Source organism: Chelonoidis abingdonii, chromosome 2 (genome assembly GCF_003597395.2).
Source record: "Chelonoidis abingdonii isolate Lonesome George chromosome 2, CheloAbing_2.0, whole genome shotgun sequence".
Taxonomy (NCBI): Eukaryota; Metazoa; Chordata; order Testudines; family Testudinidae; genus Chelonoidis; species Chelonoidis abingdonii.
Genome location: NC_133770.1, coordinates 152,681,290 through 152,792,631, shown reverse-complemented (window position 1 = coordinate 152,792,631; position 111,342 = coordinate 152,681,290). Strand labels below are relative to the sequence as shown.

General features: G+C 56.1%; 5 protein-coding genes across 6 annotated transcripts in view; 2 read left to right on the top strand and 3 right to left on the bottom strand.

Moving 5' to 3' along the window:
• Positions 1-29,941: 29,941 nt before the first annotated feature.
• AEBP1 (AE binding protein 1) lies at positions 29,942-55,827 on the top strand. The gene is made up of 22 exons (XM_032763121.2): positions 29,942-30,949; positions 35,590-36,042; positions 41,935-42,000; positions 42,349-42,420; positions 42,780-42,851; positions 43,623-43,712; positions 44,767-44,853; positions 45,454-45,543; positions 45,867-45,953; positions 46,449-46,523; positions 46,910-47,019; positions 47,132-47,271; positions 48,086-48,170; positions 48,772-48,916; positions 49,405-49,493; positions 50,165-50,288; positions 50,664-50,860; positions 51,167-51,346; positions 51,682-52,027; positions 52,598-52,737; positions 54,155-54,254; positions 54,784-55,827. The coding sequence occupies exons 1-22, from the start codon at positions 30,691-30,693 to the stop codon at positions 55,347-55,349; spliced, it is 3,573 nt and encodes a 1,190-aa protein (XP_032619012.1). The 5' UTR covers positions 29,942-30,690; the 3' UTR covers positions 55,350-55,827.
• A 656-nt stretch (positions 55,828-56,483) lies between these two features.
• On the bottom strand, positions 56,484-71,706 carry POLD2 (DNA polymerase delta 2, accessory subunit). 2 transcript variants are annotated; one of them, XM_032763135.2, is made up of 11 exons: positions 71,609-71,706; positions 70,867-71,130; positions 64,314-64,435; positions 61,969-62,092; positions 61,480-61,594; positions 59,896-60,094; positions 58,779-58,859; positions 58,529-58,686; positions 58,118-58,245; positions 57,286-57,387; positions 56,484-56,745 (listed from the first exon to the last, which is right to left on the bottom strand). In XM_032763135.2, the coding sequence occupies exons 2-11, from the start codon at positions 71,084-71,086 to the stop codon at positions 56,588-56,590; spliced, it is 1,407 nt and encodes a 468-aa protein (XP_032619026.1). In that variant the 5' UTR covers positions 71,087-71,130; positions 71,609-71,706; the 3' UTR covers positions 56,484-56,587. The 2 variants fall into 2 exon arrangements, with proteins under 2 accessions (XP_032619026.1, XP_032619036.1); XM_032763145.2 differs by lacking the exon at positions 71,609-71,706 and adding an exon at positions 71,376-71,499.
• An 8,294-nt stretch (positions 71,707-80,000) lies between these two features.
• On the top strand, positions 80,001-85,128 carry LOC116815254 (antimicrobial peptide NK-lysin-like). The gene is made up of 6 exons (XM_032763441.2): positions 80,001-80,158; positions 81,688-81,818; positions 83,310-83,420; positions 83,694-83,865; positions 84,176-84,305; positions 84,904-85,128. Exons 1-5 carry the CDS (start codon positions 80,113-80,115, stop codon positions 84,187-84,189), a joined length of 474 nt encoding a protein of 157 aa, XP_032619332.1. The 5' UTR covers positions 80,001-80,112; the 3' UTR covers positions 84,190-84,305; positions 84,904-85,128.
• A 1,090-nt stretch (positions 85,129-86,218) lies between these two features.
• On the bottom strand, positions 86,219-93,076 carry MYL7 (myosin light chain 7). The gene is made up of 7 exons (XM_032763169.2): positions 92,977-93,076; positions 91,790-91,900; positions 90,388-90,463; positions 88,584-88,688; positions 87,588-87,666; positions 86,680-86,728; positions 86,219-86,390 (listed from the first exon to the last, which is right to left on the bottom strand). Exons 1-7 carry the CDS (start codon positions 92,977-92,979, stop codon positions 86,289-86,291), a joined length of 525 nt encoding a protein of 174 aa, XP_032619060.1. The 5' UTR covers positions 92,980-93,076; the 3' UTR covers positions 86,219-86,288.
• An 8,109-nt stretch (positions 93,077-101,185) lies between these two features.
• Positions 101,186-111,342, bottom strand: part of GCK (glucokinase) — a 36,435-nt gene continuing 26,278 nt past the window's right edge. Inside the window, exons 6-9 of the mRNA XM_032763454.2 lie at positions 108,306-108,489; positions 104,709-104,864; positions 102,605-102,838; positions 101,186-101,543 (exon numbers count right to left, since the gene is read on the bottom strand). Of these exons, the coding sequence (XP_032619345.2) occupies positions 101,399-101,543; positions 102,605-102,838; positions 104,709-104,864; positions 108,306-108,489 (719 nt within the window). The 3' untranslated portion in view covers positions 101,186-101,398. The remainder of the gene's footprint in view (positions 101,544-102,604; positions 102,839-104,708; positions 104,865-108,305; positions 108,490-111,342) is intronic.

The following is a 111,342-nucleotide window of genomic DNA, read 5'->3' as shown; positions in this document are numbered from 1 at the left end:
GAGCTCGGCAGCCTCCCAGCGACGAGGGTCGTCCGGCACGTCTGCTCTCGCTGGCTGCTGAGCTCCAACTGAAGGCCGGCGCCCGGCTTTTATACTTCCGGGTCGCCGCCTGACCCTTTGAGGGGCTTGTCTTCTGCCCGGAAGTTCCGCCCTGGGGGAAGATGGACGGGGCTCAACCCTCCCTGTGGAGGAGGGGAGCCACACCGCCTCGCTACAGGCTCTTCAATCTAGTAGAGGAACGTCAAACACGATCCAATGGCCGGAAATTGAAGCTAGACAAATCCTGAATGGAAATACGGCATACATTTTTAACAGTGAGTGTAATTAACCATTTGAAACAATTTAGCAAGGGTTGTGGTGGATTCTTCATCTCTAACTAATTTAAAATCAAAATTGGGTGCTCTAGGAATTTTGTTCAAGACATTCTCTGGCCTGTGTTGTTCAGGAGGTCAGATAGATGATCACAGTGGTCCCTTCTGGCCAAGGAACATATGAATCTGTGGTACAAGCCATAGACGCAGATTGAAAAGAAAATGTTGTTTAGCACATCTCCATTAAACCCCAGAGAATGACGCAATTATGCACCTGCATAATATGTTTCACTATACGTAGGCATGTAATATTGCGTAATATGACTGTTAACCAAAAGGATATAGTAAAATGACAGATCATGTAGAGGATAGAGGTAGCATTAAACAGTTTTGACCAAAAATACCACAAGAAATGTCTCACTTTGCAAATATATCAGCAAAAGACAGAGCAAAAGATTTTCCTGGAGAAGTATTTGAAGACAGAGGAAAACACTTTTGCAAAATGTGTAACATTGTTCTTGACCATGAGCAGAAATCAGCTGTTGCAAACCATCTGAACAAATCACGGAAGCCTTTAACGAGAAAGTGAGATTTGCAAGGAGAATCTCATAAAACACACCACAATTTTACCCTGTTTCAACACAACAACTATTGCACAACAAGAGTGGTTGAATGTTATCTGTAATTGGATCCGAACGTGGGTCAGTAAAAATATACTACCATCTAAAACAGACAGTCCTCTGTTCTGACAGCTTCTTAACCCACAAGTCAAGAATGGTGGTGCAGTTCCAGGAAGTTACCAGCCACAGATGTCTGCAACAGTGAGCAAAATAAACTTAAGGACAAAATGGAGGAGGTCTTCATTTTGATGAAATGACTGATGATGAAGGCTGCTACACACTTCACAATTGCATTGCACGGTTTGCACCATTGGTGAAAGACAGCCCTGGAAAGGTGTGCTTTTATCTTGCTAACATCCAGAAAACAAATCACAGCTCTGCATCTCAAGCTGTCGTTTAAATGGCGCACAGTTGCAAAATTGCTTACAACAATGTGGTAACGTACAACATACATGAAAAAAAGCTTTCATTTCTGGACTGTCTGGACTGTTTCCCTGTAGCATCCATGTTACATGCCTTGCCCACATAATCAATATGGTGGGAGAAAGTTTTCATAAGGGCTTTGAGAATGTCAATGAATTTTCACACATGTTCTATACTTCAGAGGGCAAGAAAATGAGGTACTTAAATTATCTTAAGAAAAAAGTTCCCAGGACAGCAATGGTACCAGAGCCAGTAGCAGCTAAATGGCACGGCTCTCGTTTTTGCTACTCAGTACGGCACAAAACTACTCTGAATATTATCACAGCGTAGTTGAAGAAGAAATATGTGTTTATGGCATCTCAGCATCCCATGGGCAGGGTCGGCTCCAGGCACCAGCATTCCAAGCTGGTGCTAGGGGCGGCATTCTGCAGGGGGCGGCAGTCCCTGTTGTTTTCCCCCCAAGCAGCATGCCGAATTGCCACCACAGATAGCGGGGACAGTCCATGTGCCCTTAAGGCAGCTCGTGCGTTTCCACGGTGGCGGCAATTCAGTGGCAGCTTCTAAATTTAGCTGTCCGGGGTGGCTTCAGCTAAACATAGAGGCGGCTGCTGAATTGCCGCCGCTGTGGAAACGCTCCTGCCACCCTAAGGGCACACAGACTGCCCCCGCCGTTTGTGGCGGCAATTTGATGCACTGCTTGAGGCGGCAAAAACTGTACAGCCGGCCCTGCCCATAGGTTGCAGGTGCTTAAAAGAATGTTGTCAGATGAGGCCTAGTGTTTAATGTGGAAGGATTGTGGTACATTTTGTCGCTGAGATCTGCAAGCCAATCCTTGAACAAATGGGTATGTTTGCAAGCCAGAGACGATGCATGCTCTTTGCTTTTGAGAAATTGAAGAGCGTTTTCTGTTTCTTGAGACTTATGCTCAGTTTTCACAGGATGCCGGTCAAAAGCTTCTCAAGGCTGAAGATGTCAATAATATAGTAACCACTGATCCTGGCATGAATTTGATGCATCTATGTCGAACTGCTATTGACAATTCATCTGCAAAGCTAATAAAATGCAGCGGTGATACTCAGAGGAGTGGGCAATCTGCTATCAAATCCCTTCAGTGGGTACAACTTGTCAATCCCAGAGGAGTTCTTGTGATGACACACATCAAAGAGGATTATGCTTCAGTTCCTTGCTTCGGTCACATTCCCGATGAGTTTGCTTTGTGTACTGACGAAGTGGCACCCAGCGCGATCCAGGGAAATGGAGTCGTGATTTGGCTGCCAGGGAAAGTGGACATCGATTTATTTTGGTCTTTGACAGCTAATCATCTCGTCATTTGACAAAGCCAGCTTTGAGACACACAAATGCAGGAACCAACGCAGCTTACGTAGAGCATAGCAGCTTGCAGCGTAATCTTGTCCTGTCCCACCGAAGTTGTTCTCTTTCAGACACTAAACGGAAGAAGCTGGCATTCCTTTAGTTTAATCTTGGAATTTAAAAATAAATGATATGAAAAAATAATTTGTCTTCACTTCCTCTTTCTATTTGGTTTCAACTTTCTGAGTTTCAGTTATTTAAAACAAAAGTATTATTTCTGCTGGTGTTTTCATCTCTGGTATGAAAGAAAGACACGCTATAGTTATGCAATTACCTGGCACATATTTGTTCAGCACAAGAACTTACAGTGGTCCTTTGTTTCATTTTCTTTCCAGGGCAGGACAACTTCTGTAGCACTCATGCACCGGTTCCCTCTGCTGCATCACAGAGAACCACAAGCCTGTGGGTTAGACGCAGTGAGTTCTCAGATGAGTTCTCTTCTCTCCAATGCCTGCAAAGTGTGATGCACGACGGATGGCTCTCCAGGTGCAGAGCCCCACTGCCAGAGACGGGAGGGTTTAGGCAAGAGAGTGCAGAGCTTGTTGCATTAGATGCAAGCCCATGACTGGCAATTTGCAGAGGGGTTTATCTGTTGTCTCTAGGTGTTCCTGAGAGAAGGTGGGGGAGGTAATAGCTTTTATTGGACCGACATCTGCTGATGAGAGAGACAAGCTTTTGAGCCACAAAGAGCTCTTCTTCAGGGCTGGAAAAGATACTTCACATGTGCCTGGCATTCCCAGACGCTGAGGATGATTTGTCTCCTCCTCTGCCCTCATTTCTATGCCAAGCGGGCCCAGGTGCACTAGCTCCCTGAGCACGGGGCTGTGGGGAGCCCTGCGTGTGACCTCAGAAGTGTGGCATTCAGGCCCCCAAACTCAGCCCTGATCAGTGCTCAGCTCTGGTACCGCAAAGCTGGTGCCAAAATGTGATGGGAGAAGGACAGACGGGGAGGACGGGTCAGCCTTTGCCATGTTGGCTGTGACATGGGTGGTGAGTGTGTTGTGGGCAGATAGACTGCTGAGGCAAACAACAGTGGTAGTTCGTTGCCCGGAGTGCTTCAGCTCCAATAAACACACCGAGTGGGAGAAATCAGCAAGGTTTATTTGAGATCTTAAAGTGGTGCTGGGAGACTTGACCTGCCTCAAATCCAGCATGAGTTAATACAAGCAGGTTACCTTTTTTATACTTTACCTCTAGCTAAGCCGTCCCTTTTCCCCCTCCCCCTTCTCCCCCTGTAGCAGTTACATCAATCAGCGTCATTAAACTGTTAAACTCAAATTTGGCAACTACAAGTCTAGTTCGTTAGGCCCACTCCTTTGAACCACTATCTTGTCCTGTCCAGAGGTGTTTTATTTCACTCCCTTGTGGCAGAAGTATGCAGGCCTCATTATTTCTGCTCCATACTAGTTTGAGCGGCCTTGCAACTGATAAGGCTGCGGACACCTGGCCTTTTGTTTTATGGGCCTGCTAGGTCAATTAGAGTTTAACATGGATGGACTTTTGCTCATGAGAGGCCTAAGGGAAAACTCCATATTCTTATAGCCTTTACCTTTTAAAATTACTTAGGTTTATGCTTAGTGACACTTAGTGGCCTCAACAGGTGTGGCACATCCCAGCTGGACACCTGGCACAGGACATCGGCACTGACACCCAGGTTCAGTGCATCACCCTCTTCCTAGGCGCCTGGGGTAAAGGATGGGTGTTGGGTAGAATCCCCCAGACTCAGGGATTATCTTTGGGGCTCACGCTGTCCCTCCATTTTATTGCTTGAGAGTGACTGTCACAGGGTGTCTGGCCCCTTCTGGGAGATGGCCCCAGCCCCACCTGCAGCACTGTTAGCTCACCTCCCCAGGTCATGTGACTGGTGGGTCATGTGACCCAGCCCACTCCCTTATCTAGCCCAGAGGCCAGGGGAGAAAGCAGAGGGGTGGTGGCAGATGGCTGCAGATGCAGCAGGGATTAAGCAGGGACCCTGAGCTAGAAGGGGAGGAGAGGACTCCAGTGTGGTGGGGCTGAGACAGGAGGCCAGACCCCGGGAAAAGCCCAAGGGGTTGTTGCTGGAGAAGAGCAGGAAGAGAGAAGATGCTCAAGGTGGTTTCTGGACCCAGCTGCGGACTGGGGTGAGAACTCCTTGGTTTCTGTTGTACCTGGGCTCCCAGCTGGTGGGGAGAGCTGCCTGTAGAGCTCAACAGGGCTGGAAGGGGGCTGAACTCTCAGAATGACTGGGACCAAGGGTTGAGCCATCAGCCATGCAAATCTTCGAGAGAGATGGGAAAACTCCAGTGAGAGGAAACTGAGGCAGGGCTGCTGCAGGGCCTCCCCAGGCTCCTCTGGAGGGGATGACCCTGCTATAGCAACTCTGATGATTGGGAACGTGTCTGTGCAGCTCATGACTCCTGGTGGATGCTGTGAAGTAGTGGCTGTGAAAATTGCTGTAGCAGGAGGTCCCAAAGTCACCATGTATCCGTCATGGGTGGCAGGGCCCTGCGAGACCAGGGAGTTTGGAACTCAGGATAAAGCACCTTGGGGCAAGGGGAGACACTGTTTCCTCCTGCTGTGGAAAGGACTGGGGAGGCAGAGTGAGTGGAAATGCCCCAAGCAGCAGCACAAAGGGTACATCTGCACTATGCTGCCGCCCTGGCTGTGCCAATGTAACCCTGTAGCGTGGAGGCGGCCTGCAGTGACAGAAGGGGGTTTTCACCGCTGTAGGAACACCACTGCCTGGAACTGTGGTAGCTCCGTCCATGAAAGCATTCTTCTGCTGATGCAGCTATTGCTATGCTGAGGGTATAGCTACGGGGCTGTTGTCACTGACCAACGGAGCGGTGTTAAACCAATTTTAAGTGTGGGCCAGGCCAAGGAGACACCATGAGGTGTTGACAGTGGGCTTGAAAACCCCATTGGCTGGGTGGGTCTGGGGGAATGGGAGCGGTGGGCCAACGTTGTGGACGAAGAGCTCGGGGAGAAAGCTCCATTTTCCAGGACCCGAGCCACGGGCTACACAGAAGTCTCCTGGATGGCCCCAGAGGACCCTGACCCCCAGCCCAGTGTGCGCCCTGGAGTGGGAAGGAAACTGAGGCAGGGACATGCAAGTAGGGGTTGTTGTGCTTGTACAGATCTGTGTATTCCTCATGTGAGTAAGTAAAGTGAATGACCAAAGCCGGTGCAAGGTGTCTCTGTGATGCACCATGTGGCCCCTTGACGAGAGAACCCCAAACATTTGCACCTTTGGGTGGCATGCCGGGAGAGGCTGTGCTTATGCCCTGGGGCAGCTTGGGGGGTGGGGTCCAGCGCTGGCCCTGGGGACCTAAAGCAGGTGGGCTGCAGGGTCCCATTGCTGGGCAGGAGTAACAGGCTGGGAGACGGTGTCCAGGAGACGCGCCAGGTAGGCCACACGCGGGGAAGGCGGCGTCCTGCTCCTATCACAGCAATCCGGCTCGGTGACAGCTGGGTCCATGCCTGGGGCAGGGCGAGTGAACTGAACTGATTGCACGAAGCCACGCCTCACCCCACTGCACGGGGTTAGGGAGGACTCACCCCTATGGCTCAGGCCCAGTACGTTTAAGGGATTATTTACTCCCCCAGACCCAGGGAGGGGTGTGGGGTGACTGGCTCCTCCTGGCCCTAGTGTTCTCCAGCCCCCAGAAAGGAGGTACCTCTGCCAGCCAGGCCTTGCCTGCCAAACCCAGACGCAGCCCCAGGCTCTGGGCAGCTGTGGCACATGCCTCGGCTCTTAGTCACAGGAGAAGTTGGGCCTGGTCATTGGCAGCTTTCTGAGCTCCAAGCACTTCCAGCTGCTGCCCCAGAGGGCTGGCTGGAGAAATAGCAGCTGCAGAGCCCACTGCATTGGCCTGGTAGGAGAGCCCCCAGGGAGAGGCCTGTGACTGGGGCTGGAGGGACCGAGCGGCTGGCCAAGGGGCAGAGGTACATGGGACAGCAAAGCAGCTGTGGGGAGGCTAGTCAGGCGCGCAGCATGTGGGGGAATCCAGGTTACGGAGTAGCCCGTGAGGAGAGTGGGGGAGGATCTGGGGCACAGAGCAACCCATGGTGGATCCAGAGAGTGGAGTAGCCTGGGGGAGGGGGTCTGAAGTGCGGAGCAATCCAGGGTGCCATGACCCTTGTGGGGATTTGGGGTGTGGATCAGCCCATGGAGATTTGGGATGCAGAGCAGCCCCTGAGGGATCCACGGTGTGGAAGGGCTTGGTGTGGGGGGATCCAGGATACAAAGTCAGCCATGCAGGGATCCGGGGTGCAGAAGGGCATCCTCTCCTGTGAAAGCCAAGCTGAGACCTGGTCCCATTAGCCACGCCCAGTCACTGGGCTCTGACCTGGGGTAGGGGTGGCTCCCTGCCCCCAGCCAGCCTTATGGGCACTGGTAGGCAGGAGCAAGCTGCAGGTAGGCAGGGGCCACCTCATTGTCTGAGACCCAGAGAAATGCCCATCCCTACCCCTGCCCCCCGAGGATCTGGCATGAGCCCTTGGAACGGTGTCATCCTTGAGCAGATGGAGGGCAAGGAGGGCCTCTGTTCTCAGTGCCTGAGCCCAGCCTCAGGCAGGATGTGAGAGACAAGGGATGCAGGAGAAGCCCAGATCTTCCAGTCTGCCACAGGGGCAGCACATGGCCCCTGGAGTCCCAGCTTTGGGCTGAGGGCAAGTCCTGTGGGGAGACCCACTTCTCCGGCAGGCTGGGAATGCACCAGGCAGGCTGGGAATGCACCAGGCAGGCCTGGCTCATCTGCAACTGCACCCTCAGCTTTCATGTGGTCTGGGCACAACGGCCAGCAGACTTGATCAGAAGCAGCCCTGAGTCCTGAGTGAAGGGTGCAGCGGAGGCAGTGCTCAGCGGCAGGGGCGAAGAGCAGCCAGTGGCATGGGAGCCACCATCCTGTGCTCAGAGCCGTCTGATCCTACCATGGCACATGGCTGGGGAGCTGCCCATCTGGCAGGGATCAGCTTCAGTCTGGCACTGGGTGGGGAAAGGGAACGGCCCCTGTTCCCATGCAGGTTGTGGGGGAGTGGCTGTGTCATAGTATTCTTTCCTAAATCTGAACCTTAGCGTCCAGAAAATGAGATACTAGCATGAATCCTCTAAGCTTAATTACCAGCTTAGATCCTGTAGTCAGGGCCGGTGCAAGGAAATTTCACACCCTAGGCGAAACTTCCACCTTGCACCCTCCACCCAGCTAATCCCGCCCCCCCACGGCAGCTAACTCAGCTCCCCACCTGGGAAGCCCCCCCTGCAGCAGCTACCCTCCCCACCGTGACAGCTAACCCCTTTTCCCCCTGTCTCCCCACAGCAACTAACCCCGCCCAGGGAGACTTCCCCCCAAGCCCCACGGCAGCTAACCTCGCCTGGGGAGACTTCCCCCAACCACCACGGCAGCTAACCCTGCCTGGGGAGACCTTCCCCCGCAGAAGCTAACCCTGCCTGGGTAGCCCGCCCCAGCTCACCTCGGCTTCACCTCCTCCACTGAGCACGCCGGCGCTGCTCTAATTCTCCTCCCCGCGCAGGCTTGCGGTGCTGATTGGAGGAGACTTAAAGCTGGGCTGTGTGCTCAGCAGAGGAGGCAGAGTGGAGGTAAGCTGGGGGAGGGAGCTGTTCCCCTGTGTGCCCCCCTCCCATTACTGTGGGTAGCCCTCCCGGCATGCCCCCCCCCACCCAGATCACCTTCACTCCACCTCCTCGCCTGAGGGGACTTTTAGGCACCTCCAACCAGTAGGCACCCTAGGCGGCCGCCTAGTTTGCCTAAATGATTGCACCGGCCCTGCCTGTAGTGCTGCCACCAACCAGAAATTCCAGTGTCTGATACACTCTGTCCCCCAAAAACCTTCACTGGGGACCCCAAGACTCAGATTCCTTGAGTCTCACAACAAAGGGGAATAAACCATTTCCCTCCCTAGGTTACCCTGGAAGATACTGTAATTCAAACCCCTTGAATCTAACACACACAGGAATTCCCCCTTCTCCCCCACCAATTCCCTGGTGAGTACAGACTCAGTCCCCTTGAGCCTTAACTAGGAAAAAAATCAAACAGGTCTTAAAAAGCAAACTTTTAATAAAAAGAAAGAAAAAACATAAAAATTGTCTCTGTAATCAAGATGAAATATTACAGGGTCTATTAGCTTATAACCAAATGGATAAACAGCCTTATCCAGGAAAAATACAATTTAAAATATTTCCGGCAAACTACACATTTGCACATAAAGAAAACACAAATAAAAAGACTATAACTGCCTTTTTACTTACTCACTATTCTGAATTTATAAGAGACTGAAGCAGAGAGATTGCAGAAACCTGGTTTCACCTCTAGTCCTGTCCAGGACCCAGAGAGAACAAAGCCAAACCCAAAAACCACAAACAAAGGCTTCCCTCCCTTGAGATTTGAAAGTATCTTGTTTCCTGATTGGTCCTCTGGTCAGGTGGTGTTTGTTAACCCTTTCCAGGTGAAAGAGACATTAACCCTTAGCTATCTGTTTATGACAGGCTGGCTCCGGGGGCTCAGGGAAACAGGACACCCCACTGAGTCCCTGGCTGTCTCCCTGCAGGGCCAGACTCCAGCTTCCCTGGGCTCCCCCCTCAGGAGCACCAGGGGCCATTCTGGAGCAAAAGAACCATGATTCCCCAGCGTCTCGGGCCAGATCAGTCTGGGCCTCCCTTGGTATCTGGTGTGAGGGGAGCCCCAGGACTGTTAACCCAGCCCCTCCTTGATGATGCTGGGGTCTCGCTAGGAGCCAGAGGTCTCCAGGGGTCGCAGGCAGCAGCCCAGACCCTCAGCTGCCCAGCACAGTGGAGCATTCAGGTGAGGGTCTCCCTCCTGCCCATTCACTGCCTGTGCCCGATGGTCTCCTTGGCCAAAGGCCAGGAGAGGAACAACTGACTCATCAGCGAGGCCCACAGGACCCTGGGGATGGTCTCAGCTCTGCCAGCAGCTCCCTGGGCTAGCCCAGGGCATGGCACTGGCAGGTAAGGCTCAAACGTGCCTCTGGTTTTGGATGCCCTCCTCTTAAGACCCCTCAGGCCAGATTCTCCAACACCACTGAGCCCCTGCAGCTCCCCCTGCCCTCCACCAGCATCGCAATCCTCCGGCCCCAGGGGTTTCAAGGTGGGCACCCAAAACTGTGCCTCATCTTCCCTAAGAACAGAGGCCCAGGGGTTGTCTGAGGTCCACTGGAGAGTCCAGTGGTGGAGATTGAAGAGCCAAGTGCCTGCTGCCATGCTCCAGGGCCCAATGCTGGGTAGGGTGTCTGTCCCATTGGGGCTATGCGGTGCCTGGCACCCAGCACTCTCTCCTGTTGGGGCCCAAGGGACAAGTCAGCCTGGTTTCCTCCTGCAGCAGCAGCCCAAGGAGCTGGGGAGTGAATTTCGCTGCCTGCCCAGCAGGCTCCACACACTGGATGCAGAGGCAACCCCGTGCACTGTGCCCCCAGCCCCCGCAGGGCCAGTGCTTCCACTCTGCTTTCTGAGCTGTGTTAGCTCTGCCCTGCGGCCCTCCTGGAGCCAGCTGTGTGCTTGGCCTGGAGTCCAGGCTGCTGCCGCCCCTGCAGGGATCTAATTCCACTCCTAACATTTTCCATTCTCTGATGAGAACCATGTTTGCACGTGACCCCAGCTCCCCTCCGGGGCCAGCGGGGTCCCTGAAGCAATGACCTCGCAGAACATGGCCCTGGCACGGCTCCCACAGGGACTGTAAAGCAGGTGTGGAGGGAAGCCAGTTCGCTAATTGCTGCTTGTGCCCTTGGGCCAGCGTCCCCATGGAGCAGCCGGAGAAACTGACACCTGGTTATTAACACTTTCCTTCCCTCCAAAAACCATTCCTCTTTCCCACATCTCTGAGGATGGCCCCTCCCCTGGGGTACATGGCCTCTCCTCTGGGGTACCTGGCTCCTCTCCATTGTCCTTGGTTCGACATACACTCCAGATCAGGTGCCCACCTGTCACCTCTTGAACCTAGCTTGTTTCCCACTTCTCCCCTGCCTTGCGGGACTGTCGTCACGGTCATTCTTGGGCTAGGAACCTGCCAATCCTCAAACCCAGCAGCAGGAGGCACTCAGGTTTAGATTAAAGCTAGCTCAGGTGTGTCTACATAAGCTGCCATCATCCTCTCTGATAACAGTGTAGAGATATCCTTGGTGTCCCTCGGAACCCACCTGATTCTGAAGCCAAGTTCAGGGCCAAGTCCCCATGACAGCTGACCCCTAGGTGAAGGCTGTTGCTTGAACTCTCCACCTTCCTGCTCCCCCTCCAGCTCAAACCAGTCATGACCAAGGAAACGTGGAAGCTGATATTTCAAGTGATTGTGGGGCCAAAAGTTACATTACTGTCTGCTGCAATGTGGTTTTAATCAGAGCCCCTTGTTTACTCAGATCTCCGTTAGGAGCAGCTGTGAGTAAAGCACAGGTTGACTGGGTTTTCTGGCTCTGCCACCAGCCTGCTGGATGATTCTGGCCAGGTCAAGTCCCTGCTCTGTGCCTCAGTTTCCCAACCTGTCAATGGCTATAACACCACCTTGCTCCTCTTGTCAGGAGATCTCAAAGTGCATTACAAAGGAGGGCACTATCGTTATCCCCATTGTACAGATGGGGAAATTGCGGCACAGGGAGGTGAAATGACTTGCCCAAGATCATCCAGCAGTGGAGTCAGGAATAGAACCCAAGCTGGTGCTCTATCCACTAGGCCATGCTGCCTCCCATGTAACTCCTAACAGCCCCCATATAATAATTGGAGATATACCAATCTCCCAGAACTGGAAGGAACCTTGAAAGGTCATTGAGCCCAGCCCATTGCCTTCACTAGCAAGACCAAGTACTGGTTTTTGCCCCAGATCCCTAAGTGATCCTCTCAAGGATTGAGCTCACAACCCTTGGTTTAGTAGGGCAATGCTCAAACCACTGAGCTATCCCTCTCCCTCCAAAACTGTGGGAGCCGAGACGCTAAATTCAGAGAAGGAACTGGATGCAGGTTTCCTGGGCCTTAGACCAGCTTCATGGCCACAGACCCGCTCAGAGGCAGAGGTTGGGGGTTTCCTATCTCCACTTGCGGCTAGCTTTTAAACCTGAATACACCCATGTCAGGTGGCGAGCCGCTGGCCTGTTGTTCCCGTGTCTTTCCAGGATCATTCATGGGCTTGCCCCCCGGTTCAGCTCTGTGTGAAACCATGGAACATTTCAGAGTGGCAGTCCTGTTAGTCCGTATCAGCAAAGACAACAAGGAGTCCTTTTGGCACCTTAGAGACTAACACATTTATTTGGGCACAAGCTTTCGTGGGCTAAAACTGATCTCATAAGATAAATGGAATGGAAAATAGAGTAGGCAGGTATAAATACACAGCACATGAAAAGATGGGAGTTGCCTTACCAAGTGGGGGGGTCAGTGCTAACAAGCCAATTCAATTAAGGTGGAAGTGGCCTATTTTGAACAGTTGACAAGAAGGGGTGAGTACCAAGGGAGGGTGAATACCCCATTGCCAACTCTGTCCACATATCTATTCAACGGACACCATCATAGGACCTAACCACATTAGCCACACCATCAGGGGCTTGTTCACCTGCACATCTACCAATGTGATATATGCTACTATGTGCCAGCAATGCCCCTCTGCCATGTACATGGCCAAACTGGACAGTTTCTACACAAAAGAAGAAATGGACCCAAATCAGATATCAAGAATTATAACATTCAAAAACCAGTTGGAGAACACTTCAATCTCCCTGGACACTCAATAACAGACTTAAAAGTGGCAATTCTTCAACAAAAAAAATTCAAAAACAGACTCCAACTAGAAACTGCAGAACTTGGAATTAATTTGCTAACTGGACACCATCAAATTAGACCTGAATAAAGACTGAGAGTGGATGGGTCACTACAAGAACTAGTTTCCCCTCTGCTGATACTCACACCTTCTTGTCAACTGTTTGAAATGGGCCACTTTGATTGCATTGGCCTCATTAGCACTACAAAAGTGACTTTCCCACCCTTGGTATTCACTATTTCTTGTCAACTGTTGAGAATAGGCCACTTCCTCCTTAATTGGGTTGTCTCGTTAGCAGTGACCCTCCCCACTTGGTAAGGCAACTCTCATCTTTTCATGTCCTGTGTATTTATACCTCCTTACTGTATTTTTCACTCCATGCATCTGATGAAGTGGGTTTTAGCCCACAAAAGCTTATGCCCAAATAAATTTGTTAGTCTCTAAAGTGCCACAAGGATCCTCATTGTTTTTTCACAGAACATTTGTGAATGAAAATCCACGTGACAGTGACGATGAGATGATATATTTATTTACTGGCTGGTTTTGCAAACTTTCTCACTCCCCGGGATTTGGACTTTCCCCGAAATTCCAGGGTGACGGAAAGGTCGACACAGTGAGGGCTACCAACAAAAATTGGAAAAGCATCTTTCTGGGATAGCGCTGACAGGGAGGACGCTTCCAGACCCGCTGCTTGACGGATAAAGCTCAGAGATAGGATTCAAAAGATGCTGAATTCTCTTCCACTGATGGGCCTGATCAGCAATTTACAATCACACTGCTCTGTACAATGAGCCTGAAGCCAGGAAAAATTACTGTCCTTGTTTCACAGTTGAAGTAGCGGACAGGTCTGGCTCTTGCTTCTGAGGCCACGGGTTCAAATCCCCACAGGGTTGGTTAAAAAATGCTGTACCTATTGTCTTCAATAACTCTGCTGGCAGCTCAGTTCCCATGGCAATCCATAGGGTGCTGGCTTGATGGTTACCCAGCCAAGCAAGAGTAGATCCCACTGCTTCTTAGATTGGGGATGGGGAAGCAGCATTCACAAATGGGTGTGGCTGATCTCTCCCAACGTTGACCGATATTTGGAGTGAAATTTCATCCACAATTTTTGACATTCAGAAAAAAAATAAAATAACACTAGCACCATGATCTCAGTTGGGGGCCAAACGTCCTGTGAACGCCCACAGTGGGAGGTCACTGTGACAGAGTGGGGATTTGCTGTAATATCTTGTATGAATGCTGTCTGTGCCTCAGTTTCCCCAAGTGGCAATGTAGCCCATAGGGGGAACTGAGGCAGTTGCCATACAAATCATTACAGAAGATTCCCACTCCGTCACAATTGCATTTCCCTTTCTTCTTACATTTCAAATCAGCCCAACGAAGCGCTGTGAGTGTCAGCCAGGGAGTCTCAGGGCTGGCTGCTGTGAGCACGCTCTTCCAAAGGAAACATGCCAAGTCCTCTTTATGCAGTGAGTTCACCAGCGGGTCTCAGCCATAGGAACAAGACAGACTGAGCTCGCTCCTCTGGAACCGTGCAAATCCTTCCACGCGGCTGTTCAAATGCACACGGGCAGCGAGGGCTGAGCAGCACCAACACGCTCGGCAGTCACAGGGCCTGGGTCGTGGCCCCTTGCGAGATCAGGCCCAGTGCACAGCAGGTGGCCATAACCCCAGACTTACCTGCTTCTTTCGGTTCCAGCTGGGCAGGCGATAAACGTGTGCCGAGGGCCACCTGTTGAAAGTATGTGGCCTCCTTTCCCCTACAGCGTCTGGATGGTCCAGCCCCCCTGTTTCAGCTCAGAACATCCTTTGTGTCAGGAGGAGACAGGCTGGTCCCCAGGGAGCATGGAGTGATTCCAACCAGACCTTGCACCAGGCCCTGGTCCTCTGTGGGCTTCTTCTTAAGGATTCAAACAGACAGAGCCAGGACGTCCTCTCCCCTCCCTCCCCTTCCCCTTTTGCCTCCAGGCAGGCCGGGGAACGGGCTGCCAGCCGCACCCAGAGAGCCTTCTGGACTCTGCCTCGAGCCGCTCATGCTGCACAGAGGAGGCCCTGACTCCTGGCGACGCTGTTGATTGCTTTAGCTGCCGCTTGCACTTGGCGCTGGGGTCCCCCCTGGGGTGGGAAAGGACCGTTTTTTCGATATCCTGCTGATATCAGCCAGGCCCAGCCTGCTCCCTGGCAGGGACCCACAGAGGGATTCTCTGGCCAGCACGTGGAGCCCTGGGAAATGTGTCATTTCTCTTCCCCGCAGAGCCAGTGGCCTGTTCTGCCCAGCCAGGTGCTCGGAGAGCATGGGGCCGACATGCATCAGACAGCACAGCTGCTCCCCAGAGCCACCCCAGCTGGTGTAGACTGCTTGACGCTGTCCCACTCTCCAGGGTGCTGGCCAGCTCCCGTGCAGCTGTGCCCCGCTTGGGGGGTCTCAGCAACACCATTTTTGCACCAAGGTACTCCCAGCAGGGTGGCAGCGCCCCCACGAGCACCTCTGCCTCTCGCAGGCAACCTCCCACGTCAGCCCCTGAGATGTGCTGCAGGAGGAGGGAACTGGGGTCTGCCCCATGACTGGCTCCTAGCAGCATTCGGCCCCATTCCCTCCCCAGTGTGGTCAATTGGAGAGGGATTCCAGATCCCTTTCTATGGAGGAGAGGGGATTCCCCATTGTTCTAGAGGAGGGACAGCACAGTGACTCCTGTGGGGGCACTAGGCACTCTGAACTCTGGCCCCTCTGCTGGGAGTGGCCAGGCACCCTGCCCCCTATAGGGGTGCTGGGCATATTGCAACACCCCCAGAAGTTGAAGCCCTGCCACTAAATCAGTCTGAACGACCAGCCATGGTTCATTCTCTCCACAGCCATGGAGGACCCTGCCTCTGCTCCATGGCCCCTGCCAGGAAATCCAGCAGCTGCCCCCAGCCCACTCCCTGCTCAACACCCGTGCAGGCTGGGGTGGCCGGCAGGGCCTGTTGGAGGCAGCAAATCAAATGGGGAAGGAAAGGAGGCAGAGAGCAGCAATACTGGTTGTTAGATGGGTTTCACCTGGAGAGATCTGGGAGCGCCGGGATGGAGGGGCAGGGCCAGTGGAGGGGGCGTTCCCCAGGCTCCGCAGTGTGTGTGGGTTCTCCCTGGTCTGCTCCTCCAGCATCAGTGGAGAAGTGTCTGATTTGTCCCATCAGGCTGCAGGCCCGGGAGGCCGAACGCTGCGCATTGTTCCCCACAGAGGCAGGTGAGGGAGAGTCTGACAGGCGGCTTAGAGAGATGCATGAACCGGGCTGCGACCCCTCCATCGGCGGCCTAGAGCTGCCAGCCCTCCTCCGGGAGATGCTTCGCAGTGACCCATTCAAGGGCAGTGGCTTCCGACCATGGCTGGAGGGCAGTAGGGAAGGGGGAGAGCGGTACCCTTGGGGTGAAGGATCGAGCAGGGAGCTGGCTGGGGGTGGAGTTCCTGACTATTCCAGCCCCAACCAGCCCCTTCTCCCCTAGAGAGACCCACTATGTCTGGACATCTCTCTGAGTGGCCCCCTGTGTGTGTGCCTAGGAGGCCCTCGCTGTGCGAGGTGAGTGCTGGGTGGGCCAGGGTTGTGGTTCCTTGGCTCTGTGGGGAAGGGCGCTCCCAGGTGACGGCAGGGGGAGACAGGTGTGCTTTGCCCTGCCACCTGCTCTCCTGGAACTGGGCCACTGGGAGGCTGAATGGCTGAGCCGGGGCACTGCCCCCGCTGTGGTGTGTGGCCGGCGTAGGGCAGGGGGTGCTGTGGTAGGGAGCCGGGGGGAGGTGGTTCCCAAAGGCAATTGCGGGCAGGCCCCACCCAGCCGAGGTGTGCTTTCTAATGCCTGCTGGCCAGTTGCTGTTTCCCAGGCTCCCTCCCTGCCCCAGGGGATGTGGGTAATGCCCCATCAGCTGCTCGACAGCCTGGGTCATTGGGGAGAGAACCCCTCCTGAACGTGCAGCTGGGGCTCACAGAGCTGGGCTCCAGGGGGCGCAGATCACACAGATCTCATGGTCACAGCTGGAGCCAGCTGCTGAGCAGAACACATGGCTGCCCTGCTTGGGGAATGCCCCCCTCTGCCCTGCCTCCTTGAGGGGCAAGCAGCCAATCAGAGCCCATGCAGAAAGCAGGCTGAGCCCCCCTAGCCAACATTACTGTCACAGGAGGGGAAGGGGGAGCAGAAAGAGCCCAGCTATTCAGGGTGGTGGCGCCCCTCCTTCCTTCACCCCTCCACATATTAACCTTTATGATGACACTTGAGTGAAACAGTATCATTGTCTATATGTCTCTTTGAAGGTTGTAATGAACTGTTTAATGGATACATTGCACTATGCTAATTGCCAAGATGGTTGGGAGATAGAAGATTAAGCTTATTCTCTCAAGCCAAGAGGCTGCTGGAAAGTGTATAAAAACCCTTGGACACCATCCTGTTTGATCTCAGATCTGCTTTGGGTTTCAAGAGGGGGAAACCTTAAGCGACGAGGATTGAGATCCCCAGTCATTGACTGGAGTCACCCTGAATATGGACATTGGACTATAACCTATTGTTGGTGTCACTAGGCATAAATTTAGGCCTCAGTGAACCAAAGCTCCTCCATGTTGAACTCTACTTGATCTAGAAAGCTAGCAGCTGTGAAATTAAATGTGTAACAGTAAGTTATCAGTTGCAGCACAGCTCAAACCGGTCTAAAGCAGTAGTGATAAGGCCTGTGCACCTTTAGCAGAAGGACAAGATAACTTGCAGAAGGAAAACTTACTAATGAGCTGCCGCAGCCAAGATTACTTAATGCACCTGTGCTTATGTAACTGCTACAGGGGGAAGAAGGAGGAATGGGTGGGGGGGGAGAAGAAAGAAGAAAGAGAAAAAAAACGTATAAAAAGGGAAAAGCCACTTGTGTAGGTGTGCTTGATTTGAGGCATTAGTCTGCTTGCACTGCTTTGAGATCTCAAATAAACTTTGTTTGCTTCTCTACCCTGGTACGTTTATTGGCGCGAAGTACACCGGGCAACGAACCCCGCTGTTGCCCCCCTCGGGCACTTTGTGTCGGCAACACTATGGACTATTTCTAAAGGACTTTTGGCAACTACGAGCTCATCTCTGCTATGCATTTGAACCTCAAGAATTGAATTCAAGTCTGTATGTATATTGATCTTTTAACCAACAATCACTCTCTTTTCTTTTTAAATAAATTTTAGTTTAGTTAATAAGAATTGGCTGTAAGCATGGATTTTGGGTCAGATCTAAGTTATAATTGGACCTGTCTGGGGCCTGATTCTTTGGGGTTGGGAGAACCTGTTCTTTTATACGATGAAATAAGATTTTCAGAATTCATCATCATATGTTTGACAAGTGTGTCTGGATAGAGGCTTGAGGCTGGGTGCTTTAGGGAACTGCGTTGTTTGGACATCTGAGTAACCAGTGAGGTACTACAGAAGCTGTTTTGTGCAGGCTTGGTAAATCTAAATAGTGGAATATCCACCAGCTTTTGGGGTTTGTCTGCCCCCGTTCTGTGTGCAGTTTACCCTAATTAAGTGACCTCAGCTGGCTCCCATGGGCAGTACTGTCACAACCCCTCCTCCCCTATAAAAATTGTTCTAGCACCCCTGCCCCTCCATGAACAATAGGCCAGTCTGCTCCCTGAACCACTCCCTGCTCCCCCTCCTTAATGGGTCAGTCTGCTCCCTGATCCCCCCTCCCCTCCTGTGAGCCATGGGTCCGTCTGCTCCCTCTCTGCAATGGATCAGTCCGCTCCCTGCTCCCTCTCCCTAATGGGTCAGTCTGCTCCTTGTTTCCCCCTCCCCTCCTGTGAGCCATGGGTCAACCACTCCACAATGGATCAGTCCACTCCCTGCTCCCCCTCCCACAGTGAGCCATATAGGTCAGGCCACTCCCATCTCCCCCTTTGCAATAAGTCAGTCTGCTCTGCAATGGGTCAGTCTGCTACCGCTCTTCAATGGATCAGTCTACTCCCTGCTCCCCCGCCCCTAGTGAGCTTTGGGTCAGTCCACTCCCTGCGCCCCCTTTGCAATGGGTCAATCTGCTTCCTGCTCCCCCTCTGCAATGGGTCAGTCTGCTCCCTGCTCCCCCACCCCTCCTGTGAGCCATAGGTGTGATGGGTCAATCAGTCCACTTCCTGCTTCCCCTCCCCCAGTGAGCCATGGGTCAGGCCAGTCCCTGCTCCCCCTCTGCAATGGGTCAGTCTGCTCCCTGCTTCCCATCCCCTCCTGTGAGCCTGCTGCGGGTGGCTTCCCTGTTGTCAGCTCCCATCTGTGCCATGGGGCTGAGAGCCCTGCCCAGGGCTGGCCCTAGAGCAAACAGTGCCCCAGGTGGGGAGAATCTTTGGTGCCCCTGCACTTGTGAAACCTTTGGCTACTTTCTATTTGACGGCGTTGGTAGCCCATTTCAAGACTTCATTGCATGACTGGCATGCATGCTTTAGAAGAGGATAGCTTTGCATGCTGGGATCTGTCATTCTGGGTCATTGGAGGAAAACACTGCTCTCAGGAAGTCGGGGAGGTGCCACGAGATTCTCGAAAGGCCCAGGACCTTCTAGGAGATTAGTGACCAACGAAGCCACCAGGTGTGGAATGCCTGAAACATGTGACTTCAAAGATTCCATTTCCCCTTTCGTCGCTAACCACAAAAACAGCCCCCTCCAGGCCCGGGATGCCAGAGAGCAGGCTGCCTGGATACTGTGGCGATGGGGGCCACATAAGTACCTTAGCCATGTAAGTACCTCTGGATGTGGATGGGCCTGGCACATGCCCGAAAGCAAGGCGTCTCTCCCGTGTGCCGGAAGCGAACGTGGCCCGGCTTTAACCACCTGCTGTGTGCCGCCAGCCTCCAAATCAGAGCCTGTCCCCGCAGGACAGGCAGGGCTGCATGGGAGGAGGCATCGGACCGCTGCAGGGTAACCTGTGCAGGATGAGTTGTGCCTGGCAGATCACCTTTTTGCAGAAGCGAGCCATCTCCCATGTGGGCCCATGTGGAGTAATGAACGTGGAGCAGTTTGCTTCCTGCTGCTGTCTGGCTGCCAGTGGTTGGCACAGGACCCAAGCTGCACCAACAGGCCTGGGCTCACCAGGACATGGATCTGCGGCCAACACGTTGGAAAGTTCCAGCGGATCATAGCGGAATGTGGGGGCTGCAGCAACAGCACCTTTCCGGAGGAGGCCGTGTCTGGCTCCCTCCAGCTGTCTGCAGAGACTGGCATCATGCAGCAGGGTTGTTTTAAAAGCAACTGGAGAAATACAAGGGAATTTCTGCTGCCACCATGTGTCTCCACGAACGTCCCCCAGCTCGGCTGGGTGGTTTCTTGGGGAGGGGTGGGGTGAGGAGGAGGAGGCACTGTCCGCCCGGGCACTGCCTGAAGCAGGCTGGCCCCCTGTGAATGTTTGTCTGCACCCTCCCAGCAGTCCCCAGGACAGTGCATGGAGAGCTGTGACCCTGTGACAGTGCCAGCATCGCCCCTTGTCCTGCGGTGTGGCTGGAGCAGCGGTGCCATGTGTCTGTTCTGCACGGAGTGTCTGTCTCAGGCCTTGAGCTTTGCAGGGTGTTTAGTCCAATGGCTTTTTTGGTTTGTTGAGCCCTCCAGTTGCCTGGTGTTTCTCAAGCTGCTGGTGCCTGCACCCTCCAGCCCCCCAGGCTCTCTGAGACATCCAGCATTGCGCTCCTGGGCCAGGGCGAGATGGGAACAGCCGTGCCAGTCACATGCCACAAAGAGCTGCTGGGCCCTGCCAAAGGCTGCCCCCTTCTGCTTGCAGCCCCTGGTTTTGGAGCTGACACCAACACCCACACCCACACACACACCATGCATGAGTGCAGCGGTGGGACAGGCCTTTGCTCACTCCTCATGTGGTTCATGCTCTGGCTCCTGGGGGAGCATAGGGGGCGGCCTGGTAGCCAAAGCTGCTGCATGGACGGGGGCTGGTGGTTGTGCTGCTCCATCTCTTGGGAAGCCTGTAAGTTGAGCGGTTTCTTGGGATGCCAGGAGAAGCCACAGGGCTCTGGGCGGCTCCCTGGTGCCAGGGTAGGTGCTGCTGGAGTCCATTGCACTTTAGCTTCCAATTTGAGACCAGATGGTGCCAGTAAAGCCCCTGTTGTGTTTCCTGGAGCTCCCCAGCTCTCAGGGAGCATACTCCTGCTGCCCTACCCAGTGCAAGGGGCACCCTTCCTCCACCCGGCCAGCACTGTCCCCGCAGCCTCCAGCAGAACGCAGAGCCTGCGCTGGCAGGGTGTGGATGCTGCCACATGTTTTCCATTGAGCTTTGTGTACCGGTACATGATTCCAAGCTGCGTCCGAGCTGAATGTGCAGCCCCCAGATTCTGGCTTAGCCCCCAGCACAGAGCCCCCAGTCCCCCTCCGGCCAGAGCACAGAGCCTGCCGCAGACCCAGGGTGCGCGTCTGCTGAAGTCGAGAGCTCCAGTTTCAGGCTGTGGGTAGCATTCCCAGCCCTGGTTCCCAGCAGCCCCCCTCTGGTTCTGGCCAACCCAAACTTCCCAAATGCTTATGTAAGGTTTAGTCTGGCAGGAGTTCAGGGTACGGCCCCAGGTCGCTCAGCAGCCAAGAATGCAGAGAGAGCTGCGGAGGCGGAATGCAGCCGGGGTAGGCAGTATCCCGAGCCCTCTCTTCGAAGAGCTGCAGTCTGTGCCCCCTGAGCCGTCTTCCCAAATGGACGAGCTACAGGCCTATGCCACTAACTCTGCTCCCTCAGTTCCCAAACTGTCCTTGCTTCTAGGCCCCCTCTGAAAAACAGCAATGCTGCAGCCCAGACCGGGCGCTGTGCAGCCTGGGGGGGACTGTGCCAATACCTTTAAGCTCCCAGAATCCTGAGCAGATTTGTTCTGATCCAATGCTGCCCCTTCCCACGTGGCATGGTACAGTCCAACCACTGCACGACGACTGAGCCTCTCTGTCCCGCAGCTTTTGGCAAGCCAGAGCCTTCCCTCGCAGAATGGCCTCTGGCTTAGGGAAGGTGCACGGGCTGGGAACCAGGAGCCCAGGAATTTTCAGCTTGCCTCTTGTATGCTAAGAGCTCCCGGCACTGCACAGCCCTGAGTGCTGGGCGAGGCCTTGTATTCTCCTCTTGTGAGAGAGTTAACTAACACTCAACGCCCCCAGCATGCCCCAGAGCTGCTGGGGGGCGGGGAGGAGATAGGCCTGGACCCAGACCCAGAAGGAAAGCCCAAGGCCCACTTTGAAATCCCTCTAGGAAACAATCTAGCCTTTCTCCAGCACTGCAGCAATGTCATGATCCCCCCAAAGCCCTGGGGAGGGCGGAGAGGTTGGGTCCCTTTCCACAAACTAGGCCCATTGAAATACCAGCCCGGGCTGCTGGCGGGCTCAGGGCAGGGAGTGAAAGAGGCAGGAGGCACCTGTGAGTAATGAGCCGGCACATTCCATGCTCCTGGGGAGCGGCCGGCGGCTGGATGCGTTACCCTCGCTGAAGGGCCGGGTGATTCTTAAGAGCCAGTTACCGACCTGACAGCTGCACCCTGGGCAGAGTGGTGATCAGCTTTGTCCCCCAGAGGTGCGGAGTGGGGTTCCAGTCACGGACGTGCCCTGGCATGTGGGAGGGGCTACGCTGGGGAAATGGAGGTACTGTTGTCCGGACATAGCCCAGCTCGCTGGGGTGTGATCGGGGGACTAACACACTGGCCTGCCAAGTGTCCGGCACCCAGGAAGGGGAAGCCTAGACCAGCTTGTGGATCCCTGTACTGTGCAGCCCTGATAGCATCCACATATTGATCCTAACAACGCTAGACCAGGCGTGTACTCAATGCAGACAGATCCTGATTTGCCTCTCCCATGCTTGTGACTCTCAAGACAGGCTCTCTGCTGACACCTGTGGAGACACCCTGATATAAAACCAGCATAAGTAAGACCCAGGGCTCTGATTTCAAAGCCGGGAGAGGGATGGAGTCCGGCCTCTCGCCCACCCGTTCCACGCCATGGCACTTGGTCTTCCCAGCGAAGTTACTCCTGATTTGCGCCCAGCGAGGCAGGCAGTTCACAACACAGTGTCGGCATCTCATAGCCACACCAAGTCCCTCTCTGGTCTCCTGGGCCTGGTCCCAGAGTTGGGAGAGCGTCCAGGTGGCTATATCTACCCAGGTGGCTATATGCAAACTGCTACAGCTGATTCTCCACCAGGCAACAAGTGATGGCTGCGAGCCCAGGCTGTCTGGGAGTCCAGCCCGAGTGGAGGAAGCTCTGTCACTCAAAGGGAACTCGGGGACCATGTGTATGTGTGTTCTAGGGGCTCAGCTGGCAACCTTTCAACTGCCAGCTCTCCCCTCCCCTCATCCCTGCCCAGCTGTCCCCCTAAATGCCTCCTGCCATAGCCCCAACATTGCTAGCTCCTGGCTGACTGCCAGAGCCAGACCATGGTGCGTTGAGGCGCAGAGGTTTGGAGCTCTCCTCACCTTTCCCCACAGTGCTATGGTGGGAAAAGAGGCTAAGGTCGGACTGGGGTTAGTACCATGGCTGCCCACCTCCCCTCCCCTATTGTTGACCTTAATCTGTGAAATGGAGGTGAAAGGTGATAGATAATCTGTGTCTACACTGTGGAAGAGATAGTGGTTAGGTCCAGGTTAGCTAACACATGTTAATTGGGTGTCTGTACAGCATCGAGCACAAGGAGTCCAGGCCCATGGCTGGGGCTCCTGGGTGTTACCGCAATAAACATGACAAATAATAAAAAGAAAACCCCCTTTACCTACCTCAGACACCATAAGACAGCTGTGGGTTGGCTCGGGCATGGCTGCAGTGCGATGGGTCAGCCGGTGCAGTTCATGGATGATGCGTTGGGTTGGCTGCCCCGTGTCATTGACTGAGTCACTCCTGGCATGGTGTTTTCTTGCAGGGTTTTCGTTTTGCACAAAGGCGAAGGGGAAAGAAGGAAAACAAACCCACAAATTCCTCAGATCTCAGCGGATGTGAATGTGCCGCTCCCCGCCGGCCCCTCACAACTGGTGCCACTTTCTCCACTGGCCACCATCCCTGTGGGAACGGAGGGGAGCGGCTTTTTGCATTTTCAAGGCCTAAGATCAACAGCATCTGCTTTGCATCTGGTGTTGACTAATGTCCACTGGCTAGCATACATAGGTATTAAGTACACACATTAAGTATTAATATAGCAGTTATATAGCTATATAGTTATATAAAGCCTGTTCCTTTGTTGTAAAACCTGTTCACTTATCCCATAACACTTTGCATTAGCTGACATAAGCTTTGGCTTAAGTAGGTAGGAAAACTGTCAGGATCAGAACATATAATTGGTTCCTTATAGCCATAGAAAGGTAGTTACCATCCCAAGCCTGTTTATCCCTGGAGGTGTCTTCATGCCCCTTAGTACTTGCGAGGCATCTATCCAGATCAAAGATGAAGGTGTCGGATGCGTTATGAGGCGGAATGAATGGTGGGTACAGAACAAAGGGAACGGTACCTCATGGGATCAGAAAAATGATACAGAAGCTAATTGGTTGGATCTAGTTTCAAATGCTGTATACTACCTGGTACCTGTTCCTGGGAAACAAGCAGGGTGTAAAAGGATGGCTGTCGAGGAGTAACTTTAGGAATCCATCTTCTGCATGGGGTGAACGTAGCATCGCTTCCCGGGATGGCTCCTTGGAGACAGGTACCCCATAGAATCTTTTTCCTGGGCCATATCAGTAAACCTGACAGACGCTGGTTATTTGGGCTCTTGCGCATATTTCCTAATGAACCAAAGCGTGGCCAAGCACTTAACGATCCCACTCACCAACACTGGTGAGCCTCCAACTCACTGGTGACCCTGTGTCGCTTTCTCTCCGGTTCCTGTGATGGCAGAGCATTATTGCACGGAGACCCAGTAACAAGCCTCTGTCTGGGCATTCCCAAGGGAGCTTGGCTCCACAATTAACATGATCTCCATTGGCCAAACGTCTGTCTTCCTTTGTGGCTAGATATTTCCGTACGCCCTTCATCTCAGGCCCAATTCTGCCACCCTTAGCAGCATGCTGGGAAGGGGATTTTTGCTTAGAAGCACTTTTGGGCCAGAGACCCCCCTTTACATTGTGTATCCTGAGCCTGGCACTAGATGGTTGAGATCCCCACCAGGGCTGCCTACACAATAATGGCCTTACTGCCTTGGTTCCCAGGGCACTGCTAGGAGAATATGGTTATTCCAGTGGGCATCATGGGCAGAGAAGGAGATGGAAAGTGAACAGGGTGAGAGGCCTACTTGCCTTTATCCTCCTCCACTGGATTCTGGGGCTTAAACTTCCCTGTCAAAGGTATTTCTCTGTCCCCTGTTACTGTAGTAACTGAGCACCTCAGTTTTTCCTACAACACTGCTGTGAGGCAGGGTGGGGCTGTTAGATGGGGAGACTGAGGCACAGAGAGGCTAAGTGACTTGCCCAAGGTGTCACAGGCAGTTGTGGTGGAGCAGGGACTGGACCCCAGGTTTCCTCAGTCCTAGATCAGTCCCCTATTCACTGTGCCACCCCTCCTCTGTGAGAAGAGGCTGGCCTGTGCTCGGCATCTCCTCTGGCTTGTTCGTATTGACCCTTGAGAAACGCTTTTTCCAAATAGAGCAGCCCGCCCATCTGCCACACCTTGGGGAGCTGGACCCTGCCACAGGGTGAGCAGAGCCTGGAAGAGTGGGGGTGGCTAGCCCCTGCAGAACAGACCAGTCCCCAGGGGGCTCAGCCACTGAAGAGATCTGAGAGAGGGGAGAGAGCAGTGTGTGCTGTGAGGAGAGGCTGCTACCCATCTCCCCAGGAGGGGAGGGTCAGTGGTTTGCTGTCTGGGCGAGAATTAGACAATCAGTGGCCAGAAGGGACCATGCTGCTCATCTGGCCCCCTCTATCACCCAGGCCAAAGGACTGTCCCAAGGAATTCCTGCATACAGCCCACAGCTTGAGGTTGAGCTACCAGAAAGAGCCCTGTCACGGAGTCCCCAGGCGATGCTCTGGAACTGCTCCCCACAAAGCCAGTCAGGACTTTGGGGAGCCTCCTCTCCCTTGGAGGAGACTGTTTGCAGGGCAAGGTCACATGGCTTCACCTTCCTGGGTCTCTCCTAGGAGCATTCAGCATATGCCCCTCCATGTGCTTCCCACAGCGAGTCCACCCGGGGGAGGGTCCTGGGGAAGCCAGAGGGTCCTGCACCCCCACTATGAAGTCAGACGTGACTCTCAGCCAGCCAGTAAAACAGAGGTTTATTTAGATGACAGGAACACAGTCCCAAACAGGTCTTGTTGGTACAGAGAACAGGGCCCCCTTTAGTTATGTCCATCTGGGGCCCCAGGAAGGCCACAGCCTCGTTGGGAGGCCCGAGCCCCATCTGGGCTCCCCTCCATTTCCCAGCCAGCTTCCAAACTGAAAACACCCCTCTAGCCCCTCACTCAGCCTCCCCCGGCTCCTCCCCCAGCCTTTGTGTCCTTTGTTCAGTGTCCCAGGCAGAGGTGTCACCTGGCCTTCAACCCCTCTCCTGGGTTCTCATGTTACATGCTCAGGTATTCTCCCTTCCCCAATGCAGGCAGTCCCAGCACAACTCCCCTGCAACCCCAAGGCAGGCAGTCCCAGCACAACTCCCCTGCAACCTTCCCAGGTCAATACTCCCCACTCAGCATTCACATAACACAGCACGAACATTCCCACTTCATTACAAGCCCCCCCAGTTGAAAGTGCCCAGGCATTGGAAAGCCCTACTCGCCCCGTCTGGGAGCGAGTGGTTCTGACAGTTCTTTGCCCCTCCCCGTTAAGCATTTGTGCCTCATTTTTGTTCTTTCTGGTTAAGTCACTCTCCTGACAACAAGGCTAAATAATGAACCCCAGAAGGAGCTCAGGGATCTTGCAGAGGGGTGAGGGGAGGAGCCATACTGGCGCTGAAATGGCCCATCTGCTTCCAACTTCCACCCATTCATCACTAGACCCTGCAGCCCAATGACAGTAACAACAACTCTAGCTAGCAGAGGATTCCTATCTTCAGCCCTTGGCCTCTCACTTGTTTTGCTTCCCCGGATAGGGTCAGTAAGTGGTAAACAGGAAATGAACTTGTGCCGTCACCCGCTCCCCTCCCCTGTTCTAGGCGCTCCGAGCCTGTGATGGATAGGGATTTCCCTGGGAGACATGGGCAGCCACAGCCATCAATGGCCTCTCGTTCATGCTGTGTAAGGAATGGCTGCTCCTCTGGCATGCCCCTGAGTCCAGATCGGCCCAGCGGAGGGATGTGCCCTCAGATCCAAAGCTGTGTCGGATCCAACAACCCTCCAGAGACTCAGACAGGCAGCTGCGACACAGAAAGGCCTTGGCCAAATGGGCCTTCGGAGCCAAAGTATTCGGGACTTGCAGCTTCCTTGGAGCAAGATCCCGTAGTCACTGAGAACTCTGCCTGGCCTCTAGGACTCCAGCACTTTGCCAGGTGCCTGCTTCAGGACCCTTATTCCGGTTTCTTTAGCCCAGGAGCTGCTGCTTTCTCCTTCTGTCATGGCTCCAATGGGGCAGCCTCCAGGGCTGGCCTTAGAGATGGGTCATCTGGGGGTTTTCTGGATTCCTCAATCTGCCCTTACATCTCGGGGTGCCTCCTCATCTGGGGCCTCAGATACAGGCCTGGGGGGACTCATTCTTTCCATGGGACTTTCCCCCATTTTCCGTGGGGAGAGAAAAGGTACTGGGTTCTTAGGCTGGGTTCCTTGTGTGACCCCGCCAACGCCTTGCTGCCTCCCAGGGCCGGCCTGTGAACATGTGACAGAACAGTCAGATCACGCTCTCCTCTGGAGAACATGTTGCCTCCTCTCCCCTAGCATCTGGTGCTGTGTTAGGTTGGTGTTGACCAGGCTGATCAAGGGGTCTGAGATCCTGCTGCTGGCAGTGGAATCTCTCTGGCTTCCAGCTTCTCCAACTGATGATTAGTCAACAGCCTGGTATTTGACCCCAGATCCCATCTCTGCTGTGAGCCAAGCATCCCCTTCCAGTGCCCCTTAGCCCAGAGGATCTCTGCACCACTGGCGAAAGCTTCCAAGATATTAGATGTCACAGGTAACAAAGCCTATTCTGCGGCAATAAGCCCTGGATGGCCAATTACCTGGTAGCAATGACCAAGGTCCCTTCTCAGGCCTTCCCTTGCCTGTTGAATGATCCACTGAAAGAGGCCAGGCCTGTCCCAGAGGGGCCATGAGCAGAGTGCTGGGGGCGGGAGCTCACTCTCGCTGGCTGGTTTTATTCCATTCCCCCCGGTCGCTAGCCAGCCGGGCAGCTAGTGATGTTTGTGTGCGTAGACTGGCACCCTGCGGTGCTGCACGCTGACCACGTTGCCCAGCAGACGGGGGCGGGTTTGGAATCACAGCCGTGCTGCTGATTCTGCCTCGGAGGAGACAGGCTGGGTTACGCCAACCTCTGAATAATGGCGCCCAACCAACTCCCATTAGGGTCCATGGAAAGAGGCCCAGATGCCTGCAGTGGGAATCTGAGCCAGGCCAAGTCCAACCACCTTGGAAGCAAGACATCCCCTTATCCCAGCAGACGTGGGTGCCAGGGACTCATTCCCAGGCACTGCTGGAATGCACAAGGCGGAGGGAGAGGAGGACCCAGTATTGGTGTGGTACAGAGTGGGCCTGGGAAGCACTACCCAGCACCAGGGAACAATCTCACCGTAAGGAAACTCCAGGGGGACAGCGGGTGGGTGCCAGCTGCTGGCAGCTGGGACAAGAGTGAGGTTTGTTGCTTGGCCTGGGCACAGATCCATGTCTCCCAAAGGCTCGGACATTTGGAACTAGGGGTGGGCATCTGGAGCGGGAGGGCGCCCACCCTGGCGCCAGCAGCTCTGTGGCTGTGGGGAGAGTCTGAGGGCAGCTCGCACGGCTCTGCCGGGGCCATTGACAGCAGGCTTTGCCAGCTCTGGTCTCCAGCCAGGGATTAGGACATCCATGGGGACGGGATCTGGGGGGGTGTTAAGGGGTGAGGCAGGACGGACTCCTCCCACTGCCCAGGGAGCCCTGCGTGAGTGATCCCAGAGCACCTGGCGGAGGCAGATCCCTGATTGCCAAGGAGCTCTGGGGAACACCCTCTGCACACCCCCATCGAAGGGTGGTTGCTGGAGCAGCCTGGCAGCCAGCCCCTGGTTTGGGGCACACTGCAGGCAGGGAAAATGAGGGGCCGTGACCAGGGCACACCACACTGAAACTCTCTTCTCTGTTTCCCAGGGGCCACAAGGAGCACGATGGGGCCAGTGTAGCTGACGCAGGAGGCTGGGCAGGACCTGAATGCAAAGGGAGCTTAAAGCTGGCTGTGCCATGTCCTTCAGTCCTGCGCTCAGCATAGGGAAGGCCTGGCTGAGAACTGAGGCCCGGCAGAGTCCACTGTTGGGGAATGCGTGGCAGAATTCTCCTCTGGGTGCAGATTTGGTTCCCAGGATCTCCCCGTTGGCATGTGACTGCTCCTCGATGAAAACTGCCCTGTGTGACCTGGCAGATGCTAGAGCACGTTAACTCTGAACCCTACTGATGGCACGTGCACATTTGCTTTATGTCCTAAGGTGCGTCACCAAGTCTTTGAGGAGGGAGCAGTAAGGAGCTCTACCACATTTGGGAATCAAAGGGTGCCATAGGGGCGGGCTACAAATCATTGATTGCTTTAGCGGAAGAAGCCAGCTAGTGTCTTCTCCCACAATCTCCCCATGCCTTCATAGGTGCCAGTCCCTTGCTGTCCCTCCGCAGTTGCCATGGCCTGCAGGCTCTGCCTGGCAGCTCCCATGGTGAAATCACGCAGCAGCCAGCATCTTACGGCAAGTGTGGAAAGAGTGCCTGGCAAACGGAGCTGTCTATCCAACCGGGGGCCCGCTGTGCAGAGGGCGAGGGGACTCCTTCCAATGTCATTAAGGCACAGAATTTCCCATCTGCTGCATCAGAGGCTGCTGAGTTCAGCGGGGGGCCTGGCCACTGAGTCCAGTGGACCTGGCATGGAAACCGGTGGGCCACAAAATCCAGGGGGACGGGCCACTAGATCCAGGGGTCCAGCTGCAGAACCAACAGAGTCCTGGGAGAAGAAGGTGACTCTGCTGTTTGTACAGTCATGCCCCCTGGGTGCCTGCCTGGGCTTTGAGCCTCCAATCCCACCTCTGCTCAGTATATTTGAGGAGAGCCCTCGCCTTCCTCTGCAGGGATCTGGAGCCGTCCAGCCCCTGCATGGTTTGGATCAGATCTTCCCAGGGACTCCTGCATTCGGCAGTGATCCGGCATCTCGGGCATCTTGGCTTGTGCACTCTGCCGTTGGGGCAGCGTGCTGACGGATGCCGCAGAGGGGGCATCCCAGAGGCCGATCCCAGTGCTGGCTGCGAATGGCTCTCCGACACCACTGGAAGTCTCCCCTGGTCCTGTGGTGCCTGAGCCGGTGCTAGCTGCCTTGGGCAGCATCTCCCCTTCCCCAGGCAGGATGGGGTTACAGCAAAGGGTGCTGCCGTCTCTGATCCACCCTTCTCTGGAAATGGGAAGGGAAGGCTGGCCTTGGTTTCCTCCACAGAGCTAGACAGTTCCTCCAGCTGCCACGCTTCCACTCCAACAGCTGTAGGGGAGAGGGGAAGGTGCCTGCTGCTGCTGCACTCCGGGACTGGATCAACCCCCTAATCCACGCCCTGCAGACTGCAGTCCCGGTGACCTGCCTCAGCAAAGGGAACTGCGTTGCCGAAGTCCCCTCTGTGTGGGGGGAGCTGGAGATCCTGGTGGGGGCGGCAAGGCGACAGCAAGGAGTCTCTGAGCTCTCAGGCGCTGTTTGCTGCCTGCAGCAATTGCTAGGCTTATTGGACCGATCCGTACAGCCCAGCCTGGACCCCCCACTTTTGGATGTGGGGGAGTCAACCTCTCCAGGGCGTCGTGGGGGCCTGCTGGCTCCCAGCCCTTGGCCTGCTGCCTCTGACTTCAAAGCTGATGCAGCCACAACCTTCTGGTCTGAATTAAGCCCATCTGTGCGGAGCTGCATTCTTTGGGGCTGGCTCCTGCTCCCCCTCCGCCCCCCGTCGGCAGCACATTCCACCGCCCGCTCCGGAAGCCCCGGAGCTGCCCTGTCTTGACAGCTGCGTCGCATCTGCCTACTGTGGAGCCCGGTGACCCAGCTGCCCCAAAGGAAGTGAGAGCGACAAACAGCCCCCCACCGGGTCCTGTCCCCACGGCCAGCCAGCCCGTAGGCCTGTGCCCTCCGGGGCTGGGGGGTCTCTAACTCTGCCCTAGCCCCCCCCAGGGGGCGTGAGGCTTCCATGGGGCTTGCCGGAGCCTGCCGCCTGCTGCCGCTCTGTCTGCTCGTGGGGCTGCTGACCCCTAGCCCAGGGCAGCCCCCGCCGGAGTTGACGGATGACGAGATCGAGGAGTTCTTGCAGGGCTTCCTGCGGGAGGTCAGCCCCGAGGGCGAGGAGGAAGCCGGGGGACGGGCACTGGAGGAGCCTCCTGAGCCACAAGGGAGGCTGAAGCCTGCAGGGAAGGACAAGACAGCCAAGGCCCCCACAGAGGTGGAAGAAGGTAAGTGTTCTGAGAGCAACCTGGGCATAGAGGGCCCAATCCTGCCCCACCCACCCTCATTGGGCCCAACTCTGCCTGGGTCCAGTCTGGCCCTGCCCAGCCCCCTCAAAACCCCATTTCCTACATCCCCTCTGCACAGGTGTGACTGGCACCCAGGGGCTGGGCAGGGGGAACTGGGCCTGAAGGAACTCGCTGGCAGCTACCTAGGGCCGGCAGAGGGGCTGTGCTGGCTGCGACGTGCAGCTTGGGATGTGGAGTTCCCACTGCCTGGCTCGTGCTGGGTGTCCCTGGGAGAGGGGGAGCGGGAGAGCAGAGCAGCCAGTGCCCCTTGCTGTGATGGGCTTCCCAAAATGCCTTGGGAGCTGCCGCCCCTTCCCCTCGACCCAGGCCGGTCGTTGCTACCGGGGGTTCCCAGCCGTGGGTGACAGGCTGGAGACTGGACCACAGGGCTCGCCAGCCTGGGTCAGATCTGGGTCCACCAGCCCAGGGTCCGGTCTCTGACAGCGGCAGCCCTGGATGCTGTGGGAAGCCTGCTGTGATGGGACACCCCGGCCGTCAGAAGTGGGTGTGGACTGTCCCTTCCCAAGAAGTGACGGGGGCTGGTATTTGGCTCCTGCCCGATGGAGATGTCTGGAGATCAGCACCTGGTCGGTGGTGTCCTCCCAGCAAACCGGCCTGTTAGTGCCTGGGGCAGTGTGCTCAGCATTCCTGAGGCAAAGCCAGGAGGCAGCCATGGTGGAGTCTGTGACCCCTGGGGCAGATCTCCCCCTCTTCCCCCATGTAGAGCCCAGGGCATACTCACTCCCTCCCCCATCTGTCACAGTTACAAGAGAGCAAACCCCTGTATGGACAGTGTCTATTCATCCCCTTCCCCCCTGCAATCCCAGCCCCCTCCCCCCTGCACTGTATGAACTGAGCTGCTCCCTCCTCCCCTGCGCCGATGGCCCAGGTAAGGAGCAGAGCTGCAGGGGGGCTAGTCCATGCTCTCCCGGTTAGAGGGTTGATGGAGGGTCTGGCCCCTGGGGCTGAGAATCCAGCCCCACTTCCCCCCAGGTGTTAGCGCAGAGGGTGATGTGGGAAGCTGATATCCCAGTGTCCCCCTCCAGACAGCCACAGGGGGGCACAGGTGGGGCCGTTACCCTCACACCAGGCCTGTCTCTGGGACCAGCTCACAGGTGGCGCAGTCAGATGGTCACAAGAGCGATCCCAGGCCAGGCTCCAAAATGTCCCCACTGAGCTGCCTCTAGGGGAGAGTCCAGGCCAGGAGGGGAGCCAGGCCCACACCCCCGAAAATCAGAAGCCCAGAAAACATGGGCTTGGCGGAACAATAAACGTGACTGGCTACTGTCTTTGAGGGAAGTGCCCCTGCGCGTGTGTGTGGTAGATGCATGATGTGTGTGTTCATGTGGTTCCGTGCGTTTGTGTGTGTGCACGTGGTGCCCTCCATGCATGTGTTTGTGTGCCTGCCTGCTTCCACTCTCAGCCTTAACACAGCTCTGCTATGCAGCTTTCCTGGAGGCTGGCAGGAGGCGCCGTTAGCCTTCCCCAACCCCCAGCCACACTGCCCCATGGTGTCCCCCCTCCATGCTGACCCACAGCAGCAGCTCACTGGGTGATAGCAGTGTGAACCCCGCCGCATGGAGTGTGTGACTGAGAACTAGAACATTTAGAGTTTTCAGTGGAAAAAAAATCAACCTCCCAAATATTTTGATTCGAAAATGGGAGCCCACCTATTCCCCTGCAACCCCTCCTGCTCATGGGATTTGTCATTTGGGTGCAGTGTCCTCCTGTTGGCTGCTATAGGCCCAGCTCTCTGGTCTGGCTACATGTCCCATGATGCACAACAGTTTCCCCGTTTGGGGAGGGGCTTGGAAGGAGTGTGGCTGTGGAGCATCATGGGAGACGAAGTCCCCTGGGGAGCGTGGTGCATCGAGGAGAAGAGGGGAGCGAGGCAAGTCAACTGCATCTACCCTGGGGCATTGCAGGATCCAAATATTGCAGGTTTCGGGCATTGGTTTTTCCACTGAAATCCCCCCACAGGAAAGAGAAGCTTTTTGCAACAACAAAAACAACAAAAAACTGGTTTAGTGGAAAAGCCAAATTTCTATATGGTCTTGATGGAAAACTTTCAGCTGGCCCCTAGCTCCATTCTCTCTCCCTCCTGCATCCTGAGGAGGCTGTATCATTCCTGGGCTCTGTGGGGGCTGGTGCCTTTGCCAGGCCCCAGAGCACAGTGGGCAGCTGGGTTCTCTTCCCCCTGCTCCCAGTCCCCACGGTGGGGTGGAAGAGCCGTATGGATTGGGTGTCGAGTGATGAGGCAGAAAGGGGAATCCTGCACTGGAGAGCTTTGTGCTACCATCCTTACCAGTGCCGTGCTCTGGGTCTGAGCTGACGGGCATTGCAGACACTGGGGAAGAGCCCAGGGCTGGGATAGCAGGGCGTTATAGGTCAGGGTTGAAGGGCATGGAAGAGCTGGGCGGGGGAAAGGGATAGCCGTGCACATGCTGTCTCTCACCAGTGCTCCTGATTGCACAAGCCCCTGACAGCACGGCCCCTCTGGGCTTCGGAAGTGGGCCACTCGCTCCATTCCGTCAGCTTTTCCAGGCCGAGGCCTGCAGAGTGGGGTTTGGCTGTTGGCCCAGCCCTCAGGCGAGGTTTCCCTGCTCGGCGGCTGCTAGTGCACAGCCTGGACCCTGGTGGGGGCTCGCTCTGTTTTGCTCAGCCTGTGGGGCTGCGCCAGCTTCTCCAAGGAGGGAGGCCGTGCTTCCCAAGCAAGACAGGACGGCTTGTCTGAGACAGCCCTGATGGTCTGTCACCCAGGGGCAGGGCTCTGGGTTAGGGTAGGTGGCTGGAGAGGTGTGAGCTGGGGGCAGTTCATCACAGGGAGCTGTTAACTCGGGAATCCAGCGATGGCACACTGCTCTCCTTGCACGTTGTTTTGTCAGAAATCTGCTGCTTGTCTGCTTAGCCATGGCTGCTGAGGGTATCAGCCCCGACCGGGTCGGGTGTGGGGGCATCCAGTCGCTGCCGAGGTTGGGCAGGCAGTGAGGAACTCCAACTCAGCTTGTGCCCAGAATGGGGCTTCACCCAGAGGCCCAGGGCATGAGGGAGCGAGGAGGAGGAAGGAGCCCTGTATCCTCTGCACGGGGGACTCGTTCCTCCCTGCAGCCTGCCCTGGGCGTGTCAGTTCAACGGGGCCATGTGAGTGTCACACTCCTGGCAGGTGCTGGACAGACAGCGGGCACTCAGGGCGGGGGACATTCTGCTCCATTCCCCGAGGAGCAGGAGTGGCTACAAATCCCAGCCCAGAATTGGGCCCTCTCTGCTCACACACCAGAGGACATGGGAATGCTGCTGCTCAGAGCTTTGGAATGAGCCTGTGGTTGCCGCGGGGCGACGGGGCCGTTACTCAGCAGCCTCCTCTCCTTCCTGTCAGCCACTGAGTCATGGAGCGAGGCCTCCGTGTCTGGCTGGAGCTCGCTGGAGCCCTGGGCCGGGGAGATCTCAGAGCCCCCACCCTGACCATATGCCTGAAGAGCACCTGCCTCCTGGAGTGCCCCCTGCATCACACGCTAGTCCACGAGGGGCCTCCGGGCAAGGGCACTAACAGAGCCAGATAGTCATGCTTCCCACTCCTCCTTCAGCTGTTCCCTATTCCCTTGCTTCCTTGTCCTGCTGACTGTGCACCAAGGTCCTAGCTTCTGTCCTGAGGCCCATCCTGAGATCAGATCAGTGGGGCTGGAGCTGGGCAATTATGCCAAGGCATTTCCTGCTCATCTTCCCCCCATCTCTTTGGTGCTGGCTTCCTGCCTGTCCTGGGGAGCGTGGATTGTTCCCAGAAGGAGGAGAGATGATCTGTGACTGCTGGAGAACATTTCCAGAAAGCAAACCTCATATTCATAACCGTGGGAATTCTCTGGGGCAGCTGATTGCTCTCGCCCCATTGGGGAGTAGAAACAATTCTCAGGACCATGGTCTCCAATCAGTAGAACAGGAGGTTTGAAACCCCCCCCCCCCTCGCCCCCCCAAGCTGCTTGCTGAGTAAATGAGCGGCCGAGAGTGACGCATGCAAAGAACCTGGCTAATCGTTCCAACGGGTGCCCTCTCGGTTAGCAGACACACTGCGGCCAGATTCGCTGGGTGAATGACCAGCACGATAGGCTGGGCACGTTGCAGGGTTGGCACATTGCAGGGCTGGCACTACCAATGCTGACCATTCACAGCTTGTGAGCCTGGCTCCAAACAGCAAGAGATTTAAAAATCCTAAATGCTGGGCTCCTGCGTGGAAGTGGTGGAGAATGCAGGCAGGGCAGGTCACCGTGTGGGAAATAGAAGGAACCCCAGGGAGCTGCTCAGACACAGAGGCTGTGGACTATGGTGCTGGCAGGGCTGGGTGCCCAGTGGGCCGTGGGCATCAGAAATCCCCAGTGGGTATTGTTTAATGTTCTGCTGAAAGGCTGGGGAAGAGACAGGCCCCAACAGAGTGTGGCTGCCTTCATGTGTGGAATGACAATGACTCCCTGGGGCCCAGCTGGGTGGAGGCAGGTGATCCCACAGACCCAATAGGGAGAGGCCTGGGGCCCAGCTGGTTGGGTGGGGGCCAGAGACTGGCCTGGGACTGACTCTTTCCTTTTATACAGGGACAACTGTGAAGGTTAAAGAGAAACCTAAGAAAGGGAAAAAGGAGAGGCCTCCCAAGCCCACCAAGAAGCCCAAGGAGAAGCAGCCAAAGGCCACCAAGAAGCCCAAGGAGAAGCACCCAAAGACCACCAAGAAGCCCAAGGAGAAGGACCCAAAGGCCACCAAGAAGCCCAAGGAGAAGCAGTCAAAGGCCACCAAGAAGCCTAAGGAGAAACCTCCTAAAGCCACCGAGAAGCCTCCCAAAGCCACCAAGAAGCCATCTGTCGGGAAGAGGCCCAAGATACCATCCCCCACCCAGCCCTACGAGGAAGAGGAGAGGTACCGGCAACCCGAGAGACCTCTGATCCCCCCGCCGGCCGAAAAGGATTACGACCTGCCCGAGACTCCCAGAATCGCCTCACCCTATGACAAGGAAGAGGAGAGGTCCCAGACGTATGGGGAACGGGACAAAGGTAAGTGCTACTGAATGGATAATCAGGTTGCCAGTCACTCAGTACAAGGTGCCCACCTGCCCCGCACTCCTGCCTGCCTGGTCCAATTGCCCGCCGCCTCCCCAGAGCCCCCCAACCTCAAGGGCGACCCCCCAGTTCTGACACATGACAGGCTCCTCCCCCTTTAGCATGAAAGGACACGACCAAGGAGTTACCAGTCCGTGAGCATCACTAAACATGCTGCCCGGCCAGTCTGAGCGGTGGCTTCTCCCTGGAGAATGCCTCATGGGCATCGCAACAGTGTCTGGGGTGACATCTTCCTGCTTGGTAGAATCAGGGTCCCTTGGAGTAGAAACAGGGCCAGGAGGCTCTCGGGTGCTGTCACTGCCTCTGGCTGTATCACGGCTCGGGATTTCCAGGAGGCAGCAGTGTTGTGGAACTTGTGCTTCAAGACTGGGTTATGAGTCATTTCCAGTGCATGTTTGGTGCTGTTTCTCTCCACTGAGGCAGAGAGCCAGGTACAGTCACTCCAGGGCTCCCCCAGTCAGCTTGGTCGTCCCTCACTAAGATTTTTTCACCCTGACCTGACCGTCTAGCCACAAATAATCACATCCACCTGATTCTTATGAACATCTAGTTTAACCAGTCCAGGTGAGACCCTAAATTACCTCCCATAAACAACATTGCTGGCATCTGATATGCAGTTGCATGGGCTTCATTGCTATAGGCCAAGAGAAAAATTGCAATATTGTGTGGTAAGCCAGCTTTATCGGGGGGTCATAGTCTAGATCGCTTGCTTGAATGTCTGCAGGAACATTTCTGCCAGGACGGTGAGGAGCTGAGGTGCCATGTTTGATACCATTTATCTTGACAAATCATTGGACATCTTTACATTAGGTTACATTGGCACCATCTGCTGAGAAACTCTCGTCCCTGAAAAGCCAAGTCCTAACCCTCTGCGCTGACCTAGTGGAATGCACACAGAATACCGCAAGTCGGTTAGGTTGAGCACCTACAGCAATATATGGCCCTGAAAACGGTCCAGTATGGAGCACGTTTAGGCATGTGTTGCATTCGCTGACAATCTTGATGCTTGTTCTGGCATTTCCTCCGTTGTGTATCAATTCCTGCCCACCACCCAGGACTCGTGGCCAGACTTTGCCTTTTTGAAATTCCCAAAAAGTCTTTGTCTAATTCTTGGAATACATGGGCCCTGAGCCCCATAGGAATAACCACATTCGCAACCTTGATATACACATAACGGTTCTTTGTGAACAAAGAAAGATGGACACAGCTGTCCGTGCATATTACTCCATCCACTCCTCGAAATGTCCTGCTCTTTCACCAGCACTGGGTCATTGTTAGGGTTTCGTTGGCCAAGGAAGGGTGCCATATAGAACATACCTACCTGGCTCTGGTGCCACTTCCGTGTGCCAGCTTACCTGCCACTTTCCAGCGGGCCAGCATGTCAAGCAATCTGCATTTGCATGTCAGTTGGCCCTTTTGAACATCACCCCTCTCTGTAACCATGCTGGAGTCATTGCCGGGACTCCTTTAAAACCGAAAGCAGCGGTTGGTGAACCGTTGTCCACCCAGGGATTGGTGACAGTTTTTAACTCCACTCGGAGCTTCTCACTCACTTCAAGTACAGCTCCCTTCCCTTTTGCCAAGAAATCTAAGGCAGTGTGATCTTCCACCCCTTGTGAAATGACTGCTCCAGTTTCATAACGTGAGGTGGCACAAGCTATCTTCATAAGCAAAGGTGCGCTGTAGTTGGTAAGGTCCCTTCCCGATCCTGGAAACTTCTTGACTTCATCAAGAACTGTGACTCACTGTAGACCAGTGGTTTTCAAACTTTTTTTCTGGTGACCCAGTTGAAACTTGTTGATGGCTGTGACCCAACGGACCTGGAGATGAGGGGTTTGGGGTGTGGGAGGGGCTCAGGGCTGGGGCAGAAGGTTGGGGTGTGGGGATGAAGGTTGTGGGGTGGGGCTGGGAATGAGGGGTTCAGGGTGTGGGAGGAGGCTCTTGGCTGGGGAAGGGGGTTGGGGTGCAGGAGGGGGGTCAGGGCTCTGGGCTGGGGGTGCAGGCTCTGGGGGTGAGGCCGGGGATGAGGGGTTTGAGGTGCAGGAGGGGTCTCCAGGTTTGGGGGGGAGGGTACTGGACTGGCACAAGGTTGGGGCATGAACTTACCTCCAGTGGCTCCAGTCTCTGGTGAAGCTGGGGTGCAGAGGCAGGCTTCATGCCTGTCCTGGCACCACAGACTGCACTGTGCCCCGGAAGTGATAAGCAGCAGGTCCAGCTCCTAGGTGGAGGTCTGCAGGCTCCACCCCCCCAGCTCCCATTGGCCAGTTCCCAGCCAATGGGAGTGCAGAGCTGGTGCTCAGGGTGGGGGCGGTGCATGGAGCCCCATGGCCCCCCTGCCTAGGAGCTGGACTTGCTGCTGGCCACTTTCGGGGTGCAGTGCAATATCAGAACAGACTACTAGTTTTTACTAGCTGGCTGCCAGGGTCCCTGGGTACTGAGCAAGGTGATCCAGTGCCTTGCATTTCGTGACCCAGTACTGAGTCGCGACCCAAAGTTTGAAAACCACTGCTGTAGACAGACAAGGTGGGTAAGGTCTTTTAAGGGACCAACTTCAATTGATGAGAGAGATGAGCTAATGTCCATTGTGCAACAGCTCATAACCCGGCCGCTGTGTTAAGTAAGATCAGTCAGTAGTAACTGATCATGCCCAGAAAGGAATGTGAGTGGGACACGAGTCGTGGCTGGGATGCTGGAAGGACAGCTTTGCCTTGCTCTTTGGATTTGTGCAGCTCATCTTTGTCCATGGAATGGCCGCCGTATGCAACTGAATCTTGGAAAAAATCCCATTTCTCCTTGTTTGCCCCAAGCCCAGATTCAGACTCACAGTGACCTCTGGGAGGTTCTCCAGGTGTTCCTCACCCCTAGCTCTTGTGATCAGTAAATGCTGAGCACCAGCAGTGTCTCCTAATAGCAGGTCCAGAGCTCGCTCCCAGACAGCAAGTGTGGATGCTATTCCAAATGCCTGTCAGTGATGTTGGAATAAGTCCTTGTGTGTGTGTTCATCGCACAATACTTGTGACAATCTTTGGTCTCCATTTGTAGATAGGCTCAGACTCAGTTGATCTCAGAGAGATGCTTCCCGCCAGCTAATGAGGCAATTATAGCCTGACTTCCAGGCCAGGGATACTGATCTTTATGCAGTACCAGGCAACCTTGAAATTCACCACAAATGTGGCCAGCTGTGTTCTTTTTCATAGAATATCATGGTTGGAAGGGACCTCAGGAGGTCATCTAGTCCAACCCCCTGCTCAAAGCGGGACCAATCCCCAGATAGATTTTTGCCACCGATCCCTAAATGGCCCCCTCAAGGATTGAACTCACAACCCTGGGTTTAGCAGGCCAATGCTCAAACCACTGAGCTATCCCTCCTCCCCCTTTTTTGCTCCAGTTGACCTTGGGTATAATTCTGGAGTCCTAAGTGCCCTATGGCAAAATGCACTGGATGAACATTGCAAGATGTAGGAATTGCTCCCTCTTTAGGCACAAGTTTTGCTGGCAGGTGTTTTAAGGTTTTGATGCCCTCCTGAAAGATATCCTCTGCCTTGTCCAAGAGGTTTGTTTTGGGCCAGAGGCCATACAATTTTGTAAATCTGCTGGCATTTTGAAATCAACGGAAATTAGGTGCCTAAACAACTTGGAGGATCTGGACCTTTATGCTCTGCTGCCCACCTGAATCTCTCTCAGCCCCTCTGTCAAATAATACCTGACCCTCTCGCTTCACAGCAGAGAGGTTTAACAGGTGCTGTACACATTTGTATGTTGCGTTCAGTATAATAATTGCCAGGGGAGTGAAAACTTCCCCGTGTATGTTTTTAGTAGCACCAAGTTTTCTGCAAAGTCCCCTCTTTAAAGAGCCTCAGAGTATCCGACACAGACATGGCAGACCCCGTATCCAGCTCCATTTGACGTCTTGCTCCGTCCGGTGTAAAAAAATCCGACGGACCCTTTATTGTTACACAAACTGTTGGAGAAATGGAATTGGAATTGGAATTGGAAAACGTTCATAAAAGGGCAACAAAAATGATTAGGGGTATGGAACGGCTTCCCTATGAGGAGAGATTAATAAGACTGGAACTTTTCAGCTTGGAAACTAAGGGGGGATATGAGAGAGGTCTATAAAATCATGACTGGTGTGGAAATAGTAAATAAGGATGTGTTATTTACTCTTTCTCATAACACAAAAACTAGGGGTCACCAAATGAAATCAATAGGCAGCAGGTTTAAAACGAACAAAAGGAAGTATTTCTTCATACAACACACAGTCAACCTGTGGAACTCCCTGCCAGAGGATGTTGTGAAGGCCAAGACTATAACAGAGTTCAAAAAAGATAAGTTCATGGAGGATAGGTCCATCAATGGCTATTAGCCAGGATGGGCAGGGATGGTGTCCCTAGCCTCTGTCTGCCAGAAGCCGGGAATGGGTAACAGGGGATGGATCACTGTATGATTACCTGTTCTGTTCATTCCCTCTGTGGCACCTGGCACTGGCCACTGTCGGCAGACAGGATACTGGGCTGGTTGGACCTTTGGTCTGACCCAGTATGGTTGCTCTTATGTTCTTATGCCCCAGCATTCTCCATGGACTCCACGCTGTCTCTGGCGAGCTGACGAAAGCCCCTGGGCTTGTCTTTGTGAGATGGTGGTTGTGCATTTTACACATCACCTGTCTGCGCCCCAGTTTGTTGCAGCTTCTGCAGGGTTTGTCTGTGAACCAACAGCCTTTTGCACGGCGGGCCGGTTTGCCACAGCAGGTGCATGCAGACAGATTGCTGTCCTTTTTGGGCTGACTTCCCGTTTATTTGTTGCCCGGGTGCTGTTGCAGCTCCCGGGCATTTTTAGCAGCTGTCTCCATCGAGAACACAATTTCTAGTGCACGTTTGAGGGTTAAAGCAGCCTCAGACAATTGCTCCATCTTGCAAACCGCACAGTAACTGAACACCCCATAGAAACGGTCTCCAAACTGGCAATGCGCTGTTAATGTCTTTGACCCAGCCGCAAATTTGGGAGTTGCTGTTTGGTTCTATTTATAAAAGCGGAAACACTCGGCAGTGCCCAGGGGCTGGGGGGAGGCGACTTGGGAGAATTTCCACAACCTCAGCAAACATCTGCTGAGTAAGAGAAACCTGGAGGGTTGTGTTCCAGGTTATTAGCTGTAACCCTCCCTGCCACTGAGTAAAACCACCACTTTAGTTGTCTCACTTGTACTGTTAGCTATTCTGTGCTGTTCCACTCAGCCAGAGAGCTGGGCTAGTCCTCTCCAGAGCTGTCAAGGGCATTTTCCCCAAACAGCCAGATGTTTTTAAACCCTTTCCCTGCAGGCCCGCCTGGTATCAAGCACTTAGCTCCCCAGGGACTGTCCCCGCTGGGTGCCGAGCGCCAACACCCCGGGGACTGTTCCCGCTGGGTACCGAGCGCCAACCCCCCAGGGACTTTCCCCATTGGGTGCCGAGTGCCAACCCCCTGGGGACTGTCCCCGCCCAGTACTGAGTGCCAACCCTCTGGGGACCGAGTCTCTCCCTGTAGGGACTGTCCTGCCAGGTACTGAGCGCCAACCCCCTGGGGACCATCCCAGTGGGTACTAGGTGCCTACCCCCTGGGGACCGTCCCCGTCAGGTGCTGAGTCTCTGCAGAGACAAGGCCATGTGGCTTTCTTGAGAGCTCCTCCTTCTCCTGGCAGGGGGGTGCTGAGCCCTTTGCCCGGCCTGGACCCCTGCTGTGTGGCTCTCCTGCAGGGATTGAGAGGGCTGTTCAGTCCTGGCCCCTTGCCTTCCCGCCCCTCCCCAGCCCCCGGCTCAGTGCTCTGAACTCCTGCCCTGTGTTTTCCAGATGGATTTCCCAAGGAGCCGGACGAGTCGCGTTGGGCTGAAGAACAGGAGCCGGGGAGCCGCCGGAGTAAGAGCAATTCAGGGAGGGGGACGGGGATGGGGTTGCGGGGTGGACCCTCCCCCATCGCAGCACTGCCCTGGCACTTCACACAGGCTTGGCCCCATCTCCCTAGGGCACAGGAGCCTGGAGCAGCTTGATGAGCTTTGGTGGGAACAGCATGCGCTTCTGAGAGCTGTGGGGGGGCAGAGGCGCAGGACCAAGGGTGATACGATGGCAGGGTATGGGCAGCATGTGGGCCATGCAGCATGAGGGCAGCAGGGCAGTGCATGAGTGTGGTCTGCTGAAGAGGCCCTGGCGCAGCAGGAAGGTGCCTGGCCCAGAGGACCCCTCCCAGCCAACAGCTTTTGTTCCTAGATGAGTTCCATGAGCCCCCGACAGAGCCGTGGGAGCCCAGCAGGGAGGACCGGAGACCGGCGCCCGACCCTGGTGAGCACTCGCCAGCTGCGTGGGGCCTGCCCTGGCCGTGTGCCCCTCAGTTCCCTGTCCTGAATCCAGAGCATCCCCGTGGCCTCGGGGAGGGCAGGAGAGTTTCCAGGAGCCCCCAGCCCTGGCATATCCTGTGGGAACCCTGGTGGGGCCTCTCCTCAGGCCCACGGCCCTGGTGCAACCTCCCAGATGGGGCTGTAGCAATGACTGCGCTGCCCTCTCCTGCCCGCAGTTTAGCTCCAGCCTGGTACAGCAGAGAGCAGCCCCTGCTGTGTCTCCCCCTGCCTGGCCCCCTGTCAAGCTGGGTCCCGGCACCCTCATGGGCAGCAGCTGGTGACTGTGTCTGTCTCTCTCTGCAGTGCTGACGGAAGAGCCCGAGCCGCCCACGCTGGACTACAATGAACAGATCGAGCGGGAGGACTACGAGGACTGTACGGGGCTGCTGCTACCTCCCTGCGGCTCCTCCGCCCAGACCCTCACTCCCCTCTGGGCCCCGGTCCCGTGGGGACAGCCCTGCCCTAGAGCAAGCACACACCAGGGCCCCCCTACACCAAGAAGAAGGGGCCAGCCTGCGACCCCCAATGCTCCCCTGGGGTGGGGCACCCTCACCTCCTAGGCCCCAGACCTCCAACGCTGCACAGCCCCATCCCCTGTGCAGAACCTGGAGCCCCAGCCCTGGGATCCTTTAAGATGGCTCTTAAACAGCTGATACCCCTTGGGCCAAAGTCCTACGGGGCCTGAGCCACCTGTGCCCGGCATCAAGCCCCCTTTGGACTTGGGATAGGGGTAAGTGATGCCCATGATGCCAGGCGGGGAGGATCAGGCTCACAGTCCCTGTGCGGGGACGACGACGACCAGGGCTGCTGGCATCCAAGTAAAGCTGCCAGGATCCGGCCTGCTCTGCCCCCTTGACCTCACTCGCAACGGTGAAGGGAGACCCCCCCCGACACTGAGTGCCCCTTCCTGCCCCAGGATTGCCCCGGCTCTCAGACGGCCTGGTAGAAAGGCAGCCCTGCATCTGCTGGCTAGGCTGCCGCCCCATTCTCCCCAGGGGGTGTTACCCTTCCTCTTGCCAGCTCTTTCCTCCCACTCTGGACACTGTTGTCCCCTCATGCCACAACCCTGGGAGAAACCCCCTGGTTAGAGCCTCCGCTCTCCCTCCCGTGGCAGGACAGTGACAAACCTATGTTCCTTCCCCCCAGTCGAATACGTCCGGCGGCAGCAGAAACCCAAGAAACCTCTGAGCAGAAAGAAACCCGAGAGGCCGCCGTTGGAGGTGGAGGAGAAGCCAAGTACGTTTCTTCTGGCCCCGAGTCTTCCCCAGCCAGGGAGGAAGGGGGCTGGGGGACAGGCAGGGAAGAAAACCCCATGAGGGGGCCACCACTGGAGGGGTCTGAGGCTGCCCTGCATCAGTGCAGAGGCTGTTGTGTGTACTGGCACCAAACCAGAGGGACTAGGGAGCCACCCCCCCTCCCTACACTTTTTAACAAGAGGCACATAAGCGCAGAATTCATGTCCTCTGAAGATTGTTTTTCCCCCGCAGAATAGTAGAGTCTGCTGCGGAGGCACTGCAATGACGCCTTTCACCCACCAGGGGCTGCTGTGACCAGAAGAAAGGGCAGCTGGCTTGGGCAGCTGCAGAGAGGGAGAGGTCACTTTGGCCTTGGGCCCCTTCCCCTTCTACAAAGGTTCTGGTGCCCTGGGTCGTGTGCCCACTGGTCAGAGAGGTGCCTACTCCTCATGCCCAGCTCCCTACGCAAAGCAGCACCTCCCCACTGCTTGGGTGTCAGGGCCCTTCCCTTGGGGCCCACAGGCTCCGCTGCATGGGGAGCCGCAGGGGCAGTGCCCTTGGGTGATGTGCCCAGGCCCAACTAGACCCTTGGACTCTGCCCCTGCCCCTTAACCACACATCTGTGACCCTCACAGCCTGGGAACCAAGGACCTGCTCTGTGCGGGAGGGGCTGGAGTGCTCAGACACCGTGGTTATTCTGGCCCCTTGCAAAGTCCCCAGGGGCTAATGAAGCAGAGGGGCAATTTAGGGCAGCCCTCAGGTCTGCTCCAGCCACTGTCCCTGAATTCACCTCAGACACCTCAGACCACAGGCCTAGCGCCTGATAACGCCACAGATCGATGGGGAGGGTTTGTGGGAGTTGGACCACGATCTCTCCTCTGAAAGGCCCCCTGCCTGCCCTGTCGTGGGCCATGCTGTGCTGCTGGCAGCCAAACATTAGCCCTCGGAGGGTCTGTCCTGGGCGAAGTCCCCCCAGCCCTGGCAGCTCTCCTCCGCCGGCAACTGGTTGTACCCACCTCCCTGGGGTTCACTCGGCCTCTCTCCTCCTCCTGCAGAGCCACCTGTGGAGCCTCCCCCTCCACCTCCCGAGAGGGACTACGATGAGGAGCTGCCACTGCCACCACTGCCGGACTATGATGACAGTGAGTGTCGGCCGCCTCAGGACGGGCCTCCGGCCCCCAGCCGCTTGTGCCCGGCCTCCTGCACCAGCACCCGGCCTCCTCCCCCACCAGCACTCAGCCCCTTCCCTCCCCTCCCCCCAGCACCCTGCCTCCCTCCGCAACTCTCTGTCTCCCTCTCCCCTGCTTCGGACCCCACAGCTCTCTGCCCCCTTCCCTCCCCCTGCCCTACACTCAGACACCACAGCCCTGGCCCCTGTATGATCCCGCTCCCACCCCTGCCATGGCCTGGCCTGCCACCCAGCCAGTGCATGCAGGCCCAGGCAGCATGATGGGCCTTAGGCCAGCTGGGGGAGATCTGGCATTTCCCCCCCAGGAGCTAACAGGGGCCCCAGCCCCAGTTAGAACCAGCAGACAGGGGGTCCCCCCTGGAGGGCCATGACTGGGCAGGGCTGGGATCCTGCGGAGAGGGCTGCCCAGTGCCCACATGGCCCAGCCTGGGTGCATGCCAGCCCAGCGCCATGTCCTGTGGCATCCAGCGGGGCCGATCCCTGGCCTGTTCTCCCCCACTTCCCGCGCGTTTGGCGGCAGCGGCCCCTCAGCGCGCCCCGCTCTCGCCCGCAGTGGAATACGGCCTTCCCCAGCCCAACAAGTTCCCCAGCAAGAAAGAGGGTGAAGGCGAGATGGAAACGGACGAGGAGCGACTCAAGCCAGGTAAGGAGAGGGCTTCCCCCAGTGGGGTGGGGCAGGGCACACAGGGGGAGGGGCCAGGCACATGGGGCGGGGCCATGCTAATTGTGGGCGAGGCCAGATATGCTGACCATGTATGCACTCCCTAGTAGACCAAACCCCTGGCCATGTGGGCTCCCTTCTCCCAGCTGGCCTGTGCTCCTGGCTGCCCCCAGCCAGGACGCTGGCCCTGTGACTATGTGGGGATTCCCAGGGACACAGTTCTCAAGTGGCCGGGGCAGAAGCCTGATCTAACCCTCCCTTGGCCACATTGGTCTTGACCCTGCCCCTCTTGGCTCCTGGAGCAGGAAAGCCCAAGAAAGGCGGCAGCAGCAAGGAGGAGGAGGAGGGCACGGATGACAAGTGGGCAGAGGAGAAGACCAAGGAGCGGAAAGGTGAGTGCGGAGCTGCCTCCCCGAACCATGTCCTCTCTGGAGCGGGGTCACACGCAGGACCCCCAGCAGGGCCCGACCCCATGGCACTGTACCTAGAATCCCTGGCTGGGGTCCGGCCCTGGGGCACAGTACCCAGAATCCCCGGCCGGAGCCTGGCCCAGGGGCACTGTACTCAGGACCCTTGGTGGGGCCCTCTCTCCGGCCTGGCCCTGCATAGGTCATTCCAGGTGCTCTGGCCATGCCAGCTTAAGTTAGAGAGATGTGCACACAGCCCCCACCCCCCAGCCCCCGGCCTCTCTGTCCTTCCCAGCCCCTTCCTATTCTGCTGCTCTGGCCCTGCTCAGCTACCAAGGGGTGCAGGCAACAGGCCCCTGTCCCACCTCTTCTCCGTGCCCTGCCTGGCACCCTCAGTGCCCGCCCGGAGCAGGGGGCCCAGCCCCAGCCCCGACGTCCTCCCCCTACCTCTCACTAACCCCCCGCCCCACCCACCTGCAGGGAAGCCGAAGAAGCCGGGCGGGAAGAAGTGGGAGACAGATGAGGACGAATGGACGCCCCCGGAGGAGAAAACAAGTGAGTGACCCCCGGGCTGCGCCAGCCGGGAGCAGAGCCACATGCCCCATTTGGAGAGCAGGGGGCAGGAATGATGCAGGGGCAGGAGGGTGAGTGAGGCTGGTTGGCCCAGGGCTGGTTGATGCAGAAACTGGGCACGGCTGGGTTGGTGCCCACACTGGGCCCACGGGCCCCGGTAGGGGCCACGCCAGATGCAAGGGGCAGAGAGCAGGGAGAGGTCCCCCGACCGCTCCGCCACCAGCAGCGGGCACATCTGGGTCGCTCCCGGGCAGGGGGCAGCTGGGTGTGCGAGCGTGGCCCTGAGCCAGGGAATGAGGGGGCCGGAGGGAGCTGGGCTAGTGAGGGCCTCCCCCCCTCACACGGGTGCTGCCCTCCCTGCCTTGCAGAGTGCCCCCCCATCGGGATGGAGTCCCACCGCATCGAGGACGACCAGATCCTGGCCTCGTCCATGCTGCGGCATGGCTTGGGAGCTCAGCGCGGTCGGCTCAACATGCAGGTAGGAGCAGCCCCATCCCCTGCCAGACCCTCCAGACCCGGGATCGCCCCTACCTGCCATTGGCCTCAGGGCAGACCCTGCCCTCTCCCCTCTCCCTTTGCCCAACCCTCAGGCCGGCTCCAACGAGGACGATTTTTTCGACGGCGCCTGGTGTGCGGAGGACGACACCCAGGCTCACTGGATTGAGGTGGACACCAGGAGAACCACGCAATTCACAGGGGTCATCACACAGGGCCGGGACTCCCAGATCCAGTACGTACGGGCCGGGGGGTGGGACTCCCAGATCCAGTAGGTACAGGCCAGGTTAGGGTTGCCAACTGTCTAATCACACAAACCCAAACACACTTGCCCTGCCCCTTCCCCAAGGTCCACCCCACTCACTCCACACCCCCTCTTGCAGTCACTCGCTCTCCTCCACCCTCACTCACTTTCATCGGGCTGGGACAGGGGGTTGGGGTGTGGGAGGGGGCTGAGCCTGGGGTAGAGGTTGTGGGGTGCAGGATGTGGGAGGGAGTTCGGGTGCAGGAGGGGGCTCAGGGCTGGGGTACAGGGTTGGGGTGTGGGAGGGGTGCAGGCTCTGAGAGGGAGTTTGGGTGCAGCAGAGGGGGCTCAGGGCTGGGGTACGGGGTTGGGATGCTGGAGGGGTGCAGGCTCTGGGAGGGAGTTTGGGTGCAGGAGAGGGGGCTCAGGGCAGGGGTAGGGGGTTGGGATGCGGGAGGAGTGCAGGATCTGGGAGGGAATTTGGGTGCAGGAGTGGGTGCGGGGTGTAGGCTCCAGCTGAGCGGCACTTACCTCAGTCGGCTCCTGGGCCTAGGACTCGTGATGCCTGGCTGTTTCCTGAGGCCGAGATCCCTGTGCCTTCCTCCCCGCCACCACCAGACTCCCTGCCCGGGCTGTGTCCTGAGGTTGAGGTCCCTGTGCCTCCCTCCCCTGAGACTCCCTGCCCCGGCTGTGTCCTGAGGCTGAGATCCCTGTGCCTCCCTCCCCCCAGACTCCCTGCCCCCGACTGTGGCTGCCCCCAGCTGCCCCTGGGTGCTGAGTCCACCCCATGCTCTTGTCTCCCCAGTGATGATTTTGTCACCGCCTTCTACGTGGGCTTCAGCAACGACAGCCAGAACTGGGTCATGTACTCCAATGGCTACGAGGAGATGGTATGGGCCTTGCCCCCCGGCACCCTGCTGGGGGCTTCCATCCACCCCCCCCCGCAACCCTGCCCCCAAACCGGCCCCACCCCGCCCAGGCTGCCTCCACCGTGTCTGGAGCACAGCAGCTGTAACTCTGGCGCATGCCTCAGGCCTGGGGGTGGGGGGTCAGGATTGAGGGGCACTGCAGAGCTGGGAGGAGCATCCCAGGGCTGGGGGTTGGGATTGTGAGGCACTAGCAGAGCTGGGGGGAGCCCAGGTCTGGGGGTCAGGATTGAGGGGCACTGGCAGAGCTGGGGGGAGCATCCCAGGGCTGGGGGTTGGGACTATGGGGCACTGGCAGAGCTGGGGGGGAATCATCCCAGGGCTGGGGGTTGGGATTGTGAGGCACTAGCAGAGCTGGGGGGAGCCCAGACCTGGGGGTCGGGATTGAGGGCCACTGGCAGAGCTAGGGAGGAGCCCAGGGCTGGGACTGTGGGTCAGGATTGAGGGGCACTGACTGTGCATGGTGGGGGGTAGGGTTGCCCAGCACCTGCCTCCTTTGCCTGCGCTCAGGGGCCGTGTGTCCTGGTGCCACACCTGACGCTGCCTATTGGGCCTCTCCCTGCAGCTCTTCCATGGCAATGTGGATAAGGACACGCCGGTGCTGACCGAGTTCCCGGAGCCCATGGTCGCACGCTTCATCCGGGTGTACCCGCAGATCTGGAACGGGAGCCTGTGCATGCGGCTGGAGGTGCTGGGCTGCCCCCTCTCCAGTAAGAGACTGGAGCAAACACATTCAGCTGAGCGGGGCCTGGCGCTGGGGCAGGAGGGACGGGACAGCTGCGGCACAACAGGCCTGAGAGCCCTGCATGGGCAGGCTGGGCCAGGCTGCTGCTGGGGGGCTCTGGGGCCTGCAGCTCCCCCGCCCCATTGCAGTGACTCTGGGGATCTGGAGCAGCACTGGGATGGTCCTGCCCAGGAGCTGGCCCTGTCATGGCTGAGCTCACCTGGCGCTCCAGTGGACAGGGGGCAGGTCCCACACCAGCGTCCTTGGCAGTGCCAGCATGCTGCGCTCACCAACTGGCTGGGGCAGCTCACTATGAGGGGCTTAGGACCGAGCCCTCTGGGGCTCACCACCGCAGAACCTGCCCGAGAGGCTCCTGCACGGCACAGCCCCTCCCGGGCGCCAGCATCCCTCCCTCTGCCTCCAGGCTTCCTGGGTCACGGCTGCGTGTCTGACCAGTGTCTGCCCCTTCCCCAGCCATCAGCAGCTATTACAGCCAGCAGAACGAGGTGACGTCCACCGACAACCTGGACTTCCGCCACCACAGCTACAAGGACATGAGGCAGGTGCGTGTGTGACCCCCCCCAGAGATGGGGGTGGTGGTTCCCCCCCCCCCCGGCATGGCATTCAGAGCCATTCGGAGCTCGCTGCACTGGCTGAGTCTCTGCCTGCTGCTGGTCTCGCAGGGCAGTGCCCAGCTCCTGGGGTATTTCCAGGGAACCCCCTGCCCCCTCTGGGGGGTTAGCACTGCCCTGGCCTCCTGCTGCATTGGCCAGGGCAAGTGCCTCCTATCTGCAGCATTTCCCAGTGCTCCAGTCAGCCCCATGTCCCTGGCATCTTGGCCCCTCCCCGCAGAGTCATTGCCAGGGACTGGCTCCCCTGTGTTCTGCAAGGGTTCAGCGTGACACTAACAGCGAGGATTGACCCCGGCTCCTCTCCCTTTCCAGCTCTGCTCACAGCCAGTAGTGGCTCATCGATGCCGGGGGCCAGAGCTGCCTGTCGCCCGTCTGGGTGACGTCAGCCGATTCCATGAGCCTCTTGGGGTGCCCACCCTGCTGTGTGTCCCGCTGACAGCGGCTCCCTGGCCTTTATTCCCTTTGTGGGAGAGCAATACAACCCACCTGCCCCCCCTTGCCTTGCTGGTGGCATGTACTCCCCATCCAGGGCCCCTCCATCCCTGCCTTGGTGCCACCCAGGGTGGAGTGGGCAGGCCCTCATGCCTCCCTGCTTCCTGCAGCTCATGAAGGTGGTGAACGAAGAGTGTCCCAGCATCACGCGCATCTACAACATCGGCAAGAGTTCCCGTGGCCTGAAGATCTATGCCATGGAGATCTCGGACAAGCCGGGGGAGCATGAGCTTGGTGAGGCAGGGCCTGGGCTGCGGAATGGGCAGTGGGGCAGGGGCAGCGGGGCAGGGGCAGCAGGTGGACCCCTCCCACATTAGCTGCCTCCAGCCTGGGGATTTCAGTGCAGCAAAGCACCAGGCCGCTGTATGGCGAGAGGCCAGGAGCTGGTGGCACCGGGCTTCTGAGCGTGTTTCCCTGCCAGCCCCCAGCCTGCCCCACACAGGGATCGGAGGTCATCTCTCCCTGCATGAGGAGGAGCTCCTGGTGGGGTGGGATGCTGCCTATGTTTGCCCAGCCTGCTGTTCCCCTGAACCTGGTGCACTGTGCCAGTTTCTGTGGGGCACCCTGGGCTGGAGGGCATCACCGTGACCCCGTGCCCTCTCCCCGCAGGGGAGCCTGAATTCCGCTACACGGCCGGGCTGCACGGCAATGAGGTGCTGGGCCGTGAGCTGCTGCTGCTGCTGTTGCAGTTCCTGTGCAAGGAGTACCAGGACGGGAACCCGCGTGTGCACAGCCTGGTGACCGAGACCCGCATCCACCTCGTGCCCTCCCTCAACCCCGATGGCTATGAGATTGCCAGCCAGGCGGTGAGAGCTCCCTCGTGCCTGCCTGCGCTGCCCCTCGGCATGCCAAGAGCACGACCCAGTTACCAGCTGCGCTCGGAGCTCAGCCTGGCTGTGTGCAGGGACTCGGGCATGGGGGGGACCCTGCTGGGGCCAGAAAGCGGTAGGAGGAGTCCTGATGCTGTGAGGGAATGGGGCAGGGGAAGCCACGTCAGTCTCCATCAGCTCCATCGTGCCCAGCCCTTGCGGCATGGCAGTGTGGGGGGGTGGGTTGGGCTGGTGTCAGCTGCCAAGGGCCTGCTGCTGAGCGAGTCGTACCCCTCCCCGCAGGGCTCGGAGCTGGGCAACTGGGCGTTGGGCCACTGGAATGAGGAAGGCTATGACATCTTCGAGAACTTCCCGGACCTGGCCAGTGTGCTGTGGGCAGCCGAGGAGCGGAAGTGGGTCCCACACCGGGTCCCCAACCACCACATCCCCATCCCCGAGCACTACCTGGCCGAGGACGCCCACGTGAGTGGCTGTGGGTGCTCTGGATGCCCTGGCTCCCGGTCACATGTGGTGCCAGGAGGGTGGGATGGCTGGGAACCTTGCCTGCAGGGCTAGTGGGGAAGGCAGTTACAGCCTGTGGGCAGGCCGGAGGGGGGTTGCTGGGGGTGATGGCAGGGATTCAAGCTGGCATTTATGATGGAGCTACTGGGCAGGGTGCCAGCCAAGGCCTGGCCACTTCATGGAGTGGGGATTAGCAGGGGAGCAGGCAGGCGTGGGCGCTGGGCAGAGAGGGGCTCTGCCAAAGGCAGGAGGTGGGGGCTTGTGTGCCGACACGCCCCGGCTCTGTGCCCCCCCAGGTGGCTGTGGAGGTGCGCGCCATCCTCGCCTGGATGGAGAAGACCCCTTTTGTGCTGGGAGCTAACTTCCACGGTGGGGAGAAGCTGGTGTCGTACCCCTATGACATGGCCCGGCCATCCCGCGATGGAGAGGGGGAGGCGGCGGCTCGCCTGCCAGACGACTACGAGGACGAGAACCTGGAGGCGCAGGAGACCCCCGACCACGCCATCTTCCGCTGGCTGGCTATCTCCTACGCCTCGACTCACCTCACCATGACCGAGACCTTTCGTGGGGGCTGCAACACCCAGGACATGACCAACGGCATGGGCATCGTCAGCGGTGCTAAGTGGCATCCCCGAGTGGGGAGTGAGTGGAGGCTGGAGGGGGGGTAATGCTGCAGCAAACACCCGCCAGTCAAAAGGTGCTGTGGCAGGGGCTGGGGGGGAACTAGGCCAGACAGGGCTCCCTTTGGGGAGGGTGCCAACATCTCCCTTAGCCAGCACACCCCCCAAGGCCCTGTAGTGCTGGCCCTTCTGCTGCGTGCCCCTGCCCCTCAGGCTACTCTAGTGTCACCCACTCCAGACATTTTCCAGAGCTTTGTTCACAAGGCCCCGCATACCGAGGCTCCCGTCCCCCCACATGGGGGTTCAGCCTCCATTGTTCCTTGTCCCCCCCGCTGGGCGGCACAGGCAGGCAGGGATCGCTGAGGTGGTCTCTCCCAGCCCCCCAGCCCACGGCTCTGGCCTGCTTCACCCAGGCCAGGTGCTCCCTCGGCTCAAGGCCACCTGCCCCCAGAGGCTGGCACTGCTGCAGCCAGGCTGTCTGCCCCAGGGACCCTGCCACCCCCTCAAGAGAGGAACACTCCCCCACCCCCCATGGGCGGGCTCCAGCCCTCCCCCCGCCAGTGCTGACAGCTCGTTCCCACTTCTCTGCCAGGCCTGAACGACTTCAGCTACCTGCACACCAACTGCCTGGAGCTCTCCATCTACCTGGGCTGCGACAAGTTCCCTCATGCCAGCGAGCTGCAGCAGGAGTGGGAGAACAACAAGGAGTCGCTACTCACCTTCATGGAGCAGGTGAGCCAGGGGAACCAAAGTGGGGGTGTGACGATGCGGTTCTGGCGGGACCCAACTGAGAGTGCCAATTCAGGACAAATCGCTTAAACAGGGCAGTTACAGCCCAAGGCTGAGGTTTTTCCACTTCTAAGGCAAACCAAACCAGCCAGCCAAAGAGGACTTTGGTCTCACCCCACTGGCTAACCACAAGTCACACAAGCAATTCCCTTAGACGCTCGTTTCCCAGTATCACCCCCAGTGCCACTCATTATGGGGATGACTGGATATGAAAACCAACACCCCAATAAAAGAAAAAGGTTCTCTTGATCCCAAAGAATCAAGCCCCAGACCCAGGTCAATATACAAATCAGATCTTACCCACAAATCACGCTGTTGCCAATCCATTAGAATCGAAAATCTAAAGGTTTATTCATAAAAGGAAAAAGATAGAGATGAGAGTTAGAATTGGTTAAATGGAATCAATTCCATACAGTAATGGCAAAGTTCTTGGTTCAGGCTTGTAGCAGTGATGGAATAAACTGCAGGTTTAGATCAAGTCTCGGAACATCCCCTTCGGCCCCCTGGGGGGGGGATGGGTCATTCAGTCCTTTGTTCAGAGCTTCAGTTTGTAGCAAAGTCCCTCCAGAGGTAAGAAGCAGGATTGAAGACAAGATGGAGATGAGGCATCAGCCTTTTATAGTTTTTTCCAGGTGTAAGAACCTTTTTGTTCTTACTGTGGAAGATTATAGCAAAATGGAGTCTGGAGTCACATGGGCAAGTTCCTGCATACTCTGCTGAGTTACAAAGTGTATCTGCCTCCTCTCAATGGGTCAATTGTGTAGCTGATGGTCCTTAATGGGCCATCAAGCAGGCTAGGCAGAGCTAACATCAAGTTGTCTGGGAAGTCTCCCAGAAGCACAGCATAAGATTGAAATACAGATAGTATAGAGCCAATACTCATAACTTCAACTACAAAATGATACATACATATAGGGTACGTCTAGACTACGCGCCGTATCGGCGCGTTAAAATCGATTGTCCCCGAGCACGCTTATATCGATTCCGGAACTCCACCAACCCCAACGGAGTTCCGGAATCGACATGGCGAGCCGCGGACATCGATCCCGCGCGGTGAAGACGGGTGAGTAAATCGATTTTAGATATTCGACTTCAGCTACGTTATTCACGTAGCTGAAATTGCGTATCTAAAATCGATTTTATCCCGTAGTGTAGACCAGCCCCTGGACAGCATAATTATAACCAGTAAACCATAACCTGGTCTTAGACACCTTATATGACCACCTTTACATAAGATTTGGTGCCACTACAGGACCTTGGTTGCAACCATGTTCTATATGGTCCCAGATTATATCAGTAACGTCACGGGGGCTCAGGGGGCCCTGCAGCAGCCCCAAGCTAACAGCCTTTCCCCTGGCAGGTGCATCGGGGCATTAAGGGGGTGGTGACAGACCAGCAGGGGGACCCCATTGCCAACGCCACCATCGTCGTGGGAGGAATCAACCACAACATGAAAACAGGTATGGCCGCGTCCCACTCCCCGCAGCAGGTCCCTGGGCACCCCCAACGATCCCCCCGGCACCGCCATGGAGGGTCCCCAGGCACCCAGCATCCCCAGTCTGCAATGGGTGCTGGTCTCCCCCTCCACCGTGGGCACTCAGCCTGTGCCCACCCAGTGCCAGGTGCTGTCCCCTCCCCCTCCAACATGGGCACTCAGCCTGTGCCCACCTGGTGCCAGGCACTGCCCCCACTTCTCCCTGGCCTGACACCAGAGCACAGACCCAGCAGGTCTCTTACAGCAGCTGTAAGTGTCCCCAAGCTGGGTAGCCCCATAGCCAAGGCTGGAGGTGCCCAGCTCTCAGCGGGAGGGGGGCCCTGACTGCACTGGCCCGGCCCCCTGGCCCGGCTCTGCAAAGGCCAAAGGGGAAGCAGGGGGCATCCTCTTCCCAGAAGGGTGGAGACAACCCTGTGAGGTGCTGGGCAACCCCCCCCACCCCAAGCTCCTGCCCTGCAAGCTCCCCTCACACCTCTCCCCTCGTGCCCTTGCAGCTAGCGGCGGGGATTACTGGCGCATCCTGAACCCGGGCGAATACCGCGTGGTGGCCAGGGCTGAGGGCTACAACCCCAGTGTCAAAACCTGCACCGTCCTGTACGACATTGGCGCCACGCAGTGCAACTTTGTCCTCTCGCGCTCCAACTGGAAACGCATCCGGGAGATCATGGCCATGAACGGGAACCGGCCCATCCGGCGCATCCCGCCTGGGCGGCCCATGACGCCCCGAGAGCGCATGCGGCTCCGCCAGCGGATGCGCCAGCGGATGCGGCTCCGCCAACAGATGCGCCAGCGCATGTTGAACGCCACCACCACCAGTGTCCCCCCCACGCTGGCCCCCACCACCTCCCTCCCCTTCACCTTCAGCAGCACCACCTTTTCCCCCTGGAGCCAGCCGCCGCCCACTGCTGCCACCTGGGAGACTGAGACCTACACCGAGCTGGAGACAGTGACGGAGCTGGTGACAGAGCTGGAGACGGAGGTCGGGGCCTGGGAGGTGGGCACAGGGACTGCGCAGCCCTTGACCACGGCGGAGACCTACACTGTGAACTTTGGCGATTAGGAGGCGCTCCAGTCGCTGCTGCCTAAGGCCCAACCCAGACGCTAGTGCCCGGTCGCCAGCTCCCTGCCCGCAGCCAGCCACCATCATCTGCTTCTAGAGCCCCGCGGCTCCGGGCAGCCTGCTGTCAACCCAGCACTTACCCCCACCGGCCTCCTGCTTCCATGCCAGGCTCACCACCCCGCTTTCTAGGAGTCCAGGGGTACGTAGCTGCCCGCAGGGGGCTGGGCATGGGGGTGCCTGACCCTCCTGGGCAGGAAATGACGGGATCCCCTTGAGACTGGGCAGCACTAGCAGCTGGCCAGGCTCAGGGAGCGAGGGAGAGTTGATGCAGGACTCGGCCCTGCACCGTCCAGCAGGGGCAGCTGGGACCCTCTCCAGGGCAGGGCCCAGGAGGCATGGGCAGTGCAGCCCCGCGGGCAGCTGGGTTCTCCACGCAGTTCCTGTTATACAAATAAATCCAGCTACGTCGGTAAAGGTGCCAGCTTTGTCTTCTCTTGCCTCGCAGGGGATGCCCTGCGCCAGGGAAGGGAGAGGATGGCTTGGCTGGGCAGAGGGCGAGAGCTGAGGGTGCTCACAGCAAGAGTCCCATTGGTGAGGCTGCAGACACCTCACTTGCCCCAGACCCGCTGGCGGTGGGGCAGCAGAGTGGGGTGCAGCCCAGACCCACCCTGACGGGGACCAGGACTTGCTCCCGCATCCAGTGGTGATGAAGCTGGAATGGCCAGGCCCCTGCAGGCACAGTGCATGGGCAGCAGTGCCAGCTCCCCCCGGCATGGCAGGCTCAGGCCCTTGCCCTTATCCAAAGGGTCAGCACCCCACTGATAGGTGAAAAGGGCAGCTGGTCACTCAGCCAGGCCAGGCCCAGCCACAGCTTCCTGGGGAGGGAGGGACTCCACCGCCTCTCGTCAGGCCCAGAGTTGGCAGGCGGCAGCAGCGCACACTGGGGCGCATGTAGCAGAACCAGCTCCCCTCCCTTCCCAGGCCAGCGCAGGCACCTCCATCCCTGCAGATTGGTGAGTGAGCTGGAGCGGGGTGCACACAGCCCCCCAGAACTGGGCAGTCTGCAGAGGCCCCTCCGGCAGGCCCACTCCCTCAGCCACCCCAGCACCAGAACACCGCAGCTGCAGGCAGAGGGAGGGGAGAGGTATTTTTATTTGGGTCCATTTGTGCCTTGATGGGAGCAGGCTGGTGCCTCCCCCGGCTCCTCAGTGGGCAGCCCGGCTCTGCCCCGCCCTGGCTCAGTGGCTGATCTCCATCTCACCCTCATCCTCGTCGGCGCTGAAGCCGGAGAAGCTGATTGGCTGGCAGGTCAGGTTGCGCAGGTTGATGAGGCAGGCTGTCTGGGTGGCGCTGAAGTCGGGAATGGTCACCAGCAGCACCTGCTGCCCATCCACCCCTGCGAGACAAACATAGGGGCTGAGCTGGGCCCCTGGCTCAACCCTGGCCATGGAGCTGCCACATTTCCCACATGTTGCATCAGTTGTGCACCTGGACCCCATTGCTAGGCCGGGAGCTCTGTCCCTCCCCAACCCTGCGGAGACTGGTGGGGGGTCAGCAGCCGTCCTGCCATCTGGGCCAGAATCTGTTTAGCCATGGGGTCACCTCCAACTGTGGTTCATGCTGCTTGTGACCAGCACAGAGGCCCAGCTCCTGGCTCTATGGGAGTGGGCCATGTACCCAACCCAACCTCCTCCCACATGCGCTGCCCAGGTGCTGCCCCTGCTGAGGGGACAGCTGGCTGGGTCTTCCCAGCATGCACTGGTGCACATCCATCCAGCAGTGACACCTATGGGAACCATCTCAACACCAGAGCAGCAGGACCCCACATTCTCCAAGGACACTGAGGATCCGACTGCTGGGGCCTCCTTTCCCTCCCGGCACTGTCATGGTGAGGTACACGGAGCAACCCCCGCCAGCAGGCCTCTGGGCCCCTCACCTGTGAGCTCCTTGGATCGGAAGCTTGGCGCGTTCCCGCAGAAGTAGACGTGAGGGCAGTCGGTGAAGATGAAGGGGTCGGTCTTGTAGAAAGGGTAGCAGCCTGGAAGATGATGCAGGCTGTTAAGGAGCGCCCGGCTCCATGCCCTGAGGGCTTAGCTAGAAATCAGCAACTCCTCCACCTGCAGGAGCACCCTACCAAATGGCAGGACGGCCGCCTGCCCACCAGTGCTAGTGGCCTCTTGCCAATTCCCAGCTCCAATGGTGATGCAGAGAAATGGGGTGTTGTGCTGCCCCGGGGAACCCCTGGGGTAGACCCCTCCACAGCCTCCAGAGTTGGGGGTTTGTTCTGCTGTCGTTCTCAGAGCCAGCAGGACTGGGATCTGATGCTCAGAGTCCAGGCCCACTAGCGGCCTCCTAGACTCCTGCCCCTGCTGCACGGCAGCTCTTGGCCACCTGTTGCCAGCCTGGGCACAGGAGGCGAGTTATATGGGCCTGTGGTGCCCGTGCTCCACCAATATTCAAGGTGGACCCAGCTCCACCAATGTTTGGGCTTATATTTTCAGAGCCACTCCACCCATAAGAAGGATTGGGGCAGCCACCCCAGGCCCCGCGCTTGGTCCAGGATGGTTTCGGGAGTTAGCAGGGGGCCCGATGCTGACAGCAGCGAGTGACCTGGCCCCAGCCTGCCCCATTCTGCTCCGCCCATGAGCCAGGGGTAGGTGTGAGCACCGCCTCCAGATCCACTCCCCTCAGCACCATCTCAGCTCACACGCTCAGACCCCCTCCTGCGCGCCCAGGCCCACGGCGGGGGTCCCTGCCCAGCCCCTTACCAAGGGTGTCTGGGGCCGTGGGGCTGAGATGCCCGACACGAAGCGTCCACTCCAGGATCTCCAGGTAGTCCTCCATGCTGCTGTATTTGAAGATGTCACTGACATTCTGGCCAGACGTGCCCAGAAACCTGGAGAGCAACGGGAGTCAGGCTGCTTGGAGGCTGAGTTGTTCCCTGTGCTGCCCCCACTGCCCAGCCCTGACTGTGCCAGCTCAGGGCCCCACACCACTGCCCACCACACCCCAGACCTTTCGCTAAGCCACTGCCCGCTCCACCCTGTGCTGCCCAGCAGTCGGAGGGGTGGGGTTTTCCCGGGCTTCCCTCTGGCATCAGCATGGAGCCAGCAGTGGGGACACAAAGCGCTGCCCATCTGTTTGCCTTGCCGCCCCTGGTGCCAAGGAAAGGGCTTTACCGGACCCCGTCGATGTCGGCCTGGTAGGGGTTGGTGACCAGCTGCAGTGTGGAATAGGCGCCCGCCAGGGGGAACATACAGTGATGTAGTGGCTGCTGGGGCAGCGTGTAGTTAGTGGGGTCAAACTCGCCGGGCATCACGTCCACCGGCACAGAAGTCTGCAAGCAAACGGAGCAATCAGAGCCAGGCTCCTGCGCAAAGCTGTTGGCTGCCCCCCCACTCCAGGAGCAGCGATCCCCAGCCTCCTCACACTGAGCTGCAGCAGGATCTCGTCCAGCATCTTCACCGCCTCCACGCTCGCAGCCTGGGTCTTCTTGGTTAGGTACTTTGCCTGCAAGAACAAGTCCGGAGAAGTGTCAGAGGAGCAGCCGCCTCAGACTAGCCTCGGGCCAGCATGGTACCTGCTGAGCCCCCCTGCGGGAGGCAGGAGTCCTCCCAGCCATGCCCCAGGTGGGCAAACCCCAGGACAGGCTGGGCGGCCACAACAGAGTGAGCCCCAGCCCACGTGGCAGCTACATGGGTAAGGAAGCGGAGCCAGGTGCCAGCTCCCCCTTGCCCTGGCATGATTCCCACTGCGGGCCCAGAGGGTGGCTGCGCTCTGGTGATGCTCTGTCCCCCAGGAGCCCCGGCTGTCCAAGGGGACAGCACTCACCCATGGTACAGCTGCTCAGACCCCTCCCTGCTACAGGCCATCTGCCAGCACTGCCTCCTCTGCTGGCTAGGGCTGGGCTCTCGGGCGCTGTCCATTTGACCCCACTGGAGGGTACCCCTTCCCCCCACATCCTTACTGGGCAGAGGAGACCATGCAGACCCCAGCACAGCTCCCCATGGGCGGCCCCTCCCTTTGCTACCCTTTCCAACCCACTCTCGGGGCTGTTTGCCCACCCAACAGGTCACCAGCACCACAGGGAGGAGAGGCAGCTGGCAGCGACTAGTGGTGCCTGGCATGCGTAGCTTCCTGGGGCTGGCTGTGAGGAGCCATCTCTCTCCCGGAGTCCCTTGTCAGTCCAGGCAGCTCCCTAGCTAATTTATCTGCCTCAAGTCTAGAGACCGGCAGGGCCATGCCCTCCCAGCACCCAGATCCCATTAGGCATCTCCAGCGAGTCCCTCTGCTAGTTCACCTGGAACCTGGGCACATTCCAGAGATCCAGCATGGAGGCCTGTGCCCAGCCCAGTGCCTGCTTCCCCTGCCCATGCAAGTACCACTCAGAGCAGACAGATGCATTCAGTGCTGGGGAAAAGCACCGGATTGAGAAGCCTCCACTGACCCATGCAACCAATGCATCATAGGTAGCGTGCACCTTCCCCCTGCACTGGGGAGCGAGTCTCTGTGGCCTGTGCTGGGGCTGCCAGCTGGGGGCCCTCACCTTGTTGATGGTGTCTTTGTTCTGCGTGTTCTGGCTGAGCAGGTTGCCTGCCAGAATGACCCGGGAGATCTGCGCCGCACAGCTCTGCTCGCCCTCAGCCCCCAACTGCCCCGTCACCACGTCCACCAGCAGCTGCATGCCCAGGAAACTCTCACCGCTCCCGCCGCCGAGGCCCAGGCCGGACACCAGCAAGACAAACCTGTGGCCCAAAGCAACAGGTGGGTGCCCTGCCGTCTGGCACACCTGGGCAGTGGGTGGATTACCTAGGCACGTGCAGTGCCTCGCCATGGTAGCCAGGCCATCGTTACCAAGCAGGAGAGCACACAAGGGAGATGAAGCTGCAGAGTTCAAGGCCAATTTCAGGCCAAGCAGACCCAGCAAAGCCCTGAGAGCTGAAGGCACCAGCGACGCTGCAGGGTTTGAATGCTGGCGGTGCCGACCCTTGCAGGGTGTCTGGGACCATCCCCTTGTGACGAACTGGGATTGCTCTTAATGTTTCCTCTGAATACTGTAGGGGTGCCTCAGTTTCCCCTATGAATTTCTTAAATCTCTAGGTGGTGGGATAAGGGGGTGTAATTGTTGCAGAGCAAAGGGCCAGTGTACATAAATGGCTGACACTCTGTCTCCTGGCAACTGATGGCCTGGGCCCTTCCCCCCGCAAGGTGATAGCTAAAGGTGTTGGAGAACAAGGAATCAGGTGACCTCCTGGCCCAGGAAAGGGACAAAGCCCAGAGTAGAAGGGGTTGGAGAGGGAGGCAGTTTGGAACTGGCTGGGGACATGGAGTGAGGGCAGACGTGGGCGTCTGGCTCACTGCCCTCCAAAATGGACCCAACTGAGGGGTCCTGTTCTCTGTACCTACAAACTCTGGTTTAGACCGTGTTCTTGTCATCTAATAAACCTCTGTTTTACTGGCTGGCTGAGAGTCACATCTGACTGCAAAGTGGGGGTGCAGAACCCTCTGGCTTCCCCAGGACCCCACCAGGGTGGACTTGCTGTGGGAAGCGCATGGAGGGGCAGAGGATGCTGAATGCTCCAAGGTCAGACCCAGGAAGGTGAAGCCGTGTGAGCTTCTTGCCCTCCGCTCTCAGAGAAGACACTTCACCAGAGTCTTGACTGACTTTGTAGGGAGCAGTTCCAGAGCATCGCCCAGGGACTCCGTGACACCCCGTCACAGGGCAGCAGGTGATGATAGTGCTGGCATCAGCAGTGGGCACCTGGGGAAGGGGATCGGAGCCCCAATTCCATCAGCCGTTTTCAGGGAGGGGGAAGCACCACTCCGCACTGGGAGACGAGGCAGCAATGGACTTCAGGCCATGTCGCCCCTCCCTGCCTGGGCCTTCCCGTCCCGACACAAGGAACAGGCAGGGCAGGCTGGGTGCAGAGGGATGGGATGGAAGAGCCTCTGCAAAGCCCTAGGCAATGGGCATCCTCAGCTGCTTCACCAGCCCCTGGCTTAGAGGCCTGGTACCTACTGCCAGCCCTGCACTACAGGGAAGGGGAGTCAGGCGAGAGCCACCCCCTCATGGCTGGCACTGTGCCATGTTCACACTCCTGGCAGGGTGCCTCGAGGGAGGCTGCCTCACCTGTCAGTGCTGGGCCCTCTCCGGGGCAGCTGCCGGGGCAGGTCGGCAAAACAGTGATCTTCCACCACGAACCTGCCATCCTCCCTCTCCGAGCCATAGAGGGCGAGGATGGTCCCTGAGCGCAGCACGAGGGAGAAGCAGCATTAGGCAGGTCCATCTCAGCCTGCCTGCGAGAAGCCAGGGCCACGCACAGCACCCACTGCGCCCCACCCGGGGTTCTGCACTGGTCACTCAGGATGCCCGGAAGGGAGAAGAGCCCATCCTGGATCCAAGTGAGCTACCACCCTCCACTCCTCCCACCCTCTGCCACAGACAGGGAGCTCTGGTGATGTTGCCAGGGCATTTAGTACTTGGCACACACCCGTCTGGTCTCAAGGAGGGAAGGGTCTACAGCCTGGCACAGGGTGGCCAGGAGCTGTTTTGTCTCAGTGCATTGGCACCCCAGCCCGGCTGGCTGCATGGGACTGTGGCAGCTCCGGCGCTACGTACCTGTCACAAGCTTTTGAATGTCGATAGCTCCCTCCAGCTTGATCCGCTGCAGCTCATCCTCCAGGATCAGCTCGTCCGACTGGTGGATGTATTTGGTGCGGGGAGGCTGCGGCAGCAGGTTGTGCTGTGGAGACAAGCCAGGCCGTTGGCATGCTCTAGGAACATAGCATGAACGGCCCCAAAGGTTCCCCTGCCATCAAGCAGAGCAGATGCATGAGCAGGGTCCAGGAGCGAATGGAGGCTCCTGCACATGAAACATGGGCCCCAGCAACTCAAGCGCAGTGGCCTGTTTTTTAAAGCCACACTCTTCGTGGAAGGCAGAGCTTTGGTACCGAGCCACTAACCCTGTTTTGCTGGAGCTGCAGGAATTTTCCAGGGTCCCGGCAAAACAATCTTTGCTACCCAGCTGCAAATTATCATTGACACATGTTTTCTCCTCACAGTTTTCTGGTGCAGAGGACATGCAAACAGTAACTTGGAGACCTACCCAAGGAGGATGTTACTCATCCTGGTGGTACCATCTGCCAGAAAGCCTTCTGCTGGCAGCCTTAGAATATGTCTTTGCAATCACACAGGGAAGAGCACTGCTCTGTTTGCCTAGAGTTGGCAGAAAGGCTGCAAGCTTTATTCCTGAGCAAAGATCTTCCTCTTTCCAGTGGCTGAGCCCTGGCCAAGTCGTTTGGATGTGACAGTGAGGGATTCGGAGCTGCATGGGAATGTCTGTGAATAAGGCTACGATTTTGGCACAGAGGTTATGGTGTCCACAATAATGGTGAACGTGAATCAATTCCATGACGAGTCCACCCCACATTTGCCTTGCAGCAACAGCTCCCATCTTTTGGGGCTGTGACTGGTCCCCTCTCTGGGCACTGCGACCTGGGGCATTGAGTGTCAGTGCCATGCAGGTCTAGTGCATCCACCTGTCCCCACCACCGCCACAGAACGCCAGTCAAATTTGGCCCAGCTGCCTCTCTATCTCCATCTATGGAAGGATGGACATGCCAAGCCTGAGTAGTGCTGGAAGCACATGGGCCAGGTCGCAAAGCCCAGAGCTGGGCCAGTCCAGCGGGACCGGAGCTGGGCGAGTGCAGGGTGGGCTCGCTTTCCACACACCCTCCTCCTTTCCGGGACTTACTGTTTTTTCTGGCACCAGTGCTGTGAAATTTACTAAAAAATTCTGTGCCAAAATCATGGCCTTATTTACGAAAACTATCTGCTCGTTATTTCGGTCTGATTGTTGCCAAGGGGACAGACTGTAGGAATACATGGGGTTAATTTGCCAAAGAGGCTGTTTGCAGACAGGCGGCTGACGGACAGGCAGGATGAGTAACTTTGGGTGTTTCTACCTCCAGCCCCCTGCTGAGCGAGTTGGAGTAATTTGTCAAGGAAGGAATGGGTTAGGAGTGGAGTCCAAGCTTGTCAACACAGAGGAACAAAGATCGCTCCCAACCAGAGTTAGAAGGGCACGCTCCCAGAAGCTGACAGACAGTTAAGGGCTACAGGCTGACAGCCAGGGCACAACAGTCTGGAGTCAGACAGGCCTGCCTAGGACTTTATGCGAGATAAATGGATAAACAGATCCTCTGTCGTTTTAATACGCATTTCTCTGCACTGCTTTGTGCCTACGGTTAAACAAAACACTTTTCGTTTAGGGAGGCTGTTTAGGGTCACTGAAGCCACTGTCCACAAGCCCCCCAAAGGGACAAACTGTAGGTGCCAAACTAGGTTGGTTCCCAGGATGCTGCAGCCCAGGGCCCAGGCCAAGCGTGGGAGAAAGGCAGGATTCCACCACAGGAGAAGTAAAGGCCCAAGGAGCTGCGCTCAGAAACACCACTAAGGGGGCAGAGATGCAGCAAACCCAGTTGTCACAGCAATGCTAGGAAGCATTTGCAAAGGGATGGTGTCATTTCAAAAACTAGAGGTGAAAGCAGTTCCAGGAGCTATCCCTGCCCACATCCCTCCAGCAGGGTTTGTGCTTGGACAGTCCCAGCTGCCTGTTTTAACGAGTCTCTCTTCCCCTCGAGCCAAATGTACAGCTGGGGAAACTGATTCTCCGGGACAGGACGCAGCACAAAGCGCTGTCACACTCCCCAGACTCAGAACACAGAGAGCAATTCAGCCAGCATGATGGAGGCTGCTGGGGTGACAAAGCAGGGACTAAGCATTCAGGGGATTTTTAAATGTGAAAATAGGACACGCTCCTGCCAAGGATAGCTTGGAGTTCATTGTGGTCTGCCCCAGTGTGGGACCCTGCACTGAGAGCAGGCAGGAGATGAAAGGGGTCGCCCAGCCTGACTGCTCATGGATTCGCTTGCCAGGCTCTGAGCCCCTCCCACTGTCATTACCTCCTCACTGATCTCCCGGAGGATGGAGGGCTGCAGCTGCATGGACTTGAAGAGGGTTCCCACTATGCAGCACTTCTCTGCGGTCTGCAGCTCACACAGCTTCCTTACGGCTATGCCGCTGCCTGCAGAGAGAAGCACAACTCAGCTTCTCCAGACATTTCAACTGCCTGAGGAACTGGCCACGCTCACAGCCACCCTGGAGGGGAGTCAGTCACACAACATGGCTATGGGACCTCTAAAGGGACGGTCGAGAAACATCTGAAGGGCACAAACGCTAACGGTGAAAAATGGGGGTAGGCATGTGAAAGGGTGTGGGACTGGGCGAAAGGGTAGGATTGGTAACTGGTGAGTGCCAGGCTCTGTTCTGTGGGGCAAATCCCTCAGGGAAGCTGCCACAGAGGCCTTGAATGCACCATAGACAGCAAACCTGCATGGGGCAGTGGGTTTGAGGGAGCAAGAACTGTCTCTTCTGTGTCTGGGAAAGGAACCCCTCAGCCCCCAAACAGCTAACACTAACTCTAGATCCCCGAAGAGGCCAGTGGCCCAGGAATAACAGTTCTCCCAGTGCCCAGAGTCACTGTCTTGCCTTCGACTCATCCTAGTCTCTGCACCATCACCAAGAGCATCAACACGCAGTCCGGGGAGACAGAGCCCAAGCCCATGGGTCCCTGCGGCCCCATGCCAGGATGTCAGTGCAGCAGGCAGGACACCCAGCCCGTGACACAGAACCCACATCTCTAGTTCAGAGAAACCAGCAAGGGTAAGGTCGTGTTCCAGCTAAGCCCTCCATGGGGCCCTCGGGAGCTGGGATGTCCCAGGAGGTCCTTTTTATCTGTGGTCATTACCCTGTGATCACCTCCAGCCTGTGCTCCTTGGGGCACAACAGGAAACAGCTCCCAAGTCCGAGCCATATGCTCCCCCCGAGTGCAATCGCTACACTGCTGTGCGTTTTCAGGGGAGGGCAATTACTCACTGGAATGCCTCCCCTAGGGCTGTGGGAATACTCAGCCCTTGGAGTCATTAAATCCTTCCAGTAATACTCTCTAGCTGCACCACCTGTTCCTATGCTGGGTGCTGGAACCCTCGGGGGATATACTCCTGCCTGGGGGAGAGGCCAGACTAGATGATCACAGTGGGTCCTCCTGGCCTTTAAAATACGAATTCTCTGGCTCTGCACTGAAACAAAAGGGGACGACACCCTCTAGTGCAGCCAAGGAAACTGCACCGATGCCAGAGCAGCCGGCGTTCAATTCTCCAGCCCACACTTGTGGGAAGGCAGAGCCTGGTGCTGGCAGCTGGATTCGGCCAGCAGTGGAACATGCTAGTTATTAAAGTGAGCAGTCGGGATTGGTGACCATCCAACGAGAGGGGCTGCTGGACAGACAGAAGGAAGTATTGCTTCACACAACGCACGGGCAGCCTGTGGAGCTCGTGGCTGGGAGATGTTGTGAAGGCCAAAAGTATAACAGGGTTCAGAAAAGTAGAAGACAAGTTCCTGGAGGACAGGTCCATCAATGGCTATTAGCCATGATGGTCAGGGATGCAACCCCATGCTCTGGTGTCCCGAAACCTCTGACTGCCAGAAGCTGGGACTGGACGACAGGGGTTAGATCACTCGATAAATTGCCCTGTTCTGTTCATTCCCTCTGAAGCACCTGGCACTGGCTGCTGTTGGAAGACAGGATACGGGGCTAGATGGACCATTGGTTTGACCCAGTACAGGTATTCTTAGGACTTCAGTCTGGGGATTCAACACAAGGCTCTGGAAATTCTGGTCCCCTTCCACTTGCCAGCCAAGATCCGAGTTCAGGATTCTGCACTTCCCTCACAACGTTCAACGATACCACTAACAGCCATCTAGGCAGACGTGGCTGTCAGTACCGGCGATGCCACTGACATCTGGATTGTGCTCTCGGCAGGCAAGTAAAGGAGGAACTGATTCCCCTAACGTTTCCCTTCCAAGTGTCATTTATACATTGAGAGCTGAGTCCATCCCAGGGGCACACAGATCAAACTGCCTGCTCTCTTTCCACTCTGCTCACTGACATATTGGGCTGTTTGACCAGCACAGGTGACAATGGGAAGGTCAGAAATCATAGCTAGAGGGCCACTGGCAACACTAGCCCCCCAAATGACCTTTGTTCTCTTATTTCAGTGCAAGTAACCAGAACTCTGCTTCACCCCGTAGATCGACACCCTAGTCGGCATGCCACAGCCGGTCTGGAAACCCAGCACCCCCGTGCCCACTATGGAAAGGGAGAACTCTCATCAATCAAGACACATTCATAGGTTTCAAGGCCAGAAGAGACCATTACAATCACCTAGAGTGGCCTCCTGCATCGACCAGGCCAGAGAACCTCAGCCGGTGATTCCTCCACCCAGCCCAGAACTCTGCTCAGGGCTCAGCATGGCAGCGCATGCACGCACATAGCATTCAAGCCAGAGATTTACAAGACCACTCCAGGAAGCAGGACAAGGATGGTCAGTCCTTCCCGTGGGGCCTTGCCCTCCCTGGGCTGCAGAGCTCTGATCAGCCACAACAGTTCTGACTGTTCCCGGGGAGCAGGGCTCAGCACTGTGACTGCATTTCAGTTCCATTAGTTCCTGCGCAGCCTAAACAGGATAATTTAAAAAAAAAAAAATTCCTCAGGCTCCAAGACAAATGTTGAAATAGAAATTCCATGAGAGGCTCAGCTAATCTAGACTCGGAGGCTGATTCTGCGTCATTTCCCTTTGCATCCGGCCTCTGTTCTTCCCCAAGGAAGTCAGGGAGGGGCTCAAGGACATCTGTAGGGGAACACACTGCAAGAGTCTTAGACACAAGGCACTACAGAAAGATTAAACATTAGTCTAGCTGTACCCAGACTCTCAGGCTCGGAGCTGTCAGGGTTTCATGAGCTGATTAAGGCTGAGGCTGGCTAACATGGAGATGAAGGATGGGCTTGTTTACACAAAAGAGCTATTCCAGAATAACTCCTCATATGGGGGACACACATAATCCAGAAAACAAGTGCCTTTTCCCCGGTTTAACTTCACCCCCTTCCAAAAGAGAATCCATTCTGGAAGCTAAACTGAAGGAAGGCACTCGCATTCTGGAATAAGTGGGCCCACATGGGGAGTCATTCCAGAATTAGTATCAGAGGGGTAGCCATGTTAGTCTGGATCTGTAAAAAGCAACAGAGTCTCCTGTGGCACCTTATAGACTAACAGATGTATCGGAGCATAAGCTTTCGCGGGTTTCGTGATTAGCTATTTCAGTACATTTCCAAGTGTAGATAAACCGTGGGAGAGAAACCCCTAAACCTACTTTTATACTGGATTGTCTCCCTGTTTTCTTGGGCTCCCCAGTCTGACTGTATCACCTGCTGTATCTGGTCTTAGACTGAAGCTGTTTACAGCAAGAGCTTGTCTTTTAGTCTGTGTTTATTCGGGGACGAGCACATGGTCTAAGACTGGCCTAGGTGCTACCAGTTATTAGTCCTGGCTGGCTGCTGTTGCCTCCCACAGGGATTCCCCCACTCTTGGCATTAACCTTTTAATTTTCAAAGGGAACCCACCAAAAGGTGCGTGCGTGTAGGTAGGAGGAGGTGGTTGTGCCTGATGAGTGAAGAAAGCCTGAGGAGGAGGCTGCCTTTGTCCTTTTCCTGCTAGGAAGGTTCTCTCAGCTCATTTCATATTAGAATGAAGGCTGTGCCTGCCACAGGAGGGCACAGACAACTGCAAAATGAAAACGCTTATGAGCACAGACATATCAACCAAGTGGAAACAGATTAGTTGAGAGGGGAAGTGGTTTGGAGAGACTGCCTGCAGCTTTGCTCTTGTTATTCTCTCTCGAATCCTGACGACACACAAACACTGCAGCACTTTAACTAGCCCGGGATAGCTACATTGATACAGCTCCACTAGTGTGGATGCAGTTACATTGGCATAAAGGTGCTTATACCAGGACAGCTATTCTTGTATGGGAGGGACTTCGGGCAGCCTCGCCACAGCCCTAGGTCCAGCAAGAATTCTAACTAACAAGGATGGAAGGACACTGCTCCCCAGTGTTAGTTTGCACTTTGCTGGGAAATGCCACTTCTGCTGTTTATGTGAGAGTTTGAATACATTGCTAGTGCCAGGGGCTGGACAGGCAGCCCAGGGAGTCAAGCCATGCCTATCCCCATGCAGGGCAGGTACAGCACAGAGCGCAGAAGGACAGGCTTCCTGCCCCAAACTGGCCCTGACCAGCACACTTAGAGGGACTCACCACTTCACAGAGGTAACTTATAGATTCATAGACTTTAATGTCAGAAGGGACCATTATGATCTAGTCTGACATCGCAGGCTACACAACCGCACCGACCCACTCTTGAAAAAGCCCCCTAACCTCTGGCTGAGTTACTGATGTCCTCAAATCACGATTTCAAGTTACAGAGAATCCACCGTTTCCACTAGTTTAAACCTGCAAGTGACTTGTATCCCATGCTGCAGAGGAAGGCAACCCCCTGCCACAGTCTCTGACAATCTGACCTGGGGGGAAATTCCTTCCCAGCCCCAAATATGGAGATCAGTTTGACCCTGAGCATGTGGACAAGACCCACCAGCCAGACACCTGGGGAAGAATTCTCTGCAGCAACTCAGAGCCCGCCCCATCTAGTGTCCCATCACAGGCTATTGGGGATAACAGGAGATTTCATCCTCCACCCAGCTGCCAACCAGGGGCCTCCATGAGTGACCACTGGGGGTGGGGGTGAGGGGGGGAGCTGCTCTGGTGGAGACACTTGCCCACTAGTGAGCGTCCTGAGATAATCAACTGATTTAACCCAGGCTAATGAAAAGCTACCTGATAGAAACTGCTTGTTCCTGGGCTGGACTCAGACCATCAGCAGCCTAGCAATAAAACACTCCACTGTATCATCATACCCCAGAGCCAGCAATTTCAGCACCATTACAGGACACTGAAGCACTTTGTACGAATTCCTCGGCTATTCCTTTGTCTTCTGAACATGACCTTTAACACCTAGCAAACATTATCTCTCCCTGTCTACCAGTATCACAAGCCAGATGCCTTGGGTTACTCTGTAGCAAATAATACAGCATCACCAATTCCGAGAGAGCAAAGATCATGAACCAGCCCTCCCACCTCAAAATCATGAGACTTTTAAAAAAACAATCTGCGCTGTTTCCTTGACCCTTTGTTTGAAGCTTTTAGCAGTCACGTTTCAATTTGTTCTCTGCAACCATTTTTGTTTTTCTTTTAAATGAAAGCTGGGATTCTCACATAATCACCTGCCTCCAGGAGCTGGGGCTTCAAGAAAAACACTAAATACTGCAAGGCGCACAATCACATTGAGAGAGTGGGCAATACTGCAACACCCTCAAAGGTGGGCATAACTCTGGGAAGGGGCTTGTATGGCAGCATAGCACAGGGCCCCATAAAAAAGATTTAAACCCCCCTACAGAAGGAATTCAAAAGTAAACCAAGAAGCTGACCTGGCCAGATGGCATGAAATTCTATAACAACCATTAATCATGTTCTCCTAGTTATAGGGGAGTCACACATTGGCCAGTGTCTTCCAAAAAGGAGCCAGTTATTTATCTTTAGCCAGCGAGTTCTGGTATCTGCAGGCGTTTGCATCATACAGCGCAATAAGGAGGGTACCTGCCAGTTATGCTATTGCACATCATTTTAGGGCTGACTTCTGACACTCTACAGCAGTTACATGTTTGAAAGGAAACTAATTCAGGTATAGTAATTCCATCAGTAAACAGCAATGCAGCCCACAGGAGCAAGGAAATGATCACTTGAACCTGCAATCACCAAGCCCACAGGGTCTCTTGCTCACACGCCCGGCACTCTGCTGGAAACATACTCTATAACAATCTTTCCTGGCTACCGAGTGCCCATTTCAGACTCTTAATGCTACCTGAATGTAACTTTTGTTTCAGGAACACATGCCTCCTTTTTAGCGAGCCCAGAGAAAGCGTTTCCAGTCCAGAATCACTGCTTGGTAATGATAGATGTCTTCACACTGAGCTGATGTGCTAGACAGCCTAAGCCTTTGGAGCGAGTCCCTAATCTGACAGGAGCAGGGCTGGAATTCAGGGCAGAAAAAGTGTTTTCTAGGACCCATGCCAAAACTTACTCATGGTTCAATTGCTTGGAATTTTGTTTTGCTTAGAAACAGCTTTCTGTGTTCTTCAAAAAAACAGAGAGACAGCACACGGCTTCCCAGCAAACAACAATTTCCCCTACCGCCTGGCAAGTGAAGTATGGCACTGGGATTCAGTTTCGGCTGCTGTCCAAAGGCAGGTTTCAGGGTAGGCAGCGAGGGGCATGGATCAACATTCACATCACACTCCCCATCAGTACCTGGCCCAAGCTGTGGAAGCTAATGATTCAATCAGCAGACCAAATTCAGTGATGAATCCTGGCCATGTGCCACCTGAGGCATGTTGCGCATACGCTAAGGACAGGCAACTAGACACCATTCTGGGAATTTTCTCCTCACCTAGGATGTTACCGTCACCTCATTAACTGGACAAAAGTATTTTGTGGAAACGAACTCACCCCATTTCTGCCGGGCTCTCTCCAGCAACAGGGGTCTCATCTGAATAAGGCGAGTGGCGTAGATGTGCGCATACTGGCGATTAAAGCTACGCTCCCCGAGCCTGAAGTGCTGGGAGCAGTTAACGTATGTGGAGACAGGCACTCTGGCAAACGTGGAGGCCTCTGCTGATGGTGGCGCCAGCAGGCCCTGGGCGGTGCGAGCTGCCTGTTCTGAGAACATGGCTGGCAATCAAGGGGCTCCTGGCGGGGCCAACAACTCTCCACCTAGGAAGATGACAAGTCCTGTTACGAACAGTTTCACTCACTCCCTGTCCCTGATCCTCCAAACCCACTCCACAGCTCCTAGGATGACATGTACTCCCCCCCCCCACCCAACTCCACCATCCCCTGCTTCCCAACCGCTGCAGTGACATGCATGCCCCCGACATCCACCATTCTTCAGACTGGAGTGACATATGCCCCCCACCCGATCCCACCATCCCCCACTTTCTGGGGTGACACATACTCACTGCAAATTCACCATCCCCTGCTCCCCAACCCTTGGGGTTACACATGCCACCTCACAAACTCCATCCCCCACACAACGCACCCCTGGGGTGACACGTGGCCTCCCCAAACTCCAGCCCCCCACACCCTAGGCCCTGCGGTGACACGTGCCCTCCACAACCCCCGCTTCCCGGGCGGCCCCCCCAGTACATGGGGAGCAGACGCAGGTTTCTAGGGCCCCTCACTCCCGGGCTACCAGCGCCAGGGGTGGACGGGGTCAGGGCCAAGGAGGTCAGAGGTCACGGTCAGAGCCCGGCAAGCTGCAGCACCGCCCGCGATGGAAAACGCGCCAACGCCATAACCCGGAAGCAGAAGGGCTGGACGGAACTGACGTAAGAGGGAGCTTGGCGTCTCCCGGGAAACCGGCCGCGCCGCCAGGGGCGGGGCTCCGAGATCAGAGAATCTGAGTTTGGTTCTGGTTCCGGTTCCGGCTCCCTGTGCCCCCCCCCCGCCCCCCACAGAGAGGCCGCTCCCAAGCGTGTCGCAGCTTGGCCCCTAGGTTCCGCCCCCCGCGCAGGCCAGGCCAGCCCCTCCCCCCACCCCTGGCCAAGTGCACCGGCTGCCCGGTGGGGGCCCTGGCTGCGGGGGCGGACGTGCCCCGAGCTCCATGCGGGGGTTACTCCCCTGCCCATGGCTCTGGCAAGTCCCCAGTGTAGACAGAGCCTGATCCGGTCATCGTTCTCGTGGCTCTTCTCTGACCCGCGCCCCCCATATACCAACATCCTTCTTGTATTCAGGCCGCACCAGCCTACAGCCTCTGCTGCTCTAGGCAGCTCAGGGTCTTTCTGGGGGAAATGCACAGGCCAGAACATCCTAGCAGTGGTGCGGTGCTGCATGGAGGTCTTTGACCCTCTGCTAGAGCTGGGGGTGGGGAGGCTACTAGCCCAGTTGTTGGTGTCACTAAGCATAACCCTAAGTAACTCGGGAGGGTGGAAGGCCACAAGGGTATGGAGCCTTCCTGGTTTTAGGCCTTAGCAAACGAGAGTCCTTCCGTGTTTAAAGTTTAATCGACCTAAAAGGCCTGGTGTAACAGCCGTTATCAGTTGCAACAGTTCTAACTGGTCTAAAGCAGAAATAATGATGCCTGTGCACCTTTAGCAGAAGAACAAGATAACTTGCAGATGGAAAACTTACTAACGAGCTGCCGCAGCCAAGATTACTTAATGCACCTGTGCTTACGTAACTGCTATAGGGGGAGGGGGAAAAAAAAGGGAAAAAACAAAAAAAGTGTGTGTAAAAAAAAAAAAAAAAATGCTGCAGCCAAACAAAAAAGAGAAAGAAAACGGGGGCTTGCTAGTCAGCAAAAAACGTTCTCATTAATATAAAGGAACAAACTGCTTGTTTTAGCTGGGCTGGATCTGAGGGGTACTAAGTCTCCCAGCACCGCTTTGGGATCCCAAATAAACTTGTGTTTTGCTTCTCCACCTCGGTGTGTTTATTGGCGCTAAGCACTCCGGGCACGGACCACTGTTGCTCGTCTTGGGCATTCTTCTGTGCCTGCAACACTGTGGCCTTCGAACCGGTGGGATGCTAAGCCCCAAGTCACTCTTGTCTCTTGTGCTAACATTCCTCTGCCTTCCCACGTGCTGGGGCCTGAGCTCCCTATTGCCGTGAGCCCTTTGAGCTGTCTTAGGGCCAGCGGATACAGCGCTTTGGGGTGTCTGTACAGGGGGAAGGCATCCCCTGAGACAGCACAGAGCAGAGTGGGGGCAGCAAGTGAGGATCTTCAAACCTCCCCTTTGTTGCTGCTCCTCACCGTAGGCAGGAAATTCATGTTTCTTGTCAGCCCTCCATTAGACAGGAAGTGGCTGAGAGTAGCTGTGAACTAGAGAGCTCTCCTCCAGCCTACTGCTTCGTATGTCCCCTCCATACACTCACTCCTTCACTGAGACGCTAAGGGACTGGATCCATCCCAGGATGCACTGGTGCACACAAACACCCACCACCTATTGTGAGCCTACTTGCTTTGCGAGGCAACTCAGCTTGTCGGTTGTGATGTGGGCTGGTGACACAAACACGGTTGTGCTGCAGCGAGGACAGAGCAGGGAGGAATCCTAGCCAGTTCTTGGGAGGCACACAGAGGTTAAATAGACAGCACAGTGGGGCAAGGAAATTTGCCTCTTTGGGCTTCTTAGCATTGCTGAACTGGGTTTGGGGGGTTGCAGCGGGGGAGAAAATCTCCAGTGCAGACTAGGGGCATAGTGCTCTAGTTCACCGCTGTTCTCAGCCACTTCCTGTCTAATGGAGGGCTGACAAGAAACATGAATTTCCAGCCCACGATGAGGAGCAGCAAGAAAGGGGAGGTTTGAAGATCCTCGCTTGCTGCCCCCACTCTGCTCTGTGCTGTCTCAGGGGATGCCTTCCCCCTGTACAGAGACACCCCAAGGCGCTGTATCCGCTGGCCCCTAAGACAGCTCAAAGGGCTCACAGCAAGAGGGAGCTCAGGCCCCAGCACGTGGGAAGGCAGAGGAATGTTAGCACTAGAGACAAGAGTGACTCTGAAGCCGATAGAAAACAGTCAAAGGCATCCCCACACATGACAAGAGATTCTCAAAGCAGGAAGATTGTGGGAGGATCAGTGGGACTGCTGGGTTGCCAAGGCTAAAGGGAGCAATTAAGGAGGATAATGACATTGCAGAGAAACAAATATATTCCTTTGCATCAGTCTTTGCCACTGAGGCTACTGGGGAGAATACCTACTCCAGAGCTTCTCTTTTAGGGTAGTAAACATGAGGCACTAGTAGCAAGGGAGGTGTGGGAACAAACATAATTTAAAGGCCTGCCCATCAAGGCTGGATAGATGGAATAATTTAAACTCTTCACACACTTATCAGTCACTGGTCCCCAGGGCCAGCTGCAGCTCATTAAGGCCTTGTGTCTATTGGGTTTCCGAGAAGTGGGCGGGCAAAGCCCGCCCACTGCTAAAGGATCCCCCCCCCCAACCTAAGGGGAGGACCTATAGGACCACAGAAGCCCACTGATTACGGGGGACAACTAATAAAAGAACAGGGACGGGAGTGTGGTCAGAGGGTCATAAGAAGGGAGCCTGACGGGGACACCGATCAGAGAACCCCGGACAGCGCCCACTGCTCCTCGAAGGCGCCAAGGGAGCCAGTGGACGCCGCCCAGAGGAACTTCGCCCGGATACGTGAACGGACATTAAGGCCTTGTAGCCGGGTGGTTACCCTGCTCCTGCCCTGAAGGAGTTAAAAGGAGCCCTGGGAGGGCTGTGGCTGGGAGAAAGCTGCTACTAAGCTGGTTGGGGAAGCAGCTGCAGCTGGCCCTATACCAGGGCTGGGGCCAGAAGCCAGAGAGAGACTCTCTCTAGCTTTGAGAGGGAGGGACCTGGCTGCTGGGAGCTGAGAAAGGTACCTGGAGTGGAGCAGGGCTGGCGGAAGGCCAAGGGAACTGGGAAGCTCTGGCCTGGACACCGCCAGGCCGTGGCCTAGTGGAAGACCCCTTAGGTACTGGAGTTGCAGGGGGTAGCCCATGAGTAGGCAGAGGCAGGAGGTCCAAACCCCTCATGCCTATGATGAGTGGCTTTTACACTGCAGTCTGCCCCAGTGAGTAGGGGCTAGATGGTGACTGGCAGTAGACCACGAATGAGACAAGGTGGGGTTAGAGGGTTAGGGGTTGCTCTGGATGGGGAGACCCTGAAACTGTGGGGATATTGCCAGGGGGAAGCACCCCAAAGACAAGGGGTCCTGGGAGGGACATGGGGGCCAGCGACAGCGTGACACCGGCCTGCAGAGGGCGCTCCGGAGGCTGGATGAGCTAATTCCCTGAGAGACCAGCAGGAGGTGCTACAGCGGGGAGCCCCACCCCACCACAGGCCTCGATTCTGCAGTGTGCCGGGAGACCCCCCTGGGTATTGAGGTTGAAGCGCTCTGAAGAGGTTGACAAATGCAGAGGCTGAGTGGCTAATACTATACTAGCCAGCAGCAGGGGAGCAAACGTGCCTATCTTTAAAAAGGTTCCACAGGAGAACCAGACTATTATTGATTATTTGCATTGTGCCAGGTGCTGGACAAACACACAACACCGCCATATTTCAGGACTAGGCAAGGCAGGACTAGGACTAGGCAGAGAGCTGTACTTCAGGACTATACCCCAAGACTGGGGTCATAGTAGATCACAAGCTAAATATGAGTCAACAGTGTAACACTGTTGCCAGAAAAGCGAACATCCTTCTGGGCTGTATTAGCAGGAGTGTTGTAAGCAAGACACGAGAAGTAATTCTTCCACCCTACTCCACGCTGATTAGGCCTCAACTGGAGCATTGGTTTCAGAGTGGTAGCCCTGTTAGTCTGTATCAGTAGAAACAATGAGGAGTCCTCGTGGCACCTTAGAGACTAACAAATTTATTTGGGCATAATCCCACGAAAGTTTATGCCCAAATAAATGTGTTAGTCTCTAAGGTGCCATAAGGACTTCTCCTTGTTTTAACTGGAGTATTGTGTCCAGTTCTGGGCTCCACATTTCAGGAAGCATGTGGACAAATTGGAGAAAGTCCAGAGAAGAGCAACAAAACTGATTAAAGGTCTAGAAAATATGACATATAAGGAAAGATTGAAAAAATGGAGTTTGTTTAGTCTGGAAAAGAGAAGACCGAGAGGGGACATAACAGTTTTCAAGTTTGTAAAAGGTTGTTACAAGGAGGAGGAAGAGAAATTGTTGTTCTTAATCTCTGAGGATAGGACAAGAAGCAATGGGCTTAAATTGCAGCAAGTGAGGTTTAGGTTGGACATTAGGAAAAACTTCCTATCAGGGTGGTTAAACACTGGAATAAATTGCCTAGGGAAGATGTGGAGCCTCCATCATTGGAGGTTTTTAAGAACAAGTTGGACAAACACCTGTCAGGGATGATCTAGATAATACTTAATCCTGCCTTCAGTGTGGGGGACTGGACTAGATGATCTCTCAAGATCTCTTCCAGTCCCATGAGTCTATGAAACTGGTCACCAGGGACCAATGAAGGAAGTTAAGTGCACTGCTGGGAAGCTAAATGATTTATCTGCACCAATTTCCCCCGCTATGGGTGTTGCAAGAATACCCACCCTGCACCTGCTCTTTCCTGGTAATAAGGATGAGGTGTTGCTAGAGTCCAAGGTATTGGAAAAAGAGGTAAGGGAATAAATTGATCATTTGAAAAACAAGTCACTAGGCCCAGATGGTCCAGCCAAGAGTTCTAAGAGCAAGAGGGTGAGCTGCCGGGAAAAAGAGGCAATCTCTGATGAACAGCAGCGACGGTAGCTGAGGATTGAGGATGGTAAGCATTGAACCTGTATTTAAGGAAGGCTGTAGGTGGGATGTGGGGAATTACAGAGCAGCGAGTAATCCGTCCTGGGCAGAGAAACAAAAATATCAGAATAAAACCTCTGGAAAGTGGTGATGTGATAGGGGCTAGCCAGCCTGATTTCTGCAAAGGGAACAAGCTCATTCTTTAAACAGGTCAATAAAGTAGTGGGCAAAGGACAGCTGGTTGACGTGGGACTTTCACAACATCCCTCCCAAGAGGCTGCTGAAGAGGGTAAGTAGACACGGACCAAGAGGGGAAGTAATGTCATAGATCATATATGGTCTGGTTGCCTGTGGAGCCGTAATTCAACCCTGCTGTAGCTGCACCATCCCGGAGCACCTTCTTGTGGCACGACATGGTATTTCATCCACTCCGCCGCTCTCTCTGGACTTCACTGGTCTGTGACAGCAGCGGTGAGGCCCTCCAGCCAGGTAAGGCTACCTTTCTGGGGTAGCGACATCCCCAATGAGTGATGTCCGGTAACACAGTGTCTTCCGCCCCTACCCAGATGGCTTTTCAGCCTCACACGTCTTCCAGAGCAGCTGCTCACAGGGCTTCCCTCAGCAAGACTCAGACTCAGCCAAAAATACAAACTAAATAACTTCCTCCACCCATCGACTCCCTTGTAGGTTCTCCCTTCACCTGCCTCCTGCCAGGCCCTTCCCAGAGAACAGGGACTCCAGCCCACCTCTCCTGGGCCAGCTTCTCCCAGCTAGCCTTGTAACTCCTTCCTGAGCCTGACCAATCCTCCATGGTCAGGCTTTCTGGGTCTAATTAACACTTCTCATTCTGTGTGGGTCACCAGCAGGGTTGGAATCTTTAGTTGCACCTCACAGACCTCTGCCGCTAGAGCTAACAAGTAATTGTCAGTAGTAGAAGGTTGTTATCCTCTGTGTCCAGCTACTGGATGCGCATTATGCAGACACACACTGTATCAGCAAGTTTCACAGACCTGTGCTTCTAACAGAGGAACACTGAGATTCAGGCACCTTGGGTTCCATTCCAGGTCCGGGCGGGGAGTGCTCTTTAGATGGAATAGCCCCTTCTGTCCCTGTCCCCTCTAGATTGTCCATGACAGTCTCTTTGCTGGTGTCCAGCACCACACTGCCAAACATTAATTGCAGGGACAGTCCTTCTTAGCTTATGCAGCCTCAGGTTGGAACATGCTCCATCGCTCTGTGGGGATAGCACATGTAGGTGCTTTGAGGGGATGAAGCATCCTCAGGGCACATGAAATCTAGCCACCCTACCAAAATCTAATAAGTCCCAAGTGAGATGTACAGACTACAATTTTTCAAAGCCTTGCAACTTTGCCAAAGGTGGGTGAATTTTCACATGGGCAGCACAAGGCACAGTTCTGACTGGAAGGTGATCTCTTCACCAGATTTCAAGCCCCTGCTCCAAAACATGCAGAATCTAGGGCTTCTCAATGAAACCACTGAAAGAATATTTTTAGTTGAGGGAAAAACCTGTATATTTCTCACCTCATTCTGAGAAACTGCTGAACCATTTTTGTTGAAACTCTCCCCCCCAAAATTCAGTCTGTGGCAGACACTCAGCATGGAAAATTTCAGCCTGAAAGATTCAAATTTGACAAAGCTATAAGCATCTGAAAACAGGCTCTTATAATGGGACGTATCAGGTGACCTTAATTACATGTGCTGACACTTGTAACAATAATTGATCTAGAGACAGGCGATTGGGAACCCAGCTTCTGTTCTCTGTCGCATAATACAAGAACAAGGGACCATTCGATGAAGTGAAGATGCGGGAAACCGATAAAAGGAAAGAGTGTTTTGCACAATGCACAATTAGACTGTGGAACTCTCTGCCACCAGATGCCAAGCCTTTTGCAAGTTTGAAAAAGAGATTGGATGTTTATATGGTTGGCCAGAATATCCCGGAGTTCATGTTAAAGCTAACATGCATTTTGGGGGGAAATTAAACCTTGTGCTTCAGGAGTTAGGGGGAGACTTAAATGGGGGTCAGGTTATCCCACATCTGCTACCACAGGGTACTCAGGGCTGACGCTTCCACTAGGTGACCCTAGACGGTCACCTAGGGTGGCAGGATTTGGGGGGTGGCATTTTGCCGCCCTTGGCAGAAATTCAGTGGAGGGGGGTCCTTCCGCTCCAGGTCTTCGGCGGAAATTTGGCAGTGGGTCCTTCACTCGCTCTGGGACCCGCCGCCGAAGTGCCCCGAAGACACAGAGCGGAAGGACCCCACCGCCGAATGCTCAGAGGAGGAGCACTGCCGCCTAGGGCGGCAAAAACCCTGGTGTGGTCCTGAGGGAACTTACTTCTTCTTCTGCAGCATCTGGTGCTACCACTGTCATAGACAGGCTACTGTGCTGGCTGGATCTCAGTCTGATTCAGTTTGACTGTTCTTGTGTTCCTGTGACTTTCAAAAAGCCTTTGGCAAAGTTCATAACAAGAGGAAATCAATCAGTCATAGACTGGAGGGCTAAAGTTCTGGTATGGCTTGTAAACTGGCCAACTCACCACTGATTAATTTTCGTGATGACCGTGAGTGGCAGGTGCCACGGGGGTCTATGCTAGGTCCTGCTTAGCTCAGTATATTAGAAGGCATCTCGGCCAATTTGATCATGACAGATATAACTCGCGGTGGACCCATGCCACAGCGCCTTGATGTGACACCCATGCAGTGACGCCAGCTTGGACCAAAGCAGCTGGGAAGCAGCAAAGATGAACTGCGGGGTTCTGCTTTCTGAGCGCAGAGGCCGCCACATGCCTGTGAGCGAACAGACTGAAGCCTGAGCTGGAAACCACCAGCTGCTTCTGCGATTGTTCCCAGCTGCCTGGCTCTGAGCTGTGGTCCCCACCAGGGGCCGACCCTCAGCTCTGGTGAGTCAGAGAAGACAGTGGCTGCAGAGAGGAGGCTGGGAACCTGGAAATCACCCCCAAACCATGTATTAACTGGGCCAGGCATGGTCCCACGCAGCTGCAATGAAAGCACCTGCTGGTTGGGCTTAGGACCCGGTGTTGCCTTGCTGACGTGAACAGGAGCAGGGACTAAGTACCTCTTTAAGTCAGAGGGGAAGATACCAGGGCCCCAGGGATGGGGTGCAGGGAGCCCATGGAGGAGGCAGGGGGAGAGGAAGCTGGCCCCCAACAGAGTAGAGCCTGTGGTGGTTGCTGCCTCCTGTGTCTGGTTAGTTTCTGTGGTGAGCATCTCTGCAGAAAGCCAGGGGCGTAGGAGGAAGGAAGAGCAGCAGGGGTCGGGGGAGGGAGGGGCAGCAGGACCTTAACACTCCTTTTTAAGGTCTCTCCAGCTTTCAGAAGCTCTCACTGGCCCAGCCAGACCCCTCCGCCTCCTTCACTTAGGCTATAAAAGCCACTGTGAGAGTGCTGGCCAGCTATTCCAGCAATCGTCCGGCTCCAATGGCTTCAATACTTGTCCTCCCATTGCTCTTCACTGTGGCCACAGGTAAGAAGTGAGGGAGGGGTAGGCTTGCTTCCCATCCCCCCGCCCCCATTGCCAGGCCCCAGCCAGGAGCCAGCCAAGAGCGCCGAAGGGTTTTAGGAGCCATGCCTGCTAACAGGCAGGCGCATCTGCTTCTGGACCAGAGAGATGGGAGGGGTTTGCCAGCCAGCCAGCAGGTCAGGCCCAGTCACGCTGGTGAGAAAAATGAGTCAATCCAGAATTGTAGAACATGGACCCAGCCGGCTCCGACAGGTGCTTAGCGGCATGGAGAGCTCTGCCTGGTAACGCCAGCCTCGTGGCATGTGCTAATTTCACCAGCGCCCAGGCTGCGGGGATCAGGTGATTAGGTCAGTGTCTCCCCTTTCCTTCCAGGCAAAAAGGGAATTTTTCACCCTTAAGGCTGAAGAGAAACATGTGGACCCCAGAACATGCCAGCTCTAGGAGGCCAATAAAAGACCCCCCACCTTGTTAATTTGAAATCTCATGATTTTGGAGGCCTGACTCCTGAGTTTTAGACACTTGGGGCTGACCGCTCTGCTCGCTGATCTAGAAGAATCCACGGAGTGTGGCAACAGAGGCGGGTAGGAAGGAAAGCTGGCGAGTTGCTTTTGGATTTGCCTGCCTCTTCCTTTGGTGCCTCTGGTCTTGGCTATTATCAGAGGCAGGGTCCTGTCTGGGCTGGACCCTGGTTCTGCTCTGGTGGTCTGGTGAGTCCCATCATGTTCCTGTGGATGAGGCTCCCACAGTGCAGCTAGACCAGTTTTCTGTAGCTGTAGGGCAAGGACTGTCTCTTCGTTGTGTGTTTGTACATTGCCTGGCATAATAGGGTCCTGGTAATTCAAATACATCATCATCATAATATAATGTTCCTCCTGAGGATTTTGGGATGCTCCAGACAGCAGCAGATCCTGCTTAGCCCTTTCTTTTGGTATCTATTACTAGAAAAGCTCCGTTTTATTTTTCTTGCATGTTAATGCAAAGGCTAATGAATGGACTTCAATGGCTCAGACACAGGTTTAATACAGGAGTGGGTGGGTAAGATTCTGTGGCCTGCGTTGTGCAGGAGGTCAGACTAGATGATCATAATGGTCCCTTCTGACCTTAAAGTCTATGAGTCTACGAATGACCCACTGGGCAGACACGCGCCCCTCCCCCCGGGCATAACCCCACGGGAATCAACACAGTCACACCCAGAAAGACACTTTCTGTACTTCCCGGAGAACCTCTGATCCTGTTGCCTGCCCTTGTAGTGTCTCTTTGTATCTTGAGACATCTCATCAGCAAGATGGGGCCAGCCCTGCCCCAGTGAGACTGATGCACACTGCATGCAGAATGTATTATTATCTAGAGTTCAAGATTTACTAGGCTGAATGGCAGAAACGCTGTGGGTCTGGCCATGGGGACAGAGCATGACATACCAGATAAGGGTTGGGAGCTCACGTTCTCCTGAGGGAAGCGCCTGTGGGCCAGCTAGAGAGTGTTACAGGTCCGCAGGGTTCTGCGCACCTCACACTTCTCTCTTTGTTTGGCAGCGTTTGCCAGCCAAGATTTGGTTCCCACCCGATGTTTGCAAGGACCCAAGTTCTGGTGCCAGGATGTGGCCACGGCCGTGGAATGCCAGAGAAAGCAGTACTGCACAAGCCTCTGGGCTGACGTTCCTCTGGTGAGTGCTAGAGCCGTGTCCATCTCTCCGCCCACATTTCCTTGGGCGGATGCTGGAGCCACATCTGGCTTTCCCCAACCCATTTCCATACCGCGTCCCTTCCCCACTTGCTGCCCATGCAGGGAGCGAGGGGAGGGGAACTGACTGCAGTTGGGTGACAAAAGGTTGTGTGAGGGGGTAGCATGGAGGGGTGCTGGGTGGCTGCAGCTGAGGTTGCAGGAAACACTTATGATCCACAGGCGGGTCAACCCAGCCAGCTGCCCCCGCCTCTCTCTCTGCCCCCCTGCACCAGGGAGGAGCTGGGGCAGCTAGTGAGGCAATGGCAGGAGCCAGCCACTGCAGCAGCCCTTCCACTGCACAACCCAAGTTCTTCACCCTCTGCTTCCAACCCCACTACCCTCTCTTATCCCATCCCCCTAACTCCACCCCCTTGACTCCCACCTCCCCACCCCAGGCCAAGATAGGCAAAACTTCACTTGTGTCGGTGAGGAATGGTGTTCCAGTGGTGAAGGCACTAGCCTGCCCTGCCACAGACTCCCTGAGTGACCTTGAGCAGGTCACTTTGTCTCTCTGTGCCTCAGTTTCCCTGTCTGGAAAATGGGAGCATAGCATGGCCCTGCCTGCTGGCGGGGGTGGTTGAAAGGATAAATTTAGAGCTGTTTTTTTTTCTCCCTTGGGAAATTTCAAGTTTTCAGCAAAAATATTGAAAACCATAATATTTTGGGTTTGCAAATACTGCTGTGGTGCCTCCTGGGAGTTGTAGTTCAGGTGCCTCATGCACCCATTCTCCTCTGTGGCTGGCTGGACTACATCTCCCATGATGCATTACAGTCTCCCTTCTTATTGTGGCTGCCACCTCTCCCCGGTGCATCATGGAAGACGATGTTCAGCTGGGGAGCCCTCTATGGACCGGGCTGGAAGTGGGAGGCTGGAAGCTGGAAGCACCTGTACTACAGCTCCCATAAGATACTTCGGCATTGAAATATTTTGTTTGCTCTGTTTTTTTTTTGGCTGAACAAGTGACATTTCCCACAGGAAGTAGACGCTTTCAGGGGAGCATTTTTCCAAGTCGAAAACCCAATTTCCCACTGAAAAACAGCTTCAAGGGGAAACGTTCAACCAGCCTTAATAAATACACTGAAGTTTGTGTGGCGGTCTTTGGGGCAGGGAGCGTATCATTTTGTTCTGCGTTTGTGCAGTGCTTGGCACCGGGGTCCTGCCCCATAACCACTTTCCTGGGTGCTCCTGCAGTATGAATAATAACTAAGAATATTGATTAGGGCTAGATGAGCGACCGAGATAGATCATGACAGGGATACTGCTGCCCTGTGGTCAGAGGAGGTAACAATGGAACACTTGGCCCAACCCCTTTGAGAGCCCCTCTTGGGCTGGGTGTCCCCCGCCCCCCCATTACTGCTGCATTGGGCCCGGCCGCACTGGTCCCTGGTCCCATAGCTTCATTACAGGGCCTCTTGGTTCTCTCTGGGACAGTGGGATCAGCTGGAGGAGGAAGATGAGGCTCGGCCCCCTAACAAGAAGTGCATGCTCTGCACCCAGATTGTGGGGAAACTCAAGGACATGGTTGGCGATGACCCCGACGAGGTAAATCACCCAGTGTTGCTTGTGCTGCCTGTTGGCCAGTGGTTAGAGCAGGGGGCCTGAGGAAGTGTGTGTGGGGGATGAGGAACGGTGGGATGAGGGAGAAGATGGGGGTGGGAAGAGCAGAGGGCGTGAGGTGATGGGAGAGTGGGGAAGGAGAGGGAGAGGTGGGGAGTGGACCGTGGGATGATTCCGTGGCTGATGATGCAGTTATGGGAGAGGAAAGGGTGGGCAGAGTGCGGTGCAATAGCTCATGTGCCAGGGCTCTCGCCGCAGGATGCTATCAACAAGGCCCTGAACTCCGTGTGCAGATCTGTGGGCAGACGCCAGGCCCAGACTTGCAAATCGTTGTTGAAAAAGTACAAAGATCAGCTCACAGAGGGACTGCAGAATGGTGATGAGGCCGGAGACATCTGCACCAGCATCAGATTCTGCAAGGAGCCCCCAGGTGAGAGCGTGTAGGCTGCAGTTCATCCCCCATGGGAAACTTCGGCCCAGGCTCCTCGGGGCTTCTCCCAGAAACATTGATTGGGCTCTTCCTCTGCTGGCAATCACCCACACCCCAGGAATTGTCCCCTGCAGAATTTACCCCCTCCCGCATCTCCAGGGATCCTCTCCTCACCTTGTTCTTCCCCCATCCCCGGGACTATCCCGCTAGGGCTCAGCCGTGCCCCTGGCCTGTCTCAGAGGTGCTGCACAGAGGATGCCTAGGTCGGCCTAGAGCTGCTCTGACCCAGAAACACTTGCTTTCCCTCCAGAGTTCTCCAACTGATGCCCGCCGCTTGCCCCGAGGCCACGCCGATTCCCCAAAGCTTCTCGCTGCTGCTGATTGCGCACACCTGCGATGCACAGAACTGGCTGGCTGGAGCACAGCATAGGGCCAGCTGGGTATGTGATACCCCAAGGCAGATCCCTGGGCTGGGGGAGCGAGGTGGGGAGCGGGACTCACTGGTGCTCAGGGCATGGTGCTATAAGCCAGACCCGAAGGTGACGCTGAAGCAGCAGCCGGGGCTCCTTCAGCCCAGTGCTTCAGCCTGGCCCAGCCCTGTGAGGGCGGTGGTGTCTCCAGGACCCATGTGCTCCTTGGTCTGATGCCCTGGGCGGGGTGGCTGCACACTGGGGACCAGCAGAGCTTAAAGCAGGAGCTCCACAGCTTGTGCTAAAGAGCCACGTCTCCACAGCTGGGGCTGCCCCACGCTCAGCTCTAGGGATCGGGCCTGGAGCAGGGCCTGGAGCACACACTGACAGCCACATGTGCCCACGGGGGTGGGTGCTTAGGGGACCCGCTCACCAGTGGGTGCTCCGAATGCCACCCAGGGTTATGAGCCCCAGGCAGTGTGGGCAGCTGGGGGGTTTATGGGGGGCTAGCTCAGTTGGGGCTGTGGAGGAGACGGTGGGTAGAGCCTGGAGCTGAAGGTGGAAAGCAGGACCCCTGCTGGCTAAGCTCACAGGCTGACTGCCCCATGCTGCTGTCTCCCCCATCCAGGACCACTGCAGACCGGAGCAGACAACCGGAGGACAGTGACTCTGCCAGCCCTTGGCCATCAGCTTGGCTCTGGCATCTCTTCTGCTGGATATCGTGGGCTGGATGCTGAGCTGGTACACGGGGGCACAGCACCAGGCCATGCCGATTTGCACCAGCCCAGCATCTGACCCCCCTTTCCCCCCTGCTGCTTTTGGCTTCCTTATGAATAAAGTGCTTTGGACAACATGTGGCTGGCTTGATGCCCCTGCTGGGCAGGGAGGGTGGGCAGGCAGAAACGAGCCTTTCGGCTCCAGGGCTGCTGAGGCTGCTTGAGAAACATTTGTCCCAGCCACAATCCTGCATTTCTCTGGCCTGTTGTCTGCCTTTCCTTCCTGCCTTATCCCAGGGCAGAGCCCTGACGTCACAAGCTGGGCGTGGCTGTGGTGGCCTTGGCCCCTGCAGCTCCTTCCCCCTCGCCCCCCAGACAAGAGCAGGGTCCAGGAGCAGGAATGGGAGCGGAAGCTGTTGGCTCAGAACAAGACGCACCTGAGGACTGGTAAGCGCAGGAGGGGAAAGTGGCCACCAGTGAACCCGCCCCGTGTCCCGAGCTCACCGTGGTTAACGTGGAGGGAGATATGGGATGGGGAGGGGGAGCAAGTGAGACATGGTGACTGCAGGTATTGCCTGTTGGTCACCCGCTCCCCTGCGCAGAGGGGGCTCTCACCTCTCAGGCCAGGAGACGATCCTGTGACAATCCTTCCTCTGCTGTGCTGGCGGGGCCACATCCAGGGTGTGGACAAGGGCCCCCCTCACAGGGGTGAGCTTTGGATCTGAACCGCATCTCCCCTAGGCTGCTTCCCGCAGGGCGGATTCCCAATACCCCCTGCTTCCATCATGGGAGAGCGACCCTACATGGCTTGCGTCCTCCTCCGTCCCGGGGCCTGCCCATCGCTCCCCACCGGGGCCCACAGTGGAGGAGGGCACCACGGGCTGCATGCCCAGTAGAGGCCCTTTGCATCCCAGTCACCCACAGGTCCTTGTGCCAGGGTCCCCCTGGCCTCACACTCAGTACTTAGGGAATACCCTTGAGCTGTGCTTGGCCCAGTGGTTTGAGCATTGGCTTGCTAAACCCAGGGTTATGAGTTCAGCCCTTGAGGGGGTCACTTAGGGATCTGGGGCAAAATCAGTACTTGGTCCTGCTAGTGAAGGCAGGGGGTTGGACTCAATGACCTTTTGGGGTCCCTCCCAGCTCTATGAGATAGGTATATCCCCATATATTCCCTCTTCCCCTTGGGCACAGATGGGGCTTCCCACTGGTCACACACGGGGGCTCTCGTTTGATGGACTTGGGCTTTTATTTCAATGGCACTAGGCGTGGGGCACATGCCGATTGTCCACATCACCCATCAGTCCTCCTTCTCGTCGCCGTGGGTGATGATGTAACAGAGGGATTTGTAATCGATGTTTCCTGCCACGTCGATGGGTGTCACCGCGAACATCTGCTCCACCTGGGCAGGAGAGAGCAGGGGTGAGGACATGAGTTGTGGGCAGGGATCCCAGCGACTTCACGGGGCAGGAGCCATGAGGGAGGCTGCAGCCTGGGCACCAAAGACCTGAGCGGCTGGCGGGCACGCAGATCTGCCATGGGGGGGGGTGTAGTGCAAAGCCACACACACACACACACTTATGTTTCCCAGTGCAGCAAGGAGGGGGTTCCTGCCAACCGGTGGGGTTAAAGGCAGGGTGAGTTCCTGGGCCCAACAGATTGGGGGTGGGGGAGAGCAGGGGCCATCTCACCTCCTCCGGGGTGAACTTGTCTGCCTGGGTCAGCAGGAGTTGCTTAAACCTGCAAACAAAACAGGATGTGAGTGAGAACGCAGAGCCTTGGGTTTGTGCCCACTGCCCCTGAGTGCCCAGCTCAGCTGGGGCCAGGCAGAGACTGGGGGGCTGGGGCCTAAGGGGGAGTAGGGGCCAGCTGGGGCCAGGCAAGGGGCAGGGTGGGGATTGAAGGGGGGCAGGGGCTGGAAGGATCTGAGAGACAGGGCCTGGGGGACAGGAGCTGGGTAAGGTCTGGAAGGGGGCCAGGGTCGGGGGGGGTGATTCCAGGGGCACAGGCCCCACAGGACTAGACAGATCTGCCCACTGCACACAGAGACTTTTTTTAACCCCATATTTTCCGAGCTGGCCTCTCAGTTGCTGGGATCTGTTCAGCCCTGCCCTGCCCCCCGGACCCCCTCACTCCACATGCTGTGGCAGCCTGCTCCGCTCCTCATGGCCATTTCCCCACTGGGGCAGTGACAGTGGGGCCCAGCCAGGCCTCCTCCTGGCTCCAGCCCATGCCCAGTTTGGCCCAGGATGCCCCCAGCACCAGGGTGGCACAGAGCCGGCTCGGCTCCTGGCCTTGCCATTCACTGGAGAGGTCTCACCCTGCCCCACGAGCCATCGGACACCTGGGAATCTGGCCCTGAGAGCCCAGCCTGAAACACCCTGGGCTCTGATTTGCAACCCCCACCATTGTGGTCAGTCAGATCTTGGGGCGCGCAGCCCCCCCAAGACACCAGGTCAAGGGCCTCTCCACCTGGGCTTCCAAAAGCTGAGGCCGCAGAAGCAGGGGCTGCTCGTGTCCCTGTGGGCCTAGGGGTGTCGGGTACCCCTAGGCCTGCAACTCCCCCACACACACCCCGGCTTGGGGTGCTTTGACTCACTTGTCCTTGTTCACGTGGCCGGTTCCATTGGGGTCGAAGAGTTTGAAAGCGTTGAGGATGGATTCCTCTGGGTCGGTGCCTGGGGGGAGGGCAGGGGGGCTGGTTAGCTCAGGATGAGGCTGAGGCTCCCCAGCCACGTTCCCCCGGCTCTAGGCCCCCCCCATGCCTGCCTCGGGGCGGGGGCACAGCACTGCTTCTCTTTGCACTCTGAATCTGCAGGGCAGGACAAGCCAACGACCTTCCCTCTTCTCAGAGGTACTGGGAACCTGCATTCCCTGCCTGCGCCCTGACCGCTCTGAGGTGCCCAAAGCCACATCTCAGAGGGCAGCTGCACTCCCACCTCTATGCCCCTGCCCAGGCCCATTGCTGGGAGGACTGGGTTCCAAAGACCCCAGCAGCTAAAAGCTGAGTTAAGTGGCAGCAGGAAACTGTATGGCTTTCCCAGCATGGATCACGGTGTCTCCAAGCCCCGTGGGGCCCAGCAGCCCTCAGCCACGGCTCACACCTGGGGCCTGCGACGGGGGACCTGGCCATGCCAAGGAGGGGATGCTGGCGAAGCTATTCAGGGAATCCCCCTTTCCAGGCAGAGACCTTCGATCTCCATTTGGAACAGTCACCAGTGGGGGAGAAAGGCACCATGGCAGATCCCGCACTGCGGGTGTAGCTTGAAGTTATCTCGAGGGTGCCAAGAGCAAGCGGGCAGCAGAGCTGGGCACAGCGAGGATGCTCCAGTGGTGTGAGGGCTGGTCAGCGACACGGGAAACCTGTGCCACCCCAGTGTGACCTTGGGCAAGTCACCCAGTTGCTCTGTGCCTCAGTTTCCTCATCTGTCCCATGGGACTCATAACCCCATGTGTGTGAGGATCAATATATCATGGAGGGTGAGGCGCTCGGATGCTCCGGCGATAGGGTCAGGGACGTCCCAGAGGTCGATAGAGCCCAGGTTGAAGGGGCTCTCTCCAGCTCTCGGCCCTGGTCGGCTTTTGGCCTACTCACCATTCAGCTTCTCCCCGAAGAGTGCAAGGAAGACGGTGAAGTTGATGGGGCCCTTCCCCTCCTTCAGCATCTCATCCAGCTCCTCATCCTTCATGTTCAATTTCCCTGGTGAGGACGGGAGGCCCGGTGAGAGCCCATCTTCCCTCACTGGCCCCCTGCCTGGAGCACCGTTTGTTTTCTGGTGGCAGGAGCAGGTCTTGCCCCGTGGAGCCCCACCGCTGTACGACGGGAGGCCCGGACCCCAGCACAACCTGAGGAGGGAGGCAGCTCCAGCCAGGGGGCTGGCACATCATGCCATCGGATGACACAACCCACTCTGAGCTCCGTTCTCACCCTCTGCTACCTCTGGGCAGCACCTGACACGATGGGGGGCCCCCGATCTCCGTCAGGGTGGGTGCAGGGCCTAGCATGACAGTGGTACCCCCGATCTCCGTCGGGGTGAGTGCAGGGCCTGACACGACAGGTCCCCTTGCTCTGGGTCAGGGTGAGGGCAGGGCCCAGCACGACAGGTCCCCTTGATCTCAGTCGGGATCTATAGGCCGATCTCCATGGCAGCGTCGGTGGAGAAAGTCATCTTTGCAGAGCCCCCTTTGATAAAGACACCAGAGGGGCAGGGCCGGGATCTGAGCTGAACCCGGGCCCGTGCCTCATGCTGCTCTAGGAGGAGGCCCGCTTTGCCCCTGAGCCGGGCCCCTGAGCCCACAAGTCGATCGCTTCACTCCCCCACAATGCAGGCAAGTAGAGCTGGCCTTATCAGTGATGACGCAGGGGGAGGAAATCATGAGATGCCAAGCTCAAGTGCCCGGTGGAAAAAGCGTGCCTGCTACTTAATCAGCGGCCCTGCTGATAAGCAGCCTGCTCCCGCTGCCTGCCAAGGGGGCGGGGAGCTGGGTAGTTTTGGAGCTAGCAGCTGGCTTCCTCCATTGATTTGTAACATAAAGGACTTGTCTTGTTAGAGCGATGCCCCCGGCCCCACCCGCTCCCTGGTGGTGCAGGATCCCCCAGTAGCCCACGCCCCCATTCACAGGGGCGTTACCCACTGGCAGGATCCTCCTTTACTGTGCACCAGCCCATGGGCCTGTGGTGGTTGAGAATTCCCTGCCTTTCTCCTGCTCCGAGGGCTCCCCTCTTCCTCAGAGACAAGGGGTAGGCCCATGCTCTGGGGCGGGGGGCGGTGGGGGACATTGGCACCACAGGGCTGAGGAAGCCAGAAGAGACTTTTTTTGCTCCTGGGCTCCCAGCATAAGTGCAGGAGCTTCTCGGTTTTTCTCTGAATGAACTGAAAACTCAGACCTTTTTTTGCGTCCTGTGTCTGTGCAGCACCTGGCATCACGGGGCCATGGTTGGGGAGCTAGATGCCAGGCCAATACATGGGAATACAAAAGCAAAACTCACACAAAGCTGCCGTGCCTGAGATTAAGGACTTTCAGACCTTTTCGATTCCAAGTGATGCACCAGGCCTAGGTTTGTTCCATATGGAACTAGGGAACTCACTTCTGCCAGAGATCGGGACAGCAGAGAACTTCCACTGCCTTCCCACCAGAGGGCAAGCCACTTAAGTGAGAGGGGGTGGGATAGATAGATAGATAGAGGGGGTGGATGGGGATAGATAGATGTTGATGTCCTGACAGGTTTGTCATTCTTTGGGCAACTCTCTGGTCTGTGTTTGAAGCCTACAGCGAGCTCCAGGCCCGGGGGGGTTGCTGAGGCCTGGCATTTCACAATGATGATTACCGGGGATAGCTTTGGTGCCTGCCCCTGGCCAAGGTGCACTGGGAGGGTAAGGGGCGAGGTGCTCACTCACCAAGCTGGGAATAGGTCTCCTTCAGGTCTGATTTTGTAATAATGCCGTCACGGTTCTGGTCGATGCAGCTGAATGCCTGGGAACAGAATGAGACTCTGAGCCCTGGGGCCTGGGCCTACTTGCAGCCCTCGGCACCAGCCCTCTCACTCTCCCATTAGGGCAGAACCTCCCTCCAGCTGGCATCTTCCCCTCTCCCTAGCCATGCCTAGCTCCAGCCCAGCTTGCCATGGCTAAGACCATAGGTCACATTATTCCCTGCAGCCCCAGCGTGGCTGACTTGCGAGTGTCATGATATTTGGCATTTCCCCCTTCAAGCTCCAGCTCCTGGAGTCAGGTGATTTGGGGAGAATCTCGGCTTTGGTTCCAAACAAGTACCTTGTGGTTGGGGAAAAGAGCTAAAAACGTGACCGCGAGAGGCTCAGAAACCAGCCAGCCAATGCAAAGTGTGGTGTATTGCAAACTGTGTGAAAAGTCTGAGCTGTCACTGTGACGAACTGGGACTGTTCTTACTGTAGTCTTTGAATGCTGAGTAGGGGGTGTTGGCCTGGGAGGACGGTCTGCATTGGGGGATGGGAGACTGGCTGGAGGGAAGATGCCTGAGCACGTGTGAGAACCCAGGAAGGGGTTAGAGGCCAGGTGACACCTCTGCCCGGAAAGCTGAACAAAGGCTGGGCGGGGGGTGGAGGAAGAGACATTGGGGGGGAGAGGGATTTCAGGAGCTGGCTGGGGAATGGAGGGAAGGACAGACAGGGCTCTGACCCCCCAATGGGGCTGTGGTGCTCCTGGGACCCCAAAATGGACTTAATTGGGGAGGAACCTGTTGTCTGTGCCTGCAAAACCTGTTTTTGACTGTGTTCCTGTCATCTAAATAAACCTTCTGCTTTACTGGCTGGCTGAGAGTCATGGTGAATCACAGGAAGACAGGGGTGCAGGGCCCTGACTCCCCCACACTCCGTGACAGTCATGTTAAATTATAAGGGGATTCTTGGTCCTGCTTGCAGGCTTGGGGGGCTCTGCAGGGTAGCTGGAAATCTGGGTCCTGTGCAGTTAGTCTACCTAGAGAAAGATGGGGTGAGTTGGGCCTTGCTGCCACAGGGAGCAACCTGTTTTGTCTCTCTCTGATTTTGGTTCTTTTGTGTTAAGTTTCTGGATTCTAAGACATAAAGTCGTGTTATGCTGCAGCCTTCCTGCAAGATGGATGATGCTCAGGTTCTAGCTCGCTGTGTGTGTGCTATGACTACTTGGGGGAGCTAGTGCTGAATATTCCCCCCTCTCTCTTTGCGAAGGCCATGGCCCTGACCCTGCTCTCACCATCGGCCATATCCCTGTGTGGGCACCATGTGCATTGCCCAGGCTCCCTGGCGTGCTGGCATTCACATGCAGTGGGCCATGGCACCCTCACCTCCTTGAACTCCTGGATCTGAGACTGCTCGAACATGGAGAACACGTTGGAGGAGCCCCTCTGGGCGCGCTTGGCAGCAGCTTTGCTTCGGGTCCCAGCTTTCCGGCTGGCCTGCAGGGGAAAAAGCCAATCAGAGTGCAGGGAGTCCTGCTGTCTCTGGCAGAGCCAATCAAAGCACAGGGAATCCTGCAGTCCCCAGCAGAGCCAGTGAGAGAGCAGGGAATCCTGCTGTCTCTGGCAGAGCCAATGAGAGCACAAGGAAGCCTGTTGTCCCTGGCAGAGCCCATCAGAGCACAGGGAATTCTTACTTAGCCCAGCAGAGCCAATCAGCGAGGAGCTCTGTGCCACATGCCAGCCCCAGTGAGGAGCCCTGTGATGTGTGCCAGTGGGCACAAGCGGCAAAAGGGGAGTCCCTTGCTGGCACAAAAGGTGCCTCCCTCTCCGGTGCCTGGTTATCAGTGTGAATCAAGCAAACAGTTTTAAATCACTGATAACCCCCAGCATGTTCCAACTCCCCTCAAACCTCTCAGGGGGCAATGGGGCAGGGGGAAGGGGCTCTCTAGGGCAGGTATCTGCACGGGGGTGGGTGGGGTGGGTCAGCTGCTAGTGGGGGAAGGGCTCTGGGTCTGCGAGTGGGCGAGAGCTGGAGGGAGGCAGGGAAAGGTCACCAGTAATCTCAGGGATGCTGAGTTCTTCCCTTCCCTGCTTTCTTTGGCTGCATGTTTCCCATGGGGGCTGTATGCTCTGGGCCAGGGGTTGGCAATGGGGCTGGTGGGGGGAGCTGGTGCTGACAATGGGGCTCTAAGGGCACAGCAGTGAGGTTTTGGGGTCTGCTGGCAGTGCTAGGGCTGGGGGGCACTGACAATGGGTATCTAGGGGCTGGCAATGGGGCTCTGGCATGGCCCGGGCCAGTCCCCCCAAGTTAGTGCCCTGCTGCATGTTGAGGAGCTGCTCCTTGCCCCAGGACGTGGGGGGCTGGAGCCATTCTGGGGGCGGGGGGCGCTCTCAGCACAGGCCCTAGCTCTCCCTCGCCCCAGGATGTGGGGGGCTGGAGCCGTTCTGGGGGGGCGCTCTCAGCACAGTGCTCCTGCCCACAGGAGCGGGTCCGACGGCTCCCACTCAGAACAGCCCTGTCCAGGAGTTGGATGCTGGTTCCAGTGAGGGGCTGGGGAGTGGGGGGGACTCACCATCCTGCTATGTCAGCTCCGCAGCTACTCCACAGCGAGTCAGTGGCTGAGCTCCACTATATACTGCTGCTTATCACCTAGGTAGCTAAATTAGGAGCAGAACAGGAGGAGAGCGCCAAACTTGGCAGTCCCGGCGCAGAGCCGGCTGGGGTGATAAGGACTGGATGACAGCGACATTCCAGCAGGATGGACCCCAGGAGCCGGCTTGAGCTCTATGGAAGGGGTCCCCAGGCGGCCGCAGAGCAGCCGGGGTCCTTATGCTGGTCACATCCCGGGATTTCCCTTCCTCGGGAATTTCTCACCACTCAAAATTCGGTTTGGCTCCGAATCGGAACAAAACAAAGTTGAATGTTCCAGCGAAACACAGTTTTCGAAACCCAGCTTGTGGTTCGGGTCGACTGGCCTGTTCTAGGGTGGGGGCTGCAGCCACTCGCCCGGACCCCCGCCAGACTGCTTAAACTGTGGCGTTCTGTTATTGACACCGGCCCAACCAATACAATACAGCTGGAAACGAAAAGGAACCGGCTGATCCAATCGGGACAAGATGGAACCTTCTTGAAATGCTTCGTTCACATTGAGTAAACAGCCAGGCCAGGGAGGCAGGGCGGCCTAGTGCTTACAGCACAGCGCCAGGAGGTGAGGTCAAACCCTGGCTTCGAGCTAGTCGTGTGCAGCCACATTTCAAAACACCGGTGCCCCAGGTTCTGGGTTCCCCGCCTGGCGTGCCCAAGTATGGAGGCCACCCCTTACAAAAACGTTGCCCCAAGCCAGGCTGCTGGGAGGTCTGTGCGGAAAACCCTTGGGAAACTGAGGCAGGAAGGAAGCGGTCTGAAAGTCAGCAGGGATGGTTCTGATTTACAGGGCACTCCATGGAGACCCAGCCTGGAGAGAGGCTCCTGCCTTGTGCCTGGCCTCCAGCTCCTGCTGTGAAGGTTGCTGAGGAAAGGAATGCTTTGGCCTCCCTCAGTCCCCAGCACCGAGGGCATGCTCCGCTGGGTTCACCTGTTGCAGCACTGGCATGCAGGCTTCCCTACCATCGCCCACCCTGGCCTTCCCCAGTGAGCCGGAGAGAGCCAGCCATCACGTGGGCTTTGGGCTTGGAGCTAGCGAGGTTCATCTGGGCTTATGGCATATCGGTTGCAGCACCACTGGTCTCTGTTAGCCAATATTATAAAACAAGCCAGAGCACTTGTGCTAGACTACGACCCCAGAACTCCCAGTGTGCTTTGGTCCTGAGGCTAAAGATCCATCCGTGTCTCCTCTACTCAGGTCAAGTTTTGGCGCGGCAACGTCTGAGCAGTGCCCCTGTAATGTTTGCTCCTCGGGAGGTCCCTTGATTTGCAAGAAGCAGGATGTAGGTTCTGTGCAGGATTGCCGGATGCGAGCTGCGGGCCAGGAAATATTATTTGAGCTTGATGGTTTCTTGTCGTTTGGGGCGGTATTAGTTCTGGTTAGCCCAGATAACTCTATAGCCTGAAAAAATAACTCAGAAGGCAGCTCAGGAAAAAGGAGTGTGGGGCATTCCTTTTCTCCCTGTCCTAAACAAGGGGTGTATAAATCTGAGTCGAATTAAGCTCACACGTTGCAGCTGACACAGCCTGAAGACTGCTGCAAGAACAGCTTCCCAGCACTGGGGAAACAACGAACCCTTTCTCGTTGGGGCTGATTCCTCTATGGGCAATCAAACCCATCCAGCGAAGTCATCTGCTGTCTTATCAGTGAAACAGCTGACCCAACTGGCTCTCAACCCCCCAGCACCGCAACTGGCTCCCACATCCAGCAGCCCCTCCTATGACCTGGCAGGCCCTGCACCACGATATTGTCCCAACCTCGGTTCCGGGGCTAATGCATTAAAGACCAGTGAGGTCTCTGATCCCGCCAGACCCAGTCGAGACTCCAGGCTTACCACATCCAGTCCCCGTTTGGATGACAGATATTAACCATTAGCTAGAGGGTTCATTATCCCACGAGTATGCTAATGGGGAAGCCTGGCCCTGCAGCCAGGACCCAGGGTCAGATCCAGCGCTGAGGAGCCCCAGCTAAGACGTGGAGGGAGTGTGACGAAGTGGGAATGTTCATGCTGTGTTATGTGAATGCTGAGTGGGGAGTATTGACCTGGGAAGGTTGCAGGGGAATTGTGCTGGGACTGCCTGCCTTGGGGAAGGGAGCATACCTGAGCATGTAACCTGAGAACCCAGGAGGGGGGTTGGAGGCCGGGGAACACCTCTGCCTGGGAAACTGGACAAAGGCTGAGGGAGGAGCCGGGGGGAGGCTGAGTGAGAGGCTGGAGGGAGTGTCAGTTTGAAGCTGGCTGGGAAATGGAGAGGGGTTCCCCAACGGGGCATGGGCTTCCCAATGGGGCTGTGGCCTCCCTGAGGGCCCCAGATGGACCTAACTAAAGGGGGTCCTGATGTCTGTACCAACAAGACCTGTTTTGGACTGTGTTCCTGTCATCTAAATAAACCTGCTTTTTTACTGGCTGGCTGAGAGTCATGTCTGACTGCGAAGTGGGGGTGCAGGACCCTCTGGCTTCCCCAGGACTCCGCCTGGGCGGGCTCACTGTGGGAAGCGCACTGAGAAGCATATGCTGAATGCTCCAAGGAGAGACCCAGGAGGTGAAGCCGTGTGAGCTGCTTGCCCTGAAGACAGTCTGCTCTGAGGGAGAGGAGGCTCCCCAAAGTCCTGACTGGCTTTGTGGGGAGCAGTTCCAGAGCATCACCCACGGACTCTGTGACAGGGAGCAGAGCTGAATTCTGGGCTCTGGCTCCCAGTATGACATCAGACCAGCCCCAGAGACCCCTCTAACATATGGGGGCCACCTAAGGGCCACTCCACAGCCCAGAAGACCTGGGGTGCAGAGTGCTCCAGCCACACCCCCTCCTATGCCAGCGCAGCCCCCCAGGGGGCTCTGTGCAGCACAGTGTCTACTGCAGCTCCCCATGCTGGGGGAGTCCCCCGGGGCCAGCTCCAGTGAAGTGGAGAAGGATACAGGCCTGTGGTTTGCTCTCAGAGACTAGAGACAGCTCCACACTGCCCACGTAGGATTCCTGGCCAGCTTTTCCCTGGGGAGCTGCTGCTGTGGGGATATTTATCCCTTGTGCACACAGGGCTGGAGATGTTCGGCCTGAGACCCTACATGGGATAAGCCTCAACTCTCTCTGTCAAGCCTCACGGCATCTTCACTCTCCCCCTAGAAAAGCCACCCAAGGCCGAGCTAACATCACTTCTGAAGTACATCCCCCCACCCGGTATCCACCGCCACTCCGACTCCCCTGGGCCAGAAACCCTTTGGCCACGCAGCTCTGAAGTGACCGAGCCACTGCTGGCTGGCTATACTACAGCTGGATGAAGAAAGGGGTCGTCCCCTATCCTTACAACTGAGGAACCAGCATCTCCCTCCCCTGGCCCATGTGCTGAGTTGATGGGTCAGAACCAGGCACTGACCCCTGGCTCAATTGCACCAAACTCCGCTTTGGCCTCCAAGCCCTGCTGGTCAAAGGGGAACGCTCTAACTGACCATACCTGCACCGGGCAGCAGCAGGAGGGGCAAGAGGCTCTGCGGCAACTGGAAAGCAGCTGAAAGGGCGGAAGGGGAGTCGGCTGGGATTTTACCCACTTCCCCCATGCCAGCACATGCAGGCAGTGGGGAGACAGGAGCCCTCCACATCTCATGCCAAGCGCTGAGCAACTAAGATCTAGACAAAGGTCATTCCAGAAAGGCCCACAACCTCCTGTCAGTGATATCCATCCCCAAGCACTGGGAAGCTGGAGGAGTGAGGCGGGCAGGATGCCTGGCCGCTTCTCCAAAGGGTTGAAAGCTTTCCCTGTTGAACTCCATTTCCCAAAGCTGCAGCTCCCAGATTCTGACAGACCCCCTGTGATGGAGTAGGGACTGTCTGTGTGGGGAATGGGAGAGCAGGGGAGGACTTTAGGGGATGGACTATACCGGAGCCTGTAACCTGAGCTAGGTAAGGGAGGGGAAAGGTCAACACCTTTGCCCAGGAAGGAAGACAAAGGAAGGGGCTGGCAGGAGGGAAGTAGTTTTTCAGTTTAGGTTTGGGGCTGTGTGGGCGGAATTCAGGGTATCCTAAGCTGGGATCCAAGCACCCTGAAATCCCAGAAGGACTCGATTGATGGGTCCTGACTGTGCCTGCAAGCTCTGCTTTAACCTGCGTTCCTGTTGTCCAATAAACCTTCTGTTTTACTGGCTGGCTAAGAGTCACTGTGAGTCCCAGGAAGAGGGGTGCAGGGCCAGACTCCCCCACACTCCATGACACTCCCGCCCCCGTCGACCTTCCCCACCATCACTTTTTTCAGCCCACCAGAAACTTCTCCAAAGTTGGAGAAGTACTGAAACGTTGGAGAGCGGGAAACACCAAACAAAACACTCCATACTAAAATTCCAGTCATGACAGCTTTTTTTGGATGCAATTACAAGTTTGGTTGATAAAGGTACTAATGTTGAGGTAACATACTTAGACTACCACGGTAAGGTATCTGACTGGGTACCGCACGACATTTTGATTACAAAACTAGAACAATATAAAATTAACGTGGCACACATGACATGGATAAAAAGCCGGCTAACTGAGAGGTCTCGAAATGTAATTGTAAATGGGGAATCAGCATCAAACAGGTGTGTTTCTAGTGGGGTCAGTTCTTGGTCCTATGCTATTGAACATTTTTATTAATGGCCTGGAAGAAAACAAAATCATCGCGGATGAAGTTTGCAGCGGACACGAAAATTTGGGAACATGGTAAATAACGAAGAGGACAAGTCACTGATACAGAGCGATCTGGATCACTTGGAAAGCTGGGTGCAAGGAAACAATATGCATTGTCATACGGCTAAAGGTAAATGTGTGCATCTAGGAACAAAGACTGTAGGCCATATTTACAGGATAGGTGACTGTATCCTGGGAAGCAGAGACCCTGAAAAAGATTTGGGGAGCATGATGGATAATCAGCAGAACAGGAGCACCCCAAACGATGCTGTGGCCAAAAGAGCTAATACAATCCTGGGCTGCATAAATGGGAATCTCGTGTTGGAGCAGAGCAGTTATTTCAACTCTGTGTTTGGCACTGGTGCGACCACTGCTGGAATCCGGTGCCCAGTTCTGGTGCCCACAATTCAAAAAAGAGGTTGATAAATTGGAGAGGGGCCAGAAAAGAGCCACAAGAATGATTCAAGGATTAGAAAACCTGCCTTATAGCAAGAGACTCAAGGATCTCCGTCTATTTAGCTTAACAAAGGGACAGCAAAGGGGGGACTTGGTCACAGTCTGTCAGTACCGACGTGGGGGACAAATATTTAATACTGGGCTCTTCAGTCTAGCAGAGGAAGGTCTAACATGATCCAAATGGCTGAAAGTCGAAGACAGACAAATTCAGACTGCAAATAAGGTGTAAACTTTTGACACTGAGGGTAATTCACCACTGGAACAATTTACCAAGCGTCGCGGTAGATTATCCGTAATTAAATTTTCAAATGAAGATGCTAGATTTCTAACAGATCTGCTCTAGGAATGACTGTGGGGCAGGTTTTTGGCCTGTGCTCTACAAGAGATCAGATCAGAGGATCACATTGGTCCCTTCTGGCCTTCAACACTAACAGGAACAACAGACATCTAGATTTCTGAAAACATCATGCTTTGTGAAAACCAAACGGCAAGAAAAAAATCCCGATTCGGAGTCAGATTTCCTTGCAAACTTTTTCTGCCAACAATTCCAAAGGAAACATTGTTTGTTTGAAATTTTTTGCAGGAAAATTTGGAAATGAAAGCTGGATTTGAATCAGGATTTGGGGGCTTTTTTGACCCTCTCTAATGGGGAGGATAAAGGACGCTCCTGTTTCCTGATCCCCAAATATCATCCTCTTGTTGCTGCCAGGAACAACCAGGCTGCGTAGGAAATACTGATGTCCGGGCAGCTCTGATAGCTTGGGGATGTGACGCAGACAGTGCCAGGAGTACACTGACACAGGGGGAAAGCAAGGGCCTGGGACCTGTCAGGACAGTCCTCTCTAGGGCCAGGAGCTTCAGAAGAGCCAGAGATCAGAGGGCAACTGCTGGCCTCTTCCAGACCTGGCTTGTGTCCTACAGCTGGCTCCTACATGACCAGTTCTGGCATTAGGAAGCATAGCTCTGTGTATATTACCTACCACAGACAGCACTTCCAATACGATGCCCCTCGGAGCCCCGCAGAGGGGTAGATCGTGCTATTCACAAAGACTGTCTGGACGCTACATGCATCTTCTCTGTTTTTCCATTGTGTTTTGATTGAGTGAGGGGGACTTTAGCTCAGGGATACATGCCCCCCTCCACACCACCATGTCTGATGTGGGCAGGGTGTTATCACTAGGGGTGGGTGGGGAATTATTTTAACATCAAATACAGGCTAAAGTCTAACACACTGTTAGGGTGAATTTCATCGCTACTAAACAGTCACGCCCAGAGCATCAGAATGATTTTATTCTTATGTACAGAAAAAAAATGAGTGGAAGCCCTGTATGTCCAGCTGAGGCGTTCTGCAGATGAATTGGGTATACAAGGACGGTACACACACCCATAGGGTGCGGGAGGGATCAGAGATGCGTGAGTCTGTATGGCCTGGCGTGCAATCCATAATGCTTATCTGATGAGCCGCAGTGCGACGCACGTCCCGTGGGACAGTGAGTAGGTGAAAGCGTGCACCCGGTGGGCTTTGTGAACGGGGGTGTGCACGCTGCACGGGCACATGCAGGCTGTATGTGCAGGTGACTGGAAATGGCAATGTGTCTGGCTCACGAACAGCAGCATTAATCCCGCTCAGGAGAGGTACAGCCTAAGCAATGTTAGCCTGAGAGGGCGAGAGGGGTACCTGAAGATTTCAAACGCTTGGCAACAAAGAGCTGTACACCGAACCTCAGACCAACACAGAATGTGCACCCATGGCTGGCTGCTGTGTGGGTGGGGGTGTGTGAGGATCCAGCAGAAAGACCTGCAGCCTTCCCCCAGCCTACCGCCAAGAGGAAGTCTGGGCCATGTGGTACAGGGATCACAGATGGCCAACTCACAGCAGGCCATTTGGTCACATGTGACTGAGAGAAGGTATCTGCCCCCCATCTGTATCTGCTCCCAACAGAAAGGTTCCCCAGAGAGAGCAGTTCTTGCGCTGGGGTTTGCCCTGGTTTCCTGAATTTCTGTTGCCTCTGCAAAACCAGCCTGAGGCCAGCCAAGCAGCACAGGGCACGATTTACTCCCCAGCAGCCTTAGGGTGACCAGATGTCCCGATTTTATAGGGACAGTCCTGATATTTGTGGCTTTTTCTTATATAGGCTCCTATTATCCCCACCCCCGTCCCGATTTTTCACACTTGCTGTCTGGTCACCCTAGGCAGCCTCCTCCTTGTGAGCAGGAGGTGCACCCCGGGGAGGCCAAGGATTAGGTGTGCTTGGGAGGAGGACGGCGAGCCCCGGAGCTGGATTTCCAGATGGAAAGGGGTGGGCTGGGGAGCGCTCCCTGTTGGGGGCTCTTTCCCAGAGCATCAGGGGCAGGGATGCCAGGAGGTCAGTCCGCCGCAAGGAACATCTCTTCATCGGTGTTCGTACCACAGCCGGTGCCATGGGGCCGCCGGCCTTTGGGCACAACCAGAAGAGAGAGGATCTATTGCTATTCCTAAAGGAACCCGGGCTGCACCACGGAGGGGACGGCCAGAGATGGGGGGAGACCAGAGGCAAAGCTTTTGGCAGCTAGATCTGGAGGGACAGGAAAGGGCAGGAGGGGAAGTGAACCCCCCCCCAGCTGCTCTCCTGCCTGAGATTCCCACCAGCTCCATCCCAGCTTGGCCTCAGCAGGCCCAGCCACACCAGGGCCGCCGGTTAGCGGAGAGGCCAGTCTCTATCCCACCTCCGCCTCCTGCCTGGGCTCTAGTCCTATTGCCAGCCCTCCCTGCAAGTACATGCCAGCCTGCCACCAGTTGCTGGCTCCTGACATGCCCCGACATCCACGCACCTGATTGGCTGAGAGAAACGCAACCCTCGACCACTGTTTTTGCGGATTGGAAGCCGTTTTGATGTGCCCGTCTCGTTTTAATTCCTTAGCCAATCAGAAGAGAAGGGTCAGAGGACTCCCATTCCACTCCCCTCCCCCATCCCCCCCAACCAATCCTAGGAGACCTCCTCGGGAACCTATTTATTGTGTGGGCCAAGAGCCCGGCCTGGCAGCAGCAAAGAGGGCTGAGGAACAGCAAGGGGACACAGTACAGCTGGCATGGCTAGCACAGTGGCTAGGACAGGTGGTAGGAAGGTGGGCGGGGTCAGGGACAGCCCCGCCCCTTCAATTGTTGTTTCTGCTCCTGGGCTCACGCGCTCTAAAGAACTCGGCCTGGAGCCACATCCCAGCCGTGGCTGCTCCTTCCGTGGTCCTTTGGCCAGCGGCCCCGCTCACCGGCCAATCAGACAGGCCATTTTGCACGCTACCGCCGAGATCAGGGCAGCCCCCCTGCCGCTGCCCTCCTCTGACTGGAGGAAGGTGATGTCGCAGCCTGGCGTCAGCTGTCTGACGATTGCGTGGAACTGGTCTTTGAAGCTGGGGAGAGAGGAGGCGGCGGGGGTTAGGCTGAACGGCTCCGCTGAGCCGAGGGAGAAACTGCTGTCACATCTCCCTGCTCTGCCTGACTTCCTGTGTGAGCCTCCCTGTGCCTCAGTGCGTCCATCTGTACAATGGGCATACACTGCCCAGGAGGGCAGCGAGCATAATATGGTGATGGAGGTCATCTAAAGATAGATCCAAGCTCTGATGGTGCTCACAGGGGTGAGGTGCCATTGTTTGGGGTGCTGCCCCACGGAGCGTTTGATCTAAGGCGGTTTAGACCTCCGGGCTGTATCCTGGTGCAGCTCTGCAGTTAGATACCTAGCCCCCAGAGAAGCGCAGGCTGTGATCGCTTTTCAATTCTAAAAAGGGGCTCAGAAAGTGCAGTGGGAAGTCTTAGTGCAGGTCAGGCCTGAAGGCCAAATTTCTTCCAGAAAGGCAGCGAAGAAAAGACAGCTGGTTCTCAGGCTGACCCCTGCCTGGCCAGACCCGCTGGCTTGCTGAGAAGTGTCTGACAGCTGATGGAACCCCCCGGCCATGCCCTTTCCAATCTGTTCCTTTTTCAGGTGCTGCTCTTTTAAGATTCCCAGTTTTCCTCCCTTCTCCCCTCCACTCCCCACCCCCCAGGCATCTAGAGGTCCGAGATCTCGTTGGCCCCTCTATTGCCCAGCTGAGGTACAACCCCACCCCCCACTTCCCACTTGGAGCCCACCAGTACCTGTAAAGCTGGCCACAGAGCACCTCAGCAGCACATGATCACTGCTGGGCTGGAAGCCATGGCAGCCCCAGGGCCAGCCCTCAGCACTGCCTCTCACAGCTGTTCTTTGCTAAAGCACTAACAAAGCTGCCATTGCCCAGGATAAGGGTGAGCGCTCCCTAGTGGCCCTGCAGAGACAGGCCACCCATACGCTCCTGTCTGATGCAGCTTTCCGTGGAGGCTGTGACGGGGCTGGGATAAGGCTGGGAGGCAGCGCTGGGGCTGGAGAGGCAGCTGCAAGTGCCATTTCACCTCCGCGGTCACTTTCAATCGGAGCGCTCGCCCCTGCATGCGACCTCACCTGGGGTGGAGCTTGTAAACTGAGCCATCGATGCCCACGGTGATCTTCAGCCTCTCCTCGCCCCTGCTTTCCCGCATGCGGTTGATCACGCCGGCCAGCCCCGCCGAGCACATCTGTGCCGCCCGCGTGGAGACGCTCTCGCACGCCATCCGCACGATGTCACAGTCCGTGAGTGAGGGCAGCAGCTCGAAGGATGTCAGGATGTTGTAGGTCTGTTTCCGGTCATCGGCGTCGCTGGGACAGAGAACGAAAGCATGTCAGCCTCCATACGCTCGGGAGTGCCGAACACGGGGGGCAGGCCCGGCGCTGCTGGGGCAGCTGGACAGGAGGCTGCTGGGTCAAGCCAGTGGAAGGGTGCAGACAGCTAGCAGGCTCCTAAGGCCTGGTCGGTAGCTGGATGGAAATTGGCTTTGGCGACTCAGGAGAGGACACCCGTTTACCCCTCCAGAAAGCATTCTGCTGGTTTGCAGTGCAGTTCCTCACCAGAAGTGGCTGCATTTCAGACTGCTCATACTCCTGGGAAGACAGCAGCAGGACAGCTCCTTGTAACAGCAACACGTGCAGTTACGGGTGATAGGATGGAACAAAGAAATGGGGTCAGGGCTTGGGCTACACCAGAATTGCCCTTTGGGGGGTTTCTTGTTCCACCCAGCCCCTGAAGCAGATGGTGCTGGCCAACATCAGGTACAGGAGACTGGGCAAGAGGGCCCTTAGGCTGAGCCAGCCTGGCAGTGCCTATGTTCTCACGTGTCTAAAACCTCACTCACTTCTACAGTACCTTCTGTAAACCCACTTTACCAATGTCCATGAAACTCCAGCCTCCTTCCCAATCTCCTCCAGGTGCATCCAGCCCCTCCCATCAGATGATGTCTGAGTGGAAGGTCTGTGAGCAGGCGTCTCTCCCCACCCCTACAAACACAGCCCATTCTTCCAGGAGCCTGCATGGCTCCATGTTGGTAAGACCCACAGGAATTATTTGAGGTCTGGAAAACCTGCCTCATAGTGCAAGACTTATGACTCTCTCGCTGTTTGGTTTAGCCCAGAGAAGGCTAGAGGTGACGTGGTCACCACCTGCTAGAAGATCTCTGATTGCAGATGGCCCTTTAATCTTGCCGTAAACAGCAGAAGGAGATCCAATGGTGGGAAGTGGAAGGTAGGCAAATTCAGATTAAAACTAAGGTGCATTTGTTTAGGGTAATTAACCGCTGGAAGAATTTACCGCGGGGCGTGGTGGGTTCTCTATTGCTTGGAGCCTTTCAATCTTTCTCAGAGAACCGCTGTAGCTCAGCCAAGAGTTCTAGGCTAGACTCAGGAATCTCTGGTTGAGGTTCTCTGGCCTGGGTTATGCCGGAGATCAGACTAGATGATCAGAAATCCATTAGGCCGTAGACTACCAGGCCTAACTTGGTGCATTTTAGAGGATTAGCCTTAAAGGTGCTCTAAGTGCCGTGATCTTAGAGCTGCAAAGGGAGGACAGTTGGGTCAGGCCCAAGAAGCTGGGCTCAAGAAGCCAGGTGCAGATCAAACCAGCCACTAATAGCGTGCAAGGAAAAGTGAGCTAGGCCCTGTTTGAAGTGACACTGCCACAGCTGTGTGTGGGTTGTGGGCACCCTTATTAAAGAGCATTCACTGACTGGAGCCCTTCCTCTGGCTCCTGCAATCTTGGGGCAGATTCCTCATTGCAAGTACTAACAATCTCCAGCAAGTTTTTCAGCCAAAGGGCAGTTTCATTATAGATGGGGAAACTGAGGCATGAAGCAGGCAAGTGACTTGCCCAAAGGCGCCCAGCAGAACTGGGGATAGAACCCAAGTTTCCTGAGCCCTCGTGCAGTGCTCTAGCCAGTGCACTGCAAGGGTGCCTGCTGTAGGTGTGTGTGAGTCCCTGTCAGAGGCGGAGCCCAGTGGGGAACGGTTGTTGTTCTCTCTAGTTATACATATTGCAGATCGGTGGCCACTGGGGCCCCCGGAGTCCAGCTGTGCTCTGGGGCTGTAGGATGGAATTACAGCTGGCGGGACACCTCCCTCGTAGGGCTGTATTGGGAGCCCTGAGTTGCAGTGGGTGGGGCTGGCTGCACATTGGGCGGTTGGGGAGGTCACAACGTACCTTTCAATCTGCGAGACGAAGCGGGTTTCGAAGCTGCCTCTGGTTTTCAGTTTCTCGGATGCCTCCCCGTGGAAGAGCAGATTTTCATTGACCAGTTTTAGCAGCACCAGCCGCACGATCTCTCCCATGTACTTGCCTCCGATCATCTTCTCATAGCTGGGCGGGGACAGAAGAGCACCACCGGTCAGGGCCGCGAGGACACAGACCCTCCGCCTGCTCTCGGTCAGACCCTGCTCTCCTGCAACGAGGGGCATCCAAGGCCTAGAGACCTGTCTCGACACAACCTCGGATGAGCAACACTGATGCTGGCTTGCCCCTTCCTCCTGAGACAGCTGCAGGCTCAGGGACGCTACCACAGCGCGAGCCCAAGGAGGGCAGAGGTCCTGCCTGGCTTCTCCTCCCCTGGCGTTCTGCCAAAGGGACGTCTCCCTACTCCCAGCCTCTGTGGGGACTGGCCTCATGCAGACACTCAGACAGGAGAGGAACGCCTTGGCTTGCAGTGAGCAGAGCCAAAGCCATGTATCCTTCAAAAATACCCCTAGGCTCCAATGCAAGACTGCAGAGTTCCTGGAGTGGCCCATTGGCTCAGGGAACCCTGCCAGAGCCCTTGCAGAAGGGAGATTCAATCTTGGAGGCCAAGGGCTTGCTCCCCTAACTGCCGCCCTGCAGGCAGGGCTGTCCCAGGCGTGTGCAGCCGGCCTTGGTACGATGCGGCTCTCGCTCCGGCAGTGCAGACGTGAGCAATTTCTGCTGCCTGCAGCATCCAGCGAATGCAACGGCCGGTTCCAGGGCCTGCAGGGGGGCAGTTACGGGCAAACCGTGCAGAGGGAACTGGAACCAGATGTCAACCACCTGGGCCCAGTGGAGAACCTGGGCCAGGGTTTCCATCGCCCCATAAATGAAGGAGAACAGGACAGTTATGTACCAAATACACTGACTGGCCCACATCCTCCACTGGGCTAGAGCCTCACCCAATTCCCTGGAGCAGGGAGAAGATGGCTTCGAGCCCCCATGATCCCTGGCTCTGCTGGGGGCCCAGCTCACCCCCCCACACCTCAACTCAGAGCCACCTCGGGACTGCTCTAACTTGTGCCGGCTTGTAACGGGCCCTGAGATACCATTACACTGCAGGGAAGCCCTGGAGTGTAGCATCCTCCAGTCACACCCTCCTCCCTCCATCACATTGCTACAGACTAGGGACCGAGTGGCTAGGGAGCAGTTCTGCAGAAAAAGACCTAGGGATTACAATGGACGAGAAGATGGATATGAGTCACCAGTGTACCCTTGTTGCCAAGAAAGCTAACGGCATTTTGGGCTGTATAAGTAGGAGCACTGCCAGCAGATCGAGGGACGTGATCGTTCCCCTCTATTTGACATTGGTGAGGCCTCATCTGGAGTACTGTGTCCAGTTTTGGGCCCCACACTACAAGAAGGATGTGGAGAAATTGGAAAGAGTCCAGCGGAAGGCAACAAAAATGATTAGGGGGCTGGAGCACATGACTTATGAGGAGAGGCTGAGGGAACTGGGATTGTTTAGTCTGCAGAAGAGAAGAATGAGGGGGGATTTGATAGCTGCTTTCAACTACCTGAAAGGGGGTTCCAAAGAGGATGGATCTAGACTGTTCTCAGTGGTACCAGATGACAGAACAAGGAGTAATGGTCTCAAGTTGCAGTGGGGGAGGTTTAGGTTGGATATTAGGAAAAACTTTTTCACTAGGAGGGTGGTGAAGCACTGGAATGGGTTACCTAGGGAGGTGGTGGAATCTCCTTCCTTAGAGGTTTTTAAGGTCAGGCTTGACAAACCCCTGGCTGGGATGATTTAGTTGGGAATTGGTCCTGCTTTGAGCAAGGGGTGGGACTAGCTGACCTCCTGAGGTCCCTTCCAACCCTGATATTTTATGATTCTATGATTCTACCAGCTGAGCTCGGGGGGACTAAGCGAGGGGACACAGAGCCAGCGATTCATCCTCTGCAAATGTTTTTATGACCCCTTTGCCCCATAGCATGGACCAAGATCAGGCCCACTCTGATCCTGCAGCTAAGGAGGTGCTTAACTCAAATGGCTATGCCATTGATCGCTTATTCGGATGGCCACGCCCCTCAGGCACAGCTGTCAGCTATTTCCCCAGCCCTGGTCCTGCCCTGGTACTTTTATTTCAGGCCTTGGCAGGTTTTGCGTTCTTCAGCCCTTAATGCCAAGTGGCGGATGCCCTCTCCCACCACTGGCAGGGCACTGTAGCGCCAAAGGGAGGGAAGAGAAAGGTAGAGCCCTTGGGGGTCTCCTCTGTCTGTTCAAGGTTAGTGGGATGCTGGGTTGGGGACAGTGTGAGAGAACGAAGGGGAAAGGAAAGGAGAGAAGTGAGGAAAAGCACAAAGGAGAAATGTGTATTTGTCAAGGTGTTGGGGTGTGAGTGTTGATTGCTCTGTGTATTGGTGTGTGGATGCAGGAGTGTGTTTGTGGGAATCCAGGGGTGTGAGTGTAGATTGCTCTGGGTCTGTTTGTGTATGGGTGTGTGGATGTGGGAGTGGGTTTGTGGGCATCTAGGGGTGTGAGCGTAGATTGTTCTGGGTGTGTTTGTGTATTGGCGTGTGGATGTGGGAGTGTGTTTGTGGGCATCCAGGGGTGTGAGCGTAGATTGCCCTGGGTGTGTTTGTGTATTGATGTGTGGAAGCAGGAGTGTGTTTGTGAGGGCACCAGGGTGCAGGAGTGTAGATTGCTCTCATCGTGTGTGTTGGTGTTTTACTGGGTATATAGGGGAGTGTATTTGTGTGTATCCAGGTGAGTGAGTGTAGATTGCTGGTGGGTATCTGTGTCCTGCGGTGAGTGTACTGAGGATGTAGCAGGGTGAGGGTGCACTTGGCTGTGAGTGGATGGTTGTGCACAGGGGGTGTACGGAGGTGTGTGTGAGGCGTATGTGCACATTTGTGTTTCTGAAGGGAGATAGCATGGGTGGATAAGCAGACGTGAGTGCAGTTACGGGCATGTGAGGGAGCTAGTGTGTCCGTTTGACAGTGTGTGTGTGTGGGGGGGATGTTTGCACATGTCAGTGTACTTGAGGTGTGTCTGTCGGTATGAGTGTGTGTTTAGACACACTTAGGGTATGTGTGTGAGAGACAGAGAGGGCTGGAAGTAGGGCCGGTGAGCAGAAGTTGCTCTCACCTGTTTTAACACCACCAAGATTGATTGCTCAGTCTGTGAGGCTATTTTCTCTGAGCTGCAGGAAAACAACCACTTTTCCTCTTTGCTGGGCTCTGCAGCATATCAGCCTCCTGCTACAGCACCTCAGTGACCAGGCAAGCCAGCCCCTGGCAGCACCCGTACTGGGACTTCTGAGAAAGAGCCATTTGAGGAGGGCTTTGCAGACCCACTTCCCGGCCCCCAGGCCCACACTGTTGCAAAGGGCTGACTTGCCTGCCAGGGAATGTAAAACTGCACTGTCAGAATCAGAGCTGCGCAAATTCCATTGGAGATGAACTGCCCCCACCCTCAGCTGAATTAGGAGCTGCGGCTGGCAGAGTCTGGCTCTGTGGCCTGGGCGACAGCAGGGAGGAAGTGAGGCCAGGCAAAGCAATTGTTTTATCTGTTGTGTGCCTTACAGCTGGTGCCCGGGGTTAAGTGAGGTCTCGTCCACCACCCGATCGTACTCCAGGAGGAACTCGTCCAGCTCCCCCGAGGCCCCGAAGGCTCCCCACTCGGTGTTCACGCACATCCGGCCCTCGTCCCCCTCCACCAGCTCCACGTTCTCCATCTCCTCCATGTAGCAGGCGTTGCAGCCGGTACCTGGCAGGGGACACCAAGCTGGGTATGAGTCCGCGAGTCCCAGGCAAAGTGCCCTGTGACAACTGGGGACGTGGGCCCTGCGCTTGACCTACTGCATGAGCAGCCAGCTGACGTTGAGTCTGCGTGGGCATCTAATTTACAAGGGGCAGACGCATGGGCTTAACCCAGGCCGTAGTCTACGTGTGCCCATGATACAACTTCATGCCCCATCCTTATAGCCTGTTCCCTAGTGTTTAAAGCCAGAAGGAACCATAGTCTGATCTCCTGCATGGCACAGGATTTCACCCGATACCCATAGCTGAGCCCGATGATGCCAGTTAGACTAAAGGGTTTCGGGAGGCCAAAGTATTGCAGCCACAGGCGGAGAGCAGGAGAGACCGAGGCACCACCGATGGCCGAGGCCCTGTCAGGGCAGGGAATGGATTAGGTGGGACATGCCCCGATGATGCCAGCAGCCCATCCATGCCCCATGCTGCGGAAGAAGGTGAAAGCCCTCCAAGGTCCATACTCCTCCTTTCACCCATTCTCAGCGACCCAGCTCTGCAATAGTCTGGCCGACGCAGAGCTCTCGAAGGCCTGGGTCAGATCCACAGCCAGGGGCGATCAGTTGATCTCTGCCAGCCGAGGATCTGCACCTCTGGTCAGTTAGCTTTGCTCCTTGAGGGATCACAGTGCCTCCTTTTTCTCCTAGAGCAACCGGGATCTGGGGTATCTGGTATTATTACTCGTGTGACCATAGCGCCTAGGAGACCCCGGCACGGACCAGGCCAAAAGACTGTCCCTGCCCCGAGAGACAACAACTGGGTACAGGCAGACAGGACAGCACAAGGAGACAACGGGACAGAATTGATCAGCAGGGTTCTCAGCACAGCTGCTGCCAGGCCGGTACGTTTTTTGCAGGCATCGCGGCAAAGGAGAGTTTTAAGGAGCAGTTTGAAGGGGGATCATGAGGTAGCTTTGGTGATGTTTACAGGAGGAGGGGATCGTGAAGAACAGCAGGGGAGGAAACACACAGAGGCTTGTTTGCAAATTTAACAAGCAGGTGAGAAAGGCTGGGACCACGGCAGTCAATACTCAGTAGTGACCCAGAGAAACAGTATGGAAAGGGCCTTGAAAGCGAATGTCAAGGGACCATGGTGATTTTTTTTCTCTGTCTTTGCTCTCTGTGATGGTGGCCCTACAGGGCTGGGCAGTTATTGGTGTGTCCCCTGTAAGCCAGGCCCTCGGGCTGGGCAGTCTGTTCGTCCTTGTGCACTTCTTCTGGTTGCATTGGTAAATGATGAACATGGAGCGGCTCTGTCATAATTTAATACTTTCTGTAGATATTGCCACCCTCAACTCAAAACTCAGGAGCCAGGCCTCAAAAAATCATGAGATTGGCTTAGAAATCAGAAGATCTTTAAAAAATAGTAAGCTTGGGTTCATTTTCTTAGTCTTCTGGTTTATGAACCTTTAGAGTTCACTTGCGTCACATTTTTATGCTTTTCTTTGCAACCATGAAAGCTAAAAATGTACTTAAAAAAAAACAACAAAAAAACCACAGATTCTCATGCTAATTACATGACTCCAAGAGCTTGGGCTTTAAGAAAAAACATCAAGGACCACAAGACACACGATACAATCATGAGAGCTGGCCACTCTGCTCCTTGGGATAATGATTTCTGACAGAATATTTTGGATTTAAGTGCTTCTTAATTAAATTAGGGATCTGTCAGGCAAGAGAAAGAAGATGCCTCAAGTTGATCACCTGTCAGTTGACTTAAGAGTTATTAAGGGACAGTGACAGAATTATGAGCTGCTGTGTCAACCAAACTGGTTTGACCAACAATGGAAAAAGCCTACCAATGCTTGAGAGAGACAAGGTGGGTGAGACAGTATCTTTCATTGGACCAACTTCTGTTGGTCCTGACCTTTTCACCTTGCAGGGAGACTCGTTTGAAAGGTGACATTGTTACAGGCTTCTTGACCTTCTTCTCCATGTCTCATGTGGGGCAGGGGCGGGCAGTGGCAGCCACAGGCTTCTGCGGCCCAGCCCCCCAGGGGCATCACCAGGGTCAGCCGGGCACCCCAGGCCTGCAGTGGGAGGGCTCCCCCAACTGGGCTGCTGTGGCTGGCCCATGCCCCTGGCAGCTGTACTCCCTCCAACGGGCACCACAGTGGATTCAAGCCTCCTGCAGTACAAAGAATGCTGGCAGCAGGGAACCCAACAGTCTCACACAGGAACTGGGTGGGTCTGGAGGATGGCAGGTGAGCTAGCCACGCATGTAGATTTTTTTTTCTCTGTGGCTTTCTTCCCTTAGCCAACAAACAGCCTTTGTTTTGAGGAGGCTGTTGGTCACGGGCTCCTGTAGGGAAGAAATGTCCAGTTGGACCTGCGGGGTCAATCAGGATGCAATTATTTGCAGATCTAATCTGATTAGCTAACATTTTCACCCCTACACTACCCACTGGGGTCTTCCCGAAGCACAGGCCCCCCAGCACTAAGGGAGAATCTCTTCACTAGGACTCAGGGCAAGAGGTGGGCAAACAGCACACACAGAAAGCACATCTGGCTCGGGTTTTTCACCCTTTAGCATTCACATCCCACAAGCTTTCAAGTAACTGAGATTCGTTGGCACAAACATTTGAGCTTAGTGTGGCCCTGGCCTTTCTGTGCTCAGCTCCTCGTCTGCACGATGGGGATTACAGTACTTCCTGGTGGCAGAGGGCTGCTGTTGTTGAGGCCACTAAGTGTCACTAAGCATTATTCTAAGTAATTTTAAAAGGTAAAGGCTATAAGAATATGGAGTTTTCCCTTAGGCCTCTCATGAGCAAGAGTCCGTCCATGTTAAACTCTAATTGACCTAGTAGGCC

Excerpts from the sequence above, each read along its gene's own strand:
- MYL7 (XM_032763169.2), bottom strand. Across the intron at positions 90,464-91,789 it reads AGATCCAGGAGTTCAAGGAG|GCATTCAGCTGCATCGACCA; the intron begins GTGAGGGTGCCA and ends TTCTGTTCCCAG. Across the intron at positions 86,391-86,679 it reads ACAAGTTCACCCCGGAGGAG|GTGGAGCAGATGTTCGCGGT; the intron begins GTGAGATGGCCC and ends TCTCCTGCCCAG.
- AEBP1 (XM_032763121.2), top strand. The coding sequence starts at position 30,691 with ATGGGGCTTGCCGGAGCCTGCCGCCTGCTGCCGCTCTGTCTGCTCGTG. Across the intron at positions 45,954-46,448 it reads GAAGACCAAGGAGCGGAAAG|GGAAGCCGAAGAAGCCGGGC; the intron begins GTGAGTGCGGAG and ends ACCCACCTGCAG. Across the intron at positions 51,347-51,681 it reads ACCTGGCCGAGGACGCCCAC|GTGGCTGTGGAGGTGCGCGC; the intron begins GTGAGTGGCTGT and ends GTGCCCCCCCAG.
- LOC116815254 (XM_032763441.2), top strand. The coding sequence starts at position 80,113 with ATGGCTTCAATACTTGTCCTCCCATTGCTCTTCACTGTGGCCACAG. Across the intron at positions 81,819-83,309 it reads TCTGGGCTGACGTTCCTCTG|TGGGATCAGCTGGAGGAGGA; the intron begins GTGAGTGCTAGA and ends TCTCTGGGACAG. Across the intron at positions 83,421-83,693 it reads TTGGCGATGACCCCGACGAG|GATGCTATCAACAAGGCCCT; the intron begins GTAAATCACCCA and ends CTCTCGCCGCAG.
- POLD2 (XM_032763135.2), bottom strand. The coding sequence starts at position 71,086 with ATGTTCTCAGAACAGGCAGCTCGCACCGCCCAGGGCCTGCTGGCGCCA. Across the intron at positions 64,436-70,866 it reads GAGAGCCCGGCAGAAATGGG|GCAGCGGCATAGCCGTAAGG; the intron begins GTGAGTTCGTTT and ends TTCTCTCTGCAG. Across the intron at positions 58,687-58,778 it reads AGATCCTGCTGCAGCTCAGT|ACTTCTGTGCCGGTGGACGT; the intron begins GTGAGGAGGCTG and ends GTTTGCTTGCAG.